This window comes from Macrosteles quadrilineatus, unplaced genomic scaffold (assembly GCF_028750875.1).
Source record: "Macrosteles quadrilineatus isolate MER2022 unplaced genomic scaffold, UCM_ALF_1.0 Scaffold_5__1_contigs__length_97177068, whole genome shotgun sequence".
NCBI classification, from domain to species: domain Eukaryota; kingdom Metazoa; phylum Arthropoda; class Insecta; order Hemiptera; family Cicadellidae; genus Macrosteles; species Macrosteles quadrilineatus.
Genome location: NW_026542598.1, coordinates 19606433 through 19728328, shown reverse-complemented (window position 1 = coordinate 19728328; position 121896 = coordinate 19606433). Strand labels below are relative to the sequence as shown.

General features: G+C 35.9%; 1 protein-coding gene across 3 annotated transcripts; it reads left to right on the top strand.

Moving 5' to 3' along the window:
• The first annotated feature begins 17221 nt into the window (after positions 1 to 17221).
• LOC128995918 (GATA-binding factor C-like) lies at positions 17222 to 114042 on the top strand. Of its 3 annotated transcripts, none has more exons than XM_054420968.1 (8): positions 17222 to 17444; positions 32187 to 32561; positions 38603 to 38629; positions 49673 to 50149; positions 67948 to 68093; positions 96996 to 97130; positions 109342 to 109713; positions 112229 to 114042. In XM_054420968.1, the coding sequence occupies exons 2-8, from the start codon at positions 32189 to 32191 to the stop codon at positions 112253 to 112255; spliced, it is 1557 nt and encodes a 518-aa protein (XP_054276943.1). In that variant the 5' UTR covers positions 17222 to 17444; positions 32187 to 32188; the 3' UTR covers positions 112256 to 114042. The 3 variants fall into 3 exon arrangements, with proteins under 3 accessions (XP_054276943.1, XP_054276941.1, XP_054276942.1); XM_054420966.1 differs by having other exon boundaries at positions 49673 to 50362; XM_054420967.1 differs by lacking the exon at positions 38603 to 38629 and having other exon boundaries at positions 49673 to 50362.
• Positions 114043 to 121896: the final 7854 nt, after the last annotated feature.

Sequence of the window (121896 nt, the reverse complement as noted above, 5' to 3'; positions counted from 1 at the left end):
AAAGTTTCCTGCACAACTCGACGTTACGCTCTTTCCAATGACACCAAAAACATGTCAATCGGTCGTCTTTTGGAACTTGCCTAATTTTTGGTCAGGTTCATAATACACCTTTATGTAACATCTCAGGCTAATCGGTGTGTTATTCAGTTCATTCGTTTCCCAGAAGAAACCTCAGACAGATACATACATTAAGAAACGACTTTCTTGACACAACGAATAACGGATTATATGTTTTATAAACTATTTATATTACATTTGTGTACGTTTCTCATATTGATGATGATGCTGTTAATATTAAATTGTTTATCTTATGTATCGTATTATGAACTAAGTGTGGGCACTCAAGGTACTGTTACTTTCAGGCATTTACATTCCATCCTATACTTTACAAGCTATGTCGTAATTTACAATATTGTATTGGAATTATTAGCAAGACCATTAACAAAGTTCTAATCCTCTCTAATATAAGAGTTGAATGGACAGAGTAGGTCCATTGTGTGACGAAGGCATTGTCTTGTGAGTCATTAGCATCATTGTGTGGTGAGTCTACGTCAGCTATGCTGAGTACAGCCACGTGAGCTATCAGCACAGTACATCAGCGGCAGACGAGGGCTTAGGGTGGTGGCACCGCGGGTTGACCATTTCTGAGTCGTTCACCAATAGTGAAATTTAAAGTCTGTTCAGTGCGAAGTTTGTTTTAAAAGTATCGATTATCGTAGTAATATTTAATTTCCATTTTGAATCAAACTCGACTACGTCATAGCAACGAAATAGCGTAGTCTGACTGACGAAATTTATGATTACACCAGGCATACACCAGACTGGCGAGAATCTTCTAAATCCGAAAAGCATATTTAAAGTACAATATTTGATAATTTCTGCCTCTAACCATTATGACTAGACGAAATCAGCTTCACTTGTAACATCTTTTACATGTAGGCTATACCATACTCTCCATGTTATATTTTTACAGTATGAGTTACATACATCGTAGTTGAAGTCTTGAGTATGAGTACAACTTTCGATTTACTATAGTCATACGAATAAAACCTTACGATAAGGCACGACAGTGATAAAGGATACGACATACTCCTTATAACAGACTCATTGCCAAAAGCTTACTACAAGTAATTACAGTCGGTGTCATGCTGATTGACTGCTCTGAGGTAACTGTGATAAGACACAAGACGGAGTCCAGAGAACCGACTCAATCCGAAAGGCGTAACCACAATATTTAGTCGGTCAGATGTAATCAGTGATAAGGCGCCGTTTATTAGTGATAAGACAGACAATGGCACATAACGCTACCGGTGTTGCCGCCATTACGCTGCTCTGTGTGGATTATTTATCTGTCATTGAAGTGACTTTGCCTGCGAGCTTAGAGCGTTGCACCACTTGCAATATGGATTGTGAGAAGAATTTGTGTATTGGAACTTTCTAAGTTTTACTTCACGGGCTATTAGGGCGAAAACTCCTATTCGGTTTGTAGCACTCTCATATCGGAGATACAGTATCTTCAAAAGTGTTATGATTCCTCTCTATACTGACCTGAGTAACGGTGCGTTTGTAGTTTGTAGCACTCTCATAGCGAAGATACAGTATCTTAAAAAGTGTTGTGATTCCTCTCTATACTGACCTGAGTCACGCTGTGGTTTGTAGTTTGTAGTACTCTCATATCGGAGATACAGTATCTTCAAAAGTGTTATGATTCCTCTCTATACTGACCTGAGTAACGGTGCGTTTGTAGTTTGTAGCACTCTCATAGCGAAGATACAGTATCTTAAAAAGTGTTGTGATTCCTCTCTATACTGACCTGAGTCACGCTGTGGTTTGTAGTTTGTAGTACTCTCATATCGGAGAAACAGTATCTTAAAATGTGTTGTGATTCCTCTGTATACTGACCTGAGTCACACTGTGGTTTGTAGTTTGTAGCACTTTCATATGGGAGATACAGTATCTTCAAATGTGTCGTGATTCCTCTCTATACTGACCTGAGTCACGCTGTAGTTTGTAGTCTGTAGCACTCTCATATAGGAGATACAGTATCTTCAAATGTGTTGTGATTCCTCTCTATACTGACCTGAGTCACGGTGCGGTTTGTAGTTTGTAGTACTCTCATATCGGAGATACAGTATCTTCAAATGTTTTGTGATTCCTCTGTATACTGACCTGAGTCACGCTGTGGTTTGTAGTTTGTAGCACTCTCATATCGGAGATACAGTATCTTAAAATGTGTTGTGATTTCTCTGTATACTGACCTGAGTCACGCTGTGGTTTGTAGTTTGTAGTACTCTCATATCGGAGATACAGTATCTTCAAATGTGTTGTGATTCCTCTCTATACTGACCTGAGTCACGCTGTGGTTTGTAGTTTGTAGTACTCTCATATCGGAGATACAGTATCTTCAAATGTGTTGTGATTCCTCTCTATACTGACCTGAGTCACGCTGTGGTTTGTAGTTTGTAGCACGGTCCTATCGGAGATACAGTATCTTCAAATGTGTTGTGATTCCTCTCTATACTGACCTGAGTCACACTGTGATTAGTAGTTTGCAGCACTCTCATTTGTGAAATAACTTAAAACGTGTTGTGATTCCTCTCTATACTGACCTGAGTCATACTGTGGTTTGTAGTTTGTAGCACTCTCATTTGTGAAATAACTTCAAACGTGTTGTGATTCCTCTCTATACTGACCTGAGTCATACTGTGGTTTGTAGTTTGTAGCACTCTCATTTGTGAAATAACTTCAAATGTGTTGTGATTCCTCTCTATACTGACCTGAGTCACACTGTGATTAGTAGTTTGCAGCACTCTCATTTGTGAAATAACTTCAAACGTGTTGTGATTCCTCTCTATACTGACCTGAGTCACACTGTGATTAGTAGTTTGCAGCACTCTCATTTGTGAAATAACTTCAAACGTGTTGTGATTCCTCTCTATACTGACCTGAGTCACGCTGTGGTTTGTAGTTTGTAGCACTCTCATTTTGGAGATACAGTATCTTCAAAAGTGTTATGATTCCTTTCCATACTGACTCGAGTCACACTGTGGTTTGTAGTTTGTAGCACTCTCATATCGAAGATACAGTATCTTCAAATGTGTTGTGATTCCTCTGTATACTGACCTGAGTCACGCTGTGGTTTGTAGTTTGTAGCACTCTCATATCGAAGATACAGTATCTTCAAAAGTGTTGTGATTCCTCTGTATACTGACCTGAGTCACACTGTGGTTTGTAGTTTGTAGCACTTTCATATCAGAGATACAGTATCTTCAAATATGTTGTGATTTCTCTGTATACTGACCTGAGTGACGCTGTGGTTTGTAGTTTGTAGCACTCTTATATGGGAGATACAGTATCTTAAAATGTGTTGTGATTTCTCTGTATACTGACCTGAGTGACGCTGTGGTTTGTAGTTTGTAGCACTCTTATATGGGAGATACAGTATCTTAAAATGTGTTGTGTTTTCTCTGTATACTGACCTGAGTGACGCTGTGGTTTGTAGTTTGTAGCACTCTTATATGGGAGATACAGTATCTTAAAATGTGTTGTGATTTCTCTGTATACTGACCTGAGTGACGCTGTGGTTTGTAGTTTGTAGCACTCTTATATGGGAGATACAGTATCTTCAAATATGTTGTGATTTCTCTGTATACTGACCTGAGTGACGCTGTGGTTTGTAGTTTGTAGCACTCTTATATGGGAGATACAGTATCTTAAAATGTGTTGTGATTTCTCTGTATACTGACCTGAGTGACGCTGTGGTTTGTAGTTTGTAGCACTCTTATATGGGAGATACAGTATCTTCAAATATGTTGTGATTTCTCTGTATACTGACCTGAGTGACGCTGTGGTTTGTAGTTTGTAGCACTCTTATATGGGAGATACAGTATCTTAAAATGTGTTGTGATTTCTCTGTATACTGACCTGAGTGACGCTGTGGTTTGTAGTTTGTAGCACTCTTATATGGGAGATACAGTATCTTCAAATATGTTGTGATTCCTCTGTATACTGACCTGAGTGACGCTGTGGTTTGTAGTTTGTAGCACTCTTATATGGGAGATACAGTATCTTCAAATATGTTGTGATTTCTCTGTATACTGACCTGAGTGACGCTGTGGTTTGTAGTTTGTAGCACTCTTATATGGGAGATACAGTATCTTCAAATATGTTGTGATTTCTCTGTATACTGACCTGAGTGACGCTGTGGTTTGTAGTTTGTAGCACTCTTATATGGGAGATACAGTATCTTAAAATGTGTTGTGATTTCTCTGTATACTGACCTGAGTGACGCTGTGGTTTGTAGTTTGTAGCACTCTTATATGGGAGATACAGTATCTTAAAATGTGTTGTGATTTCTCTGTATACTGACCTGAGTGACGCTGTGGTTTGTAGTTTGTAGCACTCTTATATGGGAGATACAGTATCTTAAAATGTGTTGTGATTTCTCTGTATACTGACCTGAGTGACGCTGTGGTTTGTAGTTTGTAGCACTCTTATATGGGAGATACAGTATCTTAAAATGTGTTGTGATTTCTCTGTATACTGACCTGAGTGACGCTGTGGTTTGTAGTTTGTAGCACTCTTATATCGGAGATACAGTATCTTAAAAAGTGTTGTGATTCCTCTCTATACTGACCTGAGTCACGCTGTGGTTTGTAGTTTGTAGCACTCTTATATCGGAGATACAGTATCTTAAAAAGTGTTGTGATTCCTCTCTATACTGACCTGAGTCATACTGTGGTTTGTAGTTTGTAGCACTCTTATATGGGAGATACAGTATCTTAAAATGTGTTGTGATTTCTCTGTATACTGACCTGAGTGACGCTGTGGTTTGTAGTTTGTAGCACTCTTATATGGGAGATACAGTATCTTAAAAAGTGTTGTGATTCCTCTCTATACCGACCTGAGTGACGCTGTGGTTTGTAGTTTGTAGCACTCTTATATCGGAGATACAGTATCTTAAAATGTGTTGTGATTCCTCTCTATACTGACCTGAGTCACGCTGTGGTTTGTAGTTTGTAGCACTCTTATATGGGAGATACAGTATCTTAAAAAGTGTTGTGATTCCTCTCTATACTGACCTGAGTCACGCTGTGGTTTGTAGTTTGTAGCACTCTTATATGGGAGATACAGTATCTTAAAAAGTGTTGTGATTCCTCTCTATACTGACCTGAGTCACACTGTGGTTTGTAGTTTGTAGCACTCTTATATCGGAGATACAGTATCTTAAAATGTGTTGTGATTCCTCTCTATACTGACCTGAGTCACGCTGTGGTTTGTAGTTTGTAGCACTCTTATATCGGAGATACAGTTTCTTAAAAAGTGTTGTGATTCCTCTCTATACTGACCTGAGTCACGCTGTGGTTTGTAGTTTGTAGCACTCTTATATGGGAGATACAGTATCTTCAAAAGTGTTGTGATTCCTCTCTATACTGACCTGAGTCACGCTGTGGTTTGTAGTTTGTAGCACTCACATATCGAAGATACAGTATCTTCAAAAGTGTTGTGATTCCTCTGTATACTGACCTGAGTCACGCTGTGGTTTGTAGTTTGTAGCACGCTGAGATCTGAGATAGCTACAGAACTGCTCCCTCTCTCCCTGCTCTCAAAGGGGACTCTCCCTTCCCTTATCTCCCGCTCCATATCGCTCTAAACGTAATCGAAAACTGGTATAATTCGTCATAATTCTATTGCATTCAATTACAATTCTTTCAAGTTTTGAATTTATAACACTTATTTCTTTTATCTTGTCCTTGGGTATGTATTAAAACGTCTAATTTCTTTGCCATTTTTCTTTTAGTTCGTAGTCGAGTGTTTAGTTTTATTACTGATTGAATTTATTTTTATAACGTTTGTAAGTTTCTCAGTGGTGACGAATGTTAATTAAATTGTTTATCTTACGTATCATATTATGAACTAAATTTAAGTGTGGACACTCGTGGTACTGCTAGTTTTTGAAGACTTTAAGATCCTATATTTTAAAAAGGTGGAAACACTGTGCTTATGTAGATTACTGAAGATTTTACAGCAATCAGAAACCAACTGCAATGGTTTAGAGAGGGACATTATGCGTTCTGTCATCTTTGTGGTAACGATATTTGGAAAACATACAGTGGTCGCACACAAGAACAACGCAAGTTTCTCAATTACATAACCAAGATTTGTATTCCTCTTTATAGGGTGCACAAATTTCGTCAATAGTTATTTGTGTAACTAGTGGTGAAAGTGGCACTTTGCTGCACACGAGAGCAATGTTTACGAGAATGATCTCGAGTGCAGCAAAGGCCTTTTTCACTCGTGTTACACATTATATTTTTCCTACAATCACTATAAATCATATAAATAATTAGTCTTTTAAACACTATACAACACGTTTTTAGGTTCAGCTGGCAACACAAATGGTGGCCTCCCTATAGAAAGTAGTACCCGCGGTCCGTATCACTCCGCTATTTTTCCTCGGCAAGAAATGTGCTCCGCGTTTTGAGAATATAGTTCCGTATGTTTTTGTGATTTGAAGTGGTTTCCGCTCCTAAAAAAATGCTTTAAAGGTATTTTCTTGTTTATTAAGATCGTAGGAACGTTTAAAAACGTTTAAAAGAAAAGTCCAGAAAGTTCAGAAATACCGAAACTATAAACACGAAATGACAGGTTAAATCGTAGTTATAATAGTCAATCAGCTGCTCATAGTATTATCATCTTTAAATGTTGCCAACCTTATTTCCAAGCGTACACGGATTACGTGCATAATAGAACCACGCTGTTTTGTGTTGTTTCGTTGGAATCCTGATGTGCGGCAAAGTATAAACCGTACGGCAAAGTATAAACCGTACGGCAAAGTATAAATATGCAGCAATTAGCAGCTTTCTGTACTATAAACAGTACAAGGAAGCCAACTTTGTCGGGTGACTGTAGGAAAAATGATTATCCTTTAGTTAAAGAATAATTTTACAGCGTGGGCTTTATGGCACTGGCACATTAGCATTGGCTTATATGAATCGTTCTTTTCATTCTCAATATTTGAAGAATAAATATAATATAGCAAAAAAAATAAGTAGCAAACTTAAATTGTATTATATATTACCAGACAGGATTATACCTCAAAATGATCTCCTTTTATCCACAAGGAAGTATGGTACCATAGTATAAATGAAAATAAGGCACTTAAATTCGCGGGGCCCATCCCAGAAGAGTGTTGAATTGATTAAGAAGTGTGTTTATGCTAAATGTAAATGCAATTTCAGATTATTTAATATTTGAGGTTAATTTTTATGAGGCCTTATAGGGATCATTGCCATAAATTATTGTATTGCTTGTAGGTTTTGCAACGACTATTTTCAACAATACCAACCACGGTCGACAACATTGCGTGGTATAATTCCTTATTGTATAAAATATTTATCAACAATATTTATTTTTAGTAACATCCCTTCATTAAATTTACTATGTATGGGTTAATTTTTGGTTACTGTTTGCGGTAATCAACAATACTTTCATTCTCTATGTACAATTAATTATACTCCATTTACAAAGACTTGACTATCCATGCTCTTTCTTCGAGTTGACTCAGTAAATATACCTCTAAAGATTTTATATTTTCTACTGATATGTATATTGTTATGTATGTATGTTAGTCTAGCAAAGAAGGTTAGCCCTTTCTAGGCCCAATCCACGTATACCGATCACTTTGAAAATATATGCTCTTAAGTCCGCAATATTGCAACTATTGCAAGGATTCTGTCTCATAATCATGATGTAGTATATTTCACTAGGATAAAACTTTTAAGGAATTGTCTGTTAATACTTAAAATGTTATATGTTGGAACCCAAAGTAAACCTTACTTTTACAAAGCTTTCTGCTCTTCGCAAGGTTGATGGATTTATAGACAGTTTTTCAATCCACCCCTACTGTACCACAGGATCCTATTATGGTCATATTATAAACCACTGTACATACCATCAAAAAAGTTAAATATTCGGTGGCACTAAACTCTTAATTTTATTTTATTTCAATCAATCATATTGAGTTGTGTTGAGTATTTTTTGTTAAATCAGCAATTCAACTTAATTGGACATAGACGAATCAATTCCGTTAGTTCCAAAATGGCTTTCTAAAGCCGGTACAGTCCAATCATCCCTACATTATTACGTATTTCTTTTAGTTTATGTCAGTATTTTGTCTAGTGGCGGAGTCGCAGAGCGAACCTAAAACATCCCTTTCGCTACACTACTGTGTAATAGCCAGTTTTCGTTACATGTTTATCACCTGCGAAAATTCATCATTACATTGTTTCCATAGTAAATTGTGCTACCATCAGCTTTATACAGTACCTATAGCAAAATCGATTAAGCTACCGGCTCTCCTAAATATTGACAAATATAGAATGTGTAGAAGGTTTTCTTTATGTCAATGTTTATGTTTCGACAAGACCTGTAAAATGATACCAAACTCGACTATACTTGCTATTTGAAATTTTTGAGCTACCCCCAACCCATCACTACCCCTAAGGGCAAAATTTTCAAAACTGACCATAATTATTGTAGCCCTTTATATCAAAACAAGTTGCCGCAAACAGATTTCAAATATCTCAAATGGTTGAAAAGTTAAGGGTGCAAGTTACTTTTCAGCCACCCTGCATTTACTAGGTTGTACAAATATGTTTCCTAAGTGTTTCATTTAAACTTTAATCCCTAAATGTTTGCCTTAGATATAATAATTATATCTAAGGCTGTATACAGTTTAATATTAATGAAAGGAACAGCGTAGTTTTGGTTTGCTTTCAAATCCTAAAGTTGTTAGTTCGAACCAGAGAATGATGGTGTCTGGAATCAGTTCCATTTGTAATTTAGTCATTAATTGATGATCGTTCTTACAACAATTCAGTGTTGAAAGGGACAAATACAAAGATTTGGACCATTCACCATAAAAAGTGTTTGAAACTCGTCTGGTGTGAAAAAATGACCGTGGAATATATTATTAGTTTGCAGTTATTTATGTCTATTAGTTTATTGCTCAAGAATGATACAATGTTGAGTTTGGTCGATACACATAATGAAAAATATGCTTTAGTTGTGGAAGTAAGTGTACGAAATGTCTATACATTGTATGATAATATATAACACGATAAAGTATGTTTTCTTTATATTAAAGTGAATACATTACTAGAATTCATCCTTTATGCTCTCAACAATTCAACATGGTTAGTGGTTAGTACCACATTGGTCTACGTCATAGAGGAAAGTAAATTCAGATAATGTTGCTTAAAACCCAAAATATCAGATAGTGTAAATATAGATAAAATGTAATAACTATTATTGTTAGTATCTTCTTCTTTGGCACTGTCCTGTTTTCCATTTACACGTCTTATTTATTTGTTGTTATTGATATTTTATTGTGTTAAGTTATTTATCGTGGATGAATTTGATAGGCAAAATTTGAAAATATGTGCTAACCACTTCATTTGTATTTATAATAATATATTGTATGTAAATGTAAACAATGTAATGGATGTTTCCATTGAAAATATAATTAAAATAAATCAATCTGAACTTTGCTTTTTAAAGAATTTTAGGCAGTAAACAATTTTGACCCTAATTAAAAGTGTTTGCGCTAACCTTGTCTATGGAGAATAATAAACATATTTTTCTCATGTCAAAGTTGTACCCTGATTTCTAATTAAAATGGAGATAGTTTAAATGAGCCGCTGAAATAGTGTCATTTTGTCAAATTACTCTGATTTCTGTTGGTTCAATAAAATGCCAAAATAAACAGAAAACCAACTGTAAATTCTTGGCCTTTACATATACTATGTTTAGCAGTGATATAATGGCAGTATTTCACTAATTCTGAAATAAAAGATGAATTATTACTGAGACGTGACCCGTTGATCAAAATACACGCAGCGAGTCACGACCTGAGGCTTGAGGCAGCTACTTTCTAACAGACACCGCACTCACTTAACACCAACACCAATCTAGAAACAAGGAAATATATAAATTACATACGTCAAAATATGTATTGTGTAATGGTATGCGTCAAAATATAATACTTGCGTGGCAAAAACATATAAAAACATTTTATTTATCAAAGCATTCACTAGTAGTTAAGGTAAAATTTAGTGCAATTTTTTTAATAAGAATACAGTGGATCTTAGATAACAAAACCCTCGATGACAAACCACCCTTCAAATCCCCTTTAATGTATTCACATATTAATCACATCATAATCATTTGTTATTGCAAACGATAAGAAGTCAACCTTAGATAATAACAACAAGGTAACAAGTTTTGTATTCTTGCCTTGACTTCGAATACAAAACTACACATCACTCATCCCTGCTACATAAAAAGCTGCATTCAGTTTCAATTTTTCCTCATAAAGAAACATAGTTGATGGAACTCCCCTTTTTATTAAATTATGGTTATTATTAGTATTTATTATATTATTATCATAGGGATAAAATATAAAAGAATATTATTTATATTTATGAATTGTTTTTAAGTTTACACATCTATTTTATATTGGCTTCTGAATCTTGGTGCATGTATGCTACATCATTATAAAACCTGTTGTAAAATGGTGGTTTGCAGTTGTAATGAATAAATAAATTAATCAATTAGGACCTTAAAATAAAAATAATCAACAAGAAACTTTTGATTGATTTAATCTTTCTTAGGCACATACAGGGTGATTGATATAAGTGTGCCAGCCGTTTTATTCGCAAACTATAAGAGATATCAAAAAAAGTTAAATGGTAAGTGCCTTGGATTTTTTATTTAAAAAATTGTAGTCAAGTCAATAAAATTATTTTAGCCGCCATTTTTCCAATATGGCTGCCAACTTCGATTTTTTTTATGGAACACCCTGTATTTTATGATGTATTCTGGTAGAAAATGTGATTTTAAGACGATTTTATTCTTGTGATTTTTTTCATAAACCTACCCGTTTCAAAGATAATAATGGTTAAAGTTTTGAAATTTTTGCATTAGAAAGAGTTTCGATACAGGCCTAAGCAAGCATGCCAGCTGTTTTATTCGAAAACCATTCAAAATTTCACAACTTAAACCATTATTATCTTTGAAACGGTTAGGTTTATGAAAAAAATTACAAGAATAAAATCCTCTTAAAATTACACTTTCTACCAGAATACATCATAAAATACAGGGTGTTCCATAAGAAAAATCAAAGTTGGCGGCCATATTGGAAAAATGGCGGCTAAAATAATTTTTTCGACTTTACTACAATTTTTTAAATAAAAAGTCCAAGGCACTTACCATTTAACTTTTTTTGATATCTCTTATGGTTTTCGAATAAAACGGCTGGCACACTAATATCAATCACCCTGTATAGATATTTTTGAGATCCAACGTTACGGAAATTCAATGAATTGACAAGTAAAAAAGTGTGGATTTTTGTAAAGCAGTTTGCTTTTTTCTAGAGGTTAAATACCTTGTTGCCAAATAAGGTCATGCTTTAAAATAAAAAATATAATTGATTTTAATTTCTTAAATAACTTTTTATTTACCACCTATTTATACCAGAGGCACTTTATTTGTTGGGCTTTTTAAGTCCAAAAATAGCTCTGAAAAAAGTTAATCTAATGATGTAACAGTATTCTTTTGTTACACGCGTATAAACTTTTTTCAAAGCTGGGTAACTGAGTGGGTGAGTGGTTATAGTGCTTGACTAACAATTAAATGGCCGCAGGTTCAATCCTGAGAAAAGACGTAAAGTCGTATGGTTCTAAATTATAAATTATAATTATAATTATTTAAATTATAGGGCCCAGCTATCCATGCTCATTGGGCTTTTGGTCTATGCAAAATAAACGAATGGTCTAAGCCGGTGACAAAGCTTCACGTCACTTAGTACACAGCTTAAAATACGCACCTAAGTCACTATATGAATTTAATGGTTAATAAAATTAAATTAATATGTATCCAATAAAGTTACTCCTTATAGATCAAATGTTATTTTTTATAGCTCAAGCGTTATCGTTTATTTTATTTTTTTTATTTTACCTTGTAACGGTCAAGAATTAGTTTACAATAAATATACAAAGATGACGCATTATAACTTATTTAGTAAAATAAATTAGGTTTTGAGATGGCATGCAATAACGAATAAAACCATTCATGAGCAAATGGCTTAACTGAATTGATTACAATAATGTGCTCACTACATAATCAAGTACAATGCTTATTAAATAAAGAGAACAAATCAACAAATAAAGAAACAGATAAATTATTAACAATTGTTGATTAATAAATGTTATTGTTCTATATAAACGTTCTGATTTTGGTAAATAATCCAAGTATCACGATCTTTATACGCTTAACCACTTATTTCTCTGAGATAACAACACACTTAATTTGAAAAAGATTAACAATTTACTGGTCGTATAAATGCATCAAAACAGTATTTTTAAAATTACTATGCCAATTAGCTTTTATTATAACACAACATGATTTTAATTCTAGCTTCAAGATAAAATGACAAAATCGTGCCAAATGCTGAGAATCAATAAAACACCGTTAAAAATTGTGTTTTTTAATTGAGGTGGTTTTATTTTTTTATCTTTCAATGGTATCGAATAAAAAAAAAACATCAATCGTGCAGTCATTAATTTTTCACGGTACAATGAGAAACATTGGTGCAACAACAATACCAGTTTTATTTAAACAAAGAAGACAATCTAACATGTTGACGATATATAGGTAAATAAATTCATAAAAATACTGTACGATCAACAATATAGGCAGGCTATCGTATGCTATTGCAACATTCAAAACGTAAAAATATTCTTGTTCTTTGTTGTTATTTTGTTTTTGTTGCTCAGAATCTATTGTATTGTTATTATTTCTGCTAGTTATTTACAGTGAATCAATATTATTTTGAGGTTATCTTTATGTCTTATTCTTGAAGTCTTGTATTTTCCTGTAAAATGGTGCATCCGTTTGCTAACCTGGAATAGCCTGCGAATATGTTATCACTTCTTGTCACCATGTATTTCTTTTGTTGTATTCTTGTTAAAGGTGGTATTTATTGAACACATCTACTAAATGTTAAATATTTCGTTTATAGTTGTGTAGTGTACGGTTGTTACTTTTATACTTTTTGTTTTTATTTAGATATAGAACATACTAATCCCTTTGGATATATTTTATTTTATTTATCTATTTACTAATATCAACGGATACACCATTTACAAAATATATTGTAAATATATATATATATATATATATATATATATATTATAAATATAAATTATATATATATATATATATTGTATAAGAGTGTAAGCTATTTATTATATAAAATTATATTCAATATCGTCAATGGGTAAAATTGTATCCTACAACTACACCCCTAAAATCATTGGCTTTAATTATAGTTATCTATAGTTTCTGTTTACAACCTAACAATTTTATCGTAGGTTATACAACATTTATTGTTGGTTATACGACATTTATTGTTGGTTATACAAAATTTATCGTAGGTTATTTATTTATTTATTTATTTATTTATCCATATACGGTAAACACCATTTTACATTGTACATACATTGCAATTTTTTTTACAGATGGCCAAAAAAAGATATACTACTAAAATGATCAGCTATCTACTACCTACACTTAGAATTAACGAAACAAAGTTGAAAAAATAAATATATGATAAATATCACAGCAAGTGGCAATAAAGAGTAGAGACTAGTTAACATGCAGGAACAATAATAACAATAAATATTGACGAAGTAGAGACTAACAATGAGCAAACCCAAAATTATGAAACACTACAAAATAATACATATTATGGAGGCAAAACCAGCAAATTTACAGAAAAAAAATAACAATGTGCAAAAGGTACGGTAAACTCTGAAGAAATATAAAAACTTAACAATGAGGTAACAACAAGACAGACCATAATATTAATAAATATGAAAAAGTAAGCACATAAGTGACACACATAAGTGTTGGTTATAGACTACAACATTTATTGTTGGTTATACAACATTTATTGTTGGTTATACAATATTTATTGTATGAAAAGGTATTTGAACTTTATGTTATAGTAATGAGAAATGTATTTATCTCTAGTTTATGTCGTTGGCATTGCCATGGAATAAATAAATAATATTAGAGATGTCCGTTGGTATGTAAACTAAATAAATATGTTATTGTTATTACTAACTAAACTAAATGTATTGTTATTACTGGTCAAGTCTATTCACATTTGACTTTCATCATAATATTCCTAAATTATTTACCATTTTTATATTTTTTTCAAAGTTAGTTTTAAGTAATTCCCTAACTATTTTTGTGCATGCCAAATCTATATACGGTTAATATATTTTATATGATTCTTTTATCTTCATAGTGTTAAGGATAATAATTATTTAAACATATTTGTTATTCAACCATCTATCTATATATTAATAGGCAAGCATGTTTCTTTAAAACCTTTTTTCTCAGCTCGTGTGTATCGTAGGGAAAATCCACGCATACCGTTAGAAAGCTATTTTCCTGTAGGTGTGCAGAATCCCTTTATAAATTAAAATAGGCTCAAAAATAAGCACAAAAAATGAATTTGAAATTTAAAAAAATTAACATGGGTCTTATGGGTTGTTATGGTGATGACGAAATAACAACAAAATATAAACAGAAAATCAAAAAAAAATGGAAGACATTCCAATCACATGTTTTATTTACAGTGTGGGGTGAAAATAGAGAAGTTTGCACAAAACATACTTTTGGTCGATTTTTCGACCACGGGGCGTGCTCTCGTAAACTATTAATAGGTACATTTTTAATATATTAAATTAACTTTCTTTACAAGATTTAGCATACATAAATAACTTAATTGTCAACGCTTTTAACCCAGAAACCTAGGAAACGACCCATAAAGCCCAATGGACGTCTCAAGACCCACGGTAGGAAGGTGCGGAATCTTGGGGCTAATAAATGACACCGAGACAGCCCCATAAATCAGTAGTAGTATTTGTATTTGTTGTTTACTGTGCAGTGCGCGCGCCCACCATATTGCGACCGTTTCGCCATCTTAGTTCAAATGTTTTAGGCGATGTTTTCTTGACGGAGATAAGCCCCGCCCTCCCCGCTCTCTTTGCGCGATGCTTTATTGTGATTGGTTAAGGCATCGCGGCTTTTTGAATTACCGCGATCCGATTGGCTGACAAGGGCCGTATCGATCGCCGGTTGGCGGATCCGTCGCGCGGGGGGAACGGGAATCGATATCCGCGATCCGCTTGCTCCCACTTAATCATACCTAGAATTTTGTTCTATTTAAAGTTAAGAGCCCCGTTGTCAAATTAGATTTATTTCGGTGGCCTTGTTTCGCCTCCGGTGTTTGAGGAGCTCTCCTGATTTAAAGTTTGGATATTTGAAATTTTGTTTTGGTTTAATAGTAGTTTGTGGTGACTAGGGATTTGTCTATGAGCGAGACTTTTCTAGCTCTTGTTTTTGTCATGAAATTTGCCCTGATTAAAATGTTTGTTCTATAATGCTCATTTTGTATATTAAAGTATAGTTTTTCCAAATCTATTTTAGTTTTACGTGTGAATACATTGTAGATCAATTTAATTATTTTATTGAAAAATATTTTGAGAAACTCGTAAAGATTATGTGATAGCTACTTAAAATTGAAGAATGCATCACGTATTACTGGAAATCTTATATTCAGTCTAGTAGTATTTTCCCACGATATGCACAAATAAATTTAAATCGTGTAAGAAAGAAGTGATCAAAAAAGTTCTTTTAAAGTGTTGCTTTGTAAAGATTAGTTTTACATTGATAGTGACAATAAAAGTACAATAGTACAGTAAAAGACATACATTGTCTTAGAAGGCAATATTTAATGATATAATAATCCATTTTTGTACCAACAAACTATAGTTAGTGTTGCTTTTCCATTTCACCCATTGTAGACTACCAATATGCTGCCTAGCTCATGTTCTGGATTTAAATTAATCCAGCAATTAAAAATAATATTACATATTTCGTAAAAAAAACATCGTTTTATAAAGTCATTAAAGTCCACGTTATTCATGAAGTCTTGTGTTCAAACTATGAGAGACATATTAATGTTATACACCACATGAGTGCTGTCTATGTTCAAATTGGTTATTATGCTATGGTACTGTAGATGAGGTTAAATGAAGTTTTTATTATAGAAAATATACAGTAATCCAATTATTGGATTAACACAGCCAATTCAAATAATGATGGTTCTATCTTACTTTAATTTATTCAAATAGATGTTGTCATGTGTCAATTAATTATTTTCCATAACGAAATATCAACGTTGGATGGAAAATATTCGTGGACAACTATGAACTTGTGTACAGTATTTGTACAAACTCATTAATAATAGTTATTAGTTTGTAAATATTTATATTGTTACTATTTATTTGTTACTGTTCACTATTTGTTACAGCTATTTTCTATTTATTTCTGTAATTTAAAGTTGTGAATGTTTTTTTTCATTGTAAAGTGGCTATGCCGTTGGAAAAAAATAAATAGTAGGCCTAACAAAAATAAAATCTTAACACATTAGTCATAAATTATAATTTTGTATAGCTAACTACATTCACGATAATTTATTACCTATAAACATACAAATCCTTTTAAAAAGTACCATGTTCTGTAATAAAACAAGTATATTAAACGTTATAAAAGGTTTGACAAGATATGAGCAATTCAACTGTTAACCTAAGGTTTCTAACGACAGCCAACAATTGTTTTAAACATACGAAAATTACTCAATCTCATTCAGATTCTAATTCTTAATTTCAATAAACTTACAACAGGAATACAATTTGCTGAAACCTGTGTCCAAATTCGGAAAACAAATACAAATCCAAGATAGTCGAATAGCAGTGTCAAAAGATAACAAAGAGTAATATAATGAAACCGAAGTTACCCCATTAAATAGCGCAGGTAGGGGTAGGAGGGTTAAACAAGGGTAGGTTTACGGTAGAAACCCCACCAGAATATGGCACATCTCCGGAGCCTGTTTTGTTTTATTCCCGCTTAAACTTAACAAAACAGACACTCCAATCCTACCAATTATTTTTTCCCATCGATTTCAGTTCTTGCTGCGAAGTAGGCGGGGCTTACAGGGGGCGGGGCGAGGGCCGAGCGTCGGCGGAGACGCCCGAACAGGCGGGCCGAGCGGAACGAACGCGAGAATTGTTCAGTTCCACATTACCGATCGGGCCGAACAGTTCGTGCAGCGACTCCGATAGTTTTATCAATGACAGATGTGTTTTGACAGGACGTGTATTCTGTGACAGTGGCGTGTTGTCGGTTCGCGATCGGTTTGACGGTTTGTGACTGTGATTCTACATCGTGGAGACATGTGTAGTGTGTGATCTCAAGTACCTTCCACCGTCCAGATGAGTAGCGTCTGAGGTCTGAACTGTGCATACGAGGTAAAGTTTAACACCGGGGGTGTTGGATACAGTAGTTACCCTAGTGTATAGTTAAGTGTAATTTACACGCTCACCATGTTATACAGACGTTTGTCTATACAGTATACTGTACAATCTTAGAAGTAGGCCTACCGTTCATATCTAACATCACGCGTGTTTTGGGTTGGTACACTTGTAAGGACTAATGTATTGTCAGTATTGTGTAGGACAATTGAGAAGAAAATACACCGATGTTACCATAACCTACAACAGTGTGAACTGTATGTGGACGCAGGCGCGAAATGTCAAATGAAGTGATGGCCGCCGCGCCGTCCAGCGAATACATTTAGTCCACATGGCTAGAGGCTCTGTTCTGTACTACAGTACAGTTAGGGTTATATAGACTATTTATTTGTCAATGTCGTACTAGGCCTAATGGGCGTTTAGGTGAACGTGTAGAGAAAATACGTAACAAAAATGTCCTTAAAGAGGCTATTAAGGACCGGTACAGATACAATATGGTTTTTAATATGTTTACGCACGTTAATGATTCTTCATGAACAACTGTTTAAAGTTGAGACGATGCGTGAATAAAAAAAATGAAGCTTATAGCAATAATATCAAAATATAATTATATACCAAGCGCTTTCCGTAATACGTTAGAACGCTTTTGTCGGAAACGTAAACATTGGGCCGTTCCTTGATAATTCCATAGTATGAAAATTGTAGGCTGACTAAAGCAATTAATTTAAAGTAATAATATCCACGGCAAAGAGTTTGATAATATAGATTCATATCAACGGATACTCAATTTTACAAATGGGGGTGTAGCTGGTTTAGGTTGAAATTTAAATATTTTGACCGATTGCGCTTGTTAAACGATGCTACGAATAGAGTTTATGTGCAAATGACACCTTTTTTCACACTGTAAGCACTGTTATTAAAATTTATTTATTTATTTATTTGACGGTAACAACCATTTACAATAATATGCTAATATGCTAAAAATTCTAACCAAACAATACATATGAAAAATTTGATGGCTAACACATATTTTTACAATAGATATAGCTAATAGTATGTAATGTATGTTATAAAAATAAAAATATGTTTAAAAAATGTTATAAAAATAATATATAACATGTAGAGCGTTGGTCAAACCCGGCGTATTAAAACACAGCACAATATAGTAAACAAAATAATTAAAGAGATATAATTAAAATAATAACTTGACATCATGTAAAGTCTTAATTATGTAAATGCTGCTAAAATTAATATACAGTACTGATATTAAATTAATATTTTTACTTTTATGATATACGCAACTAATATTTAGCCAAAAATTAATGCGAAATATAAAGCTAAAACAAAATACATTATCGTCCAACCGGTAACATATATGACTACAAGATATGAACCAATTTACAATAAATATACAATGATGACTTATTCTCACTTAAATAGTAAATGGAAACTAAATATTTCTTGAAAATGACATGCAATACAACAAAATTCAATTGGGAAGTAACAATATATGTAAAAAATTATACGCGCCATTGCTGTGGCGCTTTTTTCCAATCTTTGTGTTAGAGTGTGTATTTTTCTTAAAATGACAGGGCTAATTTTGGTGTGATCTATTTCCATATACAGTACTGTAGTACATAGCGAATCAATCTCTGTAGTAGGCCTAAATCAATCTCCAATGCTCTTAAAAAATCCCGTCTATACGCATACAAGAAATAAGAGAGGGTCACATGTACACATGGAAAACAAAATTTGTCCATAAAGTTATTGGGAACGTTATATTGTGGAACTGAAATAGGTAATTTTATTTTAGTAGGCTAATAATAATAAATGTAAGAAATAACTTAAGTGGCGAGTATCTAGGATTTAAATCGAATAACGAGATACCGTAGAAGTAAATAAATACCTGGGCACGTATGTACAAACATAAATAAATTTGTGACTAATGTAGTTGAACTTTGTTACATAAGTTGACGTTATTAAATATAAATACATCAGGTCTCCGCCTGTAAGTGACACTATAATATTATATGTAATCATGCGTTACTCAGTTTTTACAATAAATTTAACATTAATACAAATATACGAACGTCGTTAAAGTACTTTAGAAGATTCGTGTTTTAATAACTCAAAACAAATTACTGTAACACAAGTAGCAAATTAGGATAAAGTTTCGCATTTAAATAATATAGTGTACAAACATCATCATGCCTCTAGGTAATTATTATATGTTCCATGCTTTGGAATATATAGCGAACGTCAAAATTAACAACATTAAATTTAACAAGTCTAAGTTGTTATTTATTTAAATCCACTGCGAGCAGCAAATTTACAACTTAATTTATAAGATGGAGATATGTTTACACATGAGTCTTAAAATATAAAATCAACTGAGATTATAATATATACGAGACCAATATGGCTGTATACAAGGAAGCTTGAAATAAATAATATATAATAGAAATTAATATATTTCATACTCATTTGAAAATAAATACATACATTAACAAGCAGAATAAATAAAATGCACTGATCGACATAATAGGCAATTACAATGTAGACATAGATACATTTGACTAATTAAAAAAAAGTTTTCAAAGTTGTTCACTTTATTTAAAGTAGTATGCCTAACGTTTTTATCGGAAATGTTATTTTACCAAATAGGAGCTGAAATTAAAAACTAACTTAATTTAGAGCTGAAACAGTTTGGATGTAAGCCTCTTATATTATTATTACCCGTTTCATTACCAATACCAACAATACCCGATCCGATAAGTTGTGTTTATTTATTTATTTTACATGGCAGATACGATTTTTACAATAAGTACAGTGTACACATCGAATTGATACATTACAGTAGAATACTTGAAAAAGAAGAACAACATTAAACTTTTTACTGATATGTAGAGTACACGCAAACTAAAATTGATCCATTTTGCCTGTCAATGGCAATAGCTGGTATGCTTACAATAAATATACATATGTATAGAACACTTTGATTTTATGTGATAAAAACATAACCAAGTAGCTTGGAAAATATGTGTGAAGAAGAATAACGATTGAAAAAATAGGTAATAATAGCAGCTATTACAAATCAATAACAGTTACAAAATAAATATTTAACATACAATGCCGAAGAATAACTATAAAACTAATAACAGGGGCGTAAACTATGAATAGGGCTCACAAATAATAACAGCTGTGCAATAAATATTTATTTAGAAAGAGAAAAACAATAACAACTTATGGCTTTTGATAATTTATAATCTGTTATAACTGCCTATTTATTTATCATAGATTTATTTAATTTATGGATTTGTTGAAAAAGTTATTGTGAAAAAGTGCATAGTCATTCTGAATGAAACTAATAAGTACTTAAAAATATGCAATTATTTTTAGATTAGCTTGATCTAATAAATAAATATCAATGTTTATACCTTAAATTTAATTAAGACAGTAATTCTTGATTTGGTTTACATTGGAAAAAAATAATTCAGCTGTGAGGTGGGTAACAAAGATAGATATTTTGAACTATAAAAAATAATTATCTGTCTATAAACCCCATATATCCGCGGAATTCATAATAATTTTTCAATATATTAAGTGTATTTTGTAACGCCAAGTAAATAAAAATATTCATATATACTCACTTTAAACATAACATTTTAAGTTCAAACTTTCTATTCTGTGCTCTCTGATTCAAACCACAAGATGTGTATGTAAATTTAAAAAGAAATTTATGAAAGCGTGGCCAACATTAAGAATGCACAAGAAACTGTAATAAATAATTGAAAACTAAATCGAGTAAATCCAATGCCAATGCAAATAAGGTATGTAGATAACTTAAACGCATAGTTAAATTGCATAATGATAACACAGTAAATTGATTTAATCAGTGCAATATTAACTTTAAATTAATATTTATTCTTTTAATGGTTAAAACACCGTTTACCATGATGGATTGGTTTACCGTACTACTAGACCGAAGATGCTAAGAAGCTAATGTAACCGATCAATACATCCAATAATAATTATTAATAAATTATAATTACGAATTCAATCTAAGTAGGTCCATGTTTTTAATTTTCCTCAACCTCACATCTTCTAACAAAGCAAGTGAGTATCTTGTAGTTAATCACGCGCTATGTTGCTATGTTTGTTATGGGTCACTAACGGCGGAATACATTTCCATGTTCAGTGTTATGATGGCGTATGGTTGATATGCTGGGCGGTTCCGTGGCGTATGGCCGTATAACTCAGCTATACGCCGCGTCTCGCATACTCTATACGCTCTACGCTTCACCTCATTACTGTGTTTACGGGTATCATAAAGCTCTAGTTTCAGGATTATTCTTTGACTGGTTGACGTATTTATGTTGTAAGTTGTGCGGACAAAGGGAATGGTCGGGAAGCGACCGTAATTGTAGGAGTTTGAATAATTCAGAAACATATTTCAAATAAAAGTGTATTATCTATTTATTGTCACCAATAAACGCCGTTCACAAAGATCAAAATTTAAACAATAGGTTATAACATAACATAAACCAACAAGTCTTAAATTTTAAATAAGGAACAATGGCTATTTTGAGGTAAATTGAAGTTGAAAATAAAGAAAACAACCCTCCCCCCATAGCAAACAATGTGTACATGGGTAACACATATGTGAAAACTAAAAACAATAATCTAATGAACATGTAAACAACAGAAAGAAAGATATTTACGGTTAAACTTATAGTATAACGCCATTCATGGTAGAATGGTATTAGATTACAAACATATATGTATATACTTTGTGCATTAATGGGTATACAATATAATAGGTATAATAGAGTAAATAACTTGTACTATCCCACATGAAAAATCTTGTTGAAACATCCATGATTGATGAGTTTGTTTTGAGAATATATATATTGGTTTATTATGTTTATATTAGTTTATTTGATAATGATTCTTGCATACCCGTAGAATATAATGTATTTATTCTGTGCGTTTACAAATTTTACTAGCTTCGAAACTGAATGTTAATATTTATGTATGAGAAGCATGTATTGAATAATTCGGTGGAATTATTAAAACACATAGAAGAATAATACATTTTAATTGATGTCCAACAAAACTAATGCAATTTAATTCTCGGTGGTGTTTTCATTTTTTTGTATTTGGAACGAGTAAAAAATTGTATGACGTTGGAAAACATTTAATTTTCAATTTTTGTTATTCAGGAAATAACTTCGTCGAAGAACCGTCGGATATACTGGCGAAATTTTTGGATGGTTCCAGTTGATTCTTTCATGCAAATGATTTAGTTTAACAACAATATGTAGTATAGTAGCATGACGACGTTTTACTTTTTAAAACAGCTGCTTTAATAAACATAATTTGCTCCCCCACAATAACGACGGAGATAACTAATACCTTTTAAATAATATATATCGAACAAAACAAATGGGCAAACCAGATAAATCCATACACGTTTCTTATAATCCTGAAGGAGCTGATAGTGAACTGATGATTCATTCTGATTATATTCTAATCAGAAATGCAAATGAATAAACAAAATTTCCGTGAAAACTCGATAATGTTGCGTCATTGTGGGAACCCCGATATATGTCTACTACTAATAGATATATATCGATAGGTATAACTACTACTAGTAGTAGTTATACCTGTCGACGGGGAACCCCAGCAACGGACGTTAGGCAATGGTTATACGCAAAAGTGATGACATTTACAGTTTACAGCATCTCAGAAAAGGTAACACGAGCGTAAAATACTTTACTGTTAAGAAAACACCATCAACCGATTTTATTCTCAGCTGCATGTAAACGAGTGCAATTTAGCTTTTCCAACCTTAAGAAGTAAAGTAATAAACCTAACACAACTTTTAATTAGAGTAAGAAACGCTATCAATGATTATATAAGTATACATGTGGTAAAATTTCCGTTCCAACCGTACGGAAAAAATACTGTAACACTAGTTCAATTCAATTTTAAAAACACTGCACCAATACGAAACACAAATTAATTAAATACATAATGTAAGCCCCCAACTTTCCGACCGAGTGTCAAAATCGTGTAAAAATTATTCCTAAAACATTTTTTAAAGACACTTCGTATATAAATATACAACTAATAATGTCATTATTTTATATCTTGCAGTAACGTTTTTGTAACAAAACCCATGCAATGTTCATAATTGTAACAAAAAGAATATTCATAATTATGTAAACATGTTACATTATAATGTGCATTACCAAAATATTAAACAAGCTTTGTTATACGTTTACGACAATACAACATTAATACTATTGTAGAGTTAAACTATGCTATCTGTGTGTGTGTGTTTATTTATTCTTAGTTTATTATTTATTCAAGTACATTGTTTTTCGGCTTTGTGAAACATCTTATACACAAGAAGGAGAAAAGTAGTTGATCAATGTTGATAGGTACTTTGGAGCCTAAATTTGATGCCGTTACTTTCAAAAATAAGTTGAAAACCCTTAGAAGTATAAACTATTTTCTCGGTTAACATTTCATCGGCACTTACTGCTCGTCCAGGTATTTTCTAAAGTAGTTTCTGTGGCGAACTCTGGATGGCGATTTCCACTCGAAATGGTGATTGAATGTGTAAAAAGAGTAATAAAGCCGAAGTCGGCCCGCCATGTTCTCCGTGTCGATAAATAGTAAGTGACAAAACGGCGGGAATCTGCACGCCAGACACGTCCGTGTGGGAACTGGAGGGAAAACTCAACCCCGACAGAGACAGGCCAGTGGCAGAGATTTATAGATGAGCAATGGTTATATGATAGTCGAACTATAGAAAATACAATCTTTATTTGCCGAACTAATAGAAATCGTTTAGAACTTCAAACGATATGATACATGTATTTCAAATGAAAATAAGCAATATAGTCGGAGGATGAAAATTATAAGCTACCCCGTACAAAATACTTGCATACTTAACAAAACTGAAAATACATTTTGAGGTAAAACCAAATATAATTTTGGCGATATACTAAACATGAAACGGATCTAAAGAGGATAATAGAAAGGGTGACCCTAAATTAATTGAGATCGTCACCACAGGAGCATTAATACATGGGAAATTCTGGCAGCTAACTTAACATAGTTGACTTTTTAGCGAATTCCCCATATAAAGAATATGCTATTACCGTAGTAATCCATATCCCAGAGAAGATTTGCCTTTTTAGTGCCCTAAAAAGACAAGGACACCATCCGTTTAAATGTATATATGCAGTAATAACCATTTTTACCCTATAATACCCCTCCTTAAAACCTTGTTCTTATAATCCGATCATGCTGGTTCTCGAACTTAGATACTTTACTTTATAATTTTCAACGAAATGGCGACCATACAAAGTAGGTATTTTAAGCCAAGTATGAATTATACGTGTGTACCAAATTCCATCAAAATCTGATGATTTTTACTCAAGCCATCGGGTCGTATATGTTGAATTCGCACACTGTGTGTTATGCCATAGATAAAACATACTCCCCCGAAAGAAATATTTCCTAGATAATAAATAAATAATCTGTTAATAAACTGATAATAATAATGTTAAATACAGGGAAGATTTACTTATGCCCCCTTAGAGGCAAAAATACCTCAAGTTTAAATTTATATATACAGCAATAACCAATTTTTACCCCATAAAACCCCTTCTTAAAACATTTTTCTTATAATCCGATGATGCTGGTTTGCGAACTCGTTTTAATATACTTAGATTATATACGTGAATACCCAATTCCATCAAAATGTGTGATTTTCACTCGAGCTATCGTGTCGTATGTTGAATTCGCACACTGTGTAAAATACATATTGAATACATAACTAAGTTAATACATAACTTAGTTTTAGTTTATTCTTCATACCCTAAAGTATGATAGAAACATTGCCTAGATTTCCCAACACAATTACGAGATGATAACGTGTAGAATCCCAAGTTTCAAGTTACTTATAAATATTATACGTTATTATAAGGCTAAACATGTAAAGAAAATGAGTTTAGTTTGATTCAGTTTTTAATTTTTTCATCTGTTCGAAGTAAGTGACGGATTAAGCTTACATATTATAAATCAGTAATAAATAATAACCCCAGTAGGTTTAAGGTTAGAAAACCCTCTTATTTTAAATTATCGCTGTACACCGGGATGTTTACAAGAAAACTAGTTTACAAATCTTATATATTAAATCCCTACGGGGTATAATTTATCATGAACTCATCCATAGCACTGTCGGAAAAATATATCCAGCACATTTATAGAAGCGTATTCGCAGTAACACTTTATTTCAGGAGCCCTTGTCAAAATGTCATTCATTGCGGCGCTTGAAAGCCTCTGAAAGGTGTATTGTTTCGTAGAAGCGTAAATTGTTAGAAATTGTTTGAAATAGCTCACTAGGTATTTGTAGGTTTACTTGGAAGTGAGTGAATGAAGCGACATTCTATAAGTGATCAAAAGTAATTATGAGCCTTGAAAAATTCGCAAACTCAGTTAAACTACAGGTTTACCGTGTATTCGTGGCAAGGTTTAAATAGTTTGTGTACTGGTATGAGAAAAAATATAACATTTTATACTGGTACTCATGCATTTATTAGCTTAAACAGTTTGGTTTGCATTAGTTGTATTTTATGTTTTTACTAACTAGTGATCTTTTTTTAATACTTTTAAATGGTGTGAAAAAGTAAATTTATCTCTGAGATATCGGAGAATCTCTCGCATGACATCCAATAAGCCCAGACTTTACCAAATGTCTGTTGGGTCAATGCTTAAACATATCTGACCTGAACAAAAAATCTGTTATGCATTTTCCACTGTTACAATGTATGCAATTTGCAGCATGTGATATACTAAAATAGATTATACATTTTAATTATACATAGTAAAATAATATTTCTCATGCTAGAAGTGTGAAATGATAAAATTACATCATTTTTTCTTAACAAACTAAGCTCCACAAAATCACTGTACTTTGTTAACCGAGATTGTGAAATAAAACAATGAGAAATCCAAGGCCCGAGACTCAAGACGGGATGCAAAACAGCAGTTTCTCGGTTGAGAAAAAGGAAGATTTCGGTTGCGGGAAGAAAGAATAGCCGTGTCGGCCGTGTCCAGTTTATGCTAAAGGCCCATTAAATATGTGAGAATCGCCATTACTGATCAATAGCAATCCGGCGTGACCCAGGCACTGGGAAACGGCGCAAACCCTACGTTTCTTCACCAGGCCAATTAATGTATCTTTATAAGCCACGTAGATGTGTATTTAGGGATGTGTCAAGTAAGGTAGTTGTTTTATGTATTATGGAATTATCTGGTTTACTGTTAGTGTTTCAAAATGTTTGCAGTGTGGTGGACACATATGTAATTTAAGAGTTTATTTTGAAAAACACATTTTGATGAAAGTAATATGTATTGAACTCAAATTACGTTCATGTACCATTACCAGTGTCTACACTACTGTTTTTAATTAATTAGAGTAGTGGCAATTTCTATTAAACTTTTGCAAGTAGATTAGCATTTGTCTTTTATTATTAACTTTTTCTAACAGTTCCACCATTTTACAATAGGTAAGTTACTAAAGAAAATCCACTTTGCAAGATTTAAAAAATAACATAGTAAAAAATGCAACATGCATTAGAAGTCTTATATATTTTTTTACACAAAATTATTCAACAAAAGGTTAAACAAGTCACCACCATAAAACAATTCGAAGTGTATAAATACCTAGTTTCTAATTTAGTGTACCTTAATTTAAAATATAAACACATTACACTGGTTCAGGTCAGGTTTGATGAATTAAATAACCATAATAATGACGTGTTGCTCTGTTTTATTACTTACCTCGCGAGACATCACAGATTGAATGTACTACCTTTTGAAACTTGACGCAGCTTCAAAATCGCATGATGATGATACTGATGTTTTAGCGAATTTCCCATATAGGGAATAAGCTATTTAATTATTCATTGTTTATCAAAGATTAATTGAATTAAATAAAAAAGCCGAACTGTGACTCAAAGATAACACAGTATGTGTCACATATACAACTCCCTATACTCTACTATGGTCTTGTTCCACTAATTGCCTTTGCACGTACATTTCTACCCGCATCGCTGGAGGTTTGCAGTTTTATTGAATCATTTCTGTTCCTAGTTAGTCCTAATTAAGCGTCGATCCCAGCCTTCCTGTCAAACCTGGCCCTTGTCTTACATTTAATTAGTTGTTCTAATTAGGTTTGGTTTCGTCACTGAGCGACAGAGCGCAGTGCCCCCTTGCAGCAACCCTACATCGCGCTCTCGTGCCAATGTTGGCTAAACTGTCGGTATTGCAGTACGGTGTTTGGAAAACTACACATGCAGTAATTTCCTAATGAGTGTAAAGTGTACGAGGTTTTTGAAGGAATATTAAATTTATGGAAAGGTGTAGATGAAGTGAACCATTGTAAGAATTACTATAAGTGTAGTTTTAATTATCAATGTGTCAAGCAGATTTTGATGCTGGTAATTTAAAACGGAAAATATAAAATACAGATTAAATAGATACATAAACTTTTACATATTTACAGTAACCATGGTTAAATTATGTACCTCAAATACATCTTCCCAAATCACATTAAGATGGACAGGTTAATGTGACAGATTAATGTATTAAAACTCACCACTGGCTTATGTTTATACTAGTATTTAAAAATGTTTATATCTGTGTAAACAACTCCGAATACCAACACTTTTGTTTATTTCTTTTTTACATTTTACGTGTTTTTTTTTATATCTGAGTAACAATTTGAATTTAATGTGGTCAGGGATTCCGGGACACCCGGTACTTATAATTACACAATATTTTTTACCAGATCGTAAAAATATATAAGATGTAGCAAGTATTGTGTTCAAGTATTCCTACAAAACATCACGAGGCAAATCGGAGATTCCTCACATTTCACATTTAAGTGTAAATACATAGATCTACATCATACAGTAGTAGCATCAAGCTATAAGTTTTGTAAGATTGATATGTCATTTAGTTTATTTTGTTATTGTTGTATAAGTTTGGCTTAGACTTTTTGTCACTTTTCCCGACGTTTTTCAATGCTATGTAAAATATTTTGCATGACAACAAAGATATTGATTTTATCATATTTGCTGATCCATAATTTGCCGTTTATTCGGATAAATTAATAATACAAATGTTGCACTATTCATGTAATTGCAGACCAACAAGTTTTGATAAATACCCCCGCCGCAGCAAACCTGACGCCTAAGCGACTTTCCATTTGGCTGAATTGATTTTCAATTGATCTATTTAAATAACATTAGGTTTAACGAGTACCTAGGTTTGCTGCTACAAGGAAACTAATAAAGTGTGTGTTTTAAGTAAAATAATTATTGCTTAGTATAAAATGAATATATTTGCCAAGTTTGATCAAAAGATATCCATAAACAAGCAAACTACAACATTTTACAATATTCCCCATAAGAATAACATGGGAATTTTAAATTTACCATTTTTTTAGTTTTCTCCGTAATCAATAACCGTACAAAAACACTTTGATATACTGAATTGTTTGTTTTTTTAAGCTCTTTAAGAAGGTTTAGATAAAAATTGGGAAATTTTGTGTTTTGAGGGTCAAAAGTGAGAAAAACCAATTTTTACCCCATAAAACCCTGTTCCCATGGTCCGATCATGCTGGATCGCGAACTCATTCAAGTTTATCCCGCCTTACACCTTCAAACCAAATTTCATCAAAATCGGATAAAAATTACTCAAGTTATCGTGTTCACGGACACACACACACACATATATATATACATATATAAAAATTTGAACGAGTGGTGTTTTTGGCCTCTGGGGACATCAAAATGAAAAAGTAAATCGGTCCCGGGCCTAAGTCTTACCATGAGACCTACGGTAATAGCTACTTCCCTATAGGGAAATTCGCTAAAACAAACATAAACACTCAACTCTTTTAATAAATGTTGTTTGGATGCTGCAAATTCAATAGTGTTTATGTATTTTTTCGTATTCGTATAATACTTTATTTTATTAACTTTTCTAGCCAACATTTCAACCTTATTGTCACCTGCCTTTTTAATAACTCTTGGACATTTACGAATATTTACATAGAAGCACCGCCCCACGCATTCAGTTATCTCGAGATTCAGTTGGTCCATAAATCTCGCAAAGGAGGACCACTGGGCTGATTGAATCAGTTTCGATTTTATCCAAACCCCAATTTGGGCTCGCTGGACTGTGAGGTATCGGGGTATGCTAATGCGAAGGAAACTCTCCCACAATGTATTCTTGACTCGGGAATCCCTGGCCAATATCTCCCTATATATAGAGGCGTGGTGTCATCGAGAACATGCAGAAATCAGTTTTAACCAGGTTTATATTTGTGCTGTGTAACGGATATTGATCCGGAATCAATAATATTACAGAGAAATGTGTTTGGAAATGTAGACATTTTAGAGACGTAAAACTGTAGGAGAGCTTTTCGTGAGACCTAATAATAAATAAAGTTTTGAGTTTACTAATAATAAATAATAGTATGTTACGATTTTATTAGCATTATACGGTGCTGATAAAACACACCCTCCGACATTTATGTACAACACTCGATATAGCTAGAAATATATAGAATCAGAATAAGAGTTGTACTGCCGAAAAGAACTAAGTGCAGCATACAGGGCAAAAGTCACATATACAAAATATAAAAATATGTAAAAAACATTTCTATTCCGAAGTGGAAAAGGAATTAAAATAATATTACGTTGAACTAACTGTACGTATTAAATGCGCTTTAAAATAAGCATTAAGTGTGCATCTCAAGTAAACCGACTATGATCTGATTCCAATGCATCACCAAAGTAAAAATGTATACTTTGATTATGTATGATAAGTATCAAAATGTTACTCATAAATTTTCTTTCAATTATTTTTGCCAGCTATAAGAGCGATGTTCTATGTGTTTTAAATTATTGTCAATATAAAAAAATGCAATTAACATTCTATATTAAAAACTGAATTAAATGAATATCATTTGTGGAAATAAATTCAAAATGTGGATATTACTATAAACCCTTAAAATGCGACTAAGCTGAGGAGTTCAGCGTTTTCAGCTGTTTAAGATTCGCTCATGTTAAAGCCAGTCCGCACTAAGCGGAATATCTGGGATAGGATTGGAGGGAGATTTTAGATTTGAGATTTGGAGAAAGAGAGGATTTCGTTATTGATGTTCGTGCAAGATTTCTCCCCCCAAAGCAAGGACCTCATCCCGTCTCTTGAGAAAACATGGCGGCTCATGACGAGGAATATATTCCAGGATAGATTTGAGAAACGTTTTTAAATTATTCATGGTTTTTGTACACTTTGTGTAAGAAGAGACGATTTTTCCATTTTATTGTGCATTTACGATCGAATGTAACTAATTTCCAAAACAATGTTCTACTCATGTTCAAATTATTGTTTTGATGTAAATTCGCTAAATTTTTATCAAAGAAATAATTTCAGAAGTATAAATTTCCATTATAGGTTTATAAACGATTTATGAGTTTATTTAACGAAATTGTTGTACTGTATAAAAAAAACTCACACTGCAATAATACTCCTGCAGGTACCTAAAGTAACCAAAGTTTTTACGAAATATTTGGAAGTATATCGTTGGATAGAATGCATTGGTCAATTAAAATAAGGTAGTTTAAGTTATTCACTTTTAAATACTAAACTTAAGCTCTATATGGACTTTAAAGTTTATGAAATGATTCGTTGTGTTTTATAATAGTGATTGTTTCGATATCTTATACCACAAGTGGAAAGTGTTGAATTTTCTGTTTTATTTATTCCCAATACTTGAACATTACCTTAATTATTGATTTATTTTAAAGCTTATACAAACCAAACACTAAAAACGCTAAAAATTAATTAGTATTTTCACCGAACGCCTCGCTGCCCCTTTAAAACAGATCACTCAAGCGGAATTTCAACGTTTTTAATTAAAACGTTTTTCACCGTCTGAGGTGTAATCTTGCATTTCAAATCGCGAATTATCAAGTGAGCTTCTTGCTGAAAGGCTTCTCCAAGTTTTTGTTTGCGCATTTAGGTCCTAATTACAGAGGATTTGTCTAATCAGATTTCAGATTCCCTGTTTAAAATGCAACCGAGTCATTTCGCTTATGGTGTTTGCCCCGCTACGTGTCTAAGTTTATTCCAATCCACATAGTTTCTACGGTGTTTTATGCGGCGCGTGCACAAACTTGGCCATCGCACGTGCTGCCAGTTTTACATAGTTTCACAGCTAAGGTGATTTGTAATTTAAATCGTAATTCGCTATTGTGTTTGAGAGTAAGCGGTTTTCAAGAGGACACATTTTGTTGAACTGAATTTGGTATAAACTATTTGTGAACATTTTTGTTCCACAAAGTTCCGTCGATTTTCAGTTCAGTATTTCTAAGTTTAAGGTTTTTTTTGCCTAAAAAGTAGAGTTAGAGAACTAGGGAGTTTATATATTCAATATTTAACAAATATCCGTGACGTACCCCCTTTAATTTGAAATGGTAATTTAATTTTGTGAAACCTAAACTGTGAGACACTAAGATCAGCCCGTTTTTCCAGTTGGGATAATTGATCTTAAAACCCCGTTATCATTAGTAATTATTGTCATATAGAGAATGATCCATGATCTCGTGTATTTCTGTTGTATAATCTATCCCTCATCTGTTTCAGATATGGACATGACGATGACAGACTCGCCCCACCGCAGCTGGTACGACAGCACCACTCCCCGTGAGGGAGGTAGCGACTCCCAACTATCTGTAGCAGAACACATGAGCTCCCTGTTCGCACACCATCACGCCCAGGAGCCCAGCGGGTCCAGGGAGTACCCAGCCTACCGAGGGTCCGCGGCCAGGGAGGACGGCGACTCCCAACTGTCAGTGGCGGAACACATATCCTCCCTGTTCGCTCACCATCACGCCGCCTCCTTGGAACCCGCGGCCACCAGGGAGTACCCAGGGTACAGAGCGGCGGCGGTCACCATGACCAGCAGATACTACCATGGACAGCTGCATGGGCACGCCTCCTCGTACGCGGCGCAGCATGGTTAGTACACTGATGATAGGAGCTGGTGGCAGAATAAGTAATACTGTGTATACTATAGTAGATGCCCCACAACAAAGATAATTTTAATGACGTGTAAGTGATTATTGCGGTAAATTCTGTCACAATTAGTAAAAAAAAAATACAAAGTTCCAGGATCTTAAATCTGATTTTCACAAAATGTTGTCTTTATTTGATATCGTCTTCACAGTAGAAAGTACTGAAGTACGTAAACATGAATTGTCAATGCGAATTCCACTTAACCTGATTGTTTCAACATTTATCAGAAACCAGATGTCTAGTGACAATGATAAATTAATCCCAATCTCAATAACACTCACAATATGTTAAACACTCTTAAAAAATTTCGAGATGAATCTTTATAGTATACAAATTGTATTCCTTTTTTTGTCACTGGCCTTTATAGTTTAACTGTTACAAATATTCATACTGTAATTTAGTTTAAAGTAATATGTAAGCTATGCATAGAATAAATAACGTAGAGTATAATATACTGTAGTCGTGTCTACTACACTGATACATTACTTCTAATATATTCTGTGATATTATGTTCGCAATTTCTTTGCATCATATCTGTACATTAAAATTATCTCTCAAAGTTTGTATATAGAAATATCTATAAAAAATACTGCTCTATTGAACATGAAATACATTTAGAATCTCGTTTCAATTGGAGCAACATTAATGATATGAGTTGTTCTCGTACTACTGTATGTTCATCATCCCGCCAAATATTCATATAACCGACTGTAGCCAGCGATGTCAGCGCGCTCTGGCAATTAGACACTCTGCAATTACTACGCCGGTCTTGAGTAATTTATCGTTACAAAACCTCCCTTATTTGAATATTCACCACACTACAGCGGCTGCGGATGAGTTGTGTATCCTAATGTTGATTCATTACAAGTTTTTAGCTCCATTTCCGACTCATTAGTCATCTTTTTCATCGACTCGCTCTGTTTTATACGGTCACTTAAAAAATATAAACTGTTTCTACTCCAGAAGCTGTTGGGTTCAATACTGCACTGCCGTGTAAAAAAATCAAAAAATCATATCATAGTCTCAAGTAGTTGAACAAGCGAAAATAATGGCCGAATTATCGAATGCATCGCAGGAAGTCATCCCCCAGAAGACCGAGATTCGACAGCCTTCCTTTGAATCATTATTGTCCTTTTTACATGGAGACGAAATATAATCCTCGATAAACGAATCCGGGTCACTAATCGATACTCGCAAATAAACTGACATTCATCCGGGATAAATTTACTATGGAATAAATTCATTTGTGTTTGAAGTAACGCAAAAACCTAGAAACACTCTTGGAAGACTGGGTTGAATTTTCGTGCCGAACGTGCAAAGGAACTCCAAATATGTTTTGACAGGTCGAGCATTGGACTTGTCTTGATCGCGAGAACAAAGAGCGCGGTTGCTGCATAAACACAGTCGGGGTGGATACGTCGGTGGCGTGTCGACCGCACATCTACCCCCACCCCTAGATAATCCAGCACAGATATGGTAATACTCTATCTAACCCACGATCTAACACGCGCTGCCGACAAGGTTCAATATCGCTCGCTCCTCCGCACTCCCGCGTACATCGGTCAACCTTATTGTCGATTAATTGTAGAGCTTTCGTGTTGCGGAGCGCTTTCATTTTCGGATTAATAATTGATCCGCCGTGTCGCGATGGTGACTGTCCAATGTCCACAGTTCTCACGTCACGGTCGCCGTGTTGCTGTGTTCGTGCTCATGTCGATCTGCTGCGGATAACACCGGAAGCGGCGTTTCCCACGTCGTGACCACAATGCGAGCTCAAACGCTCAAATTACGGACTTATGCGTGCGGAATCGTAAATTATCATCGCGAATTATGTTGTTATATGCAGCGATCCGAAGGTCCACATTAATAGAAACCTGATTTGCCGCAGTTCGTAATTCGCGCGGTTCGCTCACGGGGGGCGGCGTCAGTCGGAGAAATGGCGGCCGCGGACGTGTGAATGTACTTCGGGCAGACACTCGATTAGGAGTGATTTACAGAATATTATTTCATTTTTGTGGTAAAATTTCTATTTTCTTAAATATTCTGTATAGCATATCGTTATAAACCTCTAAATAATCATCCAGGATTATGTCCCAACTATTAATTTTTGTTTGTAACTTTATCCAAACAATCGGGGTTTTTAAACATACTGAGCGAGGTCAATGCCATTTTACCGCACTTTAGTGTTGGTAAGTAATTGATTGATTAACATTTTACGTGTATATCACCGATTACGCATGATGATGCCGATTGCCAGATGACAGGACGTCGTTAATATACCGTCGTAAAATCTTTCAAATACTTATTTACCGTGTTTGAGAAGTAGAAGGCGTATTTTATCATATTCATACGAAGATATAAAACATACATGATAGAAATAATATTGTAAATTGGTCCAAGTCCAAAGATTTGCTAACAACTTATTTGTAAAATCCAAATACGCATGTGGCAGTACGAAACTTTACTTCAAATGTCATACAAGTATTCTCCGAAACAAGATGACCAAAACCAGTCCAGAGGTGTAAAAAATAAACATGGCGGAAGGTGTCAGGCCATCATATCTGTCCCCATCTTCTTCACCGAGGGTCAGTGTCAGTTCACCAAAAAGTCGACAGTCTGATGTCAATTATTCGGTGAAATTCGACACCAGCGCCCGCGGCTGGCGTGGGAACTCGTCCCAAGAATGTCTACAAGTCTATAGACTACAAGTCCGGAGCTTGTGGCAGGGTAGCACCCGCAATAGATATGGGTTTCCCTGTATTAATCCCTTACCCGCGACGCACTTTCTGTTTCTAATCCTAGAAGACGGGTGTCTTTCACTTTGCATATTCGGATCGTACCGGATGGAAAAGTTGAACGTTTCTATAAAATTACCACTGTCTTGTGGTGAAATTTTGTTATGGAGACTTGTTGCAGTTTTTTTACTTTGGTGCTGATTTTGCTGACCTAGTGTGTAGTGCAGAACTTAGGTCTTGGAGATCCTGGTTCTAAACCCGACAAAAAAGTACAATAGACAAGGAGAATTGTTTCTGTGTTAAAAATCTCTCTACAATAACCAACGTATTATTACTCATTCCTTGTCAAATTGATAGTTGTAATTCACATAGATGAAAAAAATATTATTTTTGACACAGACAATTGTGAAGCTAAGTCTGTATACTTACTTCTAAACTTAAGGGGTTTCTACGCAATATGAATGCAAGTTAAAACTTGGACACAATGAACAGATAGAGATGATTGTATTTTGTACTTTAGAATAACAAGATTTAAAATCGTTGTATTATCCCTTCCAAACCCTATTTCGGATCCCTGAAGCTTCCACCTGTTTACTTCAGACGGCTACATAACCGCATGCGAGTCGACGATCGAAACATCGTTTTTCGATTTTCACGATGCGCGAATCAGGTAATGAAGTGGGTCCCGAGTCCGGTGTGAGGCTATACGGCAGGGGCGGGTCCCCGTGATAGGACTGGCTCATAGGATCAACCGGGAATTAATAACCTGCGTCGATTACTGGACATAAATTACAAAAAAATTAACGACTCCGTTCTAATAAGTTCCACGAGCGACGGCTAAGGTCAAAGGTAGGACGGAGTGAGGATAGAACATGGTAGGGTCGTATACGTGACGTCAATCAATAATAAGCTCAAGTACTGGCTTGGTATGTACCAAGTACCTAGGTAGAGTGGGTATGAGCTGTCTTGGAATGTACCATGTACCTAGGTAGAGTGGGTATGATCTGTCTTGATATGCACCAAGGTGAGCATAGGGATGATATGGTGTGTTAAACACCATACTAATAGATTTCAGATAGGTGATTGATTTTAAAATAAAAAAAATAATTTAAGACAATTTAAACGTATACCAGTTGCAGTAAATCTACGTGAAATAAAATTAAAATAATAAAAATTCCAAAATGTTTTTAAATATCCGTCTTAAAATATAGCAATTTATCTAATAATGTATTGCAAGATACACACATATATAGCACATATATGTAGGTTTACCGTTATGCTAATAAATACAATAAACTGTTCAGGAAACAGTAGGATGAAACCATGCATTGTTTAAGGTCAAAATAAATAAATTTTACGTTAAGTAGTCTGAACTGAAACAAACAAATAAAATTCGAAGGCAGACAAGAGGAATCGGTGTGAAGCAATAAAGTTGGTATCAATTGGGCTCCAATCGCACGGCACCGACCACACAGCACACGGCTGGCCGCCCGCCAAACTATAAATGAAATAATGAATTACAAATTGTCCAACGTGTTTTTCAGCTCTCAGCTCCCGTTTAATATTCAAATATGATAAGTAATGCAGTATATCCATACCCTGCGCTTTCTTGTCTCTATTTTGGGGCAGCAAAAACGTTGCCTATGTTTGTTTGCGTTGGGATTTCGTTATGCATCTTTTTAATATTTATTAAAAAAATATACAGTTTTATTCGTTGTACTTGTAAGTTACTGGGACAGTGAATATTTAGATCGGTTATCGACGAATTTATACTGTATATTTAGTAATGCAGATGTTAGTTTACGGAGGGTTAACTATATGTAGTCTTGAGATGAATATAAACATTTCTACAGATGATTATGATATCTTAAAGTTATGGTAATACGGAAATATTTTAAAGACAACCCAAAATAATACAATAAATAACAATATTACAAACGGGTGTTATAAACTAAATTTTTAAAATTCGAAAATTGGTGTCTAGTTTTGGGGATTCGCTTTATGTAAAGGCTTTTATGCACAATGTTTACATTGTTTTTATCTACGCTTGAAAATGCTTTAGTTTCTCTTGCACCTATTTCTGATCTTCAAATGTATAGGCCTACTTAACCCAGATGCAATTTGGTTACGGGTTGACAGAAGTAACACAACCAGGGTTTGGACATTTTCCTTACAAAAAAGTTGCAAAAAGGCATCGCTCTTTGCCTAGAACCTAAAGAAATAAATGTATAATGAAGTAATTTATTTTTAAAATCCAAAATATAAAGTTTACAATTACAATCTTGCCACAATGCTGTACTCCACAGTTCGGGACATCGAGTTTGAAAAATAAAAGAGCAGAAGAGAGCATCGGTGTTCGGCGCGAACGAGCCAGCTCGACCGCAGCGCCCCTAGCGTCGAACCGTTTAATCTCTACTGTGCTCTGTAATCGGAAGGCTAATAAAATTATCAAGATTAAGGTAGTAATATAATGTGGGTAATGATACACAGCGTGGTATACTTCCCCACAGGTGGCTGTAGGAATTCGGCACCACTATAGTCTGTCCCCAGGTTCTAGGCCCAGGGGGAAAAATAATGTAGTACATGTTATATGTAAACGGTTCCATAGTGAAAATAGCTTACGCGATTCACTAGTGAGAACTTTATTACAAAATTTGAAATTTGATTTGATAGTGTAATTGTTAAACTCCGTTAGCTGTCCGCAGCTCCTTTGAATGCAAGTCGAGGCAGGCTAGGAATGTTAGGATAATAATTTAATTTGTATGATTTCGTTTTGAATTCGTTTTATATTTAATATCCTAAATATAGACTATCGAATGAAATAACTATTTTTGCTGGACCAAGTTGCATTTCAAGTAGATAAAGCCGATTTTGACTGGCGTAGTTTAATTCTTTATTCAAAATAGCTTTTTTTTAAACAGATTTGAGAGCTTATGATGAGCTAAGAATTATTATATCTTGTGACACTTTAAAATAAGTTAGAAAATGTTTATCAATTTAATTTCTTGAATCAATATTGTTTGCATACTCCTCTCTAATGCTGCATTAGATATTTTTGAATAAAATAGGCCTACAATTTGTTTTTTATAAAACCTGTAACACAAATTAAATGTGATCTGTTGTTTGCAAGGAACACATAAATTGTTTGTGTTAAGCAAAATCAAGTTAATACATTTTGAGATACATTACTCTATTTTTATTGATTTTATTATAAAACTAGTTAGAAATTAAACGAATATGGTGTTCTAGATACGGACTCCAGGACTTCTCCATCAAGTAAGTCAAAATCAAATTTAATTTAGTATAACGTTGAGTTTGAAATGCTGATGCACCTTAAAAAGTAGTTAGAGTAATATGATTAAATTCATTTAGACATTTTTGACACGTAATATTGTTTGGGGTACTGTTAAAGGAGAAGGTAAATCTTAGGTATTTATTGTACTCTTAAAGTAGTAGAACTCGAAATATTTTATCAATATCCTTACTCTATCTTTTATGAGCATGTAAAATACTTCTTCTTCTTATCTTAAAAAATATCTCGCACGTAACATGCATTCGCCTTCCTCATAATTGCACTTAAATTTATTACCTTAAATCTAAATTTAAAAATTTACCAGGAAATAGAATCACATAAACAATAATCAATCTCGATCAGCTTAACGCTGAATGTAACTAGTGCAAAGTAACTTCATTCATACGTTTATTACTTACAATCTGAAAGAAAACACTCCAAAACACCTTACGTTTGGATGACAAATAACAGTATGCAAGAGGTTGGCCTCTGCACCACCAGAAGTTTTAGATATCGTGTACACATTTTACAGGTTTCTCTTCAAAGTAAACATAAATCTATAGTTCTCTCAAGAAATCGTTTGTAATCACCAACCCTAACGTGGCATGTACTCACAAATATTAGTAACTTTCACTATACACACACCTACCAATACGTTGGAAGTTTTAGTATGCACCCTCTATCATACGATTTTCCTTTGTAAGTAAGCACAATTTTACTATAGACATACCCCTGGCTTCATTAAAGTGCAATATTGTAGCGTGTACTCTATGTACAATTTTAATCCCAAGTTAGCACAACTCCACTATAGTCGTACCGCCACCACATACCCCTAAGTACGAGTTGTATCTTGTACCCAATGTCCAACCTTAGTCCCAAGTTAGCACAACTCCACTATAGTCGTACCGCCACCACATAGCCCTAAGTACGAGTTGTATCTTGTACCCTATGTCCAACCTAGACCCAAGTTAGCACAACTCTACTATAGTTGTAACACTATCACATAGCCCTAAGTACGAGTTGTAGCTTTGTACCCTATGTCCAACCTATACCCAAGTTAGCACAACTCCACTATAGTCGTACCGCCACCACACAGCCCGAAGTGCGAGTTGTAGCTCGTACTCTGTCAAAACTTAGTCCCAAGTTAGCACAACTCCACTATAGTCGTACCTCCACCTCATAGCCCTAAGTGCGAGTTGTATCTTGTACCCTATGTCCAACCTAGACCCAAGTTAGCACAACTCCACTATAGTCGTACCGCCACCACATAGCCCGAAGTGCGAGTTGTAGCTTGTACCCCATGTCCAACCTAGACCCAAGTTAGCTCAACTCCACTATAGTCGTACCGCCACCACATAGCCCGAAGTGCGAGTTGTAGCTTGTACCCCATGTCCAACCTAGACCCAAGTTAGCTCAACTCCACTATAGTCGTACCTCCACCTCATAGCCCTAAGTACGAGCTGTAGCTTGTAGCATACCCTATGTCAAACATAGACCCAAGTTAGCACAACTCCACTATAGTCATACCGCCAACACATAGCCCTAAGTACGAATTGTATGTAGCTTGTACTCTGTCAAAACTTAGTCCCAAGTTAGCACAACTCCACTATAGTCGTACCGCCACCACATAGCCCGAAGTGCGAGTTGTAGCTTGTACCCCATGTCCAACCTAGACCCAAGTTAGCTCAACTCCACTATAGTCGTACCGCCACCACATAGCCCGAAGTGCGAGTTGTAGCTTGTACCCCATGTCCAACCTAGACCCAAGTTAGCTCAACTCCACTATACCGCCAACACATAGCCCTAAGTACGAATTGTATGTAGCTTGTACTCTGTCAAAACTTAGACCCAAGTGAGCACAACTCCACTATAGTCGTACCGCCACCACATAGCCCGAAGTGCGAGTTGTAGCTTGTACCTAGGGGAGGGACGGATCATCCAAGCGTCTATAACCATTTTCCCAAAACACCGAGGCCGATGATTCCCTCTCAATATGGGCTTCCACTCTCGGATTAGCATACCGTTTCGACCCAGACTATAATTTTCCCGCACCGTTTATTTCTAATTGTAGCTAAGCCAAATGATACGTTCATGCGCAGTGCTCCGTCCGCTCCCCACTACACGAATTATTTTAAATATATTCACTCCTCCGTATAATATGTAGTTTTACAATACTCCAAAGCCGAGATGGCCTTTAAATGGCGGTTCCGAACCGATTATAGAAGATCCGTACTCATTAGAGGCATTATAACTGATCGAGTTATACGTTTCGAGGTGTAATGTTCGGGGAACACCGTCGGTAGTCGACTCTGTTTAATAATAAGGTAGATTTTTAGCCAGTGTGATGAAATATTAGCCTAGGCGTAGATTAAAGCTGTATTTTGACTGAATGGGATGATGGGTGGTCAACTGCTTGAAATAGTTTTGAAATCGGTGCATTTAGACCAAAACCAAAACATGAAGAGTAAAAAGTTCTCTCAGACTCCCACTGTTCAATATAGTCCACGTATCGTTTGGCAAAAAGCTACCATTATGATCTTCGGTTTGTAGACAGGGGAGTAGAAAAAGTCAGAAAATTGGTTATTTGAAATGTTTTGAAACCATGTGGTTTAGCTTAATGAACCTTATGGACAAAAATACTGGACATTGAATATCAAACCAGTATGGTCCTTGTCCCAATACAACTACCAAGTAGTTAGTTATGAAGGTTTGTGAATAAAAACATTTGTCAACAAAATTTAGTGGCAAACATACATTTCATGAATAAAAAATAATTTTTTAATACATCCCAAATGTTTAAAATTAAATACTTTTCATCCAAGTTAAAAAAGTGCAGCGACTCCCACATGGCCACATGACAACCTCTCCACCACATACGATCCCAGCACGTCACATAACTCTCGGCGTCCCATTCCTCATTGGACGATGAAACCCACCTTGTCAGGACGCGCCGCATAACGCAATCCATAAACAGTCGCAAGCGAGTGTAATAAACAGCGCGGGACAAATGGTATTTTTGAAAATTCCAAGATGGTGTTTTTCCTCGGCGGCGCCGCGACACAGAAGTATCGGGTGACGAACGCGTGCGGGGTCCGGGAGCCGCGCAACAGTATCATTGCACAAAAAATACTTACCTTTCATTATACCTGATACACCGTGGGAGCGTGGATGGATACACTTCTGCTCATCCGTGCGTTCAAGTCTCCGGCCGTCCGTGGCGCGGTGACGGTGAAGGCACGATAATGGTGTTTGTACGATTATTTGTGGGTTTGTGTGAGAAATGTGATCAGGTAATTCGCATATTTACGGTTAAATTTTGTTGAGATAGATAAAGTAATAATTTGCAAAGACTGAAGTCAGGTTTGTGAAATCGCAATCGGGGGTTTTGTTGGATATGGAATATTCAAAATAGTGTACATCAAAACCAGGTATTAAAAGATAAAAGATTAAAATGTATCTAAATCCCTCACAGGTTTTTTTTCAGTTTAATCATTGTGTGTTTTAAGGTATTTAAATTTATGATTTGGTCTTGTATTTTAGTAGTATATCTAGTATACTGTCTGCAAAACGCCTGAAGATATGTCAAACAAATTTAAGTACGCATCTTTTAAACATATAAACCAAACAAATACAAATGTGACAGATCGTGCTGACCAAAAATCGCTCACAATGTGTAAAAATTAGAAATTCTTTGAATTTACTGCTTTTCCAAAGAAATGCTCTTAAAACACGATCCCATTAGAGCCACACTTTTTGTTGTGGTATTTGTTTTCGTAAAGTATTAAGTTTAATTGCTCACCTGTATTACTGTCAGCATAAATTAGGATAATATATTAAATTATAACGGTTTTTGTGGGGAAGCAAGAGAGAGTGTACACCTGCCCCAGCACGCGCCAGCAGGTGAAAATATCAACAGCCAGCACGTCTCGCCTTACGCCTTGACCTTAGAAATTTGAGGGGGCATAATTCAGTTGTTCAAGGTTAGATTCCTGCCCCGACATTAAACCGCGAACGGTTTTGGGACTCTTAATTGGCGAGCGTATCAATAAAACCCGCTGTCCTGGCGTTTTATTATCGGCAACATCGGGTACTGCTGTTTTTGGAAATTCTCGACCACCTGAATAGAATTTTGAATACTTTACAATCCCTGCAGTTGTCGATCACGTAAATATACAGTCCTTGAGTACATAACGGCGTGGATGTTTGATCGCATCACCCGAAGGTCGAACTGTACAAAGACCGAGCCTTTCCAATCATGATCCCACTGTGGCATTAACATAGCGAGAAATGCACTGTTAGATCACGCGGGACCTTTGTTACCGCGACACATGTCTGGTCTGATGGATTTATAAATGCTGAATGATCACTTCTCTCAAGCCTCACCTAGCTGCTGTATGTTCCTTGTACACTTGGCAATACTGTGGGTGTAATGTTAATTTATCGAGAAATGCACTGTATAGTCTTGGCAATAATCCACCCTTCTTCTTGGTATCTTGTCACCATGACACTTACATATCAATAATGCACAAACAGCAGCTCAAGCTAAGCAAAGATTCCATACAGAAAACTATTGGATTTTAAGTCATAAAATAAATATACTGTACATACATTTTCTTAAGTATTTAAATTTAATTTTCAACAAATTTGTGTTTACATTTACCTGAAAAAAAGAATCGTGAATCACATCAGCTACAAACAAGAATTATGATTTCTTTTTAGGCGCACTCATGCTAAAACATCTCTATGCTTGATTTGTAATCAATTTGGTTGATGGCTTGAAATCAAATGTTTTTTGTCATTATTATCTACATCTCTAACGCTTTGCTACTTGGAAATTTTAAGTTAAAATACAATATTGTGAATTAAAACTTGTGTCCTTGCTAGAACTTCTTTTATAATATTCCAGGCAATTTAATATTATAATTCCCTGACGTTCACCAGTGCGCCGCCTATTTTTTAAACAGTTATATAAAAGCAATAAATTTCCCTCGTGGCCTGTTATTATTTCGGCGCCACAAAAGAATCACACACTACGGGCAATTTAATTTTTAGGTCATAAAGAGCAACAGTGCAGGCAACCATTGTACGGTGTTCAGCTCGTTCCCCAACCATATAAATCTCGGCTTATTTATTGCTATGTATTTAAAAGGACAGCTCGACTGTTACACTTTCTAATGTGTTTAAAAATTACAAATTTAATTTGAAAGTGGTTAAAGTAAATAGTAATTGTGGTGTGTATGGATCTTGGATCTTTTTCTTTGTAGTGTGGTTGGAAACTGTACCTTTTTAAGTATGAACGATAGTAAAATATTTCGATGTTACCTATCAAGGAAGCTGTTATCGCGTCTATTGGTACAGTAATTTGTTTAACAAAATCACTAAATAAAAAATAACTGCAAACATTAAATTCGCTACAAAGAGAAGCTCAACAACTCAAACAACCCTATGGAAGATATCGATTTAAAATCGCAAAGTAAAATGAAAATCTCCTTTCAAATACATTATGTTACACCCTAAAATTGCAACCCCTTCTAATAACACTTACTGTGCCTTTCATCCTCGCATGAACTTTGTAGGGTGTCTGATAAGGTTTCATTGGACGAGCTGTTTAATCCCATTAGCGGTAAGATAGACTGTCCAATCGCCAGTATTCATCACTTAATGTAGGCGCCTCTCACACAAGACTTATCAGGGATCGCGAATTCGTCAAGAATAGAGGACAGGAAGCAATTTGACTAATGCCTACAGGCTCGGTCATGCCCTGATGCACAAACAATCACTACCCCTCTCTCTTCTCGCCTAAAGATTCTCGTACTTCAATCAGCTTTGTGGGGTACGTTTCATCTCACGAGGAATTATCGATGTTGAGAGGAATTTGGTACACTAAAATTATCTAGAAAAAAGGCATGATGGCTGATTAGCATTGTTCAAATCCTAAGTGTTGGTTTAGTTAACAACTAACGACCGTTGCACATGGATCGGGTTAAATACATTACCTTTTTCTTTCAGATTGGCAAAATTAGTTTGTAATCACTTGCTTGTTTATAGATTAATAAAAAACTCCTACGGAAAAGATTGGGTAAGTAATGTATCGCATGAAAACTCAGGAGGTAAATAACTGTGTTTACAAACATCATTCACCAAACATAATTACTACGCAATTTTAAATGCGATAGAGATGAAATGGGATTTCCTATTTTTTAAATACAGTATGTTAGGAACGCTCTTTCAATGATAATTATTACGAATTTGACAAACACCCATGAATGACTTTGAACTAATTTAACATTGTCCACTAAGACTTAATAGCAAAACAATTATTTTGTGCGTTATAATAGTTAACATCTCGAACTTTGATGCGAGTAAGACAAATTTGGCTAGCTAACAAAAATTTGACGATTTTTTAAGATTTTCATAACATTTTTTGACGTAAGGGATGTTGCGTCGATTATCAAATTATTTCAACCTCCACGATACGCTTGATTCTATTCCAGTTTAGTTAGAAAACTTTTAGTGATTGTCACATAAACGGTGCTTTCGTCTATATTTCCTCTCTTACCTTATACACAATATTTCCTCTTATACACAATTATACACACGTTAAACACAATTTGCCCAGTTTCCACACGGTGTCAGTTTTGTTCATCTATGACTTCACACCACGTCCACGTCACGGTCGTCGGTCACCAGTCATGGCGCGCTAGTCGCTACGACCCGGCCATTTCCATGCCTAATTATTTGCGCAGCCCATGCTTGTGCTCATTACGGGCCTCATGTTTCCAGCATTTGTTCAGAGGCCGTCGGCCATATTTGTCCGCTACGGCTGGCCATTGGCTGTGGCTAGGCGTGCGTGTCCGCGGCAACGTGCTACACACTACACACTATCACTATAGAGGTGAAGAATAGTTGTATGTCAAATAAACACTTTTACCTGAGGTATTTTGTTTTCATATATTCATGAATATGCAGAACAAATGTTTCTAATTATTTAGAGTTTTCTATTGATAATCATTTTGTCTTTTAGTGCGGACAAAGTTTCTCTGTTACCTTAGAACTATCTCCCAGTTAAAATTTGTATTAATTAAAATAACATCCGTAACAGTGTTCATCCCCCAATTAGCAAGTCTAGTACGATGTCCCACGCCTCGTACAAGGAGGTGCCCTCATACACTGCTTATGTTACCCCCTTGTGTCCCTGGTGTTCACACGCACTTGGACACGATCTTCCTAGGTGGGCTTGTCTCTTGTAAACAGAAAAATTTTAGTCAATTAATTTTAAAACAATTAAAAACAAAATCTTTCAATACTTTTCCTAAACCTACCTCCTTATTTTGTCCCTCTAAAGCCAATTTTTCTTTAAGTTACGGTGATTAACCATTAATATAAATATTGTTAATATTTCTAATTATCTGCTAGTCTGTGTGTGATTTAGTGTTTACAGTTCATCATTTAGTTGAAGAGATACTTGCCATAATGTTTCTAACAATGAACTATTAGTTGATAGAGTTACGAATCCCAACCAAAGTCGTATTACTATTTCGGTATAAATGATGAATCAACATCGGTAAAATCATAGACTCTTAACCATTTACTTTTGGACACTGAAGTAAATATTTCATCTATGTAGACCAGTTGTGGTCAATTTCCAAAGAGAACATAGTGGTTTCAACTTCTCCCATGGAGTTAAAGTAAAGATAAAAAAAAATTAAATTGTTTATAAATTGTGTATAAATAAAAATTAAAAAAGATCGTTTTTATATTATCAACGATTTATTTCCTTTTCAAGCGGTTCATACTATGGGACACTCAAGCGCAACAAACATGTCTTTTTATTTTGGCATGATTTAAAAGATTACGTAAAAATAAGGATAACTGTATTTTATAGCAGTTTACTTTTATAGCGATTCAATCAAATTAAGTTCTTAATTCTAAACCTGGCTACAACTTTAACATGTAAACGGAATAGCGTAGCTACATAGCCAAAGGAATAATCAACTCAATCACTTTATCACTCCAATATACAACCACAGACCTTCAGCGGCAACAATGGTGGAACAAAACAAAAACCCAATCCGCGAAAAATATCACGCTTCGTGCCAATGGCCGAGCAACAAAAACCCGCAATAAACCGGGGCCGATAAAAAGCTACATTTACATAAAAATGAAATTCCCGGTTATGTACATTAAAAAAGGACGAGTCAGCGACAAGCTCGTAAATCCCGGCCAGATGAGTAATTAAGGAGGACAAAAACACTTGTCACAGAGGACGCGATTCGTCAATCGAGGCGCGCGCTCATTGGCCACGACGAGTCGGCATTATGTGGCGGACGTGAGCTGGGGCCGAATGTAAACAGAGAGATTACGTAAACTAGCGACCGATCTCTCTACTGCCGCTTGTCTGGAAACTTTGCAAAATCTGCTAAAACAGTGCTTGCGGGCCTTTACAAGCTTGACAGGGAGTTGTAATGAGTTTGTTTAGCTAACGCATGTGTTGAACATACTCTCTTCATCAAATTTACAATCCTTGCAGTTCTGCTAAAGACAACGTCATTGTAGCGATGCTAACCATTGTTTTTTTACCTACTAACTAATATGATAATTAAGAACGATTTATTTGTTGTCTTGAATGCGTGCTAAATAAAACTTTAAACAGAAGTTAAACACCAACCTTAGAAAACCAAAATAATACCAACTTATTATTGTACTGAAGTATTACGGGTCTAACAGCAGTATTCAAAGTTTATGGCATTAGTTTACTATTGTCTCTAAAATAATACACATTAAATTTTTCATCCCGAAGGAATATATGTATGTTAATAAGTCTGACATTGTATATAGTACTAAATAGTCAGGAACCCTACAATTTAAGAGCAGATCTATTAAAACATTAGCTAACAAAAAAAAAGTAAATGTAAACATTATTACAAACCACAGTAAAATACTGTATCTAATAACCTTTTCTATTTTGCATAACGTTTAGTGAAGGAATAAGTTGAATCCAAAAATGTATATTTTCGAATCCATCTCTGCTCAATATTTTGTCAACCGAGCTCTGTATTATTCAAAAAACAATTCAGAGAATGTAAGAAATCGTTTGTACAGTATACAAATCCGTTTTTGAATCCATCACATACTATACTGCAACTTCCTAATACTGTGTATGAACTATTTGTTTACAAGCTGTAGACCTATCTTGAAACTCATTTGTTAACATACAACTACAGCACAAGCGCACCCACATTGTAGAGAACGCAATCATATATTTATATAGCATAATGAAGACCTTCACGCGAGCGTGTATTGACATTAAGGGTGGGAAGGTGGTTGTAGTAGGTGGGAAGTGGGGGATGGAAGGGGTAACGATTCCACCAGTTAATGTTATGGCTGGTCGTGTGAGGGGAGTGTATTTGTATCACATGCCAGCTAAGCCAGATCAATATCTTCCCCACACCGCATATTGAATTGATAATGTAACGGTAAAATTAAGTTGTCGAACAGTTTGTGGTTACAGTCGATCGCCCTTTGCGTTCAAGTATGTTTACAAACTCTCGGTGTCTAACCTTCTTGCAGGACTTATTTGTGGATCGATTTTATCTTGGCCTTCCGAGGTCGTTCTTTCAGTTTTAGCATTGATATTTATCGAGTTGTTACGGTGAACTTACTTATGTGTCATCAGGTTATTTGTAGCCCTCAATCGCGATGGTATTAAAATATCACACGTTGGAAATGTCATAACAAGTCTGAAAATTTAGCTTATTAAGCACGCGACGATCTGTAGAACAGTATATTTCATAACTATGTCGTTTATTGACTCTTTTCGAGCTTTTTGCACGTGTGATGAACTATATTTTACGTCACTTTGCACCATAATTTAAGAAAACTAAGTTACCAATAATAAAACTAAAAATATATATATAGTTTGTAAAAATTACCTCTCAAAACGACATCTAGCTTTTTTATATCCTGCTAAATAAGCAGCTATCTGTTTAGTAAGTGATTCAAGTATTTCGGTTGCTGCTGATTCTGTCAGCTCAGTTGTAAATTTCGTTTGTAAATAAAATTGCATGTGTCGAAAGTATGTACAGATTCTTAAATCGATTTCAGTTAATTGTTGCCTTATTGTAAATAGTTCGACATATCGATAGTGACGATAGTATAATGTACACACACTAACACAATCTTAATAGACGAAACGATTGAATGACTTGCTAAACAGCTGCTTGTTTATTTTAGCAAATTAAATTGAAAATAAGTTAGAAGTAGTTTTGAGAGGTAAATTAAAACTATTTTAGTTTTGAAACATTGTTTGTTAATTTATATTTAATTGAGTTTAAACCAGTTAACGACTTTCGACCCTGTCATATATACCTTGTCAAATATCAGCTGTTTGGGTTTTGCTACTCCAAGCCCGGACTTACCTAATACTTAAGTTGACCGCAATCATCCTTGGGCGAGTGAGCCGTTACCGCACCTGTCCGCAGGAAACGATGAATCAGTCCGCACCTGCACAAGCTGCGGCCGAACCTCACTAATTGATAACCACACCTGTGCATTGTTTCCCCAATTGTCCTTAATGCCTTTACAACCATCACTTACGCGAACTGCACTGCAGCCGCAGCGCGTGCCGGCCAACTTGAGCAAAGTAGCATCTTGGCACTTGGCCTCGTACTGGTACTAATTTGATATCTCAGTTGAATTTGTCATAAAAAGAGAGTTAGTGGCTTATGTTCAGGTCTCACGGAAAGTTCCCTAGCAGGTCTACACTTTTGTAGCTGAGCTACTGTTTCTCAATTATTGCAGTGTGTATCAATTGAGCTATGATGCAATAAAATAGGAATAGCCACGAAAAGAACTAGCCACGAGCAGGATGGTTGCTAGAATACACGTCCACATTTCCTCCTTGACCTTCCCGGTATATTAAAACCTGTATTTAATTAAATGTCTATGTTATCATGTTGAGGTAAGAAGTACTTCTGTGGGGCGAGAGCTGCTTGCTGATACTTTAACGGGTGTTTTGTCTGTTGCAGCGGCGGCGAGGCAAGTGTGCAGACCTCACTTCAGCCATCACCCTTGGATATCAGGGTCAGACAGCAAGCAGCTCTCCTACCCCCAGAACGGGCACCCACCCTCCACCTCCACCGCGTCTTCGTGGTGTTCGCCCTTCAACCCCGTCCAGTCGTCCAGCGAAGACACCCCCGCCTCCGCCAAGTCGCCTCACAACCCCGTGTCCTCGGTGTCCCACGCCATGTTCAGTTTTCCCCCCACACCACCTAAGGACGCTACCCCGGACCCTGACAGTGTCCCGACGGCGTCCACTTCCAACGCGCTATCTACACCGACGTCTTCGGATTACATGTCCAAGGGGACGCCGACGTCCAACGCCAACGACTACTCCAACGTCATCGTCCACGCCGCCTCCATGGGTGTGTTTATCCATCCTGACCAGGCGTCGTCGTGTGACATCAAACCCATGCTCAACTCGCAGTCGTCCAAGCAGCGTGAAGGTACCTCGACCTCTTCCTCCGGCACGACCTCCCCCGCCTACCCTCACACCAGCCAGGGCTACCAACCTTATCCTCAGGACTCCTACCCTTCCTACTCCCACGGATCCTTCTACAACAAGGGGTACTATCAGAACAACACCTCCTCCTCCCTCTCCAACAACTCCTTGGTCAAGTACTCGTCTGCCGCTAAGAGTAAATCTCGAACTAGCGCTGGTGAGTTTTTGTTTTGTTTGTTTTTGTTTAACCTTTATTTTAAGTTGATTTGATCCAGTTGAAACTGATTTGATAACCTTCTACCATCTCTTACTTTTAATTTTCCACTGTTCAATTTTATCTCCAAGTTTCAAGGTACAGTAGTATTACAAGCACACTCATTTGCTATCTAGAACCACCCCTAAAGATCAAAGCACATAACTTGTTCATGTGCTAAAGTTTATGCTGAGCCCAGATTCGTACTTTTTACCAAACTTGAATCAACAATATACCAAGAAATTAATTGCATATAATTTAAATTAATATTAACGATTCTTAACAAGCATTTTTACATTAAATTGCTGGAATGTTTACGATGTACCGTCTTAATGAGGTACAAATAGTATTGGAGACCAAACTTGTTTTAAAACCACAAGCATATAAAACAAACACACATTTTTATAATATAATCGTTCTATAGTACCTTAATGTTTTTTTAATAAATATTTTTTTTACATTTATTGAAAACGTTACACATTCATAATTTTTTTTTACAACTGGATCAATTGTTTATACTTTTATTTATCTTACTAACCCCTGCCCTTTACTATTATTTGCTTTATGTTACTGTTTTGGTTTTTAAACGTTTCACCAATCGTCCACCAAAGTTCCAATGCACCTCGTACCTTTAGAATATCTCCTAACCGTCCATATAACAGTAGTTTAAGTTACAATATCTTAATCGTAAGTTTACATGAACTGTATGCATTATTTTCGGATACTAAAGTAGACATCCCACCTTCATTGGACATCTTCCGTAGAATGATATACTATTGATGTATCGTGTTCTTTCACATTTTCATTCTATGATAGTTGATAGAGACACAATATATGCTATACTGTAGCCTGTTCCCATGTTTGTGGTAGCTGTATTTTGACAGCAACACCAACACTCTCTAACGGTGGTTCAAATTAGCTTATTTGTTTACAAATTTGATAACAACTTAAACCTGGAGGATGGAATGTTTACCTTAAATTCTATTTATAAGTTCGAAGCTGTAAGTGTGACTTTGGTTTTACACACTATGAACACTGAGTACAAAGACATGTGGAATACCGTAGCTGAACACTTGCGCTGATACCATCAACCAACTCAGGGAAAACTCAATCGAACAATTGAATGCTGCAATTACGCAGTTAATTGTATTGTCGACCGACAGTCCATTGTTTATTTTTGGAAATGTCGGAACACTCCGCGTTATGGAATACAAAATAGGGCCGTGGAAATGGTCAGAAGACGAAACAAAGGGAAAACAGGATACTGATAATTAGGAGGTGAAGAAACCGTGATGAATATTTAACATGCAACGCTCCCCGTGTGCATTAGGGGAACTAGCGGAAAACACACCGAACCATACTGACGGAACGGAGGAAAAGGAACGGTGGAAGGTACAATGGTCCGTTCCATCGTTCCGCCTTGGTCTGTAGCCACTCAATTGTGCGGTGGAAACTTCTTCATTGTTTGCCAAGGAAACCCGCAACAATGATGGCGGTCACACTTGAGCATTCGCGATAGCAACTTTGTTTTGAGTATTAAATTCACAAACGTATTGTACAAAAACTAAAGTTTGAAAAACTTGTGCTAATACCGTATAAATATCACATATTGAAGACGTTTAACCTTTTTACACACACATACATGGTCCATACATGGTTTGTACATGGTCCATACAGGAGGCGTTTCCTACTTATATAGTTCAGGTTTTTATGTTACTAAATAAACCCTTTGATCCTGAGTGTATTTGTACAAGTATTAGCATTGAAATCTGGGTGTCTTTTCTGAGTGTCTGAGCTATACTGGGTGTCTGCAATACGCGAAGGCTATACACACTTCTTCGGGCTCTACATATGTTTTTATGTTTAGGTGTTTTTTAAGAAACCATTGTTTACCTTATCGAGATTTCTTGAACAGCAATTCAAAGTATCTGTTACCAACTTCCCCTCAAATATAAATCAAGCTTATTATGATTTATAAATCACCAGTTGAAGTGATATTGGAACTAGTTTGTTATAGGTTAGAAGACTTTTGAAATATTTTGGTAAATTATATTTCCATATCTTAGCCCAAACCTCCACAATTTGTCAAAATAGTAAAGCATTTTAAACACTCTGCATAACTTGGTTAAAACATTGTCTAATTGGGAAAAACTAATTAAGGAAAGTTTCGCCATTTATCAATTCTGTTTTAGGTACAGTAGTAGTAATGATTTCAAACTAAATTCTCACAAGTTGTCGACTACTGTGGAGCGTAGCACCGTAGCACGGATCGTATGTTGTACTACCCGAGTATAGTGTCGGCGTGGCAAATATATTACGAAACATACATACATAATAAGTGTGGATGTATGAGGTGGCGACTGGCGATGGCGAGTCGTGACTGGACTTGAACTATTGCTCGCCGGATGGACAGCTAGCTACTGTACTAGCTATAGCTACTGTTGCAATGCAGCCTTTCTCGGCTGTACCTCATGTAGCTTTGTAGTCTAGTTTTGAGAACTAATAATGTATATTAAACATTATATAACATAATTTCCGAGGCATTCCTCTGCTCGTCAAGAAACCATATGTAATTTTGAAAGGGATAAGTCAACCAGTCATCTATTTGGAATTTTACATAAATGTGTGGCGAATATGAAGCAAAGCAAGGGATGAGCCGGCAATTCTCAACCTATTGATTCAGTATATCAAACACTTGTGAGTTTTCTACCTTGTTTCCAAAAAACAATATCTTAAGGCGTTAGCACAAGGGTTTTATAATTAAACAATGAAAACATGATGATAATGGCAAAATTTGTTCCTATGGTGTCAGTTCGATTGCAATTATATGTTAATATTTTTAACACTATAACACAAGCAATTGAAAGAATTGTTTCATAAAGAATTATTTTAGGAATACACGTTTCACGATACTACTCGTAAACACCGCCAGCTGATACGACAATATTTTCCGCACACAGTTTTCTCTCCTTGAACTATTTAGTTTAGACCTACACTCGCCCACTGTCATGTCAACAGTTAGTTCTCACATCCCCTGCGGCTAGATTGTCCGATAATGATGACAACCTTGTCACAACAGTCGCTGTTTTATCTACCCAGAATGCCCTGCGGCGTTGTTGCGCACCATGCTGTCTGGGATCCTGGCACTGCGGGCGCAAACACATTAGTGGACAAAACAGCTGTTAATGCTCCAGATTCTTATAAATCCGTTCTCACGATGACATCGCGGTTTTTCCATAAACATGTCTGCCGTGAATTAGTATTTGTGTTAGTGGAATTTCCCGAGATAAAGTTTCATCTTCTATTGAATGTTGGCTTAACATACACAATGTTTAAGTTAATTTATTGTGTCATTAATAGAAATATTTTACCAATGCCAATTAGTAATCACATGTAATTTGGATTTAAAATTGTGTATGGTGTGAGAATCTCTTCGAAGGGATGATTTTTCACAGTACATTTATTTTTACGAGGATAATTATTTATATGATGAAATTTATCCACCCTTATTTGGTATAAGCTACAGAGAATAAGCCCGGTAGAAGTACACTTACAGATTTAGTAATCAAACTTTAATACATACAAATAAAAATAATTTCTAATTAATTAGTGTCAATTAGATAAAATGTCAATAGTTAAAGCAGTTTCATAACAATTAAACAAAAGTGGTCATGGATAAAAGAAGCTAGCTCTCACAATCTGTTGCTGATTTTACAATAAAAATTTACTTAATGAGTTAAATGGTATAAAGCAAATTTACGACGAATAAAAATTTAGAGAACCACTTATTGAAAACTGTAATGTCTTTCTTGTCATGATAACCATTGGAGCACAGTATTAAAAACTAGAAATCAATTATAATTTTGGACAATAATACTCTCTGTGAGACGGTCATTCATCTATTTTATTTTTCAAATTTTACTTTGCCTATTTTCTACATCTGATCCATATGAATGGGTTGTCTTCTTCAGTATCCAAAATCATGTGTGACACCCCCATGTGTTGAGTGGTGCGATTGTTTGTATAAATCGATTGTTCCAAACACCTCTCCCTACTTCCACGACTACAGCGCCACATATCAAATAATCACGCGTCGCTGACGATTGTGTTATCGCGACAATCGGATCGTCTCAATTGGGCTTCACTGGTTCGTTTCCTCCCCTTCATTTGAGCCACTAGTTTAGGTTGATTTGGGGGTTTGAGAGAAGTTAAATTGATTCATACGCCTCTTTCACACGACGCGGCGCGCGCCGTGCGGCGCCCGCCGGATCCGGCGTAGGGCTATGGGAGTATATGAGTCCTTTCACACTATGTCCGGCGCGCGCCGCGCGGCGAATTCGCCGCACGGCGCGCGAGTTACCGCCGGATGCACCTTGAGCCGGACGACAGCGCCGCGCGGCGTCCACGCCGGACAACTCGGTGAAGGTGCATTGGTTCTTATGGGAGCTTTCACACGGTGCGGCGCGCGCCGCACGGCCCAACCCCTACGCTGCCTCATTTTAGGCAAACTACCTGACCAAGAGGGTGCAACAGTTAATTAAGAAATTATACAGGGTGTTCATTTGAAAACTTTCCATATCTGTTGTGTGCAAAGGTAAGGCTTTTAACACTTGTTTGTTCTCATTTCCCCCTAATTTGGACATGCCAAATCCAATAAAATTATTTTCAATTTTGAAAAATGCCCCAAAAGGGCCCAATTTGGGGGGTAGGGGTGCTTTTTGAGAAATTTTCAAATGTAAACATAGGTTGTGTGATACATCAATTTAAAGGTCTAATCACCCCGATCATTTTGGTGCAAAAAAAGTTTAATTATCTTTAACCGTATTTACAGGGTGGGTCAAAACGTTTTAAAAAAGGACTTTGAAGTTAAGTACCGTATTACCCTAACTACTGAACGGAACAGCGCCAAATTTCTTTCCAAGCTTATTCTTGAGCTACTCTTTAAGATAACTTGTAGTAAGGGCATTTTCCAAGTTATTTTCTAATTTTAAAAAAATCTCAAATTTTAAGAATAAAAGAAAGCTGAAAACTCAAAATTCTTAAATAGCAAGGTATAACAAATTTCATACCACAAGAAAGGGCCTTTTTTAACAAACATTTTACGTATTTAAGTTTTCTTTCTATCTCTTACCGTTAAAAAATTGCAGTAGAAAAACATAATTTTCTATGGTAAAATTGTAACTAGTTTTCTAATAAAACAGCCAAAATTCGTCTCTAGACACATTAAATCGTGCAATAACTGAAGGAAACAATTCATAATTATTTTTAGGCAGATAGGCAAACAAGTCATTACGTTTTACTTTGTGAAAAACAAGTTTTATTGCTGATGAGAAAAACCCATGCGTGGGCCGCTTTCTGTAGTACCATTGACTAGTCAAAGGTAGTACTAATTTCAAAAGTACCATTTCCTGTAGTACCTAATCAAATATGGTGTAAACTTAAAAAAATAGACTTTATTTTACTTATTAGTCATAACAAAAGTGTTCCAGGATAACTGCAAAGTGTTTAACAATAGATATCCAGGTATAACCTGGAGTCATGTGGCTGTAAATGATTTAGTTAGGAAGTTTTCTGAAACTGGCTCAGTTACCAATGAGAAAAGAACAGGATGAATGGTCCAAGATGAATTCTGACACACGTAAAAGTAGTCGATCAATTAGTTATGAATCCTACTACATCGTTGAACAAAGTGCAATGTGTTTTATTAGAAAACTAGTTATAATTTTACCATAGAAAATTATGTTTTTCCACTGCAATTTTTAAACGGTAAGAGATAGAAAGAAAACTTAAATACGTAAAATGTTTTAAAAAAAAGGACCTTTCTTGTGGTATGAAATTTGTTATACATTGCTATTTAAGAATTTTGAGTTTTCAGCTTTCTTTTATTCTTAAAATTTGAGATTTTTTTTAAATTAGAAAATAACTTGGAAAATGCCCTTACTACAAGTTATCTTAAAGAGTAGCTAAAGAATAAGCTTGGAAAGAAATTTGGCGCTGTTCCGTTCAGTAGTTAGGGTAATACGGTACTTAACTTCAAAGTCCTTTTTTAAAACGTTTTGACCCACCCTGTAAATACGGTTAAAGATAATTAAACTTTTTTTGCACTAAAATGATCGGGGTGATTAGACCTTTAAATTGATGTATCACACAACCCATGTTTACATTTGAAAATTTCTCAAAAAGCACCCCTACCCCCCAAATTGAGCCCTTTTGGGGCATTTTTCAAAATTGAAAATAATTTTATTGGATTTGGCATGTCCAAATTAGGGGGAAATGAGAACAAACAAGTGTTAAAAGCCTTACTTTTGCACACAACAGATATGGAAAGTTTTCAAATGAACACCCTGTATATCGTTGTATCGGAAAATAATATATTTAAAGTTATTACAAAACATACATTTTTATGTTAATCCCATGCAAATCGACCAACTTAAAGTATTAAAACAAAAATTTTCCTTTAATAAATAGAGGAGAATATTTAGTATTAAATTAATTATTTAAAAAATTAAATTAGTAATTTATACGTAATGAAACATTTTTTTTTACTTCTAGAATACAATATTTTCAGATATGACGAATACTTATATATAATACGTGAAGGTGATTTCTACGAAATACTACTCCTCCGTTAATAATGAACGGATTTTTACAAACGATGTGTCAAAATTAAGTATTTGTTGTGTACACGCCCCCTTTCACCAATTCCTGTAGTTAAAGTCCTCGGGCTTTGCCCCTCAGGCCATCAAAATCCCAATGTATATATTTCCCAACAGACTAAAAATTGTGAAAGTTAACTCCCATACCGATTTGCATAGTTTAAGTTACATGATATGACTATTTATTTTTCCAAGATCTTTCACTGGGGAGATTCTTGGTCATGTCATTTACTTATATTATGCCTTTTACTAATTGTTCACAGCTGTACTGAACAGATTGTAAAATAAAATAAAGTAAAAAAAATCTTATGAAGACAAGATTTTGTTTAGTTAAACGGACGAATAATTTGTATTAATTACAGCTGTTCATAGTACACACATGATACACACAAGAGTTTTCGTTTTCAGTTTCGATAGATGGAGTGGAGTGAGCGTTCGTTTTCAGAGTGAGTTCGTTTCCAGTTTCGATAACTGGAGTGGAGTGATTGGTTACATTATCTTTGAGTTGACTCTCACACGTCAACGGAAATAGTGACAGTTATTCGTAAAAAAAACTCCTTTAATATTTTGCAATTGCTCAAATTCGAGCAACAGGTGCACTAGTTTATTATATTTAAAATTATCCTATTCATTTAATTTGACCTTTTAAGTGGAGTATTCATTTAAAAGCCACAACTGAACAGAAAATAATAAATATTTAGGAGTGCCGTACGGCGCGCGCCGCACGAAACCGTACTAGTGTGAAGACACACGCTTGTCCGGCGCAGCGCCGCGCGGCGGACGCCGTACGGCGCGCGCCGCTTCGTGTGAAAGAGGCGTAAGTATTATGTCAATTGTTAAGTTTTCTCGTGATTTGTAAGTCAAGCAAAGAATTTTCCGATTCTCTGATGAGTGTTCTAACATTATCAAATTTATTTTAGGTACTAATCGAGTTTCCTGAGCGTTCACGTACGATCACGGTAATGAGGTATATTTTGTGCAACAACATTTTTGGAAAAATAAATGAAAGAGTAACTAAACAGATGAATTACGTTCACAAACTCCAATAGAGATAGACTGTGTTTCTTGGCAGCACACAGAAGCAATAATCGGTAAGCATCAGTATCCGTGATTTGTGATAGCAAATGTGGTAGTTTGCGAGTACAGTACAATACTCAATTGTACGCTAACGTACGTATAAATAATTCCATCTATTTTTTACGAAGCCCATCTGAACACCCATCGAAAATAAACTCGAATTACTCGTAATTGATTTGAATATGTAATTTTAATTTGTTACGATCATATTTCTCACCCAACACTTTACACCACTTTTGACACGTTCTCCAATCAAGTTTGACGCAAGACCCGATTAAGTCTTATATGTTAATCAAACGTGAAAGTGTACACTGTCCAAGGTGTCCGCTTCGCAATTTGAGAAAAGGTCTGCCTATCAATTTGAAATAATTTTCATACTTAGACAAAATGAGCTGAGAAAATCGATGCAAAATAATTTGTGCGACTTCCATATCTGTTGTGTGCAAAGGTAAGGCTTTTAACACTTGTTTGTTCTCATTTCCCCCTAATTTGGACATGCCAAATCCAATAAAATTATTTTCAATTTTGAAAAATGCCCCAAAAGGGCCCAATTTGGGGGGTAGGGGTGCTTTTTGAGAAATTTTCAAATGTAAACATAGGTTGTGTGATACATCAATTTAAAGGTCTAATCACCCCGATCATTTTGGTGCAAAAAAAGTTTAATTATCTTTAACCGTATTTACAGGGTGGGTCAAAACGTTTTAAAAAAGGACTTTGAAGTTAAGTACCGTATTACCCTAACTACTGAACGGAACAGCGCCAAATTTCTTTCCAAGCTTATTCTTGAGCTACTCTTTAAGATAACTTGTAGTAAGGGCATTTTCCAAGTTATTTTCTAATTTTAAAAAAATCTCAAATTTTAAGAATAAAAGAAAGCTGAAAACTCAAAATTCTTAAATAGCAAGGTATAACAAATTTCATACCACAAGAAAGGGCCTTTTTTAACAAACATTTTACGTATTTAAGTTTTCTTTCTATCTCTTACCGTTAAAAAATTGCAGTAGAAAAACATAATTTTCTATGGTAAAATTGTAACTAGTTTTCTAATAAAACAGCCAAAATTCGTCTCTAGACACATTAAATCGTGCAATAACTGAAGGAAACAATTCATAATTATTTTTAGGCAGATAGGCAAACAAGTCATTACGTTTTACTTTGTGAAAAACAAGTTTTATTGCTGATGAGAAAAACCCATGCGTGGGCCGCTTTCTGTAGTACCATTGACTAGTCAAAGGTAGTACTAATTTCAAAAGTACCATTTCCTGTAGTACCTAATCAAATATGGTGTAAACTTAAAAAAATAGACTTTATTTTACTTATTAGTCATAACAAAAGTGTTCCAGGATAACTGCAAAGTGTTTAACAATAGATATCCAGGTATAACCTGGAGTCATGTGGCTGTAAATGATTTAGTTAGGAAGTTTTCTGAAACTGGCTCAGTTACCAATGAGAAAAGAACAGGATGAATGGTCCAAGATGAATTCTGACACACGTAAAAGTAGTCGATCAATTAGTTATGAATCCTACTACATCGTTGAACAAAGTGCAATGTGTTTTATTAGAAAACTAGTTATAATTTTACCATAGAAAATTATGTTTTTCCACTGCAATTTTTAAACGGTAAGAGATAGAAAGAAAACTTAAATACGTAAAATGTTTTAAAAAAAAGGACCTTTCTTGTGGTATGAAATTTGTTATACATTGCTATTTAAGAATTTTGAGTTTTCAGCTTTCTTTTATTCTTAAAATTTGAGATTTTTTTTAAATTAGAAAATAACTTGGAAAATGCCCTTACTACAAGTTATCTTAAAGAGTAGCTAAAGAATAAGCTTGGAAAGAAATTTGGCGCTGTTCCGTTCAGTAGTTAGGGTAATACGGTACTTAACTTCAAAGTCCTTTTTTAAAACGTTTTGACCCACCCTGTAAATACGGTTAAAGATAATTAAACTTTTTTTGCACTAAAATGATCGGGGTGATTAGACCTTTAAATTGATGTATCACACAACCCATGTTTACATTTGAAAATTTCTCAAAAAGCACCCCTACCCCCCAAATTGAGCCCTTTTGGGGCATTTTTCAAAATTGAAAATAATTTTATTGGATTTGGCATGTCCAAATTAGGGGGAAATGAGAACAAACAAGTGTTAAAAGCCTTACTTTTGCACACAACAGATATGGAAAGTTTTCAAATGAACACCCTGTATATCGTTGTATCGGAAAATAATATATTTAAAGTTATTACAAAACATACATTTTTATGTTAATCCCATGCAAATCGACCAACTTAAAGTATTAAAACAAAAATTTTCCTTTAATAAATAGAGGAGAATATTTAGTATTAAATTAATTATTTAAAAAATTAAATTAGTAATTTATACGTAATGAAACATTTTTTTTTACTTCTAGAATACAATATTTTCAGATATGACGAATACTTATATATAATACGTGAAGGTGATTTCTACGAAATACTACTCCTCCGTTAATAATGAACGGATTTTTACAAACGATGTGTCAAAATTAAGTATTTGTTGTGTACACGCCCCCTTTCACCAATTCCTGTAGTTAAAGTCCTCGGGCTTTGCCCCTCAGGCCATCAAAATCCCAATGTATATATTTCCCAACAGACTAAAAATTGTGAAAGTTAACTCCCATACCGATTTGCATAGTTTAAGTTACATGATATGACTATTTATTTTTCCAAGATCTTTCACTGGGGAGATTCTTGGTCATGTCATTTACTTATATTATGCCTTTTACTAATTGTTCACAGCTGTACTGAACAGATTGTAAAATAAAATAAAGTAAAAAAAATCTTATGAAGACAAGATTTTGTTTAGTTAAACGGACGAATAATTTGTATTAATTACAGCTGTTCATAGTACACACATGATACACACAAGAGTTTTCGTTTTCAGTTTCGATAGATGGAGTGGAGTGAGCGTTCGTTTTCAGAGTGAGTTCGTTTCCAGTTTCGATAACTGGAGTGGAGTGATTGGTTACATTATCTTTGAGTTGACTCTCACACGTCAACGGAAATAGTGACAGTTATTCGTAAAAAAAACTCCTTTAATATTTTGCAATTGCTCAAATTCGAGCAACAGGTGCACTAGTTTATTATATTTAAAATTATCCTATTCATTTAATTTGACCTTTTAAGTGGAGTATTCATTTAAAAGCCACAACTGAACAGAAAATAATAAATATTTAGGAGTGCCGTACGGCGCGCGCCGCACGAAACCGTACTAGTGTGAAGACACACGCTTGTCCGGCGCAGCGCCGCGCGGCGGACGCCGTACGGCGCGCGCCGCTTCGTGTGAAAGAGGCGTAAGTATTATGTCAATTGTTAAGTTTTCTCGTGATTTGTAAGTCAAGCAAAGAATTTTCCGATTCTCTGATGAGTGTTCTAACATTATCAAATTTATTTTAGGTACTAATCGAGTTTCCTGAGCGTTCACGTACGATCACGGTAATGAGGTATATTTTGTGCAACAACATTTTTGGAAAAATAAATGAAAGAGTAACTAAACAGATGAATTACGTTCACAAACTCCAATAGAGATAGACTGTGTTTCTTGGCAGCACACAGAAGCAATAATCGGTAAGCATCAGTATCCGTGATTTGTGATAGCAAATGTGGTAGTTTGCGAGTACAGTACAATACTCAATTGTACGCTAACGTACGTATAAATAATTCCATCTATTTTTTACGAAGCCCATCTGAACACCCATCGAAAATAAACTCGAATTACTCGTAATTGATTTGAATATGTAATTTTAATTTGTTACGATCATATTTCTCACCCAACACTTTACACCACTTTTGACACGTTCTCCAATCAAGTTTGACGCAAGACCCGATTAAGTCTTATATGTTAATCAAACGTGAAAGTGTACACTGTCCAAGGTGTCCGCTTCGCAATTTGAGAAAAGGTCTGCCTATCAATTTGAAATAATTTTCATACTTAGACAAAATGAGCTGAGAAAATCGATGCAAAATAATTTGTGCGACGGGAAGCGGGGCGACTTGCCGGTCATGGAGGCTGATTCAGCGGCCAGCGTGATTATTTAATTATAGTTATTATCGGAATTACAGTGATTTCAGCATATCGCTGGGAGGATGTCGTCGGATCGAGCGACCTTTCTCCGCATTGTTTGGCCTATCTGATGGTCAAATGGCTGCCGGACTGCTTCATATTGATCACTCGCCCGCGAAACATGTTGCTAGACACTTGTTTTAGAAAGGACGCCCGATTGTTTATTTAATTTCTTTGAAGTAGCCTGTCTTAACTATGCGATTCCAGTTGTTTATATGTGCGTCGAAGATCATTGCATGGAACGTATCAAGCAAGGACTATATACATCGATGGCAAGGGGTACGCCGGTACAGCGCAGGAATGAACTAGGTGTCCATAATAATGTTGACTGGTGACACAGGAGTGCGGCTATCAGCTGGACAGTTTAGAAGTGACAAGCTCGTATGACAATCAGAAGGTTGTAGATTCAATCTTGAGAAAAGGCAGGAGCTAAGGGGTCGATATAGGGCCTTGTTGTCCTTGATCATCGGGCTTTTGGCCCATTCTGAAGAAAAAGCTCATCTTTAAGTCAATGATGAGCATCATTGAGCATCATTCTCATAGTGGACAATATAAGATCATCTGATCATCCCACGAATTACTTCACTCATAGTGTGTTAATGAGCTACAATATTCGGTTTAAGTTGTGTGTTTATGTTTCAAAGTAATATAATAATAAACAAATTATTGTTGTAAAAAGTGATAAACTAAATTAATTTTTTTATGTTTGCCCGAATCCGTATTGTGCAAATTAATGCGTGGTAAAAGGGTAAAAAATACAAATAGTAACCGTAGGGTGCCTACACTAAACATTTACCACAAGCTTTTCCCCTCAATAGTTTACATATTCATCTTACAATCCTACTATTTGCCAAACCCAAATTCGGAACCTCAAGGTCTGTGTGGGAACTTATAACCTTGAACCATCACTGTAAACACAACAATACACAATACAACAGGCGCGCGCCGCTTGCATCATATCTGCTTTCTCTCCCTCACAATTACCCATTATTTATGGTAATATGAGTAATTAACCAGATTTATGGGAAAGGAATACTCGTGAGTAATGCGATAATACTCACGAACGCCTGGACATTACCCGCGATAATCGCCGACCGCTTCCTTGTTGGAGTTTGTGATTGGAAAATTTAGCGGGAATGTTTGGTGACCGGTTTCATATTTCTAGTGAATAGTGACCGTATGAATCCATAGTTCCAGGATGTTTCGAGTATAGTTTAGCTTTTATATTAAATTATTTTTCCGACAAGATAAGATTAATATGTATGTTTGATATACACTATGGTTGTATCCGATTGTATCAGATTTTGCTCCTGCAATTTAAATTGGTAATTCGATGACACATTAGATGTCCGAATAAATAATAAATAAATCTAATTCATCAACTTACATTTGAACATAACCAATACAATAACAGAAACACCGTAATACTAAATAAGGAAGCACTCACACAGTAGAGGCAATATATCCACAAGCTTTTTATCTAGGCACAAAAAGGTAGCGCTCAATAGAACGATTATCAAGGCAATTCGGGTTTGACTCAATAGCCATTCAGTCTGTTTGCCTCAAAACCACGAGGGTCTAGTGAAAAATGACGGCTTCATAATTCTATTCAAACTGGGAACCTTATAAATACGAATGGCATTGTGTGTCGACAGTCGACAATGGTGAGATGGGGATTTGTCGTCGGCAAGATGGCGGCCGTCGCCGAGCCTTGACATTCTGGGTGTAAAGTAATTAAAGTACATGGTCACCGAGCAATTATTACTTTAATAAAGGTGCTTGATGGAAGTGTGTAAAGTTCTCGGTCGCATTTATGTAGTTCCCATCGGTAGTTTGTTAAATTATCGTAAACATAATAAAATTACCATCCAATTATTGTGTTAAAATGAAAACAAATGCTTTGAATTGATTCTTTTAGTTGGAATTATTCTGGTATTTTACCGTACACCAATTTATAATATTAAAACAAACACAAATGTGCAAGAATAAAGTCTACATATGTTTTAGAAAACACTGTTATAGCGATTAATTTACGAACATATTCAAACCTATACTTTTATAATTTTATTTTATGTTTATTTCAATACTTTAAAAAAAGGATATAATTTCTTAATAACGTTTTCATAAACTAAAATAAACTTAGTTTTTTTAAGGTTTTACAATTTTAAAATTTAAATATTTAATTGTGTGTTTCCTTTTTATAGAGGTAAAGGAGTTTTTTGTTAATTATTTACAATCGTGAATTGTGACATGAATAATTCGAAAACCATCATATCTTTTTAAAATTACAAGGTACTGTTTTGTTTACACTTGACAAACATTAAATGAGCACGAAAAAATTGCCCTTACTGCAACAATATAAAAAGATAAAGACAACATTTTAAACAAACTTGAAATCCCAACACCAACTCCGATTCTCAACATAATCGTACAAGCTATAAAAATAATTAATAATATGATATAAACATTTAACATATCAACATAAGTACAGTATTTGAAATTTGAATGAGGTAATAGCTACACACTTAAAAGACAAACCATGCTGTGTATTAAGAAATAAAAATAAAACAAGAGATACTATTATGAATTTAATAATGTTGAATTAATACAAATAACTTAATCACTGAAAGTTTTTGAACAAAAAAATCTTTCAAAATTAAACCCCTCGCACGCATACATAATTCATAATCCAAACCGAAATTCAAAGCGTCTTGTAAACTAAAGCATCTGGATGGGTAATTTTCAAGACGCTCTGAGCGCTGGGTGCTGAGTAGGCCAGATTTAACAAGAGTGGCCCCAGCACTGAACCCTGGGGTACGCCAATACGTGACCAAGCCTTGCCCCTAGCATTACGTGGCTCGGCAACGCTAAACCAACACCGTCCACCACCGATCATTATGCTGCATTATCCTGTTCAAAATTGTCCTCCCTGGCGTGTAATTTTTGTACACTATTCGCCAGGAATTTGAATTGATTTAATGAGCAAATAATTGGCATAAATAGAAATTTCTAGACGCTTTCATGAAAGATGGACTCCCCGTTCTCTTTCTTGTGTGCGCTGCTTTCTTTTGAGGATTCGTTGTTTGTACTATACTTGGTTGTATTTTAATTGTTGTACAATATTTTTTGAAACAATAGGTAGGCTATAATTAATTGCAAACAATTTTACAGTGATAAATTAACCAGCTCTATCCTATTTTATGAAAATAGTAATTGTTTGCATTTAGTATTTCTTAAAATTGTACATGCTTATTTACGTTCGGAGTAAGCCTGTGCTACAGTTTTACTTTTACGTTCATTGAAGTTTGGGTACAACAACTCCAGAGACTCGGTCTTGTAACATTGAACCAAATATAATTAACCAAAATTATAATAAATACTTAGCCCTAAGATAATTCGTTCCAATTTTAAAGTTGGGGTTGATAAACGTTTACGTTTAAAGAATTTAAAAGGTCACTGTCTACCACTGGTTGAAACATTCAAAACTTAATAATGGATTGTATTTCGAAGATGTACCCTACTCTGATACAGCAGGATGCGTATTTTTAGGGGAAGATAACGAAATGATGTTGAATGGATGATGGATGAGATGACTGCTTACTGACGAAGATCAACTACTACTTTAGTCAGGGCAGCGATATGACAAGACCAACGAACATTAAAAGTATTATAAATGCAAACCCTTAAAACAATAAATTTCCGAAGTTGTGCACCTTGTTTTCGTCACTATCAATATTTTACCACATAATTTCGCCACTCCATGTTCGACGCGTCGTCCGCTGGGCCGCGAACGTTGCGGAATGCAGACTGGGTTTCTCCGCCCAGACTGCCTGGCTGCTGGGATCAGTTTCGCAAGTCGCGATCGTATCAGTCCAAATACTCGCAGCGATAAATATTTGTCCTAGGCAAGGATGTTTGCGCCTACATCGACCGTGATCGACCGAGTATTTTAGGAGCGTGAGAATCGCATCGGAGAAACTGCTTTTCACTCTTATCTTTTACGGAAGTTTTTGTTGAGTTTTCTCTTTCCGAAATAAAATATCGTAATCACATGTGATGGATATTTCACTATTCTGGTGCTGGCTGTAAAAACTTAAAGTGATTGTATACAATTTTGTTTCTTTCCCTAGTAATCTGAGATTCAAAGATTTACTAACAGTAAAATTTTAATATTGTTGCGAGTACAAGTTCTTCATGTGGCTTAATTACAACCAACTGTGCTGAATCAAAATTTCTCAGTTTATATCTTAATCATAGATGCATAACAAAATAACAAAATTATCAATGACTGCATTCGCTGTCCATATTTAATATGCCTAATTTTAATTTACATAACTTGTATATTGTATTCGAAACCAAACCAAAGCGTATTATTAATATTATTTAACATAATATGCATCTAGGTGGACTAATAATTACTTGTAAGCAGTATAAACTTTTGATTACTATACAATTAAAAAACATATATATAAAAAAACGCCATTTTTTGGTGTACATTCATATTGTTTAACTTTAGTTTCACTCCACAACACCTCCCTGGCCCCAACGATCGTTCGGTCGAGCCGATTGCTCAACAGTGTTAATTTATTTATCCGGTAGTGAAGCGGTAGGTCCGTGTGTCTGTGTGTGTGAGCGGACCCACTTTCAATCACTCCAGATATGATTAGCGTGTGGCGTCGGCGTCGGCGTCGAGCACCAACCGACCGGCAAATTGGCCCTGTCAACCATTAAACTGGTGCAGTCTTTAATAGAATGATCACAGTTTACAGTTAGTGCTTAACTTGTACGCGCATTGATTGCCCACAACGTAGTTATGGTGTTTAATGGGCTTGTATGGGAGAGCAAATGATTTGTTTTTATAGTGATAGAAGCACCAGTATGTCTTGGCTAGAAGTACACCAAACACATAATAGTATATGTTATAGTGTATGTAAACATTAAACGAAGCTATGCACAACGGATTGTGCTTGTAATTTTTATCCAATCTAATCACAATTCACCCATTGTCAGTAAATCCATAGAATAATACAACCTCACTGAAGCTGTGAGTCCGGACCTATGCAAAAATGTCTATATACCTTCTTTTTCTCATAAGAATTTTTTATAAAAGACTTTAACTTAAGATGTGGTTTGCTGATTTGAACTGAGCTCTCATAAATGCCCAGAACTATTGATCGTATCTACGATTTCTTACACTTCCCAATCCCGTGAAAACTCTCCACATCAGTTGGACCCGGTTGACAGTTGATACGTTATTTCTGAACTTTCCAAAAATTAGGGAAAGATGGCTTTTGCCAACCTGTTCTAGACGCTTCATGCAAAAAACAAACCTTTTCTAGGGATGAATCTAACAGTATACGTAATATAAAATGCATCTATGTTTTTACTAAGTCATTGTGTCAGGTCCATGTTTTGTGCCGAAGGGACCATTTCCATCCGAACCTCAGCAGGGAGGCTTTTAGCCAATCTCCGAAACTCTTGGTGTAAATGTTAGGGGTTTGCTGGGTATGAATTGTGTAGCAATTCATTTCTATCCATGTTTCGTTTTCTTGTGCATTTCCATCCAAACCTAAACTACAGTAGGTGACGGATTTTGCCCACTTCAAAAATTAAAGCTCTTGGTATACAATGTTAAACCTTCCTGGAGGATTTATATGGCTTATATTCTACATATTTTTCTGTATTTCCCCTTGTTGTAACAATACCATGTTTGTCACAGAAGGGAGAGAGTGTGTCAACTGCGGGGCGACATCCACGCCACTATGGAGGAGGGACGGCACCGGGCACTACCTCTGCAACGCTTGCGGCCTTTACTACAAGATGAACGGCCAGAACCGTCCACTCATCAAGCCCAAGAGGCGACTGGTGAGTACCACTACCACTACTGCTTTACTACGGCCATAACGTACAATCCGACCCGGCACAGTAAATCTCACATCGGCCGCTACTAGATTGGTAGCGGGCTGTGATTCATTTTGTTTACACCGTGAAAATAATCGCCCTGTTTGATTTGGGAGAGAGTTGTAATCAGGTCAGAATGGAAGGTGTGAAAGGTCTTGGGTAGTTGATGCACGTTTTGCCTAATATATAGGGAATCCAGTCCCAATTATGACCCAATCGATGTTTAAAACTCCATTTAAGTGAAACTTTAGATTCAAATGGACGTTGAAGTGTAATTTCTGTTGAAGCCTATCTTTTTTAGTTTGAATTTTTTGCCAATAAGAAAAATCATTTTTCAATTTTATTTTTGAAAAGAAATAGTTTTTTATGACAAGACAGGGATGATCTCTATTGCACGAACTACGTGATTCTTTGGGTGAGATAATCAAAATCGAAGAAATTTGTATTTGAAAATCTTCAGACGAGTCGCAGGCTTGTGCTACGTGATACAGACTTGACTGCACCGAAAATAGTTCATCTGGTTACAGGCAAACCTGATCCTACAGATAGGTAAAATGACACAGACTGTAAGGTACAGACTGTAAAATGTGTTAAGCTAGCTTCAATTTTATTTCTGTTTATACAAAATCTGACGATCCACGTCAGAGATATTATTTCAGCTCAATCTCGAGTGCACATAAAAAGTACTAGTAGTTGCGCCCCTATCTTGAAATATTGATAATTTTACCTAATCGGTCTTCAGAGGTATTTACTTTTAATTTTGCCAACTTCTAAGTTCGGCTTACGTAGCCCGAGGTGCAAGCAATAAAGCCTTGTCCATTACAACAGTTGAAGTCTATAAAGCGCATGTCTGTACATAACGCATGCGCAGTTCCGCACGAAATACCTTGGCAACTGCGACGCCGTTGTAACTCATGGTATAACACGGAGCCGACATGTCAAAACTAACGTTTTACAGCCTAGTTTAACGACTTCGATTGAAAGATTGTAACATGCAATTGGTTATTATAGGCGGTTATGGCTTTTCTATGTAAGCCGGATTTGTTGCACGCTTGTTGGAAAGGGCAACACAAGTTTATCCAATATAGAATTGACAGCTTAAAGTCACTAAAGTGTATCTTGTAGCTTTGAAATTTGACTTTGGATAGAACTAAACATCATATCTTTATGTTAAGGTCAGTCAGTTTTATAATAAGGTTTTGAACTAAGCTAGTATCAACAGATTTACGTAGGTATTGTTATCTAAAACATAACGTTTTGAGGTACAAAACATAATTATAATTATCAACTCACAAATTTTAATAAATATTTTGAATCCAAGCACATATTATGCTGCTTACATTTTATCTTGCAGCGTGTTGCTTACTAAGGTTTGTTTACAGTAATTACTATAGATTACGACTTGCATCTATCGACCTTCTACACAAAACATAAATCAATAAAGCACAGACTAGAATTACCTACTTAATTACTGCATTGATTGAAGTAAACGTAACAAGTTTCAGTGTAACATTGAATAGTTATCGGAGTAGTTCGTGTTCGCAATGCTAATATCGAACCCATTATCACACAATCGGTTAATTAATCGTAACGGAGTTATTAAACTATTATAGTTTTCATATTGCATAATATACACACTAGTATAGCTTTTTTACTATCACTAATTAGCGCATAATCAAATGAGAAATGTTAATACAATAAACCGATTTTAAACTAAACTTAAATTAAACTTGGAAAAATGTAAGATCCAACAAACAAATTCTAGGAATTCTCCACCAGGTGTTTTCTCAACACTTTAAGGTTACATTTATCTACACACAAAACCGTGTTAGGTAACTCAGACAACATTACCAACTTGTTTCAACAGTGGCATTCATACAATCTCGCAGTCACAATATTAATTACAAAGTTTGTTAATTACACTCGCCCCACAAGTGATTTACCGAAGGGGATGAAAGCGTTCTCACGCAGACCGGGGTTTCTCACAGGTTTGTAACAGTTTTGGGCCCGTGTACGCCTACTCGTTATTGCACGTGGCTTTTGTTTTATTAATGCACCCTTCAGCCCTCGAGGTAAAAACAATGTCCGGTCGATCGCCTGAACCGCCCCAGAGATATTGACTGGCGCGAGTCAACGATTCATCAGGCTGACGATGTAAACTCTACAAACCACAAACAATTTATTTGAATTTTTCGTGTGCGTTTTAACATAATTAAAATTTGTAATGTTTTGTGTAAGGGGGTGGTTCAAACCCTACTGTTTCTACTGTTGACTTTTGGATAAGAGTGAACATAATATGGATCTGTAGCAATTTTCCGTACAAATAGAACAAGGGTTGAGTAAATCGCTTACAAAGTGTGCCCTTGTGTTCATTCAATACTTTTGATAATTAATGGGACATTAAAACTGCTATAGTTAACAGTAAGAAACATTTATGTATACGTCAAAATGAGTAATTGGCAGCAGAACTGGCGTAATCTTCACCCTGAAACTGGCTGAAAGTTCATGGACCACGATAGGACTACATAATACTATTAAGCATCGTCTAGTTGTATTGCCCTATAACGTTGTCAATACCGTTTTACACCCCTACAGCTTGGAACTCCCGGTCCAATAGAAGTAGGGAAGCGAGATAACAAGTATCAAAATCTCCCCTAATCTCCACCAGAGTAATCGGCCGAGACAAATAGACCATAAAGTAAATTTCACGGACCCTCATTCGCGACAGCCCTTTCAGCCCTAGCCCCGCCCCCTCTTTAAAAATCACCCTCGCTAAAAGCACAGTGAAAACCGAGCTGTTTTTGTGTCCAGTTTTGATGGATTTCTTTGTAGCGCTGAAGTGGTGTCGTGAAGAGTGACAGTAGCACCTTTTGTTAGAAAGAACCCGCTAAGATTGTTTGGGGAGGGATCGATATACAGGGTGCTCCGTAGTTCACCTCTCGAGTGCTGCTGAGACGAGATGTATTAGTGAGTACGGTGCTTAAGGATTAGGAGTGCTTACTGTACAATGTCTTTGTCTTAGGAGGTAGCTTTATTCTAAAGTCTAATTGTGGAAAGGTAGGCTATCGCATGGTGGAAGTAAATATTTACTTACTTATTTACTTCCACCATGGGCTATCGTAATCGTTCCATAACTCATGTGGAATTTTGAAGTTTGAAATCAGATATTTTATAGTAATGGGCTATTCGAAATGTTTAAAGTAACGAGTAGTTGAGTAAAAGTGATTTTGCCATTAATTTTGTAACTGATAGAATTCATGGTTCTGTGCTGCTTCCTTGGTATACGTAAGAAAAATACCAACCATAAAATAACAATGACGACAAAACAGAGGAAAGTGATAGATTTTTAAAAATAAAAATATATTTAACTATTTTGGAGTGGAAGCAGAGACATAAAAACAGTAAAACGACACTTAAAATTGTATAAAAACTTATAGATGTATCAATAAATCTATTGAATTTATTGAAACCAAATTAGGTGTGGATTATACCATTGCTTACTTGAGAATACTTGAGAAAGTTGAGTTTATAGTTAAATAAAAATTCATTAATTAACATTAAAATACATTTCCTACATGTTTTAAACTGAGTACCCAATAGAGTGTAAAGCCTTTCAACCGAACACAGTAAGCGATGTTGGACAAATAACCATATAATTTGCGCACATTATACGGGGACATTGTGTCGATAGTTTTTTGCCTCCAGCTGTGCAGGGGACATAATCACGGGTTAATTGTACGGGCCAATCGCAACTCAGGATTGAATGTGTATAGGGGCGAGCAGGCGAGCGTCCACTCGTCCAGCCGTTACATGCCACAATGGCACATTCTGCGATACAACTACGGTACATGTACTTCGACGCCATCTTGGAAATTTACTAGAGTGGTGTGATTTTTTATATTTTTAAATGTTGTAGTGTTAAAAATTTGAATTTAGTGTCTAAATAGACATCCCATCTTTCCTAGAGCCAATTATAAACCCAATTATAACGTTTTCATACGAGCAAATCAAATAATGTAATATTGTCAAAATTCATTATGGTCTAGTTAACAATAAGTTATAGTTCCAGTTTGGTTTGGTTACCAAGTTGGCGTATTCAAGATAAGTCAAATTAATTAATTTAACTCCAGCATAATTTTGGGAAGTCTTTTTACAAGTTAGGAAATCCCTACGGTATCGTATGTTAACATATGTGGCACTACGTAACTGTATGTTATTAGACTGATTCCCCATCCGTTATATCTCCACTCTTGTCAAATGTATAAGCTAAGATAAGCTTTATCATTGTATGTTATTTCGCATAACATTTCTTATATTATTCAAACTGTATTCATTGTAATAATGAAATGAACCGTATAAATAAATAATCCACCATGCACAAACAACCAAAATTCCAGGTAAGATTGTTATGGAAATAAGTGAAACAAACGTGTACTTTCCAAATTAAATTGAGTGGAAGGTGAATTTTTAATCAATTTAAAATGGCTCTGATTCATAGTACAACGAATTTTTTACACGTTTGGCCTGTACTATCACCTTTATCCCTGTCAAACAACAATTTGATATGAGGATATTTAGTCTCAAACTTATTGTTAGAAGAAATACTGCTAATGTAAATCTTGCCTCATCTTTGGACATAAATCGAAGCAAACCTCACCTGACACGGAAATAACAGCGTTGGTCACAAAAATTGAAAAAGTTAGGCAATAAAATGGGGGATGAAGCCCTGCGGCACGAACTTTTTAAATGGAATCAGACGAAGAAAAGTTCGTCATTCAACTGGCGTTGACGTAAAAATTGACTCGTCTGTTACTTTGAGTTCTATTACCTCTGGGCCATTTATTAAGCTTATGGCGTTTAAATCTAACTATAAAATTGCATCTATTTTTTAGACAATCTGGTATCCCTCTCAGGGTTGCATAGTTCTCCGTTGATTGGAGATTACTATTTTATATTGTTTTGTAGCTTAGTGGTTTTAGCACTCGACAAGTAAGTCGCTGGTTTTATCCGTAGAGAAGTCAGTGGCTTTATGATGTTTCCAAACTGGACCCAGCTGTCCTTGTTTATCTGGCTTTTGCCCAATTATTATGGCTACAGAAACAATGTGTTTCCTTTAAATTCATACAGGTATATTTAAAACCACTGATTCAGCGCGTCAATGACACATATACTTCATCTACACCCAACACATGCTCAGTCCTAACAACTGTTCCAGTCTCACTTGAGATGGACCAGAAGCTCCCACAGCTGTTGTTCCTTTTCTCTTCGTCAGCCAATCACAGCGTCTTTTATTTTCCTTGCTCCCTCTATGGCAGTGTCCGGTTAATAACCCTAAATCGCCATAAAAGTCATGAAGTTTTCAACGGTGGGGTTAAAAAGGCGTATCAAATCGTTATAATGTGCAGACGCGTTATCGGTGATCGTCGCTACCGTGCCGGGACCGCATGTGAATCAGGAACAGGTTTGGTCCGCTGGTAATATATGTGCTGCACCCGCGGTATACCACGGGCCGGATGTCCCTTCTCAAATTTTACGAAAATTCCATCCTCAGATCTACACGGATATTTCACTCCAGTTGTTTATTTTTCACACCTCGTATAAACTTCGCGCGCTACCAATGGTCGATTCTTTTTACCGGACAAGAATAAATGTCTGCATTCCAACTCCTACGTGGCGTTTTTGTTGCTAAATTCGTGTCTGACAAGTCTTATGTTCTGGTCGAGAGGCTGTATACTGGTTTCGGTTGAAATATTTTCAGTATGGTGTGCAAACCATGTTATTGATTATGGATATATATTGCAACGTGGTAGAATTAAGCCCAGCAGTTTGTTTTAACAATCGAGAAGGTTAAAAGTGACCCCCCAGCCGCTGGATAAAGTTATCGAAAATAAAAATGCACAGACTATAACTTATTATTCGAGCAGCTCACGGTTCATATACAACAAAATCAGTTCTTAAATGCTCAGGGCATACAGTTTCATACCAGTTACACCTTGGGTTATGACAAACTTTTAGAAGGTACCATTTGATTTTACGCAAACTTAAAACACATACCAAATACCCCCGCCGCAGCAAACCTGCCGTCTTAGCGAATTTCCATTGGGCCGAATTGATTTTCAATTGATCTATTTAAATATCATTAGGTTTAACGAGTACCTAGGTTTGCTGCTACAAGGAAAACTAATAAAGTAGTGTGTTTTTAGTAAAATATTGATAGCTTACTATAAAATAAAAAAATTTGCCAAGTTTGATCAAAATATATCCATAAACAAGCAACCTACAACATTTTACAATATTCTCCTTAAGAATAACATGGGAATTTTAAATTTACCTTTTTTTTTAGTTTTCTCCGTAACCAATAACCGTACAAAAACACTTTGATATACTGAATTGTTAGTTTTTTTAAGCTCTTTAAGAAGGTTTAGAGAAAAATTGGGAAATTTTGTGTTTTGAGGGTAAGAAGTGAGAAAAACCAATTTTTACTCCATAAAACCCCCCATAAAACCCTGTTCCCATGGTCCGATCATGCTGGATCGCGAACTCATTCAAGTTTATCCCGCCTTACACCTTCAAACCAAATTTCATCAAAATCGGATAAAAATTACTCAAGTTATCGTGTTCACGGACACATATATATATATATATATATATATATATATATATATAAATCTATATATATATATATATCTATCTATATATATATATATATATATATATACATATATAAAAATTTGAACGAATGGTGTTTTTGGCCTCTGGGGACATTAAAATGAAAAAGTAAATCGGTCCCGGGCCTAAGTCTTACCATGAGACCTACGGTAATAGCTACTTCCCTATAGGGAAATTCGCTAAAACATGGAAATCGTATTTTGGAAATAAACATACTCTATATGCAATACAAACAAAGCCAATTTTTCACCTATTATCTAGCGTTTTACTATACACGGTTGCCGTAGCGAGTGAACACTGTACAGTGTAGTGTTGTAGTGATGGCGTGATCTCCTCGTCCATGGAAGGGTAGCCATCGAGCGCAAGGATACACTCACTATGTTTGCACAACAAAACATCAAGGCTTCTCCTTATTCATTTCCGTTTCTATTACAATATGATTTGAATAAAATGAGCCTCTCTATTCTTCACCTGCCTCTTGGAACCTGTTAAGGTTATTGTGGGAACGAATTGTTTGTAATTGTCCCACTTGCGTTACGCCTGTTTTACAAATTCCGTGACTTGGAAAACGTTAGTGACGATGTTGGAACAATGTGTATTAGTTGTTTGTTTATAATAGACATACATTTCAATACAAGTTTTATTTGTACTGTTTCAATATCAATTATCAACCGTCGTTTAGACGATGTTTTCAAATATGTAGAGGTTAAATTTAAATTTCACCGAAACATAATGTAACCATGTAGGCCTACAGTATGGACGTAATTAGGTTTTCGAGCAATAATGTATTAACTATCGCCGACACTAGGATTTGTTTATGGCGAATATGAGTATTGGATAGATGGAATCATAGTTTTGTTTAAGACAAACTAGTTCTTTACCCAAAACCAACTATCACAGACAGTTTGGTGAGTTTTTGACATCAAAAGCTACTACTCGCATGCTACTCGCGTAGTACGTTTTCTGTGCTACCGGCATCCTTCCGTTACCAGGGGAGCACTATACCCACTCCCACTCGGCTATATATTAAGACTATATGTTACACAACAGGTTGTATTCACTCAGCCCCATTTGTGAACGTTGTAAGGTGAGCGTATCGAGAAAGTGATACAAACTGAGCCGGTTGTAAACACCACACTCGGTAGCAAACTGCTCGACAGCGTCAGCGTGTAGCATGTAACCGTAACCGTACCTGTGCGGTACCGGTACCGGGCGGTAACAGTGACTGGTAGGCAACCGGTTACCGTACCGATCCGTCACAGCCCACCGGAAAATTAACTGTTAACTCGATCGTATTAATTATCGCAACGTGTCCCTCGCCGCAATATTTCGTCTCGTGCCATTAGAAATAATTTTTAGACCCGGTTTAAGGTCCTCGCAGCTAGGCGTGGCCGAGAAAGTTAGCTGGCCCAATTAAGTCGGTAGCGGTAGTGGAATACATTATGTACCGAACGATATTTCACGCCGATGACAAACTTAATTGTGCGCTTGCAACGCGCCGCCGAGATGTTACAATTCACGTGTTAATTGGCGTCGTACGTCTCCACTTTAGATTGCTTTTATATTTTTAACTAAACCCGTGTCGCAGTTCGGTTTACTTGTTATGCCGACACGGTTTCGTTAATTGATAGGCAGCTTTAACTATCTATAATACCGTGTGTAGTTAATGGCGCTGTGTCGCTGCTCCAATCGATGTTTTAATTATTTCCATCGCCGTGTTAATTGTGGTATGTTAATTAATGGTAACCGTTTGTTGATACGTTGGCTAGTGTGCGCAGAAACGACCGTAATGTGCGTGAAATACATGTGTTGTGCAAATTAAATCTAAATTATATGTATCGTTAAAGTAAATTGTTCTTGGAGATCGAGTATGGAGCTGGAAATAGGGACATTACAACTCATGGATTTTAGAAAAAATTGCTGGAAAAGCACATTAATTTGTATTGTTTTCCTCTTACTGTATAACGCATAATGTTATGAAAGTCGGATTTCATTTTACTGATTCCCTTTAAATACCAAAAATCCAAAAACAAAAGAACTCGTGCGGCCAGAATGAGTCAGAGAATACCTGGGAAGCATCAAGGTAGAAACGGTGAGCGGGCGGCGCGGCTCACATAACTCATCTTATAACCAGACTAATTGAAAAGAAATTTAATATTAAAAAGTGATATATTCTCGAATTATTTTAATGTGGGGTGCGCGGCAGGGGCTCATTGTCGGTAGTCAATTAAAGGCAGCTCCACAGGGGTCCATAACACGGCTACTGGGCATGCCTAGTGCCTACACAACTACGCAAGCTACTGGCTGCTGACCACCACAGTATATGGCAGATTTTATAGTCAGGAGATAGCTTATGTAGTATTCAATTTATACTACTTTTAAAGAAAATATACAAAAACGGTAAACGTGTATATTGTTAATTAAATCATGTCCTAGTAAAAGATCCTTTTATTGAACAAAACTAATCATACATCTAAACAATTGAGGTTAAAGATAACGCTCCTGTTCCTAGGGTAAAGTAACATCATTCCTACTATAAGGTGATTGGCAATGTTTTTACTGTTTCCTACAGGATTGTTTTACTTAGCTGATGTTTAAACTTACAACACCCATACCACAGTTGGTTGTCAAAACATTTACAGTTGTTTCAAATGCAAATTTACATCGCAATATCCAACGTTGATCCAGATGTAAAGTAAAGCCGGGTTTACACTATGTAGCAAAAACTGCTATATAACTTTTGCTATATAACATTGTTATATAACTTTTGCTATATAACATTGCTATATAACTTTTACGATACAAAAAAGTTACAGACAATTTTGTGATTCCGGTGCCCGTGCTATATGTTATATGTAGCACAACCTCATTTACATTATGTATCGAAAATGTCGAGCCGAAGAGACATTGTTCGAGGCAGCTATCACGGTGATCGGAAGTCAGAAGCGGAAGCGATCCATAATTAAAACGCGAAATAAGACGATGGTAGATTCAAAAATGTTTTACGTATGACCACAACGCCGGTTGTCCACGAAACAGTTCAATTAAAGTTTATAATAGCATCCCGATCCCACGCACTGTCGCTTTACAGTCTTTCCATTGTAAACAAAGATCCCCGAGCAAAAACGTCCGTACACAGGAGGCTACAACTGTGAACTTTTGTGAACTGTTGACACTAAATGCTACATATAGCAGATGCTAGACGAAAAATATTTGTATAACATTGCTACATATAGCAATGTTAGATGTAGCATGCATTTCTTTTGATCTTTACCGACTCCCGATGGATAGCACAATTTTTGCTATATATAGCAGAATCTGCTACATGTAGCAGTGTTATATAGCACTTTTGAAAAGTGACTTTTTCTACTTCTAGCAAATGTTATATAACATTGCTAGATGTTACACAAATCTGCTATATAGCAGGTTTTGCTACATAGTGTAAACCCGGCTTAACATCGCGCCTACATAGTCAGTTGGCAAGCTGTTCACTGTGTTGGCAGTGGCAGTACCCAGACTCCCACCACGCCAACAGATGACACTGCGATCGCTGATAAGCCTTATCTCATCTACATTGTCCTCCTCCCCTCCATATTGCACCCGGCCTCATCACAATTTACTTTTTCATCCGTCCCTGACGAGCACAATATTTCCCACAGCGCCTGACAATGCTTTATGATGGCCGCGATTCCAATATGGTTGTGTTTTTATCGAATACGTAGATAAATTGCATACTTTTGTGTTCTGTTGTCAAAAAGCGGTTCATTGTTTGATACGAGTTTTTAACATTTACATCGTCATATGTATAGATTTCGGAATTCTATATACATTTCCAGTGAATTGTAAAATACTGTATAAGTGAAGTAACGCAAAATAAATATAAATCCTTTTTTTCCCAATTTTCTATTTGTCTGAATTAAATTTGAAAATTACTTACCAAAGTTAAAGAGGTATATAAGTTACCGAAAAGAACAATACTTGAACAGGTTAGCTAATGCGTCAAGTAATTAGTCTGAGATGTACAACCCCTTAATTTGTACACCAAACACCATCGCCATTGCCTCCAGGTTGAATGAGACTCTTCTCCAATTACAGCCAACTTCTGCAAGATACTCGGACAATAATCGGCGAACAGAGGATCGGCTTACAGACCGGAGTGTTGGACAGGACACACGTTAATGGGTAGAAGGTACAAAACAAAGAGTAAAGTTGGTACGAGTGGCTACTGGCACACCTGGGCACTTACCCGGGCACCTGGGCGACCGGGCAACCGGGCATCTCTGTGATAAATAGCTACCCGGCCTCCCAGCGGGGCCAACCATGGGCACAACTACCACTGCCACTACATCGCTCTGGAATATAGTATGGTCTTTTGGATGCGTATTCTAAGGCAAACGCGGAGTGTATGATGAAGATGACAAATTTGTCACTGACCAAGATCATTTTCTTCCCATGTCAGTAAGACCCAGTTGAACATGTACAGCTAGGTCCAGTTTTGAACTATCAAAAGGTTTCTGACTTACCAGGATTGAATTGGTAACCTTATTACTACTTGGTGAACACTATATCCACTCGCTTCAGAGGGTGATTCGTCATTCGCCAGATACCAAGGACTTTGGATCTCTTCAGCCTTAAAAGTTCTTCTGAGGGCTTAGAAAAGAGTATTAACTAATCAAAAGAGTTGCAATGGAAAAATTTCTCCAAACCCTCTCAAAACCTTCAGTCTCTGCAGAAGATACAACTGTGAAACATGGAGTGATATTGTTGGGAAGAATGACAATTGTTGAAATTGTTCCTCAACAAAACAACAAAATTGTCAAGCAATTTACCTTCTATTAATTTTTACTTTCTTTCATAAAGTGAAATTTTTGCTGGAAAATATTTTTGATGCGACTTTATCTTTGCAAACTTACATTTTCACTGCGATCCTAGCACATTAATGTACAAGCTGAAGATGATTATGGCGTTATAGCGTAAAATGGAAGATTCCTTCACATTCTGTGGCTATTAATGAGCAAAAAAGTTTGGTAACCAACGCTAGACGGAGGAGAGAGTTGTGGTGTCGGGGGGTCAAAGAGTACACCGCCCCCTCTCCCTTGAAACTATGTAACGGGCCGGGAACACATCAATACTTTATTGGCTCACTGTTCCAATACCTATTGTTAAATGTTGGTCATAATCACAGGTCCAAGTGTTTTTTTAGGGGCAGTGTCATATTTTACACAAAAATTATGTGTAGCCTAAACTATAAAGAAAGTGTACACAAACCGTTCATATGTATTCATTTGGATAGTTGGGAAATTGATGTAAATTCATACTTCAACCAAAAACCTCGTCTTTTAATTGCGATACATCATTTGAAAACATCACTTTCAGCTAATAATCACGGCTTTAATCACATTGAAATATCTGCCAACCAAATTAGCCATCGTCGACCTACCCCATGTCATCCAATGCATATCTTGTATCTTTAACCTTAAGGCCGTTGGCAGCAAAACCACGACCGGTAGCGCACCTGCACACTGCACAAGCATAAACCACGCATAATGAATTCAGTAGCCTATCGCGACAACCATCGATATATCGAAGGGCCGTATCAAATCGACACATGCACCGCCAACGAGAGCAAAACCGACTTATCATTCATCTACCTCAAAACATCGACCGGTGATAACTGGGTATCTAGATCGGCACTCTGGGCAAATACACCGCGTTCGCGAAAGAATCGAGTACCTACCTCATTAACCACTTATCCTCGTAATAACAGTCCATTCTTCATGGGAACGCGTGTGTTTTACTCATTATAATAGTACACGATCGCGGGTCCATTCTTTGCCGCGCCGAGTATAGCTACAACTGGATGTTGACATATCTATGTCGATGCGGAATTTATGCCCGCGTTTTAATTTTCCCGTTCATTCGTCATCGCCGAATGTAAATCCCGTGTAATGACTCGACGGTCTATTAATAAATCCCTGTGTAATCACGGCTGCTACATGTACCTCGTAAACATTGGCGATAATTCGACTGGGCATTGCTCTTGGATTGGACTCGGTGCGGAATAACGGCTTGAATTATTGGCCAGGTTTGTTTATAAGTCATTAAGTTAGATTTGAATATTACAGAACATCAGTTAGTGGTAAACGGTTAAGTAATTATTGGCAGGATATAATTGGCTTCAAAATGAAATAATAAATAAATACTGTATTGCAAAAGAGCTGTGAAAATTTTTCGATAAATCGATAAATTGTTGTAACTGGATTGAATAATGTAGTGCAAAGTGGTTTTCGGAAATTTTCCATCACTGGAAAAATGTGGTGTTTCTGAAAAATGTACACAATAATTCTTTAAAATCAACGAACAATAAACAAAATGTGGTGATATAGCTTAAAAATAAAACAATTTCACGTAGTAATTTGTACCACACGAACCTACACGAATAGCCCCATTTAAAAGTTAATAACTCTTTAGACAATTTGTTTAATATCAACCTCAAACAACTGATGTTGAAACCAATTAGTTTACCTCGGTAAGAACCCGTTAATTTATATTAGAAACAACAATACTCTCACAAGTTTTACTGCCGTTTGACAATTTTGAAGCACAACATCGTCAAAGTGTTTATTATTAGCATAATCATAATCCAGTTGTATACAAATCTATAAAAAAATATTAAATTTTCAGAAACACCACAAACACACAAGAAAAAAGGGCCACGATGGTTAAACACCACAAACACTTCAACAGTCAAAACCAAGCAGCACAAAGCACGCTGCGAACGCAGCTTTTTCACTTTTTATGCGGGCAACATGGTAATTTGCTCGCAGCGATCCGGTCGTCCTCTGCATACATTAAGCCGTACTTTGGGGGAGATTTGAAAAGCAAGGCTCCTCCCCTGGTTATCAGAGTACCAATCAAAACCGACAGAATCGCGAGGGCTCCCGGCGCACGTTGTTATGGAGGGTCCGAACACAATACGTGCGTGCTTTGGAAAAATTGGAATAAAAAATTGTCGTTGGAGCATTCTCCGATTGTGCTGTTGGTTTGGATGGTGATTTTGGTTAAAATGGGTGTTTCTATACTACTAGTTCGATTTGTGAAGACTTTTTCTTCTGGTTTGAGAGTTTGGAGTCAAACTGATCGTTACTTAAGTGTTTCAATGAATTGGCTGTTGGTTTGGATAAGGATTTTAGTTGAAGATAGTATAATTTTATTCCTGTGCTGTAAAATACATTTGTGAAGGCTTTTTATTTAATAATTCGTGAAATTAATGTTTTTCTATACTACAAGTTCATGTTACTGTCCTTAGATGGTAAAAAATTCTAGGAATCACATTCACCAATTTTACTTCACACACAGACAAGGGAAACCAATACTTCAAGTTCCAAACATACAAACGCCGAAGCCGAAGGCAAAGAGATAAAGGCAGATTTTATCGCCTATCGATTCAAAACTTGTCGGGGTTGAAGTAGAGCGGGCGGGGGCGGGAATGTGCCGGAACATACGGTCGGGGGTGGTGAAGGCGGCAAGGTTACGACGACGCTATCGACGCCCTTATCGCATTGTGCGTACGCCGATACAATCTCCGCACGCAGGCGTCACCTTACCGATTGCCGCGGCCACGCTTGCGCCGATCCATCATCCCCTTATCAACCCCAGATATAGATTTTATGTCATCAATCTACACCGCCCCTGTTTTATGACGGGTTGTATTCTTCCCCCGAAATGTAGAGCTGTTTTGGTAATTATGGCCGTTTAGCGGGTTTGCTCGTTCGTTGTACACTCCATGTCTGTTTGTGGGATTGTTTGCTCGGGCTGTTTGGGGGTTGAATTTGAAAGGAAGTTTATATTTCTATGTAATGTTATTGGGAAATGTCATTTCTATGTTGCATTTGAAAATCTTTCTTACATTTTCTCGAAGAGGGACATACTTTCAGTAATTTTTGGTGGAAAATTGTTTTAATATGACCCTTCACACCTTCGATAATGTATGTCTACAAACTCATAGATACCTTGTATTGAATATTACATTACCGGTCCATAAAACATATTTTGGCTAGGGTGAGTTTTCTTTTTGTAATCTAACTAGTGGTCAATAAACTGAACCCGTTCGGGTTCAATAACATACATTGAAACCATTTTAGTCAGAACAAAATAAATTAGTGCAATACACTAATCGTATAAATTTAACGCATTATTTACAACGATTGCGGGTACATTTCTATTTGGTTGAGGAGGTAAAATCACATTTTTCACTGGTCGTCACTTTGCACTTGCTTCTTCAAACACTTTCCATAGTTACATTGTGAATTACTGGTCCGTAAATGACCGGCCACACACACTCACACTGACTCTCACACACTAACAAGCGCGTGTAGCCTTGGGTGTCGCAACCGTTCTAGTTCCAACGTTCGGTGCCTTACTTCACTCAACGGAGTTAATATATCATACATATCATATACAAACATTAGCCAAGCAGCCTACGGCCCCGCCACGTAACCGGTAGGAGCCCAACTCCGCTAGAATGCGTTGCAACACCGTCATCCATCTGCATATATCATTGTTGCTGGCAATAATCTACTTGTTTCTAGGTTATTTGCAACTGTGCACTGGATTACGGCTGCAACAATATCGGAAATAACAATATTGGGTTACGTTTCTTGAATGCGTCTAGAATTACATTAAAAGATGTTAGTTCTTGATTATCATTGCAAATACAGATCCACATCTCATGCATGGGTTTGACAAACATAATGTTTGAGACAATTTGAACTGCTAATAATCCAACCAACATAGAATGTTGTTAAAATTTTGTAAACCTTCTATTCCTCCGAGAAATAAAAAAGCGTGACGGACAGTGAAAACCAAATACACTGGCTGATAAACGGGCTTAATGAAAAAGGCATCCCCATCCCCAGAATCGACACCACTTGGGGTAACCAAATTGCAATCTTCATATTGCAGACGTACACTGTAACTACTTGGCTTCCCAGTCAGTAGAAGTCGGTTTGATCCAGAATTTCTTACAACTTCCATAACAGCGAGTTTCACGATCCAGAACAGCTTGGTGTAGTTTTGAACCATCAAAAACTACTGACTTTTCTCCAGGATCATTCAATAGCTTTACAAATGCCAGACAATCTCTATAAACAATCAACACACTTGATGGAGTTCAAAGAGCCAGAAGAGTTCGGATGCCAATGTAGGATTTTGTCAACTCAAACCGTGAATATTTAAAAATGTTTCTTTACTATCAATCTTCTGGGAAATGAGTTAATTGTAGACAATTTAAAAATTGTAATTACCTTAGTCATGTCCACCTTCCTCAACAACTGACATAGATTCCCAATTAAAATCTGCGGAATTCCTTACAACTTTCATAAAAGACAGCGGCTGATTGCGCGTTTCTACATTATTTTCTAATGCCTGGAGTGTCCGTCGCCTCGGGTGTCTACTGTCCACTGCCTGTCAATTACGCCAGACACGCCCCTATTAGAGGCTACCATTGTCAGCGTACCTGTGACCCACATGTATTTGTTGTGATAGATGCCCGTGTCACTCGGATATTCAAATCGCATTTCAATAATAGATCAACGTCAGCCACCTGATGTTGCGGCCCACGACTACATTCCGCATTGTCTCCTTGTCAACGTCCAACATTCAGCATTCAGCATTCAGCATTCAGCATTCAACATTCCAGTCGTGTTGAATTAAAAGTTTCTTAATGTGTTTTCAAACTTCAGAAACTACAGGATTTTCAGGTTATTTTGGTTCACTGGTTTTTAAATAGCTCTAATTTCAAGAACGGTTTACGTACATCTTACCCAAATTTTACATACATTCCACCCAAGTCATTCCTGATCGTCGGATAGCTGAGACCAATACAAGGTGTGCCAAAAGGCAATAGGTCACTGGTTGAACTTTTTGATCGACGTTCATTAAATTTACCCTGCCAATTTCTTAAATATTTCTCAGCTCATTTTATTCTCTTCGTTAAGTATTTTTATGATAAAAACCATCCCACCCATATGCTTTGGCAAAAAATCGTTTATAAAGGACTAATACAAAGGTATGGAAAGTGTTGGAAAGTAAAATCATTAATTCTTTGTTAGCTTTTTTAATATTTGATCAAGTATTGTGTTCAGGGGAGGTTATAAACCTGTCAATAACACTCAAAACATCCCTCTCGAACCACAGAGTAATACGCTCGATTATGTATTTCTTCTATTTTTCTACACCAATTTGTTCTGTTCAGCGTAAGTAGCTGAACTAACCTAATGAGTTTCAAGAATGGACGACTACAGTATTTAAGTGCTTAGATATCCCACTTAAACTAAACTCTAACACTATTGACTCCCCCCGACTCAACTAGACCAATTTGTTCGCCATCCTACCAGCGCGATCATTAGAGCTGGCAATCAGGATTCCGCGCGTGTGACAAATAGAATAATTAGAGAACCACGCGAGCACCTTGTGGTAATCCGCGCAAAAATGGCAATAACGTTAAACGGCTCTAGCCGGCCTCAATCGCGTCGTTTTTGTCGCGCATTCTACATTCTCATTGTACTACAGCGCAAAGACAAACGAAGATATGCACCGACAGAAACGGAGGTACAGTCCCTCAAATCTACCCCGCCTCATTTCTCTTTTAATTGGCTTGTTGAGTTTTACAGTGGTTGTGCGAGTTTAACAAACCAGTATATTTAGTGTCGCTTCTTTTATTTTACCCGTTAAAGCCCGGGTCGCTCGTTATGGGACGTCTCTGGCCGGACTGTACATTCTTCCACGGTAGTTGAACAGCATTCCTTTTTCAAACTTAGTAAATTTCGGTCTCGTATGGGACCCACTGTTTATTGCCTTTCCCGAAAACAAGTCTACATCGTGAACAATGCGCTGTATGTTGTTGAGATCGGTCGACTTGTCCTTCTCCACAGCTGGTCTCTACATTACAAGGGATCTGACCGAATACTGACCACTGGAGCGTGTTCAACATCAGTCCTCAGTCCTTCCTTGGATGCGTCAAAGTCTCAAACTCCTGGTGTAGGTAAATCTTTATAAAGTCAGACGTCTTTATATTTCCATACAGTGCTTAGTCTGGTAATCTTATCAAATACATTAAAAGTCCGACGTCTACAACTAATTACAGTATGAATGTCCAGTACATTTTGATTCAGACAAGAAAAGTCAACATTTTGCTTAAGTTTGAAGGGTTTAAAATTCATAAATGTCTTGGTAGAGAATTACCTACCTTGACACCCTAAACTTGAAGCCTTTTCACGTAGTTTGTTGAAGAAATATTTTTTTAAAGGAATCAAAGTTCATGAGGCTTGATGTTATTAAAATATCTTCCTCAAATATTTGGTACACTAACTACCCAGTTTATAAATTCTTCTGCCACTCATCCCTGCTACTTCAGCACACTCTTCCTTCCACCCTCCTGGACAACCTGTCCCATGAGGCAACGTCACATCTCCCAAGTATGACGTAGGCGGATGTTTCCTCAGAATACAAGTGGGTTGCATGGCTAATTGCTTACTCTCGAGTTTTCGCTGCCACGAGCTCGCCGCTAGCCGCTAGCCGCTACATTGTGCTTGTCCACGCTAATTTATGTGCTTCAAGAGTTATGGCTCACGCTAAATACTAGCCCCTGATTAATATGTTCCCTTTAATTTTAGGCTATTGGGGAATCAACGGTTGATTACTGCTCGTTAATTGGAAGTTCACTTTGCTCGGTAATTAAATTACAAATCATAATGGCAGCTTTGAGCATGCAGAGTATGAAATTTGAGGCTAAATTACTACATGAGATTGCATGCAGCGTGGAATTAGGAGTTAAACGTGTATTCTAAATTTGATACACGTTGGTAGATGTAAAATGTTTAAAGTTCTGTGATGGTGCTCTTCTACTATGCTTTTAATCCCAAATGAACGTTATGCATCTTTTTACCATTCACGTCATGAACTCGTTAGATAGTTTTGATGTTTTGTAGTTTTCATTTCATAAGAACGAAATTCTTGAACCATGGTAGATGCAAGATAAATTTAATCAACCAAAACATTCCAAATTAATCTTTTGACATATTTATACTACCATGTAATACTACTTCTTCTCATTTCTTTTTTTTTTTGTGAGGAAACAATCACCCTCACCCCTCCAGTAACTCTGCACTCTGCCACGATTACCATGACTTACTTCCCCCACTTTCCACACCATATAAGGTCCGACACTGTGCGATCGCGACGTACAATAAATAGACCATATTAGTGTCTCTCGGGGAGGCACCTGCTTAGAACAACAATAAAAAGAAGGAAACATCGTTGCTCCAGTCAGTTCTTCACCTAAGACATCCATTTAATTAGACACGAAGTATCGAAATTGTCAATTCGATTGTAGGAAGACTCGATTGTCAATCAAGTCGAGACTCGGTCCATTCTGATGTCAAGTGTCGAGCTCTGTTACCGTGATATGTACAGTCGTGTCGGAACACTGTAGACTGTGATATGTACAGTCGTGTCCGGACACTGTAGACCGTGCTGTAGATGACATCAGACCCCCACCACTCGCACACTCTATCCTACCCAATGTACCATACGATTGGACATAATTAAATACAAGGTGTTTCCCTATCACTTACAACAAAGTTTTACAATAATGTGGAATATTTTCCTGTCCAAAAGGCAGCGGCATTCAATTTCCCGCGTGTGGGTAGAAATCTACTGTTTTGACTAAAGTATTGGTGACTTACCATTCTAGAACTATTGTTACAAAATTATGTTTACAATATGAGAGCAAAAATCTGAAGTAAGTCAAGGAACCTAAACAATCAAGGATATATTAGTTAGTAAAATCGTTGTTCTAATTGATAAAATTGAAAAATATTACTTTATGTTGAATTGCTCTTTAGCTACAAAATCCATCACAAACCATTTTGAAAATCTCGTCACACTTTTATCACAAAACTTCGTCAACGTAAAATAGTAAATATACAAAGTACAGTGGTACAGTAACCACCACATAATAAGCTACAACCATGATGAAACCATAGTTGCCAAGTTACAGTGAACCTATAAACCTCTGACGCAATCATTTCCAAAATAACTGCAAAGCGAGGACAGAACATTATTACAATATAGTCCAGGCAAACTAAACAAACTTACATAGGGACCGTTAAAAAAATTGCAAGAAAACGTTTTATGGTTTTATTTTGTAGAGTTGGGTTTGCAGAATGACATACTAAAAGTTGCCAAAAATCGGTGCACGAGAAAACCACTAAAATCACAATTTAAAATGGCGGCTTTTTTCAACATTGGACAAATTAAAAAAACATATTTCACATGCATTTGTTATGCACATTTTTCGAGATATTGACTTAGGACCACCGCCTGTATTTATTGAGTGGTTAGTACTTCATTTTGATAGGTAACATGTTTTTGGCCGCCATCTTGGATCCGCCATATTGGACATAGATAATTTTTTTTCAATGTAATGATAGTGTTGTGACACATCATTACCAACTACATTTTTACACTGATTTCAATGCCGAAATCCGTTTTTAAATATCTTTATTCATTTAGAAGATATATACAAAAGAAAACTCTGCACCATACATTTCTTATGGACGTTTCGTAGTTTGATATATTTTTTAAAATTATTTTTCTTATATCTCCAGTTCTTATTAACGCTTGTAGTTCGTTCGAGGCTTAATATATTCAGTAATGTTAGGGCCTTCATTTGAGCTCTTGATCATTAAAATCAGACGAGTTAAAGACCAGCTACAAACCTCAGAATAATATTAAATTTAACTTTTTATAAATATATTTTTATTAAAAGATTTATAACTCGGGTTGTTAATACGTCACCGAGTTCTTTCTGGTCTCAAATTACTCAGTAAATGTTTGGCTTAAATTTTATAGATCACTAAACAAAATCTGTCAATTTTAAAATGAGTCATGGACCATAATTTAACATTAAAATGTATTTATATTGAAATTTGTCTTTAGTTAAAGACGTATATCCCCAATTCTAAATAACTCCCAAAACTCTTTATAGTCTTAAATAATTCGCCAAATTATTGACTTTTATTTTAGCTATGGATTACTTTCCGGGAGTTATTAGGGTTTGGGATATATGTCCTTAACTAAAGACACGTTTCAAAATAAATACATTTTAATGTTAAATTAAGAACCATGACTCATTTTAAAATTGTCAGATTTTGTTTAGTGATTAATGATATCAAAGCTAAACATTCACTGAGTAATTTGAGACCAGAAAGAACTTGGTGACGTATTAACAACCCGAGTTATAAATCTTTTAATAAAAATATATTTATAAAAAGTTAAATTTAATATTGTTCTGAGGTTTGTAGCTGGTCTTTAACTCGTCTGATTTTAATGATCAAGAGCTCAAATGAAAGCCCTTACATTACTGAATATTTTAAGCCTAGAACGAACTACAAGCGTTAATAAGAACTGGAGATATAAGAAAAATAATTTAAAAAAATATATCAAACTACGAAACGTCCATAAGAAATGTATGGTGCAGAGTTTTCTTTTGTATATATCTTCTAAATGAATAAAGATATTTAAAAACGGATTTCGGCATTGAAATCAGTGTAAAAATGTAGTTGGTAATGATGTGTCACAACACTATCATTACATTGAAAAAAAATTATCTATGTCCAATATGGCGGATCCAAGATGGCGGCCAAAAACATGTTCCCTATCAAAATGAAGTACTAACCACTCAATAAATACAGGCGGTGGTCCCAAGTCAATATCTCGAAAAATGTGCATAACAAATGCATGTGAAATATGTTTTTTTAATTTGTCCAATGTTGAAAAAAGCCGCCATTTTAAATTGTGATTTTAGTGGTTTTCTCGTGCACCGATTTTTGGCAACTTTTAGTATGTCATTCTGCAAACCCAACTCTACAAAATAAAACCATAAAACGTTTTCTTGCAATTTTTTTAAGGTCATATCCTATATTTACCCGACTAATATCACCGTCGCGATGGTCAGTGGTCAGTGTTCCCATAGCAACGCCGTCGCGTACCTCGTACACGCAGGCTCGGGGAGGGGATGGCTTTTAATAACCGATAATTCAGATGAGAATTGCCCGAGTAATTACAACAGGTCCCACACCTCCGAAATTAACAAGACGTTTAATATGAATCCCGACAGCGTTATTTCGAAACACCGTATAAACATTCGAGTTTTTAATTTGGAATATCGATCGGTCTAAAAAAACGGCGATCCGATATAGGGACGTTCCAATTTTGTAGGTAATTGCCCGGCTAGTTCCCCGTGATCTATAGCAAGACGACACTCCTCGTGTACGTGCGAGTCATTTATAATTAATGTTTTTTTGTTGTTATTAATCTGGAACTTAACATATTGTCTTAATTATAAGTTGGGAATCCGGTATCGGGTACACATGTAGTAATTACTGAGATTGGACGCCGTCGCCGTGTGAACCGAAGATTGGCCCTGGACAGGTGGAGGTGATTGGACTGGAGCGGGATATTGTCAACTGGGCAAGGGAAAATCTTTAATTTCCTGTATGTTTTGTGGACGTGAGGGGTTACGAAGTGGTATTTTTTACAAGGGGTTGTATTCCTCCCTTGGGTGCGTTTCATGCACCTCTAGCAACATTTCATCATTTATGTATACGTACAACTATTTTTATGTTGTATTTATGGCATAAAACGAGAAGTAGTTCTTTTATGATTCTATAATTCTATATCCCAAGCCCTTAGGAAACACCCGAAATATTTGCTCCCCCTCGTCTCTTTAATAAATTAAGTGAACTCCTTTAAGCTATTTTAGTAAAAAATAATGTTTGGATCCGAAGCACATGTGTGTATGGTTTTAATTTAATTCTACGAACCCCTACACACCATCATATAACGAAACATCAAACTTTGATCTCAAAATTTTAAATTAATATTCCAAGGCTAACCTACACTTTCAGTAAAGGGACTGACTCTTCTAAAACCGTACATCATTTGTTTGTAGATAATACAAGAATAATTATGTTAATGGGTTAATTTATTTTAAACATCTTCATGATCCACCTTAGTATAAAAATATTGAAATACTGGATCAATTTCGCCATCTAGATGTTTTCGCGTCCGTTGCGTCCCTGGGAACCCGAAGCTATTACTTGGCGATATTGCTCGCAAACCGAAGATTATCGTGCCCCCTCCCCCCAACACGCTCACCCGACCATCACGACCCGGCAATAAATTACTGGGGAAATTGAACCATTGGTAATATATATTTTTTAAAGAGGTGATCAAATAAAAAAATAATCATAGATGGGGAGTCTAGCCAGCGTGGCTACATGGAGTACGTGCTTGCCGGCCAATGAGACTGTGATTAGATCCAGTTGTTTGGGAATTGGGTTTTCAATCAAACTCTTGATTTTGTGTGTTGTCTATGAATTGGAGAATCACAGTTTCAGATGTAAACAATAAGTGTGTATGCGTGTATTTTCATACAAGTAGTAGTAAAAGATGGCTGAATTCGGTGACGACAAAAATGATTAAAAAACGTTTTTATTTATAAAAATTGTACAATTACTTAGTTTACATTACCATATCGGTAATGTTAAAAAGTATAGAATATAGAGTATCCTTATCTAGAATATGGAAAAGATCGTTTATTTAATTTGCTTATTCCAACAAAAAACTGCTAATTCACAAAGATACAATTTAAAATCAAAATATTGTAGAAAACAACCTATATACAGATTTTTCCGAATCTTGGTCTTCACGAGTTGGCAGTGATATTTAACTAGCAAAACACTGGCCTACGTTTTGGTTATTTTGCAGCAATACATCATCAGGTCCATGATCTTGTCTTGTAGGCTCAATTATTCCAAACACACACTGGGCATCTCTGGGGTCTGGTCTGCAACACTAAAAACCATATGTTTCACTACGTATTCCTCTAGATTCATTACCGTAACCACAATAACAGCAACAGCCGGTTCTGGACACTGCTACACCACAGTCCAAGTCCAGGCCAGTTAGCCCGTGTCACTGGAGGTGTCCAGATGATGGATCGCCGCCTGGAGTCTCCAGGTTGCGGTTCCAGCCAGGCCGAATTAACGAAACGGATCATCCTTACAACCTGTTGCTCCACTCACCAGCTAATTAAAATTAACATGAAAGAGTTAATGTAATGTACTAATATGATAACTATTATTACATTTGCGAACCTGCTGCATACTTTGGATATGAGTGAAGGTTGAGTGTAGGGTTGAGTTGCCTAACTATCTTACTGATCAGAAATATTTTTTGCACCAAGAACCAGAAAGGACAAAAGTTCGGCTGGATCAGTTTCTAAGCATAAGAAAGGTTAAGACTGTCTTAGGTTTTAACTGGTATAGTAATACCAGAAACGAAAGATCCCTGGGCCGTTTCGAGCTGCGCAGGTTTGAATGGTACGCCACACCTACCGGCGTGAACCACGTGATCTTTTCGTTTCTGCGCAGGTAGTTTTGTTTGTGGTATGTCTATAACCAACTAACTAAGCAACAACTTTTTATGTGACTCAGGATACGGATGGAAACGTTACTTGATTGAAAGAAACTTTTTTCACGGTTATGCCATGAAGCTGAGTGTAATTACAACATTATGTCCAATGTTCCTATTATGTGTTTGGAGGCATGTTGCTCCTCTATAGTAATGCAATAATTAGGTTGGTCCCGTTAAAAGTACCAAGGGTACTAGTTCTTTGGTAGGTCAAAAACTTCTTACAAACTTGTGAATATGCCAAGGGTTAACCCCGTCACCCTCACACCGCAACATTTAATAGACCAACAAATTACCTATCTTTTGTGTGGGCCATATCTTGTTATAAAATTTACTATTTGAGATTACCAACCCGTGTTCAGTTGGAAAGTAAAATTTTTTATTTTATCTAAACTCCAAACCATTCGAATTCTACAGATTTCCTGATCTCCCGACACAATCTTGTCCTATTTCATTCAGCCAATGCCCAGTCCAGATTCCTATGTCTATCAGAGTCGCATTGTTTCGCCATGTTAGCTGTCGCCTCGGCCAATCTCGCCGCCTCAGTGCATTTCTCAGCGTACTTCATTAATTGGCGGAATATTTTGTCCAGACAGCGATCCTCGGCATAGCGACGGTCGGTTTTTACATTCTCGTCAAGGAATTAAACTGACGGGTCGTATGCTGCTGGAAATAGCTTTCCTTTAATTGAAAATACTTTCTTGCTTTTGCCCATTAAAAACCTCCTCTGCTTGACACTAGTCTATATTTAATCCCTCGATCGGCTGCAAAAATCACTCGTGTTGAGAATCGATGATTGAAATATGTGGAGAGATGTTTCTAATAGAAATTAGCGAAGAATGTAGTTATTGCTATTTTTGAGATAGGGTTTTATCAAGCATGCATGTAGATGAATTGCAAGTACAGTTTTTGTGTAATTGTTCATATAAGGAAAAGTGATGATTCAAAGATACCTTTAGCAAATACCGAAGAAATATCTTTCTACAGACACATCGAAACATCATCCTAGCGTATAAAAGATTGTTTATTTATTATCTCGCTTTTTATCTGTCACTGAACAGTTTTCGACCCATCCTAGATCAGCTGTTCCTGAAGGGTAGTTCTGGTGACAATACGCGGTGAAGTGTTTGTTGCTACTGAGTAGCCACTTCAAGTTGTTTGTTTGCTAACAAACCCCACTTCACGTTCGAGAGGAGGGAAGGTTCGCCTTTGTAGCCAACTTTGATTCGTTCAGGTCCCCAACAATTTGTCATTTTGTTATTCACCTATTTAAGTTTTGTTCTTGGCCATTTTTGTTCGATTCGTTGTTTTTATTGTTGCTTTTCAATCTTTTCATACGCTTTTGTTTGCGTCCCGTTGATTCGAGTGCTTTCTAGTGTGAAATGTAGGGGTTTGGTAGTGTCTTTTTAGTGAACCAAAACAGCAAAGAGAAAAACTGTAGCCAATGTTTTATCATAAGATAAATTACTTTCATTATCACCTCATAGAGTACAGAACTATGCTATCAAAGTCATATTTTTTATCTTATACTACGATGATGTGATAGTTTGTCTTAATTAAAAAGTTATCATCAACTGATCTCAGCAATTGACAGTAGCACATTTTCTATGGCTCAGTTTATTCAGCTACGTTCATTTGTATCTAAAATTACTAATTTAACATAGCAATAGAATGTTTGCATTGATCTATACAGTAGTCAAACAAAACGCAATCATTTCTCTCAGGGTCCAAAATGCGTCCGCAAAATCTCTCTTACATTGGAGATTAATAACCCACTTTGTCAGTGGCTCAACTTACACAAACTTCATTTTTGCAACTAGCTAAGGTTTTGACCTGGATTGGGTATATAATGTCAAAATGGTCAAATGTTTCACTCAGGGTCTAAAATCTGTTTACTGTGGCGTTTTCTCTCAACAGCCCTAAAACCAAACCGACGCCAAAGTTTATTTCTGTCCTAAAACTCGTGCTAAAGTCAAAGTCGCCAAGGTGGTGTCTCCATCGGCGTCACAATTGTAGTTTTTAATGACGGCGCGGCAGGGAGCTCACCACCCCTATGTGACGCCACTCCCGCGCCTGCCCTGTCTGTCTGGGACCAAGGTTTTTGTCACATACCTCAAGTTCCTGGCGACTTTACGATTTCGGCCATATCGCGTTACGTTATTTACGAAGTTGATATTTCGCCCAATATGGTGGCTTGGCATCCCATTAAGTATTTATCACCAGGACTATTACAAGGGACCGTGGGACCAACAGGGCACTGGCTGGATATTAATGTAGCATTAGGTCGGATTCAATGAATCGAATGTACGTGGTGGAATTGTAATCGTTTTGAGTACTGAGTGGAGAATACAGCATTTGACGATTGCTTTGATGAATGACCCATTCACATAACGATGTAATCAACCATACCATCGGAGTCGAAGTGGTCTTATTATACATTTTGTAGTCTGACTTCTAATTCGACGTAAATCGACGAAGAATTCATTTGTTTGTGCAGATGTTATTTGGAAGTGATTGTGTAATGTTTCTGTAAAAACCCCAAACTGTTGATGTAAATCTAAATTAGTAGAGTGATCTATCTGGGATCAAATAGTTTGCAGTCGTTAGTCCTCTAATGTCGACATAACCGGACAAAGAAATAGAATCGTGTTTTTTATTAAACTTGGTTTCTAAGCGGTTGTATAACATGGTTCTTGTAACAGTAAAAACTGAATGACTCATGGAAATCTTAGAGGTGAATGGTCCATTTTTGGGATAAGTACAGATTTGGAAAATTTGGATGATCGCTGAACAAAGATATAACAAGAAACTGATAAACTAATTATTGAAATAGAGTCAACAATTCTCAACCTTCCTGGAAATGAAAACACATTAGAATATTAATATTTTTACTTTTAAAGTTAGTTAGTTGGATACCTAGTTTGATATCAACTCAGGACAAGTTTTTCTTGACTTATGCAGAAATACAGCATCCTGTTGTGTTAAAGGTACTGTAGAGGGTAGGTTTGTTATAAAGGTGATGACAATTATTTTATACTATTTTTTTAACTCAGAAACATGATTTGGAAACATAATTAATGCATATCCTGGTAATAAATGAGAAAATAACCACAGAAAGGGCAAGTACGACTCGCCAACCTGAAGTCAAGAAGCGTTGTGTACATTATATTTTCTCCTAGCCTCATAGCGCTCCTCATTGTTGCATACCAGACTGCCAGACTGCTCGTCAGCATCCAGACATTGTTGTCACAACAAGCACAAAGGAAAATTGTAAAATTATTGATTACAAAACGATCTTTTGTCCGCCTCAGTTTAATTTGACGCGCGCACAATGATCATGTTGTTGTACTACTTATACAGGATGATTCGAAAAATCGTGACCTAATCGTGGGGTGTCCCGATATCACGTAGGCAGCCTAAACACACGGCTAGCAGTCTAACAGCACGACGAGGAGTCATCTTCAGTAATAGCTCGCGGCCATTAACACGCCGTTTAATAATGGCACACACTAACCCTTAGCCCTTCGATAGGGCTATGGTTATCCTTTCCAATTTACCCTTTAATGTCGTCATTTTCCAATAAGTCCATCGCGGCTAAATGCCTCTCATTACTGATTCGGCCGATAAAGGGTTAAATGAAAGATTTAGGTAATGGTGAGGACTGCTACTGTTGGGGTGTTCATCACGATGTTTCAGAAGCTGTAGGGATAATCGGCTGGAATGATCAAGTGGTCTCATCATTCGGGTCTAGGATTTTTACTCATAGAGAATGGTTCTTAACTGTAACACTAACTGTTAGTTGATATTAGTTTAGCTATTTTACATAGCTTGTGACATAATTTTGTACTGTTAAAATTAGACTTGATGTCACACGATAAATCTTTTTAGCTGTGAGATCTTCTTGGATTCAAATACTAAAAAAATAACGTGTGTAATCGTCGGCAACGAAACGACCTAATGGTAAAATCTCAAATTGCCTTCAATAATCTTTGTTTGACAAGTAAATCAAACTCATTTATAAAAAAAATCACATGTCTGCAACTTTGTTGGATGATTTCAAGAACTCTCTTTCAGTCCATTTAAAACGTGTTTTACTTTTGCATACATACAAATTTATTTTACCACAGATTTAGTTGGACATTTTTGAGCGGTAATTTAACCCAGTTGGGGTTACAACCTCTGTTGTCTTTGGATCGGAACGTATAACTGAATTATTCGCAGTGAATAATTTGTACATCAACCAACTTTTGATCAAGATTTCTAGATATGTTTTGTTTGATTTATTTGTATTCACAACTACCACTACTAGCTGTTACCCACGTGCCCGTTTGACTTCATAAATTAGGTATTAATTGATTAAGCTGAAATAAACAAAACAGAATACAGCAATACAAACAAATAAGAACAGCTGAGATATTTTTAACATTAGGTATATGGAAAGTTCCCTTTGGGAAGTAATTACGACCTTAAAGGGCAATTTATGAAATAATGGATAATTTTGCGCAAGGTTTCTCGTCATGACGAACATTTTAAGTATATGGTTTATAGGGATGTGACTTGTAGTTTTCTCAAAAGTTCATGGGTACTTTTGGCTTTATATATAGATACTGTATAACTTTTCACTCCACATCCAAACTAAACATTTCACTTCTGTTCCAGTCACTACAGTCGGCGGCGCGGAGAGCGGGTACGAGTTGCGCCAACTGCAAGACAACCACCACCACCCTCTGGAGACGTAACCAGAATGGGGAACCTGTCTGTAATGCTTGCGGGCTCTACTACAAGCTGCACAACGTGAGTTACATTCAATAATTTGTTTAATTCAGTTATGGAGTCATTTGGTTAGATCGCGGGACTTCTGTAAAGAGCTGATTTTAAACCCGTCAATCGTCAAATGCTTCAAAAAACCTTTTTAAAAATGGTTCCCTTATGCGACGAGTTTACAGTAGTGCACAGGCCTTATGTCAAGATGAATCAATTTAAAGACCTGCTAATCGCCAATGGGTTTTACACCAATGATGATGACGGCTTCTGTGTTCTGTTGGTTCCAATGTAGTCTCATTTATCTAGAGATAAGGATACTAGGCAAAGAAAGGTGGTACATGGGAGTTTATATATTACATGCCATGTATCCATACAAGTTTCCAAGTCAAATTTCCAAAGCATAATTCTCAATTTCCAACTACCCAAACCAATCCAAAGGGTTAAACATTTTAAAGCTCAGGTAAACACTACAAGAATTTCCATAGGAAAACGTTTTAGTACAAACTCTTTCAATAGTAAACAAATCTTAAACAAAACTCAAATAATCTGTACCTATGTTACTCCTTTTAAATAATATCATGGACTTGGTTTTGATTCTAAAACTCTTCTCATCCTATGTAAAGTCTGAAGCATAATTTGTGTTCATGCTGGCTACCCTTGAGTGCGCTGATGTCGATTAAATTAGACAAGCATATTTAAGCGCTTTAGTACAATGTGTCCGAGGCATGATTCAACTATGCCCGAAATAGTAATAGGGGTGATTAGGATCTGACAGCTTGGTGGTCCAGATGCACTAGTCTAATGAGGCAATTAGCCTTCTACAGGGACCCGTGTGTAATGAGTGAAACTTGGAATACCCACAGGTTCAGGAGGCACTTCCAAGTTGTATTTTTCAAATTATTCGTTGGATAATATTTGTTAGAATGGGACTTTTTGTCATTTTTATCACATTCCCTTAGGTTATTATCCTGTTTGGCAAACTTAAGACATTTTCAAGTTGTTTCTGTCCGGATATTTAAAATATCTATATGTTACGACATACAAATAAATAATTATTCGGTTTTAAATTATAATGTTTTATTTGCTGAGAATCAGATAAAATTGCTCTAAATATAAGTTTCCAAATACTGGATAAAACTAAGTAAGCGAATAATATACGTACATTATTTATAGAATTATATGATCGCGTTTAAGGTATATATCATCATGTTTAAGGCATTTTGCATTGCATTTATTATCACGCTAGACATCGTATTGTATTATTACGTCATAAACATTCGTGAAATATGGAATTGCGTTTTTTATAGCATACACGTTCGTATCATATTTTACAACCTTAGTTTTAATGGAGATGTATTGCAAGAAGTTTTCATTACAATTTTTTGGACCTTTCTCTTTTGAAACAATTAGAAATGTAACTGTACAAAAATGTAACTTAATGACAAAAATATTTCAACTGCCCATCAAATCTCTCTTTGCACAAGAAAAACGTACTTAAATAATTTCTTATTTCCAATATTATACATTGTTGTACAGAAGATAGCGTCGAATGCGCGACACTATTGCATGCAGTATAGCGTGTTTGCCACGAATATGTTATGATAAAAAATAAGCCACGTTAAGCATCCACGTTATCGCTCACGTTACCAACGTTTCGCGTGATATTCACGCTGTCCCAACATCGCGGGAAATCCTGTCGATGTTTGCGCAACAATTGACAATTCGTACATTTCGTGTCATGCACAACGAGCGTTATTGGTCCGTGCATGAACTAACCGGAACTTGGGTGCGCTTTCTGTTTCGTGCTTCGTAAAATTGTGTAGAAATACATCACTTTGTTGATCGGTTAGTAATATTTTTCTTTGTTTAGTGTTTTGTGAACTTTGCTGTTGATTCTTCTACTAATTTGTAGATTTATAAATAACTTCTTGATCAGCATTGTTCGTGTTATTAAATTTACGGAAAGTAAATAAAGAAACGTCTTATAACACTTAAAACATATATTTACGCTTATACTGTTACTCACAAGACGGTAAATATACAAAAAAGATGGTAAGTGGTGATCGATTTCGATTGGACGCTCTGCGAATGTAGATTCGCCTATTGGGTCTGATGATGATTGGATTGTCCAATCGAAATCGATCACCACTTACCATCTGTTTTGTATATTTACCGTCTTGTGAGTAACAGTATAAGCGTAAATATATGTTTTAAGTGTTATAAGACGTTTCTTTTATTTACTTTCCGTAGATTTATAAATGTCAGTGTAGACTAAATTAGGTATTATATTATGCAAATGTAACCTAAACTTCCAAACTTAACTTGCATCGATTGGATTCATCTTACCCAGGGAGAGCACATGATTTGATGTGAATTACAATTAAAAACTTCCAAAATGGGGCTATGAATTTTATTTGATAAACACTCGTAACTTCCAGAATAAATCAATCTATGTATATTTTAGGGCTAGGATTACAAATGTTTAAATTCCAAAACGCAAAGTATTGGGTTTTATTTCGGTTTCAAGGCATCAGCACTGGTTAAGTGTAAATTGTATTGTGATATATTCTCAATATATATTTGATGCAGTAACTATATTTAGCACATCAAAGGAAGATATTACATATACAGATTTTCACATTTAGACGTGTTGGATTGTCACTTCTTGTTTTTACGCTTTACACGTTCTTCAACAAACGGAATTAAAACGTCTATAACCTAATGTCGCAGAATACCTTACAACACTACTGTATCCGATACATTTCATTTACGTTACTTTTTTGTGGCCAGATAACCGTTATGTTACGAAGCTATTTAGCTCACACTCACTCAAAATGATACTGTAAACTAGTTCACTCTTGATTGTTTAAACTAATTAACATCACTGTGTTTGCCACCGGCAAAAAACGACAACGACAGTCGTGAGAACAACTGCGGATTTGTCCGGTCGGATTAAACCGTCACGAGGGTGGCCGAGCATGACACCGGAGAAGGTGTGAACGAGCGTCGTCTGGCGAGCTGCCAGCGCTGCGTCGTCATCGTTTTTTGATAAGACTCGACGCGCCACGACGGCATATTCTGGGGGGGGGGGTAAATACATGGGGGGTGTGTACTTACCTCCCACCTTAGAAACCATTGCCGCATCAGTGTTTTCAACAGAAGTCACCTGTAGTTGGTTTTGAGGATAAATGTTATAACCTTGTACTTGCGACGATTGAATTAAAAAGAAATAAAAAAGTAGGCCTATGCAATATTGCATTAATTGCTACGTATAGAAATGTTTAAAGGGGGGGGGTTTAAATCATAAGGATGAAACGCTGATGTTAGAGAGATTAGAGTGTGGAACTTCCTGCACGCCTGGGTTGAATTTCCCTTCACCAATGCGATCTTTGAGTTTGAAGCACATCTGGAACTGTTGGTCCACCTATTGAGTTAAAATAAAAACTGGTTCTATGTTTGAGATCTTTCTCCTCAAAAAGTCATACTAACATCATAATAGCATGAGAATTCTGTAAATTACTAATGTATAAAAAGCTTAAACACACGAAAAAGGATAGGTTAGGAAAAAGTAGTAACATTGATAAGCTTGCAAATGCTAACCTCTCCCACGATCCTTCATCTAATGAATGGCATCTCAGTGTAAACCCTTTGAGAATTCGCCAGTCTGCAGACGGAGAGTGATTCACGAAAAAACCGTCCGGACTAATTAAAATAAATGAGGGGTGGTAGGGGAAGTAATGGAGGGGATCCGAGTAATGGTTCGTGCCCGACGACAACGGCCTCCTTGAGTCTGTGTGGCCGCGATCAACTGGGCCGATTATCGGAGATTTGTTGCCAACAGAGATAACGCTATTTTGATCATCTGTACCTAAGAGCTGCGGGTATATTTGGCCACCTTGTGGTACGCCGTAACGGAGCTCGCTCATCTGGCGTTGCGGTCGGCCGGACAAGATTTACTGATCGCATCAGCTGGGGAGGGAATTTTATCGGGGAATCAGAGAGATTTACTGTTCGGATGTAATCTAGGAGTTTGTTTAATGATTCGTCCCAATGTGTTGTTTTCCGTGTTGAGAAAGTAGTGTAGCCTATTGAGACAATTAAAAATGATTCATTAACATTTTATGTTAGTCATTTAGAACTTGAGTAGCTCAAGTTCTAAATTACTGTATATAGGACATACTTTTTTGAGAATCCAATGATATATAGATTAGACAATTTCAAGGCATATTTTTGTTAAGTATAGTTTGCGCTTATTCTTGTCTCGGTTTTAACTGATTTTAAAACAATTTCAACGGTATATAACACAATTATAAACAAAAACAACAGAGATGTTTCCTAATTCTTTCACGATAAGTATAAGCAGTTAAATTCTATCTAAATTATTTAACTCGCATTATGAAACCTGTACTACTTATTGTGATATAATATAAACGCTTTGATCACTCATTATGTAAAGCTGTACAATTTTGAAACTGACGAACTAAGGATAATTAGCAATCTTAAAGCTACTATATCCCATTGTACGCCACACGATATCGCTACAAATCTGCTACAGTGGCTGTTTGCAGGTTTTGTTATTGTTTATACGATGTCACATAAAAGCAGCACCGGGGCGGGGATCGAGGAAACGCTCAACAATGGTCCAAGAGGGGAGGGCGTCTCAAGCCGCCTCGGAACGCCAATTTTCCTTAGAAAAGACTTTGAATAAAGCAACATTGAATAGCGAGGAGGCTGGAATCGATTATCGCTGACAAAAAGTGCTTGTGTCTCGCAATCGGATCGCAACAAGCGACAATCGGACAAAGCCGAGTGGGACACTTCCGATGCGATACATGTGTTCCATTGAGCCCGGTGGGGTAGATCGGGCGGAAAATGTAGAAGTGGTTACTGAAGCTGCGATTATGGTTTGAGAAAGTTTCCTTGACGTTGGTGCAAGAATTGGATAGTTTTAATCACCACGTTCTAATTCCCTAATTAGGATGGTTATAAGTTGAGATTGGCTATTGAGAATATTAATTCATGTAGATTGACCAAAAGCTTATTGACAAACATTACTATATAAATAGAAGAACCTTACTGATAGATGATGTTATAAAAAATAGAGTTCATATTCCTTGGGTAGGAAAACCTATTTCACATGATACTCAGCCTTCATTATACTGTACCAACAATTGTCTCACATGTATACGTGAGCCTCTTCCAATACTCCATTTTAATTTCTCAACATTTATTTTTCTTACTCTTTCCCCCCCTTGAAAATTATTTTGTGCTTTCCAAACTTCCACATTTAACAATCGTTAAAGATAGGTAAATCAGTCATCAGTACAATTCTAACTCGTACGCCTATATATTTTGTTGTCATTGATAGTAAGCTTTTACCAGTATTTTACCCAGGAAAAGGTACCTTCTCATATCCCTCCATCACTCCAAAATTATATTGAACTTTCTAAACCCAATTCCACAAAAAAAAAAAAAAAAAAAACTCTGTTTCATGCTACGTAGATATTATAAGTCATGCTGTATCTTATGCTCACTCTTCACTTCGGGAAATGTTACAGTTTTTTTTAAATAATTTTGTACTTTTCAAACGCTTCACATAAAGCAGCAGTTCGTGCCCGGCGCGGTGGGTGGCTCAACGATTATTTATCTGTAATGTATTCATTCCACCTACTGTCTTCTGCAACGCCGAATAGTTTACTACTCCAGAGGTCCACAATTCGACCACGTACCACGCGAGGTATCCAAGTAGACCGTGAAGTTGACGTGTCTTGCGGTATTTACCGTGACTTACTTTGTACCAACAATCACCCAAGTGCTTTTTAATAGCCGCTTTATTGTTAATAAACCTCGGTGGCGCGAAAAGTGCGTGCGAAGTTTAGAAATCGTCCTCTCAATTGGTGAAATTAGAAGTAATTGCTGTTTACACGTTGGAGGGTTTAAATTTGAGTGTTGAAAGTGCATTATGCAATTACAAAGGGAAAAAATATTTTTAAGTAAATTCTGAATAGCTTGTTGAAATCTAAAATGAAATCTTATATAATTAAGTCAACTTGCACCCAAAATCCTCATTTTTAACTCAACAAACTTTCATTTGAACACCTGAAATAAATTAAATATATGTCCACCGCCAAGTATAGGGTACAAAGGGCACAGTGGCGGTGACATGTAGATCTGGGAGTCTTATCAGATAACGTCGACATTTACAGGCGCTCCCTGAACATCCTTAGGGACGTCTGGACCGCTGGCTCCAACTGTGACAGCTCTTGGCTTTGTTGTAACTAGGTTATGTGTGTTTGTACAGCTTGTGTCGTGTGCTAAATATGAATTCCCGTTAGAACATTAGTAGACAAGCTATGAAAATTAATAGGTTAGCGACTCATGATTGATGTAAATTTGTTTGTTTGTTTGGTTTCCACGTTAACCCCTTTTTAGCTACAAATCTATAGGTTTTCTACGTATATAGTATTTTTATCGGTAGTTATTATCTATAAATAAGTACTTATTTGTAAAATCTTAACAGTTAACTAAATCTGGAGAAATAAACAATTAGAACTTGTAATGGCTTGTATGTAATTCGTGCATTGATCCTTGTACCACATCATTAACTCCATGTCTTATTTATTTTATGTTCCTAGTACCCTGATTCAAGAGTTCCACATCCCTACACCTTTTTCGTCTGTTCTAAGTTTTCAGTCCTCTGTGTATACCTGTTCCATGCACACATCTCTTTTATATTATACTTCTCTGAGCCATTTTTTCCATATTCATCTGTTATATTAGACCCAGTTCCCTAATATCATATTCACATCTCACTTATTCTTACGTAGTTCCCAGTTCGTGTTTCTTTCCCCTTCTGTTCTATGTTTCTATTTGTCTGTCTATTATCTTTAATCATCCGTGTCCTGTTCCTGGACCCCTAATCCTCTGTTCCATGTTCCCTTGTTCCAATTGTTCCGTATTCTGTGTTCTTAGTTCCCTCTTCTATCTGTCTCATACCCCCTAGTCCCCTGTTCCATCAGTCCTATGTTCCTGTTCCCTGTTTCTCTATCCCTAGTCCCCTGTTCCATCAGTCCTAGATCCCTGTTCCATGTTTCTCTATCCCTAGTCCCCTGTTCCATCAGTCCTATGTCCCTGTTCCCTGTTTCTCTATCCCTAGTCCCCTGTTCCATCAGTCCTAGGTCCCTGTTCCATGTTTCTCTATCCCTAGTCCCCTGTTCCATCAGTCCTATGTCCCTGTTCCCTGTTTCTCTATCCCTAGTCCCCTGTTCCATCAGTCCTAGGTCCCTGTTCCATGTTTCTCTATCCCTAGTCCCCTGTTCCATCAGTCCTATGTCCCTGTTCCCTGTTTCTCTATCCCTAGTCCCCTGTTCCATCAGTCCTAGGTCCCTGTTCCATGTTTCTCTATCCCTAGTCCCCTGTTCCATCAGTCCTATGTCCCTGTTCCCTGTTTCTCTATCCCTAGTCCCCTGTTCCATCAGTCCTAGGTCCCTGTTCCATGTTTCTCTATCCCTAGTCCCCTGTTCCATCAGTCCTATGTCCCTGTTCCCTGTTTCTCTATCCCTAGTCCCCTGTTCCATCAGTCCTAGGTCCCTGTTCCATGTTTCTCTATCCCTAGTCCCCTGTTCCATCAGTCCTATGTTCCTGTTCCCTGTTTCTCTATCCCTAGTCCCCTGTTCCATCAGTCCTAGGTCCCTGTTCTTGTTTCTCTATCCCTAGTCCCCAATTCCCCGTCCCACACTCTGCTCATGTCACAAGATTACTTCGCTTGATGTTTCTCTCCGATCGCCAAGTCACTCTACCAGAATATGATTAATGGTTTCTCTCCACAACATCATTTATTTCAAGATGTTCTCTGCCATGTCGCTGGTTTTCAAGTAATCTATAACTTATAACTCACGCCGTTCTTGAAACCTTCACTTTATATAATCCAAAAAGTAATATTTTTTCGGACGATTTTGTCTATTAAAATTAATTTGTGTCAATATTTCTATTTATTAAATTTTGATGTCAACCTAAGTTATTAAATTGTTTTGACTTAAATATATATATATATATATATATATACATTATTTTCTTTGATCTGTACTTAATCATATGTTCTCAAAATTCAACTATTTGTAAACAGTTCATATTTATTTCTTTTGTTCATTCTTACATTTTTCATTCATTTCTCTTTGCTTGAAAACGTGTGTATTAAACAAAAATTTGCAATGTTTCATGTTTCATTTATCATAAACTCTATCAAGGTCTCCTCAAGAATATATATATATATATATATATATATATATATGCCATATATATTAGGAGATGTTCACTAGTTGTACGATTAAAAAGAAACTACCAATCATGTCAATATAGCAAATATGACGCACAAGTTAATTATTGTACGTGAACGCAAACTCCTTAAAAATAGTAATTTATGCAGTTTCTGTCTTCTTTGTTAACTAATAAAAACTTTTCATTTTTTCACCTTTTCATCTTTTTAAGTAAACTATATTAAAGTCAAGGATGAAAATAGATTACGAACGTTAAGTACAAGCGAGTGAAAATGCTACAAATAAAACCATTAATGAGAGGATATCCACCCTAAAGGGCTTGGCCACTACAAAGGGATAACCTCGCTGTCAAAACACTACGGAGGGCGCGGTCACTGCCCTTCTTTTCCGCTATTTTCGTCGCTAAAATGTTAGCTAAATTGAGCCCTTTGCCAAAACTCAGAGAAAGCTCCAGTAATTGCTCCAACTGCTATTTTTGTGAGGTTTTATAAGTTTGGTTTTAGCATCGGATTAGAATCTTTTCACTTCAAAATAATGCCTAGAGGCATCTGTAAAAGAAATTGAGGTTTCCATTTTTCTCTTTGGAGTAGTCAAAGACGCGATTACTAGCATTTAAGTTATTGATAAACTTTTTTTTTAAAAAAGGTTAGAGGAAGAGGTTCGTTTAATTTATGTGCTGACTTGAACCTAGGCCTAAATTTATATTTGAACCTTCTAATCTGGAATAGTCCCTACTCCCACCCCTACACAAAATCTCAATCAAAACCTAATCAATTTTTAGAAATTTAAAACGCAGTAAATTTTTTAACTATGTGAGAAGTAAGACAAAATTTGATTCTAATTGCTTTGGCAGAAATTAAAACTTTTTAGGGAACTATAATTAATTAAATATAATTTTAATGTTTAACGTACTCCAATGGCACATCAATTCTTTGAACTAATTTTGAGCACATGAACATCAACCAACAATATACTGTGTCAACGAAACAATTACATAGCCGCTGTGTTTATGAACTGCAATTATTGCGATTGATATTGCTATATGACTCATATTGGAAATACATTTTATAGGATGATTATAAGCTTATGTAACCGGAAATGTTTTCATCTATCGAATTATAGCTTTATTTAATAGATTCGTAGTTTCGGTTTGATGATGTCACTCTTAGATCAATAATATGCCAGTAAATTGTCTTGGACAGAGTGTATACTGCAGAGGTTTGATTTATACTAAAGACAATACTATGTAATGTTGCAACCCCTAAACACTATTTTGCCCTAATCATGTGGGTGTTTCCCCTCTAGTCGGGGATGTCGGGTGGTGCGGTGTCGACAGTCGACAGATGGGCCGAGACTTCTCCTCTGACAAATTGCTCTTTTTGCCCACAATTAAATCTGCGGCTTAACGGCGAGCTAATATTTGTCTAGCCGCAACCCTTGCGGTCTACCACGGCTCATTAGGTGTGCATGGGAACGTTGTAGTGTTCATCCTTCAACAACCCTTTGAGTTCAATGAGTTCAAGCAGCTGTTTGAACTCGTAAGATCAGCTTATCCCTCAAGATCAGTCAATCCATTAAGATTCGATATATCTTGCTTTAAACTTTCAAATCCACGAGATTGATTTTTCAAATTACACGTTACTGTAGTTCTACAGGAAGCAAACATTTTTTTCCGAATTGATATTGAGAAAAATAAAAAAGGCAGCTGTTAAACAAATAAAAAGTCTGAAGATACCAAAATATTCTCAAATCTGGTTTCATCAGATATTTTTTTATTTATAATCAATGTTAGGTTTCCAAGATGGATATTTTGAGCCAAAGAGAAGGCAACCCTTACAAAATGCAAATTGTAAACATTATACAATCCTTGAACATCAGACAGTCCTGGAAGATCAGAAATGAAGACCAGAAATATCCTTTTCGTTGATACTACTCACATACTATTTCATTATTACTCAAGCTTTTTTGTAATAGTGTTCTGAATCTAAAATACATACACTTAATTGATATGAATTGTATAGGAGACAACATCTAATTTCAAAATATTTAACCATACTTTGGTTTTGCCCATCTAACTGCATTACTGGTGGAGAGGATTAGCTTTCAGCTCGATTGACCCTCTCATTCGAAAAGAATTCGGGATTTTAGGAGTGACCGTATAAAAAGTGAAATAGGCTGTTACAAGCTGTCTGCCCGGCGACTCGTGTTTCCGCTATAACAGAACGACGCTTGTGTCTAGTGTCCAGACTACGACGACACCCTCCGTCTGGGTGCGCCACTAGGCGTGTCTGTCTGTCCCAGGCTTTTGTGTCTCCATCTCGTCAAAATGCCAAAAGGTAGTGCTAAAACAAAAGCTCCATTGAAGAAGGTCGGAATGTCATTGACTCTACTAGACATTCCAAGGACAATGAAAAAAGTAATGTTCACTTTGTAACATTTTTAATTGAAAGCTTTTTAAGGAATCTTTTTGTTTATTTTGAATGTATTTGTCATATTTTTGTTTTCGTTATTAATTGCAATAATGATGAGATGGTTGAAATTGATGGTCAGCAAAGTAAGCCAATGAATGTCTCTCGTCTGCTTCGACGTTTTTAAGTACTGTACATACAAACATTTTCGCTGGTTTTAGGTTTTTGTTACGTTTATGATTTAACATTGGAATTTTTGCATAGGAAATCTCATCATGTCTCCTTACTCATATTTTTTTAACCTAATATGGATTTTCAATTGGTTGAAAGATGGATCTTATTTTAATTTACAGCATGATATAGGTTATACTTGTTTCATGCCCATTATACTTTTTTCCACGTCCTATCTCCCCTGTTTCACATTTGTAGTCTCTCATTCCACGTTTCTAATCCCCTGTTTGACTACATCCATGTGTTCTACCAACAGTAACAAAATAAATGCAAATTAGTGAGTTTAACAAATAGGTTTAAAGTTCTCTAGCACAACCGGTACAGCACACAAGGTTAAGTCAGCTCATTTCGGCGAGCCACCCACAACCGGGTCTTATCATTAATACACGTCCAGCGTTTAAACTAAATTGAAAACAAAAACAATATGCGATGTGAGTTAGGCGTCCCGCAGGGTGTTACAATGGACGCAGATTGGGGTGGAATCACCCGCCGTGCCAGAGACGCGTCTGTTTAATTAATAATTACCTATCATGTCAGGGTTAACAGTGTGGGCAGCCAGCAGTACAATGGGTCTTGTTGCGATTAACTGTTCAAACAACGGGCCTTTCTTGCGGATGAAAGTTGTGAGGTTTGGGCACTTAGTGACTTTCATTTGTCAACTCGACAAGTTGAGGTTATGTTTGGGGAATATTGATGAATTGGAAGCGCTTAAGGTTTAAATTTTAATGTACAAAAAGTTTTTTTAGTTTATTGTATGCTTCCGGTAGTTTAAAATTAAGGGTACGATAGAATACTTGGTAAAAACTCAATAAAAGCTCTTTTTTCAGATTGTTTCTCATCGTCGTAATACAATAGAGTATGAGCTGCAATTACCAATGATTTAGTAAATTAAGAAGTTTTTGAGCAGTTTTGTTGCTTCGATTTTCATCAAGGTTTACAAATTAGAGGATAGAGGAAATTACTTTATTCAATATTTTAAACACAACTGTAAATACTTCGATAAAATAGGATACAGTAAATGCAAGATCAATGCCAATATTCCAACACATAAGTTAGCATGCTAGTTTATGGTGTTTTAAAATTTTAAGCGACTAACCCTTTGTGTTAAAAAATCTTGTATAAACCCATCTTAGTCTACACTTTTTCATAATGATGCACCTTAATCAGTATAATGATAACATTGGCATATTCATCTACTTGGAAAGAATCTGAAATCGTATTCCGTAGTTGAATGTTTACTAAACAATTTCAAACAATCTGAAAACCATGACTCATTAGATTTTCAAATATTTAAAGCACCACATTTACGTATGCATTTTGTTCCAGGTTAACAGGCCGCTGACGATGAAGAAGGAAGGGATACAGACGAGGAATCGAAAATTGTCGTCAAAGTCGAAGAAGAAAAAAGGCGGGAGTTTGCCAGGTTCCTGCTTAGCACTGACAGGGGTCATGGGGGACATGATGAAACCTTTCCAAGGGGACGGGATGGGATCCAAGGGGGCTGGCTTCAGCTCGCCTCACGCCTTTAACAGCCATCACATGAGTCACTACATGTATCCGCATAGTAACATCCACCCTCAGGCGCACTTCGGGTCGCCGCAGCCCCCGGGCCCAGCTGCGCCGCCTCCGGGAATGCACCATCATCATCACATGGCCACCTTCACCAGCTTCGGCTTTCCGGGGACGTCCAACGGAATGGTGAGTGTAAAATGCGACTAGGGAGTCAGTTGTACATGAGTTACTCACTGCAAACAAGTAATATTCCTAGTTTCTTTGGCCTTGGAAATGGGTAGAATATCATGGTGTATACGTGCCGTTGAAGGATTTAAGTTGCAGCCAGTCAAAAAGAGGTCTTAAATAATACAATATTTTACGGTTGTTCTTACAAGAGAGATATCTTGTTGACTAACCATTGAATATATTTTTACTAAATGCATTCTATCCTAATGGACCGACGGTGATGGTAGTGTGAGTCAATAAAGGAGTAGGTGAGTTGAGCAGCAGAATCCGCACCATAGTTGGCAGCCTCTATTGTAGATATCCAGAAGACAATGAGTATACAAGCGAGAACGTAGTTGGATTGCAGGGCTAGAGATATACATACAGTATATGTATATCTCTAGCCCTGGGTGGATTGAGATTGAGCCTCCTACAATCTGATGACGTTGGTACCAATTTTGTTACCAACTTTTAAATCGTGTGAAACCAAAGTACAATTGTACACGTATTAGCACAATTATTGTACACTGTAAGATCTTTTGCCACATAAATCACCCAAATTTCAATTGGCGAGAAAAACCTGATTCAGAGTCATACATTTGGCGAAATGCTTATTGAAGGATTAATTTAAAAAAAATCTAGCTATAGCTGGTGAAAATTGGATGTATGATTCAGAACGAATGCTACACTTAAAACACTTAATTTTAATCACTCGTGAAAACTTGTTTACCTGCAGCAACTTTCCTCCTATACACCTATTTGGCATACCAAGTTGAAGTAAGTAGGTAGAGGACCTGACCCATTACTCACACCTTATTTACTTTCCAATCGGATTGTGTGGCAAGTTAGTTGCTCTGACAATTAACATATCCAAGCAGCAGTGACTGGACAAGGTATTAAACAGCTGTAGTGGGGGAGAGACCTACGCGACATCGCCCACTACGCCACCAGATCCCAACACATCAATCCCGAACACTTCCGAGACATTTGTTCGAAAACTCGTTCCCGCTGAACACTGATACAACTGCTATTCTTTCCGTTTCCCACATAAATAACAGCTGGTCCAACTGTTAGGAACATGTAACTGGACATGGCGGACTGTTCCTAATTATTCGTTTTAAAAGTGATCGTGTAAATGCAAAATTCAGTCCCTTCTATTTTATCAAGTACTATTACGAACTCCTGAGTCAATTGTATTTTATATACACTCCCACTGCCAAATAATTAAAAGGACTACTACATTATGTGTAGGATTGCGAAACGTTAACTGAAATAAATCTAAATACTCACCCAATTCGGAAAGTGCATTTAAGGTCCCGAAAGAAAACTTCGAGCCAATTCTTTTTGACAACAGATGAAAACATAACATTTTTTACGATTAGAATAAACCACACCAAGTACGATTACAGTAACACATACTAATGGGTATCAAAATATACAATGCTAAAGAATGTTTTCCAATGGTTCCAAAGTGTTGATTACGCAAATAATTGAAGATTGCCAAGCCTTGGAGTTGTCGAAACTTACAATTAATAACACTTGCTAATGGATTTATGTCGACATAACCTTGTTAACCCGGCACGCCCACGTCCCTTGTTTCACGACACATTCCCGCCATCAATCACCTGTCTGTACGTTTATATCGTTGGTCTGTACTTCCGTCAGTGGTGCCAACTTAGGATCTCAAAAATTCTCAACATTTGTTCACACTATAGTATTATATGGCTAGAAATATTAAAAGCAACTTTGAAGTTGTCTGCTCAACAGGAGTCTCACACTACTGTTACCTATAAAAAATTAAAACGAATCTTTCGTTCGTTGGTTACAGCATTGAGTATAAACCTAACTCCTAAACCTAAACCTAAACCTAAACCTAAGTTAGGTTTATACTCAATGGTTACAGTATATCTAGTGCGGCCTTGTTACAGTGCATCATCTGTAAATTTTTCTGACTTAAAGCTCTGTCCGCTGGTTTTGCGAAGAAAATAGTCCCTATTGATAAAAATAATATTGGATTATTATCAAAATATTCTTTTGTTTGCTATTGTGCAACAATTTACTGAATGTTTCTCTACAATAAAATCAAAATTCACCCCTTATCGACCTCTAGAGTATTTTGTCATTATCATTCTGTGATTTGGATACCTTAAAAGATTGTGCAGTATGAGGAAAAATGTATTTGATCACATATGCAACAGTTTAATTTCCATCCTTGGTTATTTTCCAATTTAGTCTTTACCTTGGTCGTTTAACTTGGGCTTGTGTCGAAAATAGGCGTTCTTAGCCCAAGTGATAAAATACTTTTTCCTTTCCTCCAACAAAATCGTTATTTTTGCCTGTAATGTATAACCACCCTGTTTTTAACTAGTTTTTTTTCTTCAGAGCATTTTCAAACTGAGATTCACTAGACTTTCCAGCTGGTAGGCTTTCCATGAGTTTATTTATATTTATACACTACTGTACCACCGTCTGACCAATTCTTCTCTTGTTTCAGCCCAGTTGGAGATCTGAATACACCTGATGTGCCGACCGAGTCGCCACCGCTCTCACTCCTCCGCTCTCCAGTCTAGTCCTAGTTTAAGAGATATTATTTCGTGAGTGTCCGCTGTAGCCAGTCTAGCAGACTGATAGATTTATCTGTGTTATCTGTCTCCCTTGCCTTTAGCTATAACCCACTTTTTTACAGATTCCTATTTGATTTTGTCCCGAGTCGAGCTTTAACCGGCCAAGTCGAGCACTTGTAAATTGACCTTGTACATAGCCACATGTGTGGAGGATAGGGTGTTGTGGACTTGGTGGGTTTGTTATGAAATACGAGTTTAGTTGTCAATACATTACGATCTCAAACTGCACTCGATAAGTTTTTATTGTAACAACCAGTGCTTGAAAGACAATGTCAGTTTGCATAACCCCTCAAAAATATATTAGTGACGCATAATATATTTGTAACGCAGCGTTACAAAACACAAAAGTGGCTTTATTACAAAATAATTGTCAAGTCTTGATATATATCGTGGTTTGGTTATCAATCGGATCAGGGTAGGTGATATCGTAGCTTTGGCGTTTCACCGTTTGCTCTTCTCACTCCTTTCATACGATCCACACACATAAATTTCGGGTCCCATATCGGAAAAAAGAAAGTTAAAAGAGACTGCAAACCTCTAAAAAACCATTTTTACGATTTGTCTCCAGAGTGGACTTGAAACTCTATCCTATTTTTTATGAATTCTGAAACCAATCGCTGTGATCTGACAGAGATTCCAATCATCAAAATCACAAACTTACTCACCAATGTCCTACAACTCTCCATATCCACATTCATTTTGTTTACGGCATTGATACTGTAAATACGCAGGTTGTTCCGTGATAGATTTCGGTTAAGTACAAAACCACCCCGAGATCGAGATGGCGTTCTCAAGACTGTCTCGTGTATATATTGTATATTAGACTGCCGTTATAGACTGTACAGTGCGGTTTTTATTTATTAAAACGCTCGTCTCGATCGCTATATTAAACACGTTTGTGTTAAGGAGTGCAATGTTTTAAATTTTGTTATTGTACAAATAGTGAAAGATAATTTAAAGTGTTATTTAATGTAAAAATTGTAAATTATATTTTGATTACTTTTGCATAATTATAAGAATTGGGTACTTCTAAATTCTAGGTCGCCTCTCAAGACACTGGTAAATTGAGGATTTGTTATTGTTTCATGATGAGATATTTTATTTTGGTTTTGTAAATTGTGACATGAGAAGACTATGTATACGTGACACATTAAATTATTCTGTTTGAATATCAACTTTACATCAATGTAAACTTATGTCTTTTTGTACTAGACACCAAATGTCTTAATTTTATTGTCTTTAGGCTAATAACATAATGTGTGTTCTAGAGACTCGTGTATGTTATAATTTCTTTCAACAGTTAGAAAACATAATCAAATTGTTATTGGCATCTAATTTGACCGAAATTGTGATTCCAAATAGTCAAAACATAAATATTTTTACTTTTTTTTTGTAAAATGGTTGTACTACCAATTGCCAATATCAGCAATACTTAAACATTAAAATTAGAGATAAATGTCTTTATATTTTTGTCAGAGATAACACCATATTATACTGATCTTGTAAATGTTCAATGACATTTTATGATATTATTTAGTGATATGTTGCAATTAATTGTATATTGTATGATATTTTTTACCGGCGACCTGGGAAGCGATCTAGAGTTCGCTCGCTGGACCAACCCACCTGTAATATATCCATGTCCTGTGACAACTTATTTGTATACAGTTACGTGTGCGTTGTCGTGTACCTAATTTAAATAAACAATTAAATATTATTAAGTATTACTACAGTTGTGTCCTTTACCATGTCTTGTCCTGTAATAAATTGTTGCTAGTTGACTTATCCTTTGTTCTAACAGATTGGATAGAATTTTGGAATATAAACCTACAGAGGATATGTGAGTGTGGTTATTTATTTTAGTTTGTTTGTTGTTAAAATATATTATCTAGACTCAGAACTTATATGGTTATTACAAGAAAAGGTCAAAACGTTTTTGTTGATCTAACTTAAAACAACACAAAACAACGTTAACGTTAAAACAACGTTATGACAAATGTGATAAATATTTTAGGTTAGTTTTTTTTTTGTATTTCAAAGCTAATGATTATTTTCTGAATCAAAATCGATCGTGAAAATGTATTAAATTCCACTTATTATTCCATTTCAAAAGTCTAAAAAGTCAGAAAACATTGCGAGGTGCAAACAATATAGCAGAGATGAATAACAAAAACGAACTTTTTTATGTGGATCTATTAATTTATGAACAAAACAAGGTGTGTGTTTTAACAACAAGAAAACATAGGACAAACCAACGTTTGATTAAAAACATAAAATAAATATATGTTACCGGGAATGTAGGCCTATATGACGCAGACATTCTATATACATTGTCTAAAGAGTATGAAATTTATCAACAGCCATAGTATTTAATACACTTTGACTAGACATTGTGTATGATATCTATTCTTTCCATAAAATGAGCACAGGTGCGTCAGGCAAAGTCCAACAAAGATACTATTTACAAAGTATTAACAAGTCAGTAAGGAATAACAAAAAAAAGTAAGTAAGCAAGTAAGTATTAATTTTTTATAAGTTTAGCGTTGAGTTTTTAAGCTAAGGTTAATTTATTTAATATTATTTTTTTGTCCTAAGGACGCTAGGCACGAGCCTGGGATTGTTTTTCACATTACTTCAAGCTAGACCTAGGGGTTGCGGCATTATCACTTAGATAAAATCCATTGGTGACTTGGCGGGGATCGAACCCGGGACCTCAGGGACTGGAGTCCCGCGCTCTAACCACTACGCCAGCTCGCTCCCCAATTTATTTAATATTAGATTAGCTTATTCAAAAGAAAATAACAAAAGTCAAAAGGAGTTCTTTTAGAATGATGCAATGTTTTGTATATGGTTAGGTTAGTTTAGGTTTGTTTATTTTGGATGGATTGGTTGATGCCAAATAAGGAAACATAAGTCTAAAAATCCCAAAACAGCTTATTCTATACTTCTATACTTTACCAGTAATGGCAACGGGCATTCTATAAAATGAATAGGCAAAGTATAGAATGCTCTTTATTACATACGTTGGCTGATACATTTTAGTCAATGTATATAATGCAAGATTAAAGCATTCGAATTAGGTAGCATTTTATAACGAAATATGCCTCCTAAATATACTTGACCGGTAACTTATATCATACAAGAATTTTGTTCCACATTAGCTCTATCAAAAGAGTACGATAATATATAGGAGGATTCACACAATGATTTTTACAATTATTTTTAAATACTTATTTATTACTAGAAAAAAACAGTTGCTTCTTTTCCCCGTCAGATCAACAAAGAAGCATACAGTCATTCATTCACTCATTAATTAGGTTGATGAATTAAAAAAATAGAATTAATCGTACTGGAATATAAGCAACTAGCCCAATGAAAAATTTTAATTCTTCACATGTTGAGTTTTTGTAGTAATTTCGTAACTATTAAATACCGCAATTCCTTATTATATTAGGCTCAAATTGTAGGAATTTTAATTTATATTGTGTTGGATAAACTGACTATCTGTCAAGTCACCATCCAAATATATAACACAATTGTGTTATATACTTCAATCCAAGTCACTTGTCGGTTGTTAAATGGTCGTTAACATTAGTGATGTTTAAAATATCAAAACTTTAACTTTTCGACAAATTGAACATTTACTTCCCTTCTTAGAATCAGATTGTTTTTTAATAAATGACAACAAGAAGTAAAATAAAAAGCAGAATTTATCAGATGCATAGACCTGTAATTGTTGCATTTGACTACAGAACCAAAGAAGATAGATTATGTTTACATCTACAATGAGCATGTTGTCATGGATAGTCATGGCGTGTGTGACTGTATATCTGTTTGAAGTAAATTAACACTTCCTTGTATATACTTTATTGATAGTTTGACCTAAAATATTTAAGGAATCACTAGTTCCTATTAAGTTTTTGAACTACTGTATTACAATACACACATACTGTATTAAGATTAATGGATAGTTATTTCATTCTAAATATCTGGTAAAACTGTTCAAAATTGAATAAATATGTTCGTACTTTGTTAAATACTAGTTTGTACCAAATACCAATATAAAACGAATTGATCCAATAACACCTCAATGCATTATATCAATTAAACATTTAACATTTTAATAGCATAATACTTTATTGGCAATATCATTTTGATAGCATATATTCAACTCAGAAATATCAGTTATAAATAATTAATTCTGAATTTTCATTGTTAGTCCCAATACTAAATAGGCAGTTCCTATTTGGATATACGGTTAATAATAATGCTTAGTGGTAAATTGATAATAAACCTTTGTAAAATAATAATGTCAACTACTTCAATAAAGCAAATAGCTTGGAAATAATCAGCCTCTATTTTTACTGATTGACGAAAAGCGTACTTTAGTGTTATTGAAGGTTACGATAGTATGAAAAATCGGACGTGTCTAGTATCCCTCAAATCTAAGGCCCCCAGCTGTTAAGATGTTCACCCTCCCTCATCATTGATTTCTCAAACTATTGCTTAGCTCTGCAAATCTCATCACTTACCAGTGACCGAGTTTAGTTTGCAGATCCTTTTTCTAATAAGATTTTATTAGATTATTAATTTAAAAACTTTTATTGGAAACTTTATTATATTACAGATGAGGTTTAAACAATTCTTTTAAACCAGTTAATCCAAAAGATTAACCAATTTTAGATCTGGTTTCTCCTTATGGTTTTGTGTCAAACACTCATACTAAGGAAAATTACATAATTGTTTTAATTGTTAGCGTTTCGTTGATTAACTTTATAAACAAAAAATGTACTAGCTTAATACTGCACAAACATTATAATTAAACAAATATTTTAAGTAATTAATTGATTTGCTCGATGTTACTGATCAACACTTTTTCTCGAACTGTTAAGAAGTTATTAGTAAATGAAGCCCTCACACCACATAACGTCTTCGCTGAGTTATCTAATAACAGTTTTAATCTATATACTTAATATAAAATACTGTATATAAAATAACATAGGAACGTGCAAGTCCACAAGTAAACATTCATCTTAAGTAGTTCAATTATCTTAAATCCATACAGTGTCCAAAAGATTTTAAAGTGTTTAAAGGCATATTTCGTAATTTTTCAATCAATGGCAATGAAAACTCTTTAGAACGGTCATTTTTCTACACAACTACCCATCTTGCTGTGTTTTCAAATTGATATTAGCCGTCGAGTGACATTTAAACGTACATAGAATATCTTTACTACAAAACAATTGTTTGTATTCATTTGCTATATCGGTGAAATCATTTTTCGAATAAATGTTTTTTATCTTTTGCCAAGAAGATAAATAAAACATAGATATAGCCTAAATGAAGATAAATCGTTTATTGTAGGAAGATAACCAGTCGTTCTTAATGGAAATGAAAATTTAAATTTAAAATGTTTATTATCTTGATAAATTTTAATCAAAATAATATACTGTATTGAGGTAACGTTGATATGTAAAAAGGTTCGATATGATAGATGTTAGCTGTATGTAAGGATCATGATGTCCTATTCCGGTTTAATCTATTGAGGAAGTCTACTGAAATATTTAACACTCTCAAATATTGACTGAGACAGTTATTCATTTTTTATATCAGGTGTGGCAATTAAGAATCAATAACTTCAAATTATAATTTGTGTACACAATCATCTGTCTTGATAAGTATTGAAATTTATATTATAGCGTAGAGATGTGTACACATCTTTTACCCAGAAGATAAATACTTGACTGAACTAAAAATAATTCTCCTAAAAATCTTTTGTCAAAGACAAAGATACCTAAAAATGTTTAACTATCTAAATCTTTCACATATTATGTATCCATTGTGTGTTTTGCAAGTTGATATTAAGTAGGGTTGAGTTAACATCTTTAACTACGGTTTGCGCAGTGTTTGTACGTTTATAGAAAAATAGTAATAAAGACTAGAAAAACATTTTTTTCACACAACTATCCATCTAACTGTGTTTTCAAATTGACATAACGACTTAACAATGTGATAATCTAGAATCATAAACGCGCCTTGTAAAGCGTTGGACATCGGCTAACGATGTTTGTAGAAGGTAGAGACGGGGATGTTCCGTTTTATCAGATCGGAGCGGTCAACATTTTAATGGCTTCCCTCGTTTCCAAATCGATGCGTTATTGGACGATGGTGGATTCTAATAACTGCTTTACACCGTACTTTCCAAATCCGATAAACGGGATTACGAAAATATTTGTAAAAAAAATATTATATAGAAACCCTTTATCAAAACCAAGACTACATTAATACGGACTTCGCTTGATCTAGGTAGCCATTTGACAGAAGTTTGTAACAATTTTAACACTGCTACGTTATGAACGTAGTCTTAATTAACTGTCTCTTTCATCATTCATCTTGGAAAAATCATGTTGAGTCAGAGTCATCAGTCAGTGGTTTTCATTATATTGTGAATGTTTGGTTCTTTTCCGTCGTTTTGCTAGGCTATCACTATTTTCCTTACTTTCACTTCAGTTGGAATATGTTGTATAATCTCAGGCTACTTTACAAATGTTTATTTATACACTCACACTCGAGGTACGAAGCATCAAATCTGTTAAAAGAATCATGTCAAATGATTGGTGGATCTCGTTCCGAGCTAAAACATACATTGAAATTATAGTGAATAAACGAAAGAAAAATATATTGGTGGTGAATTTGCGGAATATTTTATTATTCTAATGACGTGTTTCCGTATTAATCTCATTATACATTTGTATAACTAATTCGTTATAACTACGTGGAATCGTTTTTCAAAGGTTTATTTCGGACATTTGTCACATTTTCATGGAGTTTTATACTTTCATTGCAAATAAATTTAACTAACGGAAAAGAACGGGATTTCCTAACGCAATTCCATGATTTACATCATACAATTTCACACTTACTGACACTTAACGTTGTACGTTTACGATATGTTGACGTGTTTACAATCTATCACAGCGTTCCTCCAATCGCCTCAACGGCGACACCCAAAGCAGTTTGGTCAACTCCGCTGATCCCGGGATCCTAACAGATTCCTTTTTAAGTTTCATCTACTTTAACGCAACATCGACTTCTGAAACGCGTTCAAAAAGCAATTCCACGTTGATCCCGGTAGATCCCTACAGTCCTTCTTCTTGTTAGGTGGACAATGGAAAGAGGCGATTTGGATCCAGTCACATGGAAAATAGGCTGCCGCTGATCCTGCCATCCTGCCGGCCTGGCTCCTGTGTAAATTAAACTGATCTGTCTCTCTCACTCTCCCGTCCTCTCACTTCTCTCGCCAACTGAAACTCTTCTTTCTGTCCAATTTACCTGAAATAAATCTATGATATCTTCCTCGGCGTACATGTCCATCAGAATGTGTACTTTATTTTTGCTGTAAGTTTTGTAATCTAGGCGAAGGAAGTTTTATGGTTCGTTCCGAATGATTTGTGTAGTGGGTGATTTATTGTATGGCGATGCGATTTGGTCTAAATTAATTGAGTTCTAATATGTATACCTAGTTTCTGCGTTTACAATAATTATGTTTTAAATGTGCATACTCCATTCAAAGTCTGGATATTTAGAATTATTAAAACTAAGGTGTTTTTTTAATAAATATTAATTTTAATAGACAATTTGAAAAAATGGTATTACGAGCATGGGTGTTGATCAGTGTGTTGGTTTTTATTGCCAAATGTCGTGGCTGGTTTAGTCGAGCGCGGAACTTCTTTTTAGGAGACCCTTGTTTAAATCCTTCAAGTCACCAATGGCTTGTACCTTGTAGAATGTAGCTTGTATCTTGTAAATTGTACCTTGTACCTTGTTGCATGTAGTCTGTACCCTGTAGTATGTAGCTTGTATCTTGTTGCATGTAGTCTGTACCCTGTAGTCTGTAGCTTGTATCTTGTAAATTGTACCTTGTTGAATGTAGTCTGTACCCTGTAGTATGTAGCTTGTATGTTGTAAATTATACCTTGTACCTTGTAGCATGTAGCATGTACCCTGTAGTCTGTAGCTTGTATCTTGTAAATTGTTCCTTGTACCTTGTTGCATTTCGCCTGTACCCTGTAGTCTGTAGCTTGTAGCCACTAGCTTGTACCTTGTAGCTTGGTTATTGTAAATTGTAACTTGTAGATTGTAGCTTGTTCCTTGTCGCTTGTAGCCTCTAGCCTGTACCTTGTAGCTTGTAGGTTATCATTTGTATCTTGTACCTTGTCACTTGTAGCTTGTAGCTATATTATCGTGTGGTGACTCGATGGCTTAGAGACCACGCAGAAGGTACATTTAGTGAACAAGCAGAGATGGATTTTTTAAGCCAGAACCATTTTTTCTGTCTTAAGAAAGAAGACCGTTGGATATTCCTATTGTATATAATATTGATGAAGAATATCTTTAGTGTGTGAATTTCCTGAAGGTACAAAAAATAGTCAAATAACACTTGTAATAATATATTTACACTTATACTGTTGACTCACAAGACGGTAAATACATACAAAAGATGGTAAGTGGTGATCGATTTCGATTAGACCCTCCAATCATCATCAGACCCAATAGGCGAATGACACTATGAATATTAGAATTCATAATATGGACATACGCAGTACCTTCCTATAATAATGTTTTCTAGGAAGATAAAGTACATTCCTCGTCCAGGAATTCAGCCGGGCGGATTTCATAGGTGCAGCGCTGGACACGTCCGATATGTACTCTCCTTTGCCTTCTCCCCTTTCACAATAAGTGAAACGCTTATTTGCATTCATGAATAAGGTAATGCCATTAACAGACTAGATAAAGATAGACGGGAAAACACCACCAGGCATGGAATCAGCACAAAATAGATGCAACTTTGTTCTTTGTGTTTGTATACCTGAACTCGTCTTCCAGGTCTGCTCTAATATCTTCCAAAGAGTAGTGTCAGTCATTTTCCAATGCAGGCTACTGTAAACTCTTATGTTGTAAGAAACATTGTAAGTATTTTATACTTGAGCTATTTTAGCCTTGTTCATATCAGTAGTTGAAAAAGGAATATTCAATCCATCTTGTTCCGTTCTCTTGTTGAATCTTGTACATGTAAATGTATCGAACTCACTAATTTGGGAACAACTGTTTCAAAAGTATTTTCTAGTATTAACATTTTATCCAAGGGAAATAAATAGTAAATATCCGTAAAAAGGAACGCCGAAGCTGTTGGCTGGAATAGAAATATTATAATAAGAACCTATTAGCTGACTGTGCTTACTGAGAAATTCTAAGACACTTTTGGATGGCAGAGAAACTTTGGGACAAACTGTTATATGACGGAAATGGTACATAAAGCTTACAAGACATATTAAATGAAACTGTTAGCTGACCAAGAAAATCCAAAAGAAGCTTTTGGCTAGCAGAGATAAATGGTAGGTAGTTCTCTACAAAAAGGTAAAGGCATGATTTAAGAGTGTTAAGTGGGACGCTGTGGAACTTTAAATATTACATATTAGTAAGTTTAAATATATCATATTTCGAGTTTAAATATTATGTTAGAGGTTGTATCGTAAGG

What these genes read in the sequence shown, in the direction of transcription:
- LOC128995918 (XM_054420966.1), top strand. Translation starts at nt 32,189, where the DNA reads ATGGACATGACGATGACAGACTCGCCCCACCGCAGCTGGTACGACAGC. An exon ending in TAAATCTCGAACTAGCGCTG is followed by an intron (nt 50,363 to 67,947) that starts GTGAGTTTTTGT and finishes TGTTTGTCACAG; the next exon opens with AAGGGAGAGAGTGTGTCAAC. An exon ending in TCAAGCCCAAGAGGCGACTG is followed by an intron (nt 68,094 to 96,995) that starts GTGAGTACCACT and finishes CTTCTGTTCCAG; the next exon opens with TCACTACAGTCGGCGGCGCG.